The 113375-nt window shown below is 41.8% G+C and overlaps 3 protein-coding genes across 6 annotated transcripts; all 3 read right to left on the reverse strand.

The window, feature by feature from the left end:
* Window positions 1-8661: 8661 nt before the first annotated feature.
* shroom1 (shroom family member 1) lies at window positions 8662-45811 on the reverse strand. 2 transcript variants are annotated; one of them, XM_038978106.1, is made up of 8 exons: window positions 45652-45811; window positions 18463-21249; window positions 18241-18293; window positions 13866-14489; window positions 13146-13718; window positions 12774-12879; window positions 12212-12484; window positions 8662-11420 (listed from the first exon to the last, which is right to left on the reverse strand). In XM_038978106.1, the coding sequence occupies exons 2-8, from the start codon at window positions 21109-21111 to the stop codon at window positions 11088-11090; spliced, it is 4611 nt and encodes a 1536-aa protein (XP_038834034.1). In that variant the 5' UTR covers window positions 21112-21249; window positions 45652-45811; the 3' UTR covers window positions 8662-11087. The 2 variants fall into 2 exon arrangements, with proteins under 2 accessions (XP_038834034.1, XP_038834025.1); XM_038978097.1 differs by having other exon boundaries at window positions 13146-13721.
* A 1070-nt stretch (window positions 45812-46881) lies between these two features.
* aff4 (AF4/FMR2 family, member 4) lies at window positions 46882-86282 on the reverse strand. 2 transcript variants are annotated; one of them, XM_038978126.1, is made up of 20 exons: window positions 86035-86282; window positions 64353-64479; window positions 61312-62058; window positions 61096-61140; window positions 60890-60976; window positions 59187-59220; window positions 59001-59067; window positions 58698-58796; window positions 58341-58494; window positions 57293-58165; window positions 53982-54067; window positions 53633-53885; window positions 53182-53279; window positions 52856-52919; window positions 51653-51789; window positions 51176-51247; window positions 50955-51048; window positions 50769-50812; window positions 50369-50580; window positions 46882-50087 (listed from the first exon to the last, which is right to left on the reverse strand). In XM_038978126.1, exons 2-20 carry the CDS (start codon window positions 64473-64475, stop codon window positions 49960-49962), a joined length of 3417 nt encoding a protein of 1138 aa, XP_038834054.1. In that variant the 5' UTR covers window positions 64476-64479; window positions 86035-86282; the 3' UTR covers window positions 46882-49959. The 2 variants fall into 2 exon arrangements, with proteins under 2 accessions (XP_038834054.1, XP_038834045.1); XM_038978117.1 differs by lacking the exon at window positions 86035-86282 and adding an exon at window positions 79079-79256.
* A 2419-nt stretch (window positions 86283-88701) lies between these two features.
* LOC120044395 (zinc finger CCHC domain-containing protein 10-like) lies at window positions 88702-91908 on the reverse strand. 2 transcript variants are annotated; one of them, XM_038989027.1, is made up of 4 exons: window positions 91793-91908; window positions 90418-90579; window positions 89878-89922; window positions 88702-89660 (listed from the first exon to the last, which is right to left on the reverse strand). In XM_038989027.1, the coding sequence occupies exons 1-4, from the start codon at window positions 91906-91908 to the stop codon at window positions 89444-89446; spliced, it is 540 nt and encodes a 179-aa protein (XP_038844955.1). In that variant the 3' UTR covers window positions 88702-89443. The 2 variants fall into 2 exon arrangements, with proteins under 2 accessions (XP_038844955.1, XP_038844956.1); XM_038989028.1 differs by lacking the exon at window positions 89878-89922 and having other exon boundaries at window positions 91793-91894.
* Window positions 91909-113375: the final 21467 nt, after the last annotated feature.

Here is a 113375-nt window from a genome sequence, read left to right on the forward strand (position 1 = left end):
TTTCCCATAAATCTTACAGGTAGAATAAACCTCTACAGAATGGCATGGCTCCCAACGTTTTTATATCTATTCTTGGTAATACCCATGACCACACGGAAGACATTCTTTTGAAAAGTATACTAGGTCATAACAGACTTTATATGGGCAAATACAACTCATAGAATAAAAATGAAAGTTCTACATCTTTCTAAATCAGAGGGTGGTTTTAACCTTCCAGACTTGCAATTGTATCAATTTGCCACCCAGGGCTTTTACTTGCGACATATAGTTAAATGCACTAAAGAGGAATAATGGGTACATACTGAAGATGAGCATACTCATCCCCAGAAAAAAAATTCTGTGTCTATTTTCTAAGGAAAAAGCTAAGAACATCAGCAACTTCATAGTTATGAACACTAACAATATAGAAGAAAATCAAATGTGTTCTACAAGAACAAATATCACTACAGGACCTAAAAACACAACCCTATGGAACAATCCTTGAAGAGCTTTTCAGTATTCAAAGATAAGTTAGTCTACATGGAAAACTAAAGGCATAATAAACATAAATTACTTGGTGATAGGAAATACATTTATTTCTATGAACGAATTAAAAAGCAGTTTTGGACTGACCAATGTAGATATTTCCAAATACATGCAACTAAAAAGTTTCATATCAACAAATTTCAATTTGAAATCTTTTGGACAGAGCAATCTTGTAGGAACCCTATTTGAGTCAGCAAATTATATTTATATGATCGGTAAGATATACAAAACCTTGCAGAGAGCCTGTCCAACTGACAATCTCTTAGAAAAAAATTATAAACTACTGGAAGCAAGACTTAAAAAATAACTGATATTGGCACAATATAGAGGGAATGTTGGAACATAACTAATGAACTTATAGTTATCGAAAATGCTTAATCCAGTATAAACTAATGTATAAAATGTATTACACAAGAGACAAAATTCACAAATTCTACATCACAATGGCAGAGTCATGTCTTAAGTTTAAAATGTACAATGACTCAATAATCCATGCCTTCTAGGAATGCTATTACAGGCCTCTCTCATCTTTTTAAGTGGGAGATCTTGCACAATTGGTGGCTGACTAAATACTTTTTTGCCCCACTGTATAAGGGTGCAGTGAGATACTGTACCTGATGGGTTGGACAATACCTTTCTCGTCAATCATCTTGAAAAAAGTTATACTTAAAACAGAAAATCAACCAATCCTCCATCATTAACACAATGGAAAGGCTTTATCTAAATGTTGAAAGTGTGTGGGCTACGGAGAGGAACAAAATTGTGCCGTTTGAGGCCGTGTGGCAAGAGTAATATGCGCACGGGAGATGGGGGTGTGAGCAGGTGGGTCTGGGCAGAGTGTTGTGGATGTTTGTGTGTTCGTCTGTATGTTGTGGATGTTTGTGTTCGTCTGTATGTTGTCGATTGAATGTGAATGTTTTGTAAAAAAAAATTGCTATTAATTGCAAAGTCCCTCTTTGCCGTACAAATGAACTGAATCCCCCAAAAACATTTCCACTGCATTTCAGCCCTGCCACAAAAGGACCAGCTGACATCATGTCAGTGATTATCTTGTTAACACAGGTGTGACTGTTGACGAGGACAAGGCTGGAGAGCACTCTGTCATGCTGATTGAGTTTGAATAGCAGACTGGAAGCTTCAAAAGGAGGGTGGTGCTTGGAATCATTGTTCTTCCTCTGTCAACCATGGTTACCTGCAAGGAAACACGTGTCGTCATCATTGCTTTGCACAAAAAGGGCGCCCAAGAAAGTCCAGCAAGTGGCAGGACCGTCTCCTAAAGTTGATTCAGCTGCGGGATCGGGGCACCACCAGTACAGACCTTGCTCAGGAATGGCAGCAGGCAGGTGTGAGTGCATCTGCATGCACAGTGGGGCGAAGACTTTTGGAGGATGGCCTGGTGTCAAGAAGGGCAGCAAAGAAGCCACTTCTCTCCAGAAAAAACATCAGGGACAGACTGATATTCTGCAAAAGGTACAGGGATTGGACTGCTGAGGACTGGGGTAAAGTCATTTTCTCTGATGAATCCCCTTTCCGATTGTTTGGGGCATCCGGAAAAAAGCTTGTCCAGAGACATCAAGGTGAGCGCTACCATCAGTCCTGTGTCATGCCAACAGTAAAGCATCCTGAGACCATTCATGTGTGGGGTTGCTCTTCAGCCAAGGGAGTGGGCTCACTCACAATTTTGCCTAAGAACACAGCCATGAAAAAAGAATGGTACCAACACATCCTCCGAGAGCAACTTCTCCCAACCATCCAGGAACAGTTTGGTGATGAACAATGCCTTTTCCAGCATGATGGAGCACCTTGCCATAAGGCAAAAGTGATAACTAAGTGGCTCGGGGAACAAAACATAGATATTTTGGGTTCATGGCCAGGAAACTCCCCAGAAGAGGCGTGTGGACAAACAAAAACTCACATATTCTGACAAACTCCAAGCATTGATTATGCAAGAATGGGCTGCCATCAGTCAGGATGTGGCCCCGAAGTTAATTGACAGCATGCCAGGGCGGATTGCAGAGGTCTTGAAAAAGAAGGGTCAACACTGCAAATATTGACTCTTTGCATCAACTTCATGTAATTGTCAATAAAAGCCTTTGACACTTATGAAATGCTTGTAATTATACTTCAGTATTCCATAGTAACATCTGACAAAAATATCTAAAGACACTGAAGCAGCAAACTTTGTGAAAATTAATATTTGTGTCATTCTCAAAACATTTGGCCACGACTGTACAAGGAGTACCAGTACCGAGACGATGTGCAGGGTACAAGGTAATTGAGATAGCTATGTACTGTACATATACAGTACCAGTCAAAGGTTTGAACACACCTACTCATCCAAGGGTTTTTCTTTATTTTTACTATTTTTTACATTGTAGAATAATAGTGAAGACATCAAAACTATGAAATAGCACATATGGAATCATGTAGTAACCAAAAAATTTAAAAAAAAATCAAAATATATTTTATATTTGAGATTCTTCAAAGTAGCCACCATTTGCCTTGATGACAGCTTTGCACACTCAGGTGACATGCTGGTAGAAATGAGGTCAAACGGATTTCAGTTTTCATGCATTAAAATCCCCGACCACTAGGAATGCTGCCTCCGGATGAGCATTTTCTTGTTGGCTTATGGCCCTATATAGCTTGTTGAGTGTGGTCTTAGTGCCAGCATCGGTTTGTGGTGGTAAATATACAGCTACGGAAAATATAGATGAAAACTCTCTTGGTAAATAGTATGGTCTACAGCTTATCATGAAGTATTCTAACTCAGGCAAGCAGAACCTCGAGACTTCCTTAATATTAGAGATTGCGCACCAGCTATTAACAAAGAGACACACTCCCCCACCCATGAGTTTACGAGACGCTGCAATTCGGCGTAATGAATACACCCCTTGTCTTTGGTATTGAAACAGTGTTGCCTGGCATTTCTACTGTTTTTGAAACATTGCATCACCTTTGCCTAAAATATTGTAATACTTAAATGTATCAATGCTCATCATTCTATGCATGTGTGAAATAGATATGTGAATGGTCAGATACTCCCTAGTGTTTTTGGTATTTTTTTCAAACTTTTTGTTGGCTAACCGTTGAATAATGTTGGAGTAGGCTAACATTTATATAATGCGCTGACGACTACAAGCTAGCTGAGCCCACCTCCCAAGACAAGTCAGCATATTTTTCAAATTATTTCCATGTGTCCCCGGAATCTGCAGGTAGGTACAGTTGAAGTCAGAAGTTTACATACACTTAGGTTGGAGTCATTAAAACTCGTTTTTCAACCACTCCACAAATTTCTTGTTAACGAACTATAGTTTTGGCAAGTCGTTTAGGACATCTACTTTGTGCATGACACAATACGTTTTTCGAGCAATTGTTTACAGACAGATTATTTCACTTATAACTCACTGTATCACAATTCCAGTGGGTCAGAAGTTTACATTCAATAAGTTGACTGTGCCTTTAAACACCTTGGAAAATTCCAGAAAATGATGTCATGGCTTTAGAAGCTTCTGATAGGCTAATTGACATCATTTGAGTCAATTGGAGGTGTACCTGTGGATGTATTTCAAGGCCTACCTTCAAAATCAGTGCCTCAGTGCTTGACATCATGGGAAAATCAAAAGAAATCTGCCCATCTGTTCATCTGTACAAACAATAGTACACAAGTATAAACACCATGGGACCACACAGCCGTCATACTGCTCAGGAAAGAGACGCGTTCTGTCTCCTAGAGATGAACGTACTTTGGTGCGAAATGTGCAAATCAATCCCAGAACAACAGCAAAGAACCTTGTGAAAATGCTGGAGGAAACAGGTACAAAAGTATCTATATCCACAGTAAAACAAGTTCTATAACGACATAACCTGAAAGGCCGCTCAGCAAGGAAGAAGCCACTACTCCATAACCGCCATAAGAAAGCCAGACTACGGTTTGCAACTGCACATGGGGACAAATATCGTACTTTTTGGAGAAATGCCCTTTGGACTGATGAAACAAAAATAGAACTGTTTGGCCATAATGACCATCTTTATGTTTGGAGGAAAAAGGGGGAGGCTTGCAAGCCGAAGAACACCATCCCAACTGTGAAGAACGGGGGTGGCAGCATCATGTTGTGAGGGTGCTTTGCTGCAGGAGGGACTGGTGCACTTCACAAAATAGATGGCATCATGAGGGAGAAAAATAATGTTCATATATTGAAGCAACATCTCAAGACATCAGTCAGGAAGTTAAAGCTTGGGTCTTCCAAATGGACAATGACCCCAAGCATACTTCAATAGTTGTGGCAAAATGGCTTAAGGACAACAAAGTAAAGGTATTGGAGTGGCCATCACAAAGCCTTGACCTCAATCCTATAGAAAATTTGTGGGCAGAACTGAAAAAGCATGTGTGAGCAAAGAGGCCTACAAACCTGACTCAGTTACATCGGCTCTGTCAGGAGGAAGGGGCCAAAATTCACCCAACTTATTGTGGGAAGCTTGTGGAAAGCTACCCGTAACTTTTGACCCAAGTTAAACAATTTAAAGGCAATGCTACCAAATACTAATTGAGTGTATGTAAACTTGTGACCCACTGGGAATGTGATGAATGAAATAAAAGCTGAAATAAATCATTCTCTATACTATTATTCTGATATTTCACATTCTTAAAATAAAGTGGTGATTCTAACTGACCTAAGACAGGGAATTTTTACTGGGATTAAATGTCAGGAATTGTGAAAAACTGAGTTTGAATGTATTTGGCTAATGTGTATGTAAACTTCCAACTTCAACTGTAGGTGTTGCATATCTGACAGGTCTGAGAAGACTTTTCACTTTCGGTCGTTCGTCCTTAATTTACATTTTTGGTTATAGGGCTCGAAATGGATTTGACTCAAGAAGCTATTATCTCGCTGTTAATAGAAGGAGGGGGGGAAGTTGAAGAATTCCGAGTTACTGTGTAAGTTCAAAGGTTCCCTGAACTGCGCTGATCCCGCAGAGAAGAAACAGCACATGGATCTATTCTAGTTAAACACTGTTGCTGTCGTGAAAGAAATTGAATATGTCAGGTATATTGTGCTAAAGAAAAATATCAGCAATTGTTTACGAGAAACAAATTATGTACATGTTAAAAAGCCTGTAAGTGAAGAGGTCCCAGAGCCAGGTGAATCCTCACCTGTATGGGACATCGAGCACAGTGCACATTCTCAAGGTGGCGGTAGTGCGACTTCAAGTCCTGAAAACCTCCAAGAACCTGTTATTCCAAGTGTCAGTGAATGCGTCTCAAATAACAGTGATGTGCATTCACCTATAGAGCTGGAATTAAAAAAGGTGGATTTCAAACCTAAAAGGCCCCTGAATTTCAACATAGACCATACGGCTGATGCACAGAGAGAATATAGCCCCTCAGGAAGGACTGTGCATCCATGGAAGATAGAGAACCCTAGTGTGCAGAACCCATTTGCACTGACTTTACAAATGCCTCCAAACTTAACCAGAATAGAGATCCATAAACTAAAATCGGAAGATGATGATGACCCTCAAAGGAGAGGCTCACCTGACCAAGATGCCTTCAGCTCTTCTAGAACCAAGAGAAGACCATCCACTGACAGTGTGGGTTTGAGCTCGGCCATACCAAGGAGGGCTGTCAAGACTACCAAACCCTCGGAGGAGCTTAAGTACACATCCACAGTCCCCCTGGAAAAGGCAGAGGACGAGTGGCTAGTGAGATCTGCTGCTGGACATTGGAGTTAGGTGTACGGCCTGCTCCTCAGAGACACACAGCTGGCAGAGAAGAAGGACTTCATGTCTGGATTCGCAGCCCTCCACTGGGCAACAGTGAGATGGTGGGTAAGATCATCGACAAATCCAGGCAAGGTGGAATGGACCTCGACGTCACTGCCAGAACATATGGAGGGTACACGCCACTGCACATTGCTGCATTGCATGACCAGGGGTTTGTGTTGGCCATGCTGGTGTGTGAATATGGAGCGGATGTGAATATAAGAGACAATTGTGCGAAGAAGCCATATCACTACCTACACAAAGGGATTTCTGCTGAGGTGAGGGAGCTACTTGGTGAACCTAAGGTCCAGCCCCAGGAAGTTATCCAACTGGAAAGGGAGGAGCTAGATATCTTCCCAGAACTCTCCAAAGGCTTGCATACGATAAATCGCATCTTCAAAGGAAAAAGCACAAGCAAAGACCCACTTTTTATTCGCTGGGTGACGACCCGAGGGACGAGAGAGATGAAAGTTCATCCAAGCACAGAGCCACCTCCGATGTATTTACGTGACATGAGTCTGACATGAACTGCAATAATAGGCTATTATATTTTGCATGAAATCTATTTAATCATGTATGCTTTTGAGGGTTTTTACTCTGATTAAGAGATGACAATATAGGGGTATAAGAGGAAGGAACATATGGGGGTACAGTATGTACATAAGGGTTTTATTCAGTTGTGTTGAACTTAGGTTTCATAAATCAACAAGAGCAACCAGCATATCATTCCAGTCCTCTCCCTTTTTAGCAATCAAACCTCAAGAAAACATATTATCAGGGTCGGAGGTATAGTAAGTAACTTGTAAAATGTGGTACTCTCTGTTGTGTCGTGTACATTGAATTCTTAGTGTATCTAATGGTGTGTCACATGTTTCATTTCATATTGAATTAGTAATGCATGACATACTAATGGGATTCAACGTCCATTTCAGCAGATCCTTGTCAAACTAAATCTGTACATGACCATTTCAACAACAGATTAAGAATCCATTTAAACATTATTGTGTTCCTGTATTAAACATGTGATTAAGAGGAGAATAGGGTATGAATATGAATTCAAGCCTGGACATTTATAGTGCCTTCACTCTCAGTTTTGGCGATTTCCATTTGTATAATAATTTCCCTGTATAGTCGTTGAACTGTGAAATATGTTATAGGTCATTTTCGATTGATTTTCTTTCTAAGAAATACATTTGTGGTAAGAGGCTGTAGTACTGAATAATTGTGAAAATGAACAATAGTACGTGGCCTAACTGTTCAAGATTCCTGTAGTATGAATGTGTTATGATGAGTAAATAGTGATAAACTGTTTAAGGGTTGAGTTGGTAAAATGCAAAGACATACTTATGAAATCTCTAGCATGATTTTCAAATCACATGCCTTTTGTCTTTCATCTGTGTCATTGCTCTCGTACAATACATACTTTACTAATAATAATATGTCATTTCCCAGTGTTAGGAAAAAACTATATTTCATGAAGATAAAACCATCTACTGAACTCTGGCATCCCAAATATCAGCATGTGAAATATCTCCGTTTGTTGGTTTCGTGGCTTCATATAGGCAGCATGAGATTGTGATTCAGCTAACTGAGCATGTGCTAATGTCAGCCTGGGCCCCTGAGACGGAAGAGATGAGAAGTGAACAGGCTTACTCAAGCTGTGTCTCTGTCCCTCTCATGATGTCACCTCCTTCGCAGTGAAACGTCTGCGTCAAGCCAATTCTCACCCCAGGGCTGGAACAAATGTTCCCACTGCAGCAGGGCCAGGGGCGAGGACACAGTCACACGAATGACTCGTCACTGTCTTTTATTACACAACACTTTTTGGATCACTACCCACAGTCCCACACTACTGTAGCCTGAATATTCACTGGACCACTACCCACACTACAGTAGCTTGCATATGAGATCCTTGTATATTGTAAATGTCTCTCAATCAGTTTATTGTAAAATCCTATTTAGTTTTATGTCCTGTTTGCTAAAGTATGCATATGCTTAGCTTGACCTTCTCTAGTAACCTTGGGAGTCCGACGAAAGGTACTTTGCTATTGGAAGTTAGTTAATGCTGTATTCTGGCATCTCTCTCTTGGTTTCTGGAGGGATGTGGCAAAAAAATCCTGTTTTTTCTCAAACATTCAATGCCTCATAATAGGTGTTTGTTGTTGTTCACAAACAAACTGGGCAGCATTCCATCAGAGCTGCTAACGAGGCCAGAGGACATGGGGAGATGCCTCCCTTCAACAAGCCGATCCAATCCCACTGGATTAGAGCTCATCAGCCTCTCCGTATAACACATACCATATTAGTGAAGACATTAACAGCTGTCAACATTATGAATCTGTTGTTTCAGAAGAGGTTTCAAGAAGCATAAAATTAGTTAGATGTACCTCAGGCCATTTTTATTCAGAGATAGCGAACGGTTTGGTGGAAGGAGAATGTTTCATTTGTTCACAATATAACAAATGTCATGAACATTTCAAGCAACAAATTAAGAAAACGTTCCACAAGGCAAACAAAACACAACACAGGGAGGTGACTGTGAGTCAGACACAATGAAGACAGCCAGAGGAAATACAAAGGCCCATACTGTCATCCCAAGACTGGGATTGATTGAAAACCAATAAACGTGTCATTCATTGTGATTATTCTTTCTAATTGGATCTCTTTCCGGATTGCAACACCCTACCCCCACTAAACAAACAATACCTGTTTCAAAACATCAGTCCTGTTGTGGGATATTTATTAACAAAACACTTTTTGACAAATGGGTAAAAATAAGTGATAAGTTACTAACAATAATACATGTTTATATACATAACAGGAAATAGCATGGGTCTGTTGAAAGCAAGAATGTCCTTTCTGTTGGTGGGACGCTGCCTCGGTTTCCAGGGACAGATCTTTCGCATGTCTCAGGAATTCCTTCAGGCCATATAAACAATGAGGCTCTGAGGCAGAGTCCCACTTAACCTTTGTGGCTGTCCTCTATACAAAGGCCAAAACAAACACACATTTGTTTAGCAAACTGAAATGGACATCGCCGTAAATCTCCAGAGAAATGTGTAGAGTGAGAGAGCTGAGCAGTGTACATTAGAATATTTTGTGGAAATGTATATTGCTTGTGTTCTCTCTTAATTATTTCACAAAATAATCCATTCTGCCAATGAACAGTACATTGAATTTTGTTTCCTTTCAGTTCTGCAACCGTCAACGCCTGAGGAAGTCCTCAAACAGAAGATCCACACATGGGTGAACGTTATACAGTACATGAGCACATGTATGAGAGCAATAATAAAATATTCATCCTTGAATTAATAGGATTGGGAAAACAAACAAGGACCAAAGAACACAAAGCAAACACACGGTACTGTTAATTAAACAGGAAACGGTTTCTCTCACCCTAATCCCCTCACAATGAACACATACAGTATCAATCAGAGGGAAGCAGTGATGTAAGTAAGCTCTGCTGGATCATCATTTAGCACAGGATCATAACAACTTTGTGCTTTCACTTGGTCAAATATTCAAACAATATTGATCATAGCAAAACAGAAATCAGCATCACACAAGGACCAAAGAACACAAAGCAAACATTATTATGCATTCATTATTTTTTTACATTATTATGCAAAACAAAAGGTCGAAAATTAAGATTTGTGGTTGTGCATTTCCACATAAGTCAAAACAAATAAATAGGCATGCCTCATGAAGGCTTTTCCTGGGGAATGTTGACATTGAAGGCCACCACAAGGATTCCATTAAAACTATTACTAGAGCGAGAATAGATTCACTGCTTCCAGAGTACTGTGAGAGAGCATAATAAAAAGTCTAGTGGAAGGAGGTAAAGGAAAGAGTTAAGTTCTTGAACATTACTTTTTTTTTTTATCATTTCAAGTAAGCGTAGTTTGTCAGATACAAAGGATATTTCAATTTTTTTTCATCTGGAATGGAAATGCTTAATATCTTTTTAAGAGGTTCACCTCTTTGGTGGAACTTTGTCAGCATGAAACCATAAGACATCACATCTGTAGCCTAAATTGCAGTGGTTTATATTGTACATAATTGGCATCGTTGAATGTCATACATACCACCAGTGGAGGCTGCTGAGGGGAAGACGGCTCATAATAATGGCTGAAATGGAGCGAATGGAATGGCATCAAACACATGGAAACCACTCCAACCATTACCACGAGCCTGTTCTCCCAAATTAAGGTGCCACCAACTTCCTAAACTTCCTATATAAATCAGTTGAAAAAACAACATTGGATGGAGTAAGGCTTAGCTTTTGAACTTAGTGTTTTCAAAAGAAAACAGAAATGTGCAGTTACATATCAAAGTGCTTTTTTCATTCACCTTTTTGGTTTTCATCTATAGTGCCTTCATTTTAAATGCATAAAAAACAAAAAACATAAGGAGATTAAATCTACCACCTACTTTGACTGAGATATACAGTATTTTAGCAACCTTATCAGGCTATCCTCACTCACCAGGCTTCAGACAGACACATACAGTACAGTATGATTGATCAGCAAGACTACTTCCAGGCCAGAATACAATCTTAAAGCTTATATTGTTTTTCAAAGTCACAGGCGGAGGTGAAAAGGACATAGAATTATAGTGATAATAGATATACTGAACATTCCACACTGTAGTCCTAACTTCTACACCCCTCTAAAGGCACACAGATATTCCTTATACATACATATGGACAGACGGAGTCTGAGGGACTCCTTTTTTCTTTACAGACATCCATGTAATTTTGCTGGCTGGTGACAGCCCAGGATGGATGAAGCAGAGGCGATTCAGGGCTCTATAAGCCCAGAGAGTTGATGGACAGCTGGGGGAGATGAAAGACTAGGATGGGGGCCTGATGGTAGTCCCCAGGTAGGGAGGGTGTTGAGCAGGGACTCCAGCTGCTCTTCCCCCAGACGCTGCCTCTCGTCCAGGTCCTTCATCCTGATGAGGAGCGAGGCCTTGGTCTGGACGAAGTGCTGGTAGTCCTGTAGGTGCTCGGCCGTCAGGCAGCGAGACAGGAAGTTAGACACCATCCTCTCCCGTCTGTCCAGGTTGTCCTTCAGGTCTTTGGCGTCCTCCCACTGCTTGCACAGCAGACGGTGACGGTTGTCCAGAGAATCCTGCCAAGGGATTAAAAAAGGTTGGATTAAATTAATTACGACGTTTCATCAATTACGTTTCATCATTATCCAATGTGTACTAGTAGTGTTTATGGAAAGGCATTTTGTGGTCAGCTGTTATGGAGAAACTGCCAGTCAAGTAAGCTCATGTTGCAGTTTCACAGTAAAGTGATGCAGTATTTATTTTTGTCAACAGAGGGCAGGACAGATTGAAATTTGCATCGAAACTGGTTTGGAGTTTCGGTGACTCATTGTAAATACCAGCACTGCTGATAGAGGCTGAAAACACAAGCCACTAAAACACGCTCAATACAAAGAGCAGTCAATGTGAAATGTATAGAAATATTTAAACTATGAGCCCATTGAATACAAATATGAAGATCCAGGGAAACAATAAAACATCAGAATTTAGCATGGGCACTTAATTAAGCAAATTTGAAGCACACAAAACTAGAACATTTAGCAAGAAACTACTGTGGAGATAATCAGAGGGGAATCACATGACATCAGGTGATATACGCTGCAGTCTAATCATAACATCTTATTAGGAATTGACTGAAAAGTACATATCCAGCTGAGAAACACTGTCAACATGTTCATTACAAAACCTAACAAAGGCAATCAATCAAATAAATAACATCAACAATCCCTCTTCATTTCTCACAATTGCTCAGATAAGGTGTTTTTTTCAACCAGCATGTTCGCACGTTGCATGTTTGATCCCAAGTAAACATCAGGCCTATGAGTGGTTGAAAGCATGATCGCATCACTACAGTTTCAGTCTCTCTTACCTTCTCCTCTTCGTCTGTGTGCTGGTCCACGGTACTCAGGGCGTTCTGCACGCGGGCCAGCCGAGAGGACAGACACAGCAGCAGGCTGACCACACGCTCCAGGTCTCCGATGAACAGGCCGTAGCGCTCCAGCTCCACGGGCGTACATCGCTCCCGAACCAGGGCCTCCACGGCCTCGCCCCGCACCCCATTCTCACGCACCTCCACCTGCAGGGCACCACAGGGCTCCTCCAGGGCCCGCAGGCGCTCCTCAATACACGCCACCAGCAGCCTCTGTAGGAAGGGGAGGGAATTGGTGAGTTTGAGAGAGAACATTATACATGACCTTGTGCTTTTGGGCTCTTTATGGTCAGCTCAAAACAAACAGGAGATAAGATAAGAGTCTGACAGTTTATCTGGCATCTCAATAATCAGGGCAGACTTCATCAGGTGATGCCAAACCTACTTAGTTAAACTGCATCCAGATGATATTGAGATGACATCATCAACTGGCAGAGATAAAGTAAATCCACTTCTATTACAACCAAAAAAACATAATGCAGAGCTGAAAAGCAATAATGACCTTCTTCTCCGTGACATCCGCCTTGCTCAGTGGCTCTGGTTGGGGTTGGATTTGATCAGCATCAGGAGATGTGGGACGTGCTTCAGCGTCATCCACCGTTTCAGAGCTTCAGGAGGAGAGAGCGGAAAAAGACACACGCATGATACGGATGATAGTGATGCATATGGATGAGATTGACCTTGGAAAGATGATCATCGGTCTTTAGCCATGAGATGGTCTTTTACACGTGTCTCTCAATCTAACTGCAATTCGGAAGCAGATATCTAGGCGCGCTGACCTACCAGCAGGTAACATGGCGCCTGCTGATTGAGGGTCTGGCCATCAGACACCTGAACCGGTACAGTATAATGTGTCTAATAATGAGATAGTCACCTGTCTGCAGCGTCTCTCTGCTCCTGCTTCTTCTTGTAGTGCTCCTCCATCAGCAGAGTGTCCTCCGGCAGTAGATGCTCCATTAGCATCAGCGCCGTCTTACGATTGGTCAACGGGTGCAGCACCCGAGCCAGCGATTGGTCCGCTGTGACCACTTCCTCCACCAGCTCCTCCCACTTTGTGGTTGGTGTCTTTTCTGGGCTCTCTGTCTCGCCTGCTGGGGTCTCCCCCTCCACCGCATCGGTTTCCTTTTCTTCCTCTGGTTGCTCGCCCTCCCCACTCTGGGAAGTGTCAGTGTCAGGGACTGGTGTGGTGGAGGAAATTGTAAGGGGCTCGAAAGCTGCCGGAGCAGGGGCTAGATTTGGAGTTTCTCCCTCGGCCAGATTATCAGAAAGTGCTGGGTCCTCGCCCTTGTCTTTTCTCCCTGGTTCAGGTGGTATGGTCCACAGAGTGGGGTCTGTGGTGACTCCACAGCTCAGGGAGACTTCCTGAGGGGACTTGGTACTCACACTGGGCTCGTCCACTGACTGCTCTCTCACCACAGAGTGGTGTAAAGGACGGGCGGTCTTCACTCTGCTGGAATGAGAAAGACATTTGAAAATTGAATTATTCAAATAATATCAACAGTGATAAATAGCCATTTATACAGTAACATTGATTTAAATGATGAGAATGTCGAATGCGGAGTGAGGGTCACTTTATCATTATATGGTCACCTACCTGGAGCCAGCTCCAGTGCCCCTCTCGCTAGTGCCCCTGGGATTGATGGGTATGGAGGGAGAAGTTGAGGTAGACTTGACTGCTCTCTCACTAGACTCCTGACCGTTATGGGATGGTGGGAGTGGGACGTCGCAGGAGAGCACAGTGGTCTCGATCTCATCTTTAACGAGGGGGCCAAAGTCATATGATCTGGGGGAGCCATCTGAGCGAGTCCTGATCCGAGACGAGTTTCTCCATGCCGGGGAGACAGACTCACTAGACTCCCTGGTGCTTTTAGTCATCTCCTCTTTGTCTTCCTCACTGCCCAGCTGTGGTGCAGATTCCTGCTTGAAGAGGGGCTTCCTCTTGGTCTGCCTCTGGGGTTTCTCCTGGCCCTCACCGAAGAATGAGACGATCCTCTTCTCCTGGCCTGGTCCTGGGCCCATCTGCCTACTGCAGAGCTGGTCCAGCTGCTCAGAGCTCTTATTGAGGACCGGGGGACGGCTGACCTGGGACATACCCAGCTCCTCCATGGACTTCCCCCGCTGGGCCACCACCCGGACCCGCTGACCCTCAGGGACCGACATGGCCTGACCTCTCCTCATTACCACCGTCTCCTCATCTACTGGCCTCTGAGTCTGAGCACTGAAAAATAACACAGAGATTGTGATGATATTCAGATGCATTGGAGACTGACGTGCCAGATTCCTCTCAGATATTGTTATCTTACCCTAATCATAGCTTATTAAAAAACACTAGTTTCGAAAAAGACTCCCTGAATATAGTTGTAATGTAGGTTTCTATCTTGATGTTATGTCTTTTTACTTCTCAGAATGGAATGTTGGCATGGTATACAATGCCTTCAGAAAGTATTCATACCCCTTGACTTATTCCACAATATGTTGTGTTACGGCCTGAATTCAAAATATTTTTTCCTCACCTATCTACACACAATACCCCATAATAACAAAGTGAAAACATGTTTTTAGACATTTTTAATTTTTTTTATTGAAAATTAAATACTGAAATATCTAATTTACATACAGTGCCTTCGGAAAGTATTCAGACCACTTGACTTTTTCCACATTTTGATACGTTACAACCATATTCTAAAATGGATTAAATAAAAATCCTCAGCAATCTACACACAGTACCCCATAATGAAAAAGCAAAAACAGGTTATTAGAATCTTCTGCAAATGTATTAAATATAAAAAACAGAAATACCTTATTTACATAAATATTCAGACCCTTTGCTATAAGACACAAAATTAAGGTCAGATGCATCCTGTTTCCATTGATCATCCTTGAGATGTTTCTACAACTTGATTGGAGTCCACCTGTGGTAAATTAAATTGATTGGACATGATTTGGAAAGGCACACATCTGTCTATATAAGGTCCCACAGTTGACAGCGCATGTCAGAGCAAAAACCAAGCCATAAGGTCGAAGGAATTGTCCGTAGAGCTCCGAGACAGGATTGTGTCATGGCACAACAACAAAAAATTGTGCAAAGCTTTCATCAAGGCAAAGGGTGGCTACTTTGAAGAATATAAAATATATATTGATTTGTTGAACACTTTTTTGGTTACTACATAATTCCATATGTGTTATTTCATAGTTGTGATGTCTTCACTATTATTCTACAATATAGAAAATAGTAAAAATAAAGAAAAACCCTGAAATGAGTAGGTGTGTCCAAACTTTTGATTGGTACTGTATGTAAAATGTGATATTTATTTGTATTATTTTATTATTTTATTTTTAATACATTTGCAAAGATTTCAAAAAAACTGTTTTTGCTTTGTCATTATGGGGTATTGTGTGTATATTGATGAGAGGGAATTTAAAAAAAAATACATTTTAGAATAAGGCTGTAACTCAACAATATGTGGAAAAAGTCAAGGGGTCTGAATACTTTCCCGAAGGCACTGTAAGTATTCATACCCCTGAGTTAATACATGTTAGAATCACCTTTGGCAGCAGTTTACAGCTGTGTGCCTTTCAGGGTAAGTATCTATGACCTTTGCACACCTGGATTGTACAATATTTGCACATAATTTTTTTTAAAGTTGATAAGTTGATTGTTGATCATTGTTAGACAGCTATTTTCAAATCTTGCCATAGATTTTCAAAACTAACTAGGCCACTCAGGAACATTCAATGCCGTCTTTGTAAGCAAATCCAGTGTATATTTGGTATTGTGTTTTAGGTTATTGTTCTGCTGAAAGGTGAATTTGTCTCCCAGTGTCTGTTGGAAGGCAGACTGAACCAGGTTTTCCTCAAGGATTTTGCCTGTGGTTAGCTCTATTCAGTTTCTTTTTATGCTAAAAAACACCCTAGTCCTTGCCAATGACAAGCATACCCATAACATGATGCAGCCACCGCCACGCTTGAAAATATGAAGAGTGGTACTTAGTGACGTGTTGGATTTGCCCAAAACATAACACTTTCTATTTAGGACAAAGTTCATTTCTTTGCAGTTCTACTTTAGCCTTATTGCAAACAGGATGCATGTTTCGGAATATTTTTTAATCTGTACAGGCTTTCTTTTCACTCTATCACTTAGGTTAGTATTGTGGAGTAACTACAATGTTGTTGATGCATCCTCGGCAACTGAGTTAGGAAGAACGCCTGCATCTTTGTAGTGGCTGGGTGTATTGATACACCATCCAAAGTGTAATTAATAACTTCACCATGCTCAAATGGATATTCAATGTCTGTTTTTTTACCCATCTACCAATAAGTGCCCTTCTTTGCGAGGCATTGGAAAACCTCCCTGGTCTTTGTGGTTGAATTTGTGTATGAAATGCACTGCTCAACTGATGGACCTTACAGATAATTGTATGTGTGGGGTACAGATATGAGGTAGTCATCCATGCAACTTATTATATAACTTGAACTTACACTACATGGCCAAAAGTATGTGGACATCTCATTCCAAAATCATGGGCATTAATATGGAGTTGGTCCTCCCTTTGCGGCTATAACATCCTCCACTCTTCTGGGAAAGCTTTCCACTAGATGTTGGAACATTGCTGTGGGGACTTGCTTCCATTCAGCCACAAGAGCATTAGTTAGGTCGGGCACTGATGTTGGGTATTTAGGCCTGGCTCGCAGTCGGCGTTCCAATTCATCCCAAAGGTGTTCGATGGGGATGAGGTCAAGGCTCTGTGCAGGCCAGTAAAGTTATTCCACACTGATCTCGACAAACCATTTCTGTATGGACCTCACTTTGAGCACGGGGGCATTGTCATGCTGAAACAGGAAATGGCCTTCCCCCAAACTGTTGCCACAAAGTTGGAAGCACAGATCGTCTAGAATGTCATTGTATACCGCAGCGTTAAGATTTCCCTTCACTGGAACTAAGGGGCCTAGCCCGAACCACGAAAAACAGACCCAGACCAATATTCCTCATCACCAATCTTTACAGTTGGCACTATGCATCGGGCAGGTAGCGTTCTCTTGGAATCCGCCAAACCCAGATTGGTGAAGCATGATTCATCAATCTAGAGAGCGTGTTTCCACTGCTCCAAAGTCCAATGGCGGCGAGCTTTACTCCACTCCAACTGGCGCTTGGCATTGCACATGGTGATCTTAGGCTTGTGTGCGGCTGCTCGGCCATGGAAACCCATTTCATGGAGCTCCAGACTAACAGTTTTTCTGCTGACGTTGCTTCCAGATGCAGTTTGGAACTCTGTAGTGAGTGTTGCAACCGAGGACAGACGATTTTTATGCGCTACAGCACTTGGCGCTCCCGTTCTGTGAACTTCTGTGGCCTAACACTTCGCGGCTGAGCCGTTCTTGCTCCTAGACGTTTCCACTTCACAATAACAGCACTTACAGTTGACCGGGGCAGCTCTAGCAGGGCAGAAATTTGACAAACTGACTTGTTGGAAAGGTGGTATCCTATGACAGTGCCACGTTGAAAGTCACTGAGCTCTTCAGTATGGGCCATTCTACTGCCAATGTTTATCTATGGAGATTGCGGGTGTGGCTGAAAAAGCTGAATCCACTCATTTTAAAGGGGTGTCCACATTGTATTTAGGCTTGCCATAACAAAGGGGTTGAATACTTATTGACTCAAGACATTTCAGCTTTTCATTTTTAATTAATTTGTAAACATTTCTAAAAACAATTCCACTTCGACATTATGGGGTATTGTGCGTAGGCCAGTGAAACACAATATCTCAATTGAATCAATTTTCAATTCAGGCTGTAACAACAAAATGTGGAAAAAATCAAGGGGTGTGAATACTTTCTGAAGGTGTTTTCCCTTTCAATGTCGCAGTAAATCAAGTTTGAGCAAGCATCCGTGCACAACACACATGGTTTACAGTAAATATTACAGGCACAGATATTCCCACTTTCCCAATAAACGAGTGAGGGCAACATACCTGGAAGTGTCCATAATATTAACTGGTGAGGGATCATTCATGTAGTTGTGACCCTGTAGCCAAACACATACCAATAATCAACATTAATAACACCCTTTGAACATTTATTGTGGTACATTCAGAAAAGTGACATGGGCCTCCATAAAATTCTATGAAATTCTACAAATACCATTAAAGCCTGGTGAGTGAGGCTAGTGTTCTGGTGATGATGATGAGGCTTACCTGAAATGCGTGGGGCGTTGAGGTGGAACGATTTCTGAAGAACTCAGGTGGTTCAGGCTGGTCCAGAAGACTTTCCACAGAGGCAGACTTCCCCTGAGAGGGGCTGGGTGACTCTCTCCAGCTGGCCTGTTGGGAATAACCTCGGGCCTGGGTGGAGCTGGAGCTGAACTGTGAGTACCTTATCGAGCTGGAGGTTGAGTCCAGGATGCGGCCAGCCGAGTGGGGCCTGTACAGCTTCTTCTTGGGGCCTTCTTTATTCCCAGACTGAGGCCTGGGATCCCAGTCAGAAGGCTTCCCAGCCGTGGAGTGCCTCTGGCTGGGGACTTGAGAGGCTTGAGGGGTGGGCTGCTGGGACTCAGCCACCTTGTGTCCCGTTTTGCGCTCCATGTAGGCGACCAGGGCATTGTGCTGGAGGTGCTTCAGGGATGTCTTGGAGAGGCTGGAGGCAGACATGGCCCTGCCTCTGGTTTCAAACATCTTTCTCCTAGCTGCCACCAGGCCCTGTTCTCCCTGCTCCCCCTCCTCGCTTGAGAGCACTAGCAGGCCTCCTTCACTTTCGTTGCCCAGGGAACGGCAGGCTGCGTGGTGGGAGGGTGTGTCACCCAGCTGGTTCAGATTCTCCGGCTCGGAATAGCACAGCTTCTTCTGCTCTGGAGTCAGGCGCTTCCTTCCCCTGATTCGAGCCACCTGCGGCTGGGCAACATTCGCTGGTCTCCCGTTTTCCTTTTCACTGTCCTTCACCACCACGCTCTCTTTCACTTTCTCAACCTCCTTCACCGTTTCCTTTATGTTCTCCTCATCTGTCCCCTCAGAATGTGTTGGGGAGGGGGTGAGTGTGTCTGTTGAGGTCTCAGAGTCCTGTGAAGAGGAGACAGTGTGAAGTACTGTGGGCCTGAGCTCAGGCCTCTGCCTCACTCTGTGGGGCCAGGACAGCTGCAGGTCCCTCCTCTTAAAGGAGGTCTCCCTGAGCACCTTAGACTGGGCGTCCTTCAGTTTCTCCTTGTAGTACTTCTTGAAGGAGTCATCCAGGGTGTTGCAGGGGTGGGAGGTAGCCTCCACTCTCTCTTCCTTGGATGTTTCACCCTGTGGTGTCATATCACTACAGCTAATGGGGGTTGTGTTCAGGCCTGCATCTTTACCTTTCACACTGACCTCAATGTCCTTTTTGGGCTTGTGCAAACTCAGCGCCGCCCTGTTGGCTCCAGTGAGGTGGTACAGAAGCGGGGTGGTTTCCTTGTTGATCTTTTCGCTGGCAACGTCTCCTAATGGCTGCCTCCTCCCTCTCTTGACCTGTTTGTCTCTCTTGTGGTGGTTGGCCTGCTCCATGCTGATTGGAGGAGGGACTACCAGGTTGTGGAAGTTTGATAATGGAGGACAGTTCTCCTCTGGGCCACAGTAGAAGATGTGGTGGTTGGGGCTGTGATGCCTGCCGATCACTCTGCTCTGTACCTTGTGACTTTTCTCTAAGGCATCAAAGCTGCGCGAGCCCTGGTTTGAAATGTGAGAGGGGTCGTATGAAATTCTACTCTGAATCAGTTTCTCCTCATCTTGACTCTTGGTGTAAAACTCCCTGTTGTTGGTTGTTGCGGTGTCATGAGTGCTGTGGTGCATCTGTTGGGTGTTCCTGAACATGTTGTCCATGGTGTTGTGTGAACTCTCCATCTCCACCAGCCTGTGGGTCTCCACTGGCGCTGGCACAGGGCTCTCACTGCCCACCTCTGGCACACACAGAGAGCCATGCTTCAGACTGGACTTACAAACACCTGTAACGAAGTAGAACTGGCCCTTGTGCTGGATGCTGCTGTTGACCATGTTCTGTGCCACATGCCAGGGACTGGCGGACTGCTGCTGCTCCGGCATGAGGCAGCCGTGGGCCAAGTGCGCCCTCTTGCGCTGACCCTCCAAGTGCCCGCCATCGCCGCTACCGGACTGCTGTTTGGGGTGCTCAGGCTGACTCGTGCGAGGGGGTGATCCGCTTAAGATGTTTGCTGACTTTTGTTGCTCAGTGTTATTAACTGTGTGGTCAGGGTCGACTGGGTCCCTGTGATAGGGCTGTGAGGCCCGGCGGCCATAGACTAGGTCAGGCTTGAGACAGGCAGCATCAGAATTATTTGTCTGGGGCCGTGGAGGTGGCCTGTCTGCCAGCTGGCCTTCGGGGCCGTGCTGTGCCCTGCAGTTCTCCAAGTTCCTGGTGGCTATGAAGCTGTCCAGGCGGGCGGGGGGTGGAGGCGGCAGGGGAGGAGGGGGCGGTAGCGTTTCCTGATTCTGATTACAATACTGTGAAGCACTCGGGCAGCCATCGTTGTGGCGGTACTGGTTTGAGATGGCCTCCACCGAGCGGTAGAGCTGATCCATGCTCTTGGCGTCAGAGTCGAGGACGTTGGGGTGGTAGATGGCCTTCACATACTTCAGGTCTGTGTAGTGCAGGCTGTGGTGCTGGAGGTCGTCTGAAAGGAGGGGGGACGGATATTCTGGCGCACTGGAGCCCCCAGAGAAGGAGCTGTAGGCCGAGTCGCCCTTGCCGTGATGGTGGGTGATCTGGTCGATGCTGCTGGTGGACTTGGCTGGGGAGAGCCGACTCAATGGTAGGCTCAGTGGGTGCAGGTCCAGGTTGCTCATTCTCTCAAAGTGGAAATTATAGGAATCCATTTGGCATTGGAAACTGAAGCGTGGACCCAGGTGAAATGGGAGTGATACGGACACATTTAGCTTAATCTTTCACTTCTGAGAATTCAGGTCATTTTCTGCCTTCTTTTCTACACTTCTTCAGTAGTCTGCTTTTTTTTCCTAAAAAAAAACAAGAAAAAAAAACAAAACACATTGGTTATCTTAATAGAGATAAAATGTAATGTATCATGCTCCATTTCCTCCTCCTAGAGCTGGGAGTCAAAAATCCAACCTAAATAAGCTGTAGCTTTTTCCTGCCAATGAAAACTTATAGGAAATGGAGCATGCACCACGTGCTGCTTTCTCAGCGAGTATAGCTGACTACGTTGACTATTAATACTATGTTTGTGTTAGATTGTCATCATGGCATGTCTACTTGGACAACAACACTCAACAAAATCGATTTTTGGAATTTCTGACATCTGCAATGCTGCATGACCTCTCTTGTTAGTGAGAGGTGGAAATCTAAGTTCCACCCCTGACAAAAATGTGTCCATTCCAAGTGCTAATGTACACCGTAGCACTGGGGGTGGGGGGGTTATCTGTAATAATATAAATGTGATTTCACCGTTCACTCCATTGATCTGGAATTTCTCACGAGAAAGACGTGCCCACTGGTCACTGACCACACGTGCCCACTGGTCCACTGTCAGGAGGAGGGCATTTCCATGTAAAAGGACCCATGAGCACCAAAATGTGAAGTTCATAGGAGCATTGGTTATCAAATTGGGTGTCAAATTGGGTGTCAAATGAAAGTTATGAGTCCATGTGTTTGATAAATTAAGGCATATATACATTTTTGAATCGTTTTCCATCCTAAAAATGTAATAAGCAAAGGCTTTGATTTATTGTCAGACAGATATAAAATCTGTCTTATAAAACATTTACCAGAAAAAGTCTTAAAAAAAGGTATTACAGAAGATGTACATGAAAACACAATAATAATTTAGAAAGACCCCTGACAACTAATATCAACACTTATTTTTAGTTTAGGATATTTTTTTCTGCATTCTGTAAGTTTAAGAAACATTGACTTGAAATACTGTTACCAAAAACCCACATAAATTAGAAAATGTCTTTAAGATATCTCCCTCATGAGGAGGGAGGATAATGAAAGTTCACAGAAGTAACAAGTAAAGGTGGACCTACCAATTGGTTAGTGTTTTTACTAATATCAATTTTGTTTAGGAATTATTAAGTGATTCAAACTCTAAATGATGTTACCAAATCGGTGACAGAATTTCAGAAAAATCAGTCAGAGAATTTCTGCAACTTAATTGGCTACAATGGGAAATCATAGTAGTTACAAACCACAGTTGGGTCACATGCTACATTTCTCCCTTCCACTGGCATAGCGCACAAAACTTGAGAGAAATAAGCTTTTTGTGCGTATGGAACATTTCTGGGATCTTTAATTTCAGCTTATGAAACATGGGACCACTTTACATGTTGCGTTTATTTTTTGGTTCGGTATACATTCAAACGCAAGGTGTCATGTTATAGCTGACACCCCATTCTTTCTGCAGACTTCTTTGACTCTCAATTTGGCATACAATTTAAGTGAAAAATCGGAGTCTTAACGCAATTCTGTTACTGTAGAATTGTCCATGACTTCAACTATTAAGGTCTCTAATGGCACTAAGGCCTGAGTCAGGAGGGCTCAGCCTCAGAGGAGAATAGGCCTTTTCTTGGCTAATCACGGAAATGGAGGGCTGGGAATTTAAATATCAGCAATTAAGCACAAGAGGCTAACAAAAGAACAGTTCTACTGCTTTTTTGCAATGCAAAGATATTGACTGCATATTTTGTCCTAAAGCAAATGTTCTTCACAGGAAAACAAAATGTATTTCAAATATAATTGTGTAAAATGTGTAAAAAGTATCCAATACAACATTTGGAACAACATGTATGAAGTTTAATGGAAAGCCTACATACAGCATGGAACACCTGTTAGAGGTGCCTGTGGAACCAGACCCCTTAATTAGAACCTTGAGGTGCACGTTGCACCTCTCCAAAAATGCCCGGAATTCCATAGACATTTTGTAGACATATTTGAGGATTAGTCATGTGATAACTTTTTTTTAGGGATTATCCACCACTGGAACACTGCATGTAGCACTGTGTTGGCTTAACTTATCAGGAAACCAACCAAGCACACACTCTGAACGTGTTTGAATGACTTGGCAAATAGTATGTTTCATTTAGGTCTAATCTAAGGTTTTAAACACCAAACACCACAATTGGTTAGGCGCCCGTAAAACGGCTGCCATTTCTTCCGGCGCCATCTTAATCCAACGTTATATCATATGTTGGGTGTTTGTTAAAGAAAAGCTTAAAAAGGTAAATATTGTGGTTTATATGTCATGGTTCAATATCTCAGTGATACAACCAAGGGCTTTCCCCCCCCCATTTTGTAGTAGCCGGAAGTAATGAGTTCCAAAGAACTTTGAATCGTCATCTTCAATAACGACTTGAATTAATAATTTCATGCCGACCTTGTTTGTAACGGAAGAGGGAGTCTGATTTATCTAGGTTTAGTACAGTGAAACTTGTCTTCCTGACAAAATTGGTGTTTACAATACAGTTTTACCCAACATCAAAATACTGATACAAAGTCCACCAACAGGAAGCTGTAATGGTGGGTGATAGTAGATTTTAAGAAGAAAGCTGAACGCAGGCCTCTGGTGATTAATTTTCCTCCAGGAGGTGCATACCTGTCACGCATACACACAGATCAGTGTAGCCAACACAAAGACAAGCCAATGAGCTCCACAGTCCTCGATGCCGAACAGGTTTCACTCTCTCACGGGCCAACACAGACATACACAAACATATTGGTCAAACACCAACCATTTAAGATGGCTGAGGTAGCTCTGTTCCAAGCCACATTGTACCAGAAACTACAGTGACCATTTTGAGACCTTCAACAACCAAGTGTTATAGATCTCCCCCTTGTCCCCTGGTTTGCAGCTGATTAAAATATGAAAACCTCCAGCTACCATGCACACTGACGTCCCAGGTCTAGTTAGTGATGTTAAGTTAGTGTCTAGTTAGTGATGGTTTGTTTTCATGTGTTGTAGAGGTACACCTGATTCTCCATGTGCAGCGGCTGCCAGGCTTCTATCATTGAACTGCTAGCTAGAGCACACTAACAGGGGAACTACAGGGGAGCGCTCATTTGGAAGTGATGGGGAGGCCAGTTAGTGGCAACATGTACAGAGAGAACAGAGAGAGAAAATCCCAGACAAATACACTCACACCATTACTACAGCAAACTACACCAGAAAACTGAACTGGTTGGCTGGATAAACCATCACATAGGCTACTATTAAAGTCAAATCAACTCATACCAACAGGCCTAAGTAGAATACATTTTTAAGAGTACCACAAGGAAACTTGTAAGCAGCAACTTACCAAATCCTTTGACAAAGTTGTTGGTATGAGAGCTCACAGTTTTGATTCCACATGAAATAATGAAGAAAGAAAAAAACAACTAACTATTTCCAAGTTAGCACTTGACTTTTAGATACAATTCAGATAGCTTTAGTAGTAATCTACTGGTGAATCTATTGGTGAAAGAAGGACCAAAACAAGTTACCAGGAGGAAATCTAAAGTTCCAGTGAGTCCTTCTCCCCCAAGACCAAGACGAGAGGCGGCTATTGCATGCCTGTGACGTCCGTCCGCCTAGCTGATGAACAATGAGCACCGCAGATAGTTAGTGCCGTAAAAAAAAAAGAGAAGGAAAAAAAAGGGCCTCGCATTCCTGGCTGGCTTCAAAGAAAGACAGTGCCCGGGCACCATTCATTCCCAGGGTCCTCGGCACATGGAGAACAGCCAAGCAGCAGGGGTGGGTGCTGCTCTCAACCCTAAACACTCACAAAGACGGACAAGCCAGGGACCCCACCTTTTCCCTCCTCGCCCCTCTACTGCAGGCCCCAACTACCCAAACATTGGTCTTCATTTCCAAAACCTTGGGCCAAGAAGGTAGTTGTGTCTCACTTGTTTCAGTGCAGGACATTCCATTTTACTCCAATCTCATTATGTTGACTTCTTTAAAAAAACAGACTAAGGTCATGGAGATGTTATGACATTTCACAACAAAGGCATTATGTTTGATTGGCTTGAGGCATAGTGCCTGAGGGCATTTCCATGTAAAAGAACCCATGAGCACCAAAGTGAAGTTCATAGGAGCATGTCAAATTGGGTGTCAAATGAAAGCTAAGAGTCTAGATGTTTGGGAAATGAAAGCATTGATACATTTTTCAACCATTTTCCATCTAAAAAAATGTAAGGCTTTGATTTCTGAATAAATGGATGGTAAAGGGGTCTTGGAAAACCTCTACCAGAAAAAGTTTTGAAATATATCAGAAATACATCAAAACACAATAATGTTGGACGTAAAGACCCCTGCCAACTAATATCAACACATATTTTGGGAGGGAGAAAATGTTTACCTTCTGTAAGTTTAAGAAATATTGCCTTGTGCCATCAAATTCTGTTACCAAAAACACACATATCTTAAAGATATTTTCTAATTTCTCTCCCTCATGAGGGAGGATAATGAAAGTTCACAGAAGTTACAAGTAATGATTGACCTACCAATTAGTTAGTGATTTTACTGATATCACATTTTATGAATTATTAAGTGATTCAAATGTGTAAATCCATTACCAATTTGGTAACGGAATTACCAAAACATCCGTAACAGAATTACTGTTGGCTACAATGGGAAATCATAGTAGTCACAAACCACAGTTGGGTCACCTGTTACTGTCCTTCCTTCCACTGGCATACTGTTATGTTCAGCTGGCCTTGATGTTGATGTTAACGTCCACAGACGGACCGGACCAAATCTGAACATATCATAGACATATGTTCCACAAGTTTGTATAGTACAGAACAGCAAGTGGCACAGTAGAGTACAGTAAAATACAGTACAGTGAGTACAGTTCATACATTACAATACAGTACAATAAAGAAAGGTAAAGTATAACACAGTACAGTATATTGTACTGTATTGTACTGTATTGTACTTGACTGTACTTTACTCTACTGCATTGAACTCTACTGTGCTCTGATGTGGTGCGCTGTGATGTCCAAACTTGTGAAACATGAGAATGACATTCAGATCCACTTACTGTAGTTCAATAACCAAAATAGATTTTTCAAACTCAAGGAGTCATGTCATAGTTGACACCCCATTCTTTCATTAGAAATCTTTGAATCTTAATTCGGCGCAGATATTTAACAGAGTTTTTGGAAAACGTCATAAAAACCTGAGCGAGATTTTACCGGAATTCCGTTACCAAAGTTTGCATCTGCACGGTTCTTTCACTAAATTAGTTTGTGTAAAATGTTCAGTGCAAATTGTTAAAGGTAGTGCATAGATTTGTATGGTATGTTACACTTTGGAAACAATCTTTTTGTTTAGCATACATTTGAAAGTGATTTTTTTTGTTGTCAAAGAATAATTCTGTTACCATGGAATTGCCCCTGACTGGAATTGCCCCTGACTACTAGGCCTGTTTCACCTGTAGTGGTGTTTTCCTGTAAGATACAGTACAGACCTGTATTTCCCTGATGATCACTTGGCCATTGTGCTTTATGTTATGGTCTGGTTCATGCTGGAAGCGTCTGGTCTGAGGTGTTATGGGCTCTGTTGTTATTGTCAAATCTTTGACCTGCTGCCATTCCCACCTGCCAGCCCACTGAATGAGTCAAAAAGGCTTAGAGATGGGCAAGCAACACAGGAGAGAAGGGCTATTCTTAACACCACTCGGACACTCCCCACTGAGCCACAGTGCTGAATCCAACATCTACATGTTGTTTTTGTATATTTGTGCACATTACTAATTGTATTGACTATTGACACCCACACAAAATGGACAAGTGAAGGGCACGTTTAAGTGATGCAGTCGTTTAAGACCCTACATTGACTTGATGTGCCTGATATGTCAGCTATACCATATGTCGCATCATTCAGAACAGATTTAGCCTACTTAACATGGGAACAAACAATTTTCTACCTGGCAACTAATCCCTGTTTCCCCCAATCATATACAGGCATTCAATTATGGAAAAGCGAGACAGAGAAAGCAAGAGTTTAAAGTCATTGTTTTAAAATACTTAGTTGGGAGGTGTCAGGGTTCAAGATCTCAGTAAGAAGATTTGATTGCTAGGCCGAGCAGGGCGGAATTCCACCAGTGCATTTCAGGCTTTCATAGGTACTTATTTTTACAGCGTGACCTCAATTTTAATGCCACGAGACCAGACCACCAGGGGCTCGGCATGCACTCTCTACCAGGCAGATGTCATCGAAGACGGCTAAGTGCACTAGTATTGACTCCAGTGACGCGGAGCCTGAGGATGACTGGATGAACTGCTGCTGACCGATAAGACGTCCTAACGGGACCAGATCGTGTGAATTACAGGGTGATTTTCAAATGTAAGGCAGTCCTATAGGTCTATGCTAGGGAATTGGAGAAACCCTGAGGATCCAAGCATCTATATGGTTATGTAGGCTGCTTCAACTCAGCTCAGGTTACTGCTGCAAGCCAAAGAACAGAGGTTGGAAGGCTTCTGGGCTCTAAATTTGCACATACCCTCTCCAGCCGAGGGGCACTTGGAGCACCAGATTACACAAGTCATGTAAGCAAGTAAAGAGAGTTTTGAACCACTGACACAAACAAAACATCTGACTACAGCCTGAGGTGTCTGTCAGTTGAAGCTACTGTAACTTGTTTTGAAAGCTTATAGCCCTAGGTCGGGGATGGGCCCAACAACTGTGGCCTCAGAATTGGGTGGAAACAGAAAATTAATGACACGGCAAGAAACACAGAAAGATAGAAAAAGGGATAGTGGAACGCAGACTTTTCCATCCTGTTAAAACCCAGTTCTAGGACTTTTCTCAAGGTCCCAGGGTAAGAGAGAATTTCACTGTTGATACTGATCAAACAAACATTAAGAGGAAGACCTTTTTGAAAAGGTGGAGAGGTTGAGTTATTGCATAGAGGCAATTCCATGGTAACGGAATTACGCGGAGACTCAGATTTTATGTTTTAAAATGTATGCCAAACAAAATCATACAACACTATGCACAAGCACTATGTTGAACAATTTACACATAAAATTGAACAAAAACACATTTACTGGAAGAACTGTGCAGATGCAAATTTTGGTGACAGAATTACGGTAAAAGGGGACTTACGGGTGAGCAGCAACATGTGAAGACGCGTTTTCTCTGTGCTCCGATCCAGGGCGAGCAATTTACTATTAACACTTGACCAACACCTACCCCACCGTGTTCATTTTGTAACATTTAATTTGGAGTCGAACCCAATTTACTAATCTGGCTTTTATTTCGGAAAATGTTGGCCTTTTAATCGTAAAATGTCAAGACAACAACGGCCGCGGGCCACAAAGGAGCAGGCTTCTGCTGAAGCCTCGGGGTCATCTGACACGGACTCTGATCCCCCCCCCTGACCTAGACATGGTAATGGCAGCTATCATTAAATCTGAACATACTGTGCTGGCTAAGGCGGCGTGCTGGCGTGCTCGCACACACTTTTTCAGTTCTGCCCACACATTTTTGGAGTGGCTTTGTGATGGCCACTCCAATACCTTGACTTTGTTGTCCTTAAGCCATTTTGCCACAACTTTGGAAGTATGCTTGGGGTCATTGTCCATTTGGAAGACCCATTTGCGACCAAGCTTTAACTTCCTGACTGATGTCTTGAGATGTTGCTTCAATATATCCACATTATTTTTCTCCCTCATGATGCCATCTATTTTGTGAAGTGCACCAGTCCCCCCTGCAGCAAAGCACCCCCACAATATGATGCTGCCACCCCCGTGCTTCATGGTTGGGATGGTGTTCTTTGGCTTTCAAGCCCCCCCCCTTTTTCCTCCAAACATGACGATGGTCACTATGGCCAAACAGTTTTATTTTTGTTTCATCAGACCAGAGGACATTTCTCCAAAAAGTACAATCTTTGTCCCCATGTACAGTTGCAAACCGTAGTCTGGCTTTTTTATGGCGGTTTTGGAGCATTGGCTTCTTCCTTGCTGAGTGAACTTTCAGGTTATGTCGATATAGGATAAATGTTACTGTGGATATAGATACTTTTGTACCTGTTTCCTTCAGCATCTTCACAATGTCCTTTGCTGTTGTTCTGGGATTGATTTGGACTTATCGCACCAAAGTACGTTCATCTCTAGGAGACAGAACACGTCTCCTTCCTGAGTGGTATGACGGCTGCGTGGTCCCATGGTGTTTATACTTGTGTACTATTGTTTGTACAGATAAACGTGGTACCTTCATGTGTTTGGAAATTGCTCCCAAGGATGAACCAGACTTGTGGAGGTCTACAATCTTTTTTCTGAGGTCGGCATCCAAAAATACCGATTACCGATTGTTATGAAAACTTGAAATCAGCCCTAATTAAATCGGCCATGCCGATTAATCGGTCGACCTCTAGTTCAAAGTTCTTGAAATTTTCCGGATTGACTGACCTTCATGTCTTAAAGTCATGGACTGTCGTTTCGCTTTGCTTATTTGAGTTGTTCTTGCCATAATATGGACTTGGTCTTTTACCAAATAAGGCTATCTTCTGTATACCACCCCTACCTTGTCACAAAACAACTGATTGGTTGAAACACATTAAAAAGGAAAGAAATTCCACAAATTAACAAGTCACACCCGTTAATTGAAATGCATTCCAGGTGACTACCTCATGAAGCTGGTTAAGAGAATGCCAAGAGTGTGCAAAGCTGTCATCAAGGCAAAGGATAGCTACTTTGAAGAATCTTAAATATAAAATATATTTTGATTTGTTGAACACTTTTTTGGTTACTACATGATTCCATGTGTGTTATTTCATTGTTTGATGTCTTCGCCATTATTATACAATGTAGAAAATAGTAAAAAAACTCTTGAATGAGTAGGTGTGTCCAAACTTTTGACTGGTACTGTATATTGATGACATTGATTTTAGCGGTGGCTAATAGGAATATAATGCTCAAAGTGGCTCAGACTCATAGTGATGACCCTATAAAACGTAGCTAGCTAAACATATTAATTGGGGTTATTCTGAAATGTATTGGATAAATGACAAAACTACTAAACTAGTTAACCAGCTAATGGTAACCGTAGCTAGCTAACGTTACTTGACAGGAGGGCTAGCTACATTAGCTTTCTAGGAACATCACTAGCTTTAGGTTGGTTGTTTTTAGGCTCAACTTCCAAGATTTCCACCAAGGACGTCGCCTCACTCTCCCTCTCTTGGACAAGTGACATTTAAGATGTAAAACGTAATTTAAGAGTTGAGGGCTGACTACTTTGCGTTTGGACCGCAACCTGTGTTCTGCTGATTCATTGTGGGGGCCATTGCCGTGGCAACCCAATACTAATTTGCTTGTTTCAGCAAGGTTTTGACTATATGGCAAGCAGTTTTTGTCAGATCTGACTTTTCGAAGCATGTTAGGAGAATTTACGCAGAAGGTTAGGAGAATTAATGTAGCAGGTTAGGAGAATTAGATGAAGATTAAGACAAGGGTTAGGGTTAGGGTTAGCTAAAATGCAACAACAACTAAATCTGCTTATCCCTTCTAGCCATGACCTTTCAGCAAGGAGCACCCATAGAAATAGAACAAATTCTGTGGGAGTAACAAAGTTTCATCACGTCATTGAGAGTCCATGTTACTGCCAAAACGGACTCAAACTCACAAAATCCCTGTCAGTCCCGTCTTCAGTCAGCTGTTCGTTCCACACACCAAAAAAACATAGTTTTTTTACATTCCATTTTAATTTCATGATGGTCTTCATCCAAAACCCTTGGTTACATGGTAATTGTGCCAGCCCTATTTGTACCACTGTAGCAAATTAAATTGCAGTAATTCCTGTTACAGATTTTTTGGTAATTCTGTTATTGATTTGGTAACAGAACTAAGAGTTTTAAGCACTTAATGATTTATAAACTAACATTTATATCAGTAAAAACACTAACTAATTGGAAGGTCTACCTTTACTTGTTACTTCTGTGAACTTTCATTAAGCTCCCTCACGAAGGAGAAAATGTTTAAGATAAGTGGTTTTTGGTAATGGAATCACAAGGCACAAGGCAATGTTCCTTAAACTTACAGAAGATAAATATTTTCTCCAAAACTAAATATACAGTGTGAAATGCACGAGGCAGTCCACTTAACATCTCAGACCCTGGGTGACAGTGACAGGCTAACAGACTAATAAGCACCACATTTTCACAGATTAATATTTCAATGTGTCCACCGAGCATGAAGGGGACATCAGCTTGACATTGTTGGACGGTTTCTGCACACACTGGTATGAGTAACCAGTACCAGTTGATATTTAACCTTTTTAGCACACGGAGATCAAGTTCAAACATTCTGCTCCATAAAAATACCACAGTTAAGCATTCTGAATCTTCCCAAAGCTGAAGCTGGTCAAACATTAACCAGCAAAGCATCCTCTCCCAGAGCGTATGGATGAAAAAAAGAGCAGGGTTATTACTTATGACATCTTATAACCTTCAAGCGGGCACAGAAAAAGACAATTACTTTTGTATTAAGAGCCTCCTGAGGCAGACAAATAGCAATAAGACACTACCAAGGGGGTAAACCTAGGTATTGCTTGTACTCAGGGCAAACAATGTGAAGCTGCGGGGAAGGCCACATTTAGTGTGTGGAAATCTAGCCATTTTCAGCTAGCCCCATAGACCTCGTGTCAGACAGCAACACAGAATTAGGCCATCTTGGGGGAATGGTGTCTCGCGGAAAACGCGGAAAACCCTGGGCTACAAGGTCAGATCATTCACAGTTCCACTAAGGATAAAACAATGGCAGCATCAACATTGAGCATCGCCTTATTCAAGAACTATGGTGATACAGCAGTGAAAGAAGCGGGCAATGGAATGTGTGAAAGGAGAGAAAGTATGGCAGGATGTGGAAGACAAACAGCAATCAATTGACCCACTTCCTGAAAGGAGGCTGATATAGGTCTAGGAAAGTTGCTCTTCTGGCTTGTCTTTTTCGAAACACCTCACAGCAGTCCCGTCCTTCCCCAAACCCCTCCTATAAACATTTGTGTTGTGCCATATCCTATATGAATTGGCTAAAGCATCTACAGATCTGAGACCAGGCAGCAGAATCAGTCCAATTCAGAAACTAGGAGAGTCCTCTCTCTATAGTGGTCTCTGAGCAGTTACATAAGTCAGTGTAGTCTGTCTGGCCTGGCCATGGAGACACAAATGTCCCCTTAATGGCCTCAGACCCTGCCATTGTGCCTGCCGCAGTGTGCCTGACTTCCCAGATAATTTATTACAGGGTCTTTCTGGGTAGTCAGTGAATAGGCTACTCCTAGACAGAACATATGTTACGCCAACACACAAAAACAAGACAGAGGCCCCCGTCAGCGCTCATAATATTATCCCACATTAGGTGAGCTATCTGTAACTAGCTCACAATGTACAATATTTTCCCCATGAAACGGTATTCTTATTGCCCATTAGGAACAATGTTTTTTTCAGTTGTAATATGCAATGTCTTGAGTTGAAGCAAAAGTAGGAGGGCAAATGAATAATGCCAATGCAGGACTGGGAAAGCATGTATACTCAACAAAATTCTAAACGCAACATGCAACAATTCCAAATATTTTACGGAGTTACAGTTCATTAAGGACATCAGTCAATAGAAATAAATTCATTACGCCCTAATCTATGGATTTCACATGACTGGGCAGGGGCGCAGTCATGGGTCAGCATGCCAATTGCAGCACGCTCCCTCAAAACTTGAGACATCTGTGGCATTGTGTTGTGTGACAAAACAACACATTTTAGAGTAGCCTTTTATTATCCCCAGCACAAGGTGCACCTGTGTAATGATCATGCTGTTTAATCAGCTTCTTGATATGCCACACCTGTCAGGTGGATGGCTTACATTGGCAAAGGAGAAATGCTCACGAACAGGGATGTAAACAAATTTGTGCACAACATTTGAGAGAAATAAGGTTTTTGTGCATATGGAACATTTCTGGGATCTTTTAATCCAGCTCATGAAACATGGGAGCAACACTTTACATGTTGCGTTTATATTTTTTTCAGTATATATTAACACCACATACAGTCATGGGATTGACAAAAGCCCTTATCGGTAGGCCTAATTCTCATGATTACTTGTACTTAAGTTTGTGGTCATACGCACATCCTTAAAATGTACGTGCTGCATGGGCTAATTAAGTATACTGGAAAATAACAGTTTGATCTGACGAAGATTCGAAACGTGGATCGAAACGTTGTCAATGAAGGTGGTAATTGGGAGCATACAGTGTGAGGGCCTTTCTGTTCTTTACATGTATTACGTTTCACACCAGTTCTAGACAGACAGCAATCAATGATAAGTGAGCCAAGATTTAAGACCAATTTATTTTTTGTTATAACCGTCCTCCCTTTGTTAAATAGAAATAAAATACCAAAAGTGAAGTAGGAGCACTCTCTGTAGCCTTATCAAAACTGGCACTTTCGCCGTAATTAGTTTCACAATAGCAGGCCTACACCACGTTTGGGCTTTGACATTTTCCTTTGTCATCAGAGGTGGGAGACTAAGTGCCCTTAATACCAGGCTGTTCACACCTTGGTATAGCGCCTGGAGGATCACAGTCAGATGCCTAGCTCCCTCCAATAACCTGTATTCAGACAGCCATTTTACCACACACTTATCTCCGTTTGTCTATTCTTAGGCTCAGGATAACAATCTCTCCTTCTCTCTCATAGGAGGAGGTAACGGAAAGTTATGTAAAACATGAAAAAAACGAATGTACTTTTGAAGGATGGAATAACAACGATTACATTGTGTACAACATTGTGTATGGGGGTCCTCAAGGGAGATTAGAGGATTTCCACTCAACTGTGTCCTCCTTAGTCACTGAATCCCAGTGGACAATGGAAACCCAAACCTCCAGTATGGTGGTTGTCAGGCATGGCGTTTTTTGTTAGATTGGCAATGTAATGTGCATTACTGCATTTATGCCAACATGGCACTCTCACCCAAGCCTTATCACGGACACTTTACTCAGGAGCACTGGCACAGTGGCAATTACTGTACAGAAGGAAAGGAATGTGCTTGATAAGGTTGACTCAGGTAAAGCAAATAGGCTCTACTGGTACAGGTTGTATTACGTAACGTCTCTATCTAGCATCTTATCTCCACTGGTAGATGGGAATACAAATACTGGCTTGGGTTCCAAACATTCCCCTCTCTGCCTTTTAGACAGGTGAACAAGTTCGGACATGCCTGAGGGCTAAGGACCAGATTCACTCAAATAAAACTATGCACGGGAAAAGGATTGATGACATATATTTGTATCTAAAAGCATAATTGAGAAATAATTTATAATAATTACATTTGGCATATTTATGACATTTTGGCCTTACCCATGCCTCATATTGTGTTATCTGTAGGTGCTACAAAGCAAAAAGTGTTGTCATATGTAAAAGGAGAGCTGTGATTGGTTACATTGCCTAATATGCCAATTTCTCTGGGCAATATCTTTAAAAATAGCATTGACCCCACTCTGGAACTTTGATATAATTTTGATAAAGCTTCATATTATATTTTTTGTTGTTGCTTTGTAGCACCTACAGATGAAACATTATGGAGTCTTAAAGGAGGCCTGGGTAAGGCCAAAATGTCATAAATATGCCAGCTTTGATTAAGTATTTCTCAATTATGCTTTTAGATATAAATGTCAAATATGTAAACAATCCTAATTTATTCAACATAAAACATATTAATATCTTAAAAGCACCCTTTTTTATTTTGTACATTTTTAAGACATATTGTTTGGAACAATATACTATACAAGTACAGTACATCACATTTCGAGTGGGCTCTCCTAATTTTGAAGTCCTGATAAATGTTATGAGCACCACCAAATAAAACAAGTGAATTACTCTCAGTTCCATTCTGATTTTCAGGCTGAGTTAGTTGTCACAAAATGGGGCAAAATTGGCTCAAACGATCAAAACACACCTGACCAAAATGCATGGCTTTTCTTACAGAATTAGAGAGAAATCTCCAAATATGATACTGTACAACACAGTGCGTTTTCTTACAGTCCATAGTTCCCGACAGAGGGCTATGAATAATTTAGGAATTATCATCAACATTTGCTGACTGCGTTCCCTACTTATCTGAGCAACTAAACACGTTACCTCATGTACTGGTGTGTGGTGTGGGACAATGCTTAGGTAGCATGTTCAAAGTCAATGAAGAGAATACAGAGGGACATGCATGGATACATGCTGCTGAAGTAATGTCCAGTCAAAACAGAAAAAGGAGTCACGATAAAACGGGACATTACCGATATGTTGCTTAACTGGGCCAGAGGATACGGACTCTCTCCTTTAAATGTATGAATGAATAATGCCTTTGAACATGAATGCACAATAAGGAAACATGTCACACTGGCCTGTTCACAGCGGCAGGTCAGCATAATTTGCATAGCGTTGCATCAGATTTGAATTGCAAAACATGGCAGCAACCAGAAAAAAAGAGGGTCGTTCAAAAGTACTTCCCTCGACCCAATTATGGCTGAAACTCCTCTGATAACGGATCACTAACGGATGACAAAAATGGGGTCGACATCAATGAACCCTACTGCTAAACATATTGGTAGGCTGTTTTTACATTGTCAGTCTGCTTCCTGATGAGAAGCAGAATTCCTGCTAATGTCAACGACTCGTCACGGGGCTGTGACCAGGCCTATAAGCAGGGATTCTGATGCTCTCAGTTGGCTGCTGTTTCAACAGGACTTATTCCATAGCGATAAAGCAATCAGAGGCCTGAAAGAATGTAAACGTTGTTCCTTTAATTATACTTCCACCTCCAACCGTAGTCCTAAATTCTCAATTGATTCCCATTGTAAAACCATCACGATTAAATTAAACTCTTGCAAGCCACACAATGGCTGCTTTAAAAAATACATAAATGTAATAACCATTCTGAGGAGTCAAGTGATTTGTAATCTCCGTTGTGTGCAGTCTCCTTGCGTGGCTAATTTTGGCTGATCACAAAGGCCACCTATTAGAGCAATTTCCTTCATTCAGAGCGGAGCCAATTAGAGGGAGAAGGCTAGGAAACAAAACACACAGAGATTAAACTTCGCCCTGTAGCATTGCCACAGTGCAACACTGCCTGAACTTTGTAACCTGGAATGAAGGAAAGAAAGCGCAAGAGAGAGGCGAGAAAAACAGATGAGAAGAATGTGATGAGTTTAGAAAAAAATAGGGGAAGAGAGAATAGGCCTCTTTTATGAGCTAATATGACAACCATATTATTTCAGCCTCAGTTATCAAAAGTCCTGGTGACAGGCCTTCAGGGACGCCTTTTCATCACAGCCTATGAAAACTTACCTTCCCCCTGGCGGCCCCACTGCCAGCATGTAGGGAAGTACACTGGCTCACACCTCACGGCCCTCTCAATACATTACAATGGCTGAGACATGGGCTTTGAAGTAAAAAAAAATGTAATCAACAAAGTCCGGACCATTTCAGTTGGTTTAGTTGTGGGCAAAGAGTAGAACCTGTTAGTGAGGCAGTTGAAGGCTTTACAGGCTCCATTAGCAAGGTCCTAGGAGGGCTGCATTGCAGTGAAATTACATGCGGACCTTCACTGTGGACACACGTGACACAAGAAGCTTGACCATGCAGATCACATGAAGGGTCCTTTGGGTACACAATATGCTAAACAGACCCATGTCCATCACCCCAGGTCTCGTATTGACCACTGATGACTTTGTTTTCTCCATCTAGATCTATTCCACAAAGACCTAAGAACCCTTTTTATTTCTCTCACAAAAGGGATCAGACAATAACTCACAGCCACTGACTGATTGCCAGGTCTAGATACAATGGCTTTCCTCCGGATGAGGGCCTGGGCCCTACTGCAACTGCAAAGAGGAACTTAAAGGTGGGGAAAGGAGAGAAGAGAAATGGGAGGGGGGGGGGGGTTCTTCAATGAGACACTGACACTTTTGAGCAGCACGGTGCTGCCTGAGAACTGTAGGTGGTGGTAGACTTTCTCCCGTCTCCCAGGAGTAAGCCTTAGTGCACACAGCCAAGTGTGTATGGAATGTCAGACATTCTGGTCTCCCCCAGCGGGCCTCTGTCAGTCCCAATCTCTCTCAGGGAGATACACTCAACATGGCACGCAGGAGGGATCCCCCATACTGCACCTTGTCAAAGCCAATCAGCAAGAGCTACTGTTAGGGTCTGTCATATTCCTGCAGTGATGGGTCATGAAAGTGAGAGGATTCTGGATATCAAGCCTCCACACACAAGACCACTCTGGATATCAGTTGCAAATACATTTATTCACCTACCATTTTAGGAGTTCATCACAAATCGACTGACTGCGAATGAGACATGAGGTATTGATAACAGCGTCTGCTAAATGACTAAAATGTAAATGAGTAGAAATCCCACTTCCAATTCTATAGTGCTAGTGGAGCACTCTTAACAACTGTCATAAACAATTCTGCCAATGGACTATTGAAACTGTCTTATCTTTTGTTTTCCTCCTTATGTCAGTCAGGTGATACCATGAGTACATCAATATTGTGTCAACCGTGTCATCAAAGCCATGGACCCCGGTCCATTATACATGGGACAGGATTAACAGACAAGCAGACATCTACATTCCTCTCTATTGCCAAAAGGTGATCTTTGCTCTCTCGAACTGTAACTCACACCCACCACAGCCTGGATAACCAAATTACAGTGTCCATATATACCCACTGTTAATGTATCTGTTTGTTTTCTGTTTTCCTGTCATTCTGATTGCACACTGCACCCTGTCATGAGTTAGTAGGAGAGGATAGCGGTGACAGATGTGTGTCGGTGACTTCATTAACTCTTTCACAGAGGGACAATGGGAAGGGTTAGAGTAGGTTATACAATTTGAGTAGAGCCATGGGTGTTTTAGGTAAACTGATGCCGGATGATGAAATACGAACTCTTGCTGCACTGAAATGAATCGTGCCTCTGCTGTTATGGCCTCCAGAACAATAGCTGATCTATTTGACATGGAGGCTGGTCCCTGTTCAACAGTGGAAAAGTACTCCAGGCGACGCTCAGTGTTTGTGCATCTAATTATGTTGGTTTAGTGACTTTTGTTGTGGCATTTGCCATGACTTACTGGTTTGGCTGTAAATTGTGTAATGGATTTGGCAGCAGAAGAATGGTTTAGGGTGGTTTTCACACCAAATTGGTTTGGTGCGGTTTTTCCAAACTCTGGTGCGTTTACCCCCTTAGTTCGGTTCGCTTGGACTGGCGTGAACACTATCCGCACTAAACAACACACTGTGGTTTGCTTAAAAAGGGTGGTCTCGGCCCGATTCAATTTATACAGTGGTGCGGTTCGCTGCAGGTAAGAAGGCAGTCCGGACCAAACACAGGAGAGAACCAAGAATCACGCATTTGATGAAATGCACACAACATCATAACTTGATATGTCTGAAACATTCTGTGAGTAGCAGCGTATTTATGAGCGCATCCGATGCAGATTAGGGGATTGGGGGACATAGTCTATTCACGAAGCAGTTAGAGCAGCTATTTCCTCCAGCATGTTGTTGGAAGACCAAAGCGAAAGTAATATGAAGATTGGGACACACAAAATAATAAATCAAAACATTTGTGGGCTTGCCTGTTTTGCATGTTATTTATGCATTTATACATGTCACATATCAGTTTGCAAACAATTAAAAAAATATATACATGGATTAATAAAGCTGCATACAAACATCGTCTCTTTTTTGTTTTCTTGAGTAAGGCAGCACCAAAACGCAGGTGTTTCAGCCTAGCTCAGTGCTTTCTGTGGTGGTGGGGCAAGCCAGCAGACAATATGGAGCGTTGCGCCGTGATTGGCTCAATGTTCTGTCACTCATGGGGACACTACGTCACCGACAAGTCTAAGGGTAGAGCTAGAAAATTCAAGGCCCTTCGGTGCTGCCATAGAGTTACATTAGAAGTGCCCATCCATGAAGGCTTAAGGTCATTGGCCACAGGTAAAATTATGTCAAATCACATTATATGTGCAGTAGCTTTGATTGAACTGATCATGTCAACATATTTTGCAAAATCTTAGCTAGCAGTCATCATCAGGAAAAGTTGAAAATCTATTGGCCAATCCTTTTTAATCCTTGTCATATGAAGAGAAATAATTAAGATAAATTATAGATAAAAGATATCGGTGCTCATCGGCCATTGGACATAAACATTACACAATCATTTGGAAATTGCAAATTCCACAAGGAATGGTTTGGAAGGAATCAGTGACAGTGGCTAACTGGAAGCATTGCAAAGCAATCACTAGCTTGCTATTCAGTGGAGTGCCTGTGTGGTCCCAAATCTCAGATTAAGGGGCTATTTTCCAAGTTTAAAATGATAAAAATTCAACATTCAACTAAGCATGATTTGTGCAACGCTCAAAACAACTTAACTCGGAACTGAGAAGTCTTGAACTCATTGAAGTCAAGTTAACTGGGAATTCAGGAATAAACAATCTCTGACTGGGAAAATACGCTTGTTTTGAAAGTTGTTTTGAAAGCACCATCAATCCAGATGCCAGACTTTGAAGACAAAATTTGCCCACGAAGGACCGCCTGCACAACAAGGTGAGTCCAAAAATGTAATGTATGCTGCCGCATAAATTATGTAATATGCCAGGGAGATAGTATTACTTTCTTAGCTACAATATACATATGTGTATGTTGTGTAGTAAGATGTTAGTAGCCCATATGCCTCACGTTAATAATTTGGTCTATTTACCCCTCTTAATTTCACCTACTGTTCCATTTGGTGGTGCACATAACCTATAACCTATAACCTATAACCTATAACCTGTTTTAGATAAATGTAATCATTGAATAGTGCAAGATCTTTCATTGTCTGATATATGCCCCCTTTATTTATCCTACGGTTCTGAGTTGGTGTAGAGGTAGAACACTGTAATGTTCTGAATTCTGTCGCTGTACATTTCAAAAGTGCTAAACAAATAGTTATATTAACTACATCCGTCCTAGCTCGCTCATTAATGTCTTAATCGAAATCTTATCCGCTTGTCGTCCCCTTATGCCATAGTTTGTACATCTCAATTGTCATTAGAAACGCCATTTGTTTAAGCAAGTCAGCCATGTTTTTTTTAAAGGCAGTAAATGAGGTTGAATGAACTGTTTCACTGCCAGACAAGGCTCCGCTGATAGCCAGATGTAGCAGTGGTTAGATGTTTGGGCTGCTGTTGGGACAGCTTTATGTAGGCCCTAACAGTTTGTGGGCACCATTCGTCACCGTTATAGGGCAATTAATGTATTGTTAGTGTTGTGTAGTGTCTTTGCTGGCATGCTTCCCACTTAATTTTTTTAGCCTCTCCAAGATTTACATGCTAAAATTGCACAAGTGGTCCTTCATGAAAATCATAAATTGATTTAATGTGAGCATTTTTGGACAATAAACAAATGACTTGCATGGACACTTGGTTTTCGTTATGAATTTTAGTTCATTTGGCATTTGGCAATATGAAAAAAACTCTATGTAACAAATAGTCTAACTCTGAATTGAATTAGAGCTCAAAAAACGCTCTAAGATGTGAAAACGCTCTAAAATGGAACCCAAACCGGCTGCGCGCGTGCACCATCGTGCGCCAACATTTATTTTGTCCCTCCACAGCAAACGCGATCATGACACGCAGTTTAAAATATCAAAACAAACTCTGAACCAATTATATTAATTTGGGGACAGGTCGAAAAGCATTAAACATTTATGGCAATTTAGCTAGTTAGCTTGCACTTGCTAGCTAATTTGTCCTATTAGGTAGCTTGCTGTTGCTAGCTAATTTGTCCTGGGACATAAACATTGAGTTGTTATTTTACCTGAAATGCACAATGGTCCTCTACTCCGCCAATTAATCCACACATAAAACGGTCAACCGAATCGTTTCTAGTCATCACTCTTCCTTCCAGGCTTTTTCTTCTCTTGACTTTATATTGCGATTGGCAACTTTCATAAATTAGGTCCATTACCGCCACTGACCTCAGTCATCTTTCAGTCACCCACGTGGATATAACCATTGAGGAGATGGGAGAAGCAGGACTTGCAGCGCGATCTGCGTCAGAAATAGAACTGATATCTATTTTAGCCCTTGGCAACGCAGGCGCTCGTTGACGCGTGTGAGCAGTGTGGGTTCAACAATTGAATAACATAGATTTCTAAATTTATTTTGCGACGCGAGCGGTGTAGTCAGCCTGTAAGATGTGAGTGCATCGGTCCGTGGGACCCCAAACCGATCCAAAAGTAGCAGGCATCAGCCATAAAATGGATTAAAACGTTTTTATTTTTTATAATAGCCTACTTTCTTTCTACTTTCAGAAAATACGTCATCTTGTGTGACAACCGAGGCGTCTTCTCCTTCAGTGTTGAACTAAGCATGTTACTATGTTGAGTCTTTGATCAACAAGTCATTTTGCATGCCGAACAACCCAGGCAATATCAGTAGCCTACTCAAACTGCGCCCTGCTTTGCGTGCTGACCAATGAGAGTTAGGCCGCATGTTACCTTCAGCAGTCAAATGTTTGTAAAATGGCTTGCGTAATATTAGGCTTTATTAGTTGAGTGACAACCAATGTAATTCGCTAGGTTATAGTTATCAAATGTGCTGTTGAAAATTGTGTTTTACCGGAATAAAGTAGCTTAAGCTACCGCCTGAGAAACGAAACATCTGGCTATAGCCTATCTGCTGATCCGGGCTTAGGCTACATTTGATTTTATTTTGAATATTCAGGTTCACCATAAGCAATAGTATTGGTAGTTTTGCTTTAAACAATCAGTGTAGATGGTAATTTTTAGATATACAGGGTAAAGTTTACAATTTCATAACAAGGATAGAAAAGTTCTCTGTAAAAAAATGGACAAACGGTCTAAACCATTTGATTTTGAGATGGGGTGAAATCCAAAGTTGTGCGCCATGTCATAGCTAATTTAAAATGTATATATATTGATACATGAATAGCTCAAACATTATGATGGTGAATTCAGATCAAAGGTTGGGAGACAAAAAGCAAACATTGGCCCCTTAGCTGAGAGTGTGGTGGTAGATGCCCAGTTTCCCTTATGGCTCAGCTCAGGTGCCTACATACATCACTGACATGTACATCACTCACACACACAATCACACAGAGAGAGAAGTCAGCTCAGACAGACCCAGCTCAGAGAGGCCCAGCTCATGAGCTCCATCAGGAGCAGATATGAATTTAGAATGGAAAATGAATGTGTTTATGCAACAAACGTTAGAGGGAGCCCATGAATCTAGGTACGTATCGAATCGTCTTGAGAGCGGGTTGAGAGCTTCCAAGTTCCTTGGTGTCCACATCACTAAGGGCATATTATGGTCCAAACACACCAACACAATTGTGAAGAGGGCACGACAACACCTATTCCCCCTCAGGAGGCTGAAAAGATTTGGCATGGGACATCAGGTCCTCAAAAACTTCTACTGCTCCATCAAGAGCACCCTGACTGGTTGCATCATCGCTTGGTATGGCAATTGCTCGACATTCGACCACAAGGCGCTACAGAGGATAGTGCGTACAGCTGCAAGTGGTAGCTGACACACACACTGACACACACACACACACATTCCCTCACAGGCTGCTGCTGCTACTCTGTTAATTATCTATGCATAGCCACTTTACCCCTACCCACATGTACATATTACCTCAATTACCTCGACTAACCCGTACCCCTGCACATTGACTCAGTACCGGTACCCCTTGTATATAGTGTAGCGTCGTTATTTTATTGTGTTACTATTTTTCCGTTAGTTTATTTAGCACATTTTTCTTATTTACTAGAGTTTTAACTCTGCATTGTTGGTTAAGGGCTTGTAAGCACTTCACAAATCTGTTGTATTTGGCACATGTAACAAAGAAAATGTTATTTAATTTGAAAAGGAAAGATGCACATCCCTAATGAATCCTAATACAAAACACATCATACTGAGTCTGGGAAGTACAACAAGTTGGAAATTCTCAGGTTCTTCCAGGAGATGTAGTCTACTGTGACATAATGCTGACTGACTGACCCAGGGTGATCAGCCTTTTCAGATGATAGGCCTACTCAACAGTACAGAATACTGTACTTGAAAGATGAGCTGCTGCATAATGTAGGTATGTAGTGGTGAGACGGACAATGTCAGGGTGGGGAGAATGCGACAGAAAATAAGTGCCAGAGATAGCGTGGGGGACGAGAAGTATGCTGCATGTGTTTCGCCTATGAGTGTGTGTGTTGCATGCAAGTGTGTATGCAAACGCATTCCCTGGCAGACCTGTGGGTGCAGAGTTGTGTCCTGACCACTGCTGAGCGTGCCAGACCGGACAGGACACAGAGAGGCAGTGTTCACCACGCATGAGTGATTTAGTTTCAGCGACAGGACAAAACCCCAGTGTCTGGTTTCCCCAAAACAACACAGAACAATGGGTGTCATTTTTGTTCCCACTTTAAATTAAACATACAAAAGTCATTAGCCTAAAAGGCTCTCCTTGCATTATTCAACCAGATCTAAAGTGACAGCATTCCTTCAATTTGAGACATGATATGTTGATAGACTGGCCCATCATTACAGAACTAGTCTACAGAACTAGTCTACACTATAGTTAAATGATATTAGTTATAGCCTCCTGAAAATACAATACATGTACTATACACTAATAATACATAGAATTATTAAATGGTATAGTGAAGGAGATCAATATATTGCTTACGGATGGTTTACAAACACGCCTCTTGAGAACTTCCTTTGCGAAATCAATTATCGATCTCAACTTCCTTAGCATGATCAATTAGGCTATAATCTCAGTCCCATTAGCAGACACATTAGCAGATCTGGAAATACTTTAAGTCATCTGCCTAGGTGTAAAGCAAAACGTTGTACTTGGATGGTTACAATTACTATGTAGTTATGTAATTTTACTATTTAATAAACATCACAATAGCAAAAATGCTTCATTATACTTATGTAGATACAGTTTGGGAAATATTTTCAGTAAATAAAGCATTTTGAATACAATGATACAATAAAAGTGCAATTTTGATAATTATTATCAAACGATAGGGTCTCTTTACATTAAGCATCACTCCGTCAAGGGAAATATTGTATTGTTTCTAACAAAGATGCTGTATCTACATATATTTCAGGATGTTGTGTATCCCTGGAAATAGTCAGAATTAATGTAAATATTGTACTTTTGAAAACTTAGCTTGGCCCAAAAAAGTATTCTCTTGGCACAACTTATGGGTTAAGTTGAGCCAATGGGACAGGGTAAGTTGACCTACAAATTTCTGTACTGAATAAAATATTACCACTAGCTTTTTAAAACCATGTCTATTTACTTCCCAAACACAATTCAACACAATCACAATTTCTTTTTTGTCTTTTAAGCACAATTCGACACAGGCGTAACACCTAACAAACACTTTGTACTTAACAATAAATAATTGAAACATAGGCCAAGACCTGTTGTTACCTCATATTCCAATGATAATGCCTTGAATTATTCCTGGGAAGAAAACACTTAAATTTGCTAAACTTGCCATGGGCTTACCCCATGGCCATTGGCTCAACTTACCCAAGGCAAACATTTTGACGCTAAGGATACACTTATGCTAGGTTTAGGACCTCATAATGAAGCTTAGAGACCCCAACTGATTTATAGAACAATCTAATAGCTGCAATATGTAATTTTTTGGGCAACCATACCAAATTCACATAGAAATGTTAGTTACAGATCTGTCATTTTCAATGAAAGCAAGTCTAAGAAGTGGTAGATATGTTCTATGTGCACTATTTCTATGCTTTCCATAATTAAGTAAAATTTTTGGTCCTTTTACTTTCGGGTTCTCTACACCAGCTTCAAACAGCTGAAAATACAATATCATTAGTTATTGAAAATATATTTCACAGCGGTTTAGATGGTACAATGATTCTCTACACTATGCTTGTTTTCTCACAAACTGAAATTAGGCGAACTATTCAAATTTTTGCAACCAGGAAACGGCAGAGTGATTTCTGCATATTGCACATTTAAAATGATCTACTTTGGTTTAGATGTAAGCATCATGAAACCTCTAACACAATACATTAACTTGACTTGGTGAAAATTAGTTTTTTGAACCTAACTTGTTTACCACTTTCTCCATGTGGTTTCTTCCTTCAGACTCCTTGAAATGATGACCTCTTCTTAAATATTTGGTCAAATGATTAATGTTGCGTATGGTTTCCTAGAAACAATGGTGGCTGAATTTAACCCTTTGGCTCAATTTACCCCACTCCCTCCTACAGTTTTATAGTCCGTAGCCTAAATGGCAAAACTATTCCTGGCCAGGAGGACCGAAACTGTAACAGGTTGGTGGAGAGTACGATACCGATACACCTGCTAAACTTCATAATAATAAACATACCTGGGTGCTCGACGTTGACGGTATCTGCGAATCCTTGCGTTGCTCAGGTGAGATTAATGTTATTTTTTTACTCAAAATGAAAAACTTTCACCTGATTAAAAATATGAAACAAATGGTCTTTGAGAAAGAACACAGCTAATACGCTTCCCGTATGGCTACCTTGGCCACACAGGAAGAAAAGTCTGAAAGGTAATAGAATTGCATAGCATTCCAGCCCAACCAATGGGCAGATGAGTGGGCGGGGCTTTCCGAATTCTAGCCCTTGTATGAAATATTCCCCTTAGAAATTGATTGCAAGTCATTAAGGATGACTTGTATTTGAACTCCTATCTTATTTCAAATTATTTATTCAAACATAAAGGGGAGTTTAAATGTTATTCATCTCCAACCCATAGAACTAGGTTATACAAGCTGAAGGTCACCGGACAGGTTAAGAAATGCCTGTGGAATGTTTGTACAATAAGCAACTAAGTTTCTTACACACCATAACAAAAGGCTAACTACAGTCTTCTTGTCTTTAATTGTAAGATATTACCTTTATTTAATAGGGAAGCCCTTAAGAAATAAGTGTGCATATAATCTGAACATCAATGTCTATTCCCTTGGCACAAAAGGGTTAATGTTCCCCAAGCAGTGCAATGTGGGTTGAAAGTAGCTAATCATTTTTAAGAGCCTTTGCATACTAGAGCTATACAAACTACTTTGTTTCAGTAATGCACGGCCTAGCATCGTTAAGCACACGCTCTATTGCCGAGGACCCAACAATGTTGTTAAACCACTTACAGAGAAAGTAACCATGCAGATGCATGGTCACTCCAGAATACAGCTCTTTTTACTGTTGATCGGTTTTGGGATACTTCCCCTCAGATGACCAGGGGACTTTGTCAGGCAGATCAGAAAGCCCCACTTGGCATTTTAAAATGTTTCCAAGACTGGTTCCAAGGTAAACACAGTCAATGTAGTGACATTACAATTCATGTCCACAGGGTGGCAATTCAGGCCTTGGAACAACAGGTACAAGGGCCAGTATGACTAGCCTTAAAATGGGGGGAATTTCCAGATATGTGGGGTTTCTTAAGAGAAGCCAGCAGCCATTTAAGGGCTCGGTCTTAAAATGTGTTGTGTGTTGTGTTCAATGAATGAGGATTCTACAATCAACCAAAATCACATTCTTAAATACATCTACATCCAAGTGTATTGACAATGGTACAATGTATTGGAAACCACAGGTAAATTAAACATAACCATATATATTTTATTCTCAATACAGCAAAATACAAATTATATTCAGGACAGACTCATAAATCCCATTAGTAACAAGTAATACTTCACAAGAGATTTTAAATTACATGTTATTCCAAGTTTGAATAACAAACTCATAAGAGTACCTTTACTTAATATTGCATCCATAATACATCTGTTATCAATAGTTTAAAACTAACCCAATTAAAACTACTGTACTTTGTATGCTGATGAGGCAGTTAAAAATAAGTACAACATACTGTATAAACTTCTACAACTGCTTAACATACAGACATATCTCAAAAGACATCTCGGATCAATTTCAAAAGGGCTAGAGCTTTCTCACGTGAAGTAGAAACTGAGACGGTTTTCTTATGATCAACTGTACATCTCACACCAACATCCATCCATTCAATCTGATCAACAATATACATTGCATGGATTGAAATGTCTCCATATCAAATACAGAAAAGAAAATATTAGCACTTGATCTAAAGACATCAATGATGATAATGCTTATGACAATGACAGACATTGGTGAAGCAGGAGACAAGGCATACAATACAGTAACAAAAATGATTAATAAACATATTGATATACAGTGTTCAGAGACTCAAGTGTCATCTAACATTTTTTGAAGAAAAAAGCTCAGAAAATGTGCATATAATCTCAAATTGTATTTACAACTTAATTTCAATACAAATGTTAAACTGTAGTAGAAATTTACCCTAAAAGAAATATTTTATATACAATTTGTACATATTTGTATTTAAATAGAGACATGCAAGTGTTAAGTCTTTCTATTGAAGGTCAGAACATTTCATTTTACCCTGGATTTATTCAAGTTATAACTAACTATACTTACATTGAAATATGGTATCAAACAACCCACACAATATCTTCCAAACACTTAAAATAATATTCAGTAAAAGCCAAACAAAGGGAAAAAAAATGGTTGACAAGCTAAAGTGGCAGAAAAACAAATACATATGAGTGAAAGCCTTGTGAAAAATGTTAAAATTATCGTCATCTTTTGTACATCTGAATAGGATGGAACACAAGCCTTGCAGCTGTACTTAAAAGTTTACCAGTGTATGAAGACATGGCTACATGAACACACACACCCAGAAAACTATCTGCGAAAAGTGGCCTCCAGCTTAAGGTATAAAATGGCTTAAGCCATCCATGTTTGGTTACAAAAACAGATGTATACCAGTAAATCAGTGGACAAGCATGAAGCATAAGCTAAAAGCATTGGACATGTGTAAAAAAAACTAAGTTTTGGCCAACAATTAAAAAGTGGAAATTCCTGATTTCAAACTAAAAGCCAAAAAAAATGATTTACAAAGATTTTACTTAAAAAATCCTGCATAGATAAAACATCTTCCATTACTCTGAGTGCAAGAAGAAATAACAGTTTCCCAAAATTAAAGACCAGGGTGCCAATGAGAAAAAGGTACTAGTGTTTCCAGCATGTGTATATTATACATGGGCTAATAGGAAAAAAACTCTTCATCATACAATACCACTCATGCATCAAGTTCACTTTTCTGTTGCCTTGTTGCAAAACTAATGACAATACAAAATAACATAAATATTAGGGCAGTTTACCACTATAGTAGCTCAATCTAACCTGTACCATAAATATAGACCATAGATTACATTTCTATATTTTGTAATACACAAATTACTATTACGCTATGTAGAGAACCCAGGAACCACTTTTAAACATTAAATTAAGTATGACTGTTTCATATTCAATACAAATACTTTGCATTTCAAGCCTAACAATCTGAAAGTGAACAACTTTGAACAGAGCAACTTCTTGGTACATAAATAAAATATATATTGGCCATGTACTTTGTGACTGGAATATAACACTCGTGTACGTACAATTCGATCTATGTATGGCTAATAAGCACCACCAATGTGTATGCTATATAACCTATAAAAAGAATTGTAGTCTTAAAATGCAAGTGCATTCATGTCCTTCCTTGCAGTAAGTATCTGCTTTCGCCAGGCAATTTTTGAAGAAACTATACAAATAATTACATTGTGTTTCCAGGATAACATTTGCAATACCAACCACACCCTGCTGCGCCTTAGAAAAATACAGCAACCCTTTCCGGTACAAACCTATAAGGAATCAAATAGAATAATAACACCTTGTTTAGAAATGAATGATCTCTCTGGGCAATTCATCCAACAAAAAAACCTTGCAACTACAGTCAAATTAGATTTCATAGGAAGAACTCATTGACAAATAGGAAATGGTTCTTCAGAACGATGAAAGTAACTTAAACAAAATCAATTGAATGGTGTATCACAGGCGAACGCCAAATGTGATCATCTGTGCGCTACCTCCCCTTCAAATGGCAACTGTTAAGAGTAATGTGTGCATGCGTCAGTGATATCTGTCAGGCAAACCAAGCTCTCGGTCACTTCACACACCATCAAGACTGTCTTCAACCCACTGATCACAGCTAGAGTCCAGTACTATTCCAAAAAGTCACGTTTGGAAGCCTGAAATAACTCTTAAAATGTCTCCAAATTTGATTTGAAACATTTGATTTGATCAAACCATTTAAATCCCCAACAACTTTGCTGGATCTGCATTTCAACACATGGTATATTCTAGTTTCCTGTAGATCAGATACAAGGCACAAAAAAAGATAAGAGACAAACCTTAGTTTTAAAGCACCTTTGGTTTGAAGGAAGTACTTTGGTAAAAAAAAAAAAATCGATATATAAATAAAAGCCAAATGTGAATAATGTGCTTATAGCCTATAGAATTGTGTATTTCATCTAAAATAATTCTGCAAAAGCGTTGTGCCAAATAGAACAATGACTTTCTTTTGCACAACCCAAAGATATGACAAAGACCACTAATAGTGGATTTGCTAGTATGTACAGGTAGCTTAATCCTCCTCCCCCGTGGGATAGTCGTAGGTCTAAGATGCTCAATATCGCTCAGTGTTTTTGGCAAGCTGGTGTAGAAAATGGACACAGTGTTATAGTTCATGTGTGCATGGAGGGGCAGCGGGAATGGGGGGGTTATAGCATCCTTCAGGGAATGAGCTTAGCGTCCAGCCGCAACCAGTGTAGGCCCTGCCGTGTGAAGCGCACCAGTTCAGTCATGCTGCTGGTGTTGAAGATCAGAGGGCCCATCACCTTGTCCAGCTCCGTGAAGAACTCTGCAAAATAGACAGGTCACAGCCAGGGTAAGCAAGGTAAACACTTAAGTCAGAGACCTCTTGCCTAGGAATGGCTTGCCAGCTCAACACTTACAGAGTTAGTTTCAATCTAATAGTAGTATTCCATTTTTTTTAATCTAACGTCTTAAAACAAGCACTAGATAGGATATTGATACCTTGGAAGTTGGGCTAATACTGCCATATGCATTCTATATAGGAGACCCCCCTGTCTAGTTTCTTCTTGTGCTGATGAAGCTGATAAGAGGGAGTGAGTCAGGTACCTTTCTGCTCTTTGGCCAGCTGCTCTGCTTGGTCCCACACCTCGGTGGCATAGAGGAAGTTGGAGGTGACCTGGACGTAGCTGGCAGCCATCTGGTGGATGCGTTGGGGAATGGTGACCGAGGAGCTGCCGCTGGATGTGCCTGACGAGTAGCTACCGGTACTACCTGGGGACAGCTTGGGAGAGACTGGAGAGGGCATGCCAGCCGCTTTACTGAAAGACAAAGGTAGATGCAGATGGATGGTAAGAGGAGAATCACAACCGCTCAAAACAAGATTTTTCCACCATGATTCAGCATTACGTCTGGACCATTAATTGATGACTCTGACTTCCTCACAAGTGACATACATTTAAGAAGACTGTTGGTCTCAAGACAGCATACAACAACGAAAATGTCTTACTTTCCCATTCCAGGAGAGGGCGCTTGGGTGTTACTCAAGGAATTCTGAAAAACGCAAATTGAAATGCAGAATAAACACGAGCAATTTGCTATAAACAAATAAACATAAGCAATGCAACAAGAATGTCTGTCATTCTTCTGATTCTTCTGGTACAACTCTGAACTTGTACCAAGGAAAATAAATTACCTTCAGGTGCTCCGTGAGTGTTTTAGAGTATTTCAGTGCACTCTCCTTCCTCAGCTTGAACAGTCGCAGGTAGAGGAGGGACTGGCATCGCAGGCTGGAGTGGGAGGGAGGGAGGGATGAATGAACTTTAGCAGAGTGACTCAATGAGCAGTGGCACAATGACACTAAAGTCCATACACGCTCTAAATGGAATCTATTGAGTGATGAGTCAGAACACCTACCACAACACGGCTAACCGTTTGTCTGCTGACGTAGCGTCTGGGGCCATGTAGCTCTTTAACTTCATAGTGTACCTAAGACATACACACAGACGGAGACAGAGAGAGAAAGAGAGTGAGAGACTAATGACTGGTTCTCAGTAGGTCTGTCTGGCAATGCCACACAAGCACTCTTAAGAGGTTTCAAAGTATTATGGTATACTGTCAATTCAGTTAATTATTTGTCCATTTGTGCAATTTTGGGTCTATGGTGTCTTTATGAAAGGTAATTGCTACTATGAAGATAATTTCTATTTGATATCAAATTTTATTGGTCACATACACATATTTAGCAGATGTTATTGCAGATGTAGCGGAATGCTTGTAAAACAAAATAATGGAAAGTTGCTTTGGAGCTAGAAGCAGAGCTGATATCATGTTGAAAATATGTTAAAACATGTCGTAAAGAAGTTGTCAAGAAATACAGCCATTTGTTCTTACTTGATGAGCTCCACGGTCTCGGCATACATGGGGAAGGGGGACTTAGCCTCCTGAGCACTCTTCTCCAGTGCGTTTCCGCACTCAATAAAGGACACCACAGCATCCAGGTAGTACACAGCCTTCTCAAACCGGTCCATCTGCACACAGCAGCAACACACATTAGGAAAACTGTCTCTTATGCAAACTGTAGACAGTAGACAGTTAGTAGCAAGGGGAACGCTTCATGACCAATGCTTGTTGTGAAAGCAATGTTGTAATAAACATGGCAGACTTAAAATGTCATGAGTATTATGTAGATTTTTAATACAAATATTTGATGGTTTCCCTGGATACTTTAGAATAGGACTAGACAGGATCCAGTCTCCCAATAAGAACAGTGAGATACCTAAGTGTATCTGATGATAATCCCCAGGTGAATTATTGATACCAAGTGTGGACAATTATAGCTCATCTAGCTGCTCCACTTTCAGTAGCCAGAGGACCCAAAAAGATGATGCAGAAGCACTGAACAGTAAAACCATTAAACTGTTCAATTCCAGAGAGTGTGTCCAAAATAATGACTAAAGTCCCTAGCTTTTCGTGCAAAACAGTTGTCATACTCTAGGCCCTCATATTCAACTCTGGATCTCAAAGCCAGTTCCACTGCTTTTTTCCCCTCCATTATTTCCCTCTAAATCAGGGACTGACTTGGACCTGGGACACCAGGTGGGTGCAATTACTTATCAGGTAGAACAAAAACAAAAACCAGCAGGCTCCGGACCTTGTAGGGTAAGAGTTGAATGCCCCTGCTCTAGGGTGTCCAAACAAAAACGCATCTTTTGACCAATGGGTCAATTATGTTATGTTTACATTTTCAAAGCCTTTCACATTTAATTCAGCTCGTGTCATGTTAATTTTGCTTTTTGCGACCAACAGAAACAACGTTGAAGATGACGACCACAAATTGTAAAACCTTCAAAAGTTGTTACAAGAAACCCACACCGCTATGTCAGAGCTCAGTGCTTATTATCGGATGTATTAGGTTACAAAATCCGACTTTTTGGATATAATGCTAAGTTAGAGAAAGAACCCACTGAACAATTCAGAACGTGAATAGTCATATTTGTCTTGGTAAAATAAGGAAATTACATTTCATCAACCAAAGAGCATTTTCACCCCTACATGCTCTTGTTTCACATTAGAGCTAACACAACCGTTTCTTACCAGTGCATCTGCATTGTGTTTAAGTTTCTTGGCCTGTTGTAAGTAGTGATCCGCAGAGTGAACCCTGAAAAAGAACAGGTTCACCAGTCAGTTATTGCATTCATTTCTTGTATGCCCAATCTTAGAAAAATAACATACAAATGTTCCCAATACTCTCCAAACAACTATGCGCAAGGTTTCTTCCACTGAGCTTTTAACTGGTAATGTATGTCATCTCTGTTTTACACTGGCACATCCATTCCCCATATCCCAGGCAACCCTATCCCCGCAGCTCTACATGCTGACTGGCAGTGGGTTATCCACAGTGGAGAGAAGGCTCTTCTTACCTGTCCTCAAACAGCAGTTTTGATCTCAGGGACTTTGAGCCGTCCGAGGAGAGCCGTGGCACAGCAAGCTTGTTATCAGAGCCCTTTGAGGATTTCTCCTGCGGAGAGACAGCAAAGTTTATAATCCTATTCCTACGTGGGCTATTTTATGTGACGATGTGATGGGAATAACAAATCATGCAGTGGTGAAAGTGGTGAGCTACAAATGTTATATTTGTGTCCTTCCCAAATGTATTTGCAGTCGGTGGACATTGTGTGACACTTGAGCCAGAATAATGCTCAGTGCAGCTGGTAAAGGGCACCCTAGTAGTGTGTGTGTGTGTGTGTGTGTGTGTGTGTGTGTGTGTGTGTGTGTGTACACGAGTTTGGATAAAATGGTGTCATAAGTAGAGCATGACAGTGTGCAGCCCACATAGACGGACAGGCAGACTAGACTGACACACCCACATACCTTGCCCTCCCGGCTGCTCCTGCCCTGCTTGTCCTCGCCCTTCCTGTGTTTGGAGGTGGAGCTGCTCTTGGTGCTGTGGCCTCCCTCCTTGCCGCTGCTGGCTCCGCTGGACAGGGAGGTGGAAGACTGGCTGACCGTCCGCTTGCGGCTCTGGTGCTCTGCCTTGGGTGTTCTCTGCAGCCCTCCTGACCCTGATATGGAGGGAGAGGGCACCGGCTCTTCCTTCACCTTGGCCTCCATTGCCCTCTTAGACCTGGTGTGGGTGGTTTTCAATGTTAGCATTCAATGTTCATGTTGGGTTGCAGAAGTTAAGTATGTGATGGTATGGTTTGAATAAAAAGTCACTCACTCTTTGCTGCTGTTCTTGTGATGAGATGAGGATTTGTCTTCAAGTCTGGACTTCTTGCTATCAGGCTTGGCGCTCTCGTCATCATTCTAAAGTGAATAACAGGGGAAAGAAAAGGATGATTTATTGTGGGTGCATTTGAAAGGCAGGTAAGGAATGGGGTCCTTGGTATGTGACTGGGTATCAACTGAACATGAAATATCACATTCTATTCTATAGCTCATAAACATTAGGAAGATGGTCAAAATGTATTGACATTCAAGCTTAACCCAAAAGACTCTAAGCCCTGTCTAAGCCGGGGAGGGGGGGGTTGTTTTGAGAAGGTCATACCAAGGATAATTTAGCCATTTGATTTGGAATTGTAAGATCCCTTGTATAACGTATAAAAATATATAAGTATAAAAATTATATTTGGCATTACTGCTATTAGCCCATACAAACACATTGAATAACAGATTCACGACAAGTTTGTTCCAAAGTGTCTATCCAATATCAGAGATAATAAATCCTGATCTCATTTTTATTACATGTTTTAAATCACTTATTTGTGTCACTAAACAGTCTCCATATATTACTTCCATACATTTTTTGACTGGTTTTTGCCTTACATGGTGACATCACCATGCGGTAAGTTAGTTAGATGAATAAGATCGAGTTCCAAACCTCAGCCAATAAGGCTAATTTTCAGTTTTCCTCTTCCCACTCAGACCACTCCCAAACAGTCCTGGTAAAATTATTGCTTGAGAAATTGGTCTTTGCTAAGAAACTATTTTTGTTTTCAATTAAAATAGTCAAATTAAACAATCACAGTAAGGTACCTAAGGGTGTATTTATACTTGGTCCCTTTCAGCTAATTTGTGAACTCTGTGCAGTTCGCTTAATTTTTTTGTGCAGTGTGAACACTCCAAAGTAACTCAGACCCCCCAAAAGAGCCCCCGAAGCGAACTGAGACCATCTTGATAGGTGGTCTGTGTTTGGTTCGCTTGACTGCAGTCCGGTTCCCCTTTTAAGGGAAATGTGAACACAAAGCTCCCCAGGTTCCCTTGTCATTATTCCTGCACCACACACTTGACTACTGCAACACCTTTTCCCCTGCCATAAGCCCTGGCATTGTGCCACAAAAGAGAGAAGATGATGTGCAGGTTCATGGAGAAAAAGAACGTGGCCTTTTTGGATAAAGATTAGCGATTTTCAAGGATGCACAGAAATGCAAAAATATGTTTTGTACTGGTACAATGTTCAGATTATTGTTGCAATATGTGATCTATAGGCTAAGAGAGCTTCATAAACGGTTTATCTGATTTGAATACTTTGAGACGACAACATTTGGTGAGAATCACAACATAGGGTACAAAATCAAGGTCCTTGCAATCCGGAATCCTTGGGACATCCCAACTCTGACTTTATCCTATTGAAGTTTACCCATGTAAATGTTAAGGTAAGAGTTAAGGTTAGGTAAGGGTTCATGTTAGGATTTCAGGTATGGACGTCCGAAGGAGCCCGGATAGCACTAACCACAAACCTACATTCAATTAAAGCATTATTTAATCTGCATTATTCGTCTGCTATTTATTCTGTTACCAATGATTTTCAGCTGTTCGAAGTTGGTGTAGAAAACCAAAAGTAAAAGACTCAAAAACTAAACATAACGGGAAGCATAGAAATACCGCACATAGAAAAAGATCCGACTTGCTTTCAAACGAGAATGGCAGATCTATAACTCACATTTGTATGTGAATTTGGTAGGGTCGCCCAAAAGGTTACATATTACCACTTTAAAGGATAACAATTAAATAATTCAACCTCATATTCATCATCTCCAGCATCATTTGTATGTTTTGTAGTAAAAAATATACAGGAAGATAAGTGTTTCCAATGACATCATCAACCAATTAATAGACAATTAGTAGGCAATTTCTACTCATAATTGGTTAAAATCACATGATGCACACTGATTGGAATCTTCCTCTCTTTTTTTACTACAAAACATAGAAACGCTCCATTTTCACATATGTTGATGTTAGTTAGGGTGGTGCTGGAGATGACTATGAAGTAGAAAAATTGTGAAATGTCCCTTTTACTAAATGCAGTCTACACTATATATGCACACACAAAATGATGTGGACACCCCTTCAAGCTAGTTGATCCGGCTATACACCCATGGCTAACAGGTGTATAAAATCAAGCACACAGCCGTGCAATCTCCATAGACAAAAATTGGCAGTAGAATGGCCTGAAGAGCTCAGTGACTTTCAACGTGGCATCGTCATAGGATGCCCCCTTTCCAACAAGTTAGTTGGTCAAATTTCTGCCCTTCTAGGGCTGCCCAGGTCAACTGTAAGTGCGTTATTGCGAAGTGAAAACGTCTAGGAGCAACAACAGCTCAGCCGCAAAGTGGTAGGCCACACAAGCTCACAGAACGGGACCGCCGACTGCTGAAGAGCGTAAAAATTGTCTGTCCTTGGTTGCAACACTCAGTACAGAGTTCCTAACTGCCTCTGGTGGCAACGTCAGCACAAGAACTGTTAGTCTGGAGCTTCATGAAATGGGTTTCCATGGCCGAGCAGCCGAACACATGTGCAATGCCAAGCGTTGGCTGGAGTGGCCTAAAGCTCACCGCCATTGGACTTTGGAGCAGAAGAAACGCGTTCTCTGGAGTGATGAATCACGCTTCACCATCTGCCAGTTCGATGGACGAATCTGGGTTTGGCGGATGCCAGGAGAACGCTACCTGCCCCTATGCATATAATGACATTCTAGACAATTCTGTGCTTCCAACTTTGTTACAACAGTTTGGGGAAGGCCCTTTCCTGTTTCAGCATGACAATGCCACCACCGTGCCCAACATGCAAGTAGGTATATCTAGCTGTCTGATAACACATTCTGATGGAAGGGCTTGTCCTGCACTTTGTAAAAACCCAGAGTGCATTGCGTGAATGTTGGAAAAAGATCTTGGTTCCTTTCTAAACATAGCAATGTGAATGTAAACCATACTCGGACCACAAAATAGGTGAAATAGTGAACTGGCAAAAGCATTGAGTCCTCATTCAAATGCAAGGGCAGTGTGAATACAAAGAACTGAGTTCTTTTGCTATTTTTTTACCCCAGAGTTCACTTTAAAAGTACAGATATCGGTCCTCGTTAAAAAGGACTATGTGAAAACACCCCAATGGTTACCCAGAAATTATTTGAGATTGAGATAAAAACAGCTGGATTGAAAATGTAACAGACCCTGTCATAACAATCTTTTTCACCAATGTGAATTGTAAAGTCCTAACATGGCATGAATAGCAGTGTGCTGTGGCAGGCCATACCTTGTGTTTCCTCTTGCCCTTACCGGAGCTCTTCTCAGAGGGCTGCTTCTGGAAGTCCTTGTCTCTGTCCAGGGAGCAGTCCCTCTCTACTTTGGGCTCTAGCAGGTCTTTGTAGGGCCGTCCAGGAATGCGGGAGAGCAAGCTCAGGTCGATCTTCACCATGAGCACCTGCTGCTGCCTGATGGGAAAGCGGTCATCCGGATCGCTGAGAGGAGAGAGCAGTTCCTTCTCTTCCATAGGAGAGAACACACACACTGGAGTCCTGATGCTCTCTGTGTACTTGGGGGTCTGAGACGACGAGGGAATGCTGTCGTTCTCCTCCGATTCTGAGGAGGAAGAGTCCGTGTCCACAAACTCCCGGGACTTCTGGGAAGTCTTGGTGGGCGCCTTGCTCTTTCGCTTGTCCACAGCCGGTCTGGGTGAGGACTTGGGCTCCTTCTTGATGTTTGGTTTGCGGGAGCCCTTGGTGGCGGCCTTGGGCCGATGGGGAGGGATCTCAGGAGCGGGTTCACTCTCAACCCTCAGCCCCCCCTTTGGCTCCTCCACCACCGGTGGCTTCTCAGACTTTTTCGGCTGTTTTTTACCCACTGTTCTGCGCTGGCCCGGGCCACCCTCACTCTGAGCGGGAGATTTCTGCCGGCCACGGCCGCTCTCTGAGCCCTTCTGTGCTGCCCTCAGGTCCCTGCTAGGTGTGGGTGCCCCTGAGTCTTTAGACCCGCCCTGCCCACTGTAGCCACGACCTGAGCTCTGATCCCGCCCCTCCTTCTTGTACTTGGTGGATACATTACTGTCCACTGGGGAGGCCGGGGAAAACTGCTTGGCTTTCTTAAACCAGTTGTCCAACTGCCATTTATTGGCTGTGGCTGGTTCAGGCTGTGGGGAGAAGTGTAGAAATTGGGACTGGGATCTACTACATCATATTCTGCATGCCTTATCAGGTCAAGTGCCAGAAGGTAAACAGTACTGACAAGTGACAACACTTGGTTATAATACAATAATGTAATAACTGGTCCAGAAGATAGTAGGTGAAAAGGAAAACTAGGCCTACCTCTGGTGATGCCGGGCGAGGGGGCTCATTGGCCTCGCTATCCGTGGAGCTGCTCTCGCTCTCGCTGTCCGACCCCGAACTGCTCTCTGAGCCACTGTGACTGCTGGAGTCGTCCCGCGAGTGCACCGCTCCCTCGCTGTTATTACTGTTGTTACTGTGGGAAAGAGACAGGGATACGCAGTAAGTTAGTGGACAGTAGGCCAGGGCCGTTCATGTGAAGGCATCCTCAGTTAGTAGTTACACACGGAAATAGCTAGCTATTCTTATAGTATTTATTTTCAGTTCTGAGGGGGGTAAATCGTATCAAGAACTTGAGCTCCAATGAGTCGCAGTCTGAGAGACCAGTAAGGCCACTACCTTGCTGATGCGTTTCTGGAGGCGTTTTTGGCCGAGTCCTGTTCTCCATCACTGTCCTCATCACTGCTGAGCTTCAGGTCATCTTCCAGCAAAACATTACTGGAACATTACAAGGCCGTGGAAGTTACACATTAACAACACATATGGCTTCATTACCACACAAACAACTACAGTGAGAACTAAGCAATATGGCTCCTATCCTGTGTCCCTCAATGTTTGTGGATACTCTGTCAACTGTGTCACGATCATTAAGCAGCTAGCCATAATGTTCTTAAGAGATTTACAGGGTGAAGGGACACTCACTTGGCCTGATCTCCATCGCATGGCGCTGCCTTGGACTGGTGACTGCTCGACGTCTTGGTTGGTCTCTCTGGAGGTGAGGAAGGGTGAGAAGAGAACTCATTACCATTATGACAATGGTGAAATCAACCTGCATCCAGAGGTTCAAAATGTGTGAGACTTGAATGTAAAGTGCTGGGAAATACTTACTGTGTGCACCAGGAAAACTTGCGTGCTGAGTGTCCTAAAAACATGGTCAAGATATTTTTTGTTTATACAAAGACATTACATGCCCTTATAAGTTCAACCACACTGCTCATTATTACAAAACAGCAAATTTTTGATTATGGTAGTGTTTAACTATATGGCATTTTCTTTATATTTCACTGAAAATACATATTGCTTTGTTGTACTTTTCACACTCTCTCTTGCAAAGTCATCTATTCAGCCGGCAAAATGTTTTGACTAGTCATTGGTACAATAAGATACTTTTTTTTTGTAATGGATGTCTGAATAGCATTTGTTAGGCCTACAAAACAGTACCAGTCAAACGTTTGGACACACCTACTCATTCCAGGGATTTTCCTTATTCTTACTATTTTCTACATTGTAGAATAATAGTGAAGACATCAAAACTATGAAGTAACACATATGGAATCATGTAGTAACCAAGAAAGTAGTAATTCTTCAAAGTAGCCACCGTTTGCCTTGATGACAGCTTTGAACACGCTTCGCATTCTCTCAACCAGCTTCATGAGGAATGCTTTGTCAACAGTCTTGAAGGAGTTCCCACATATGCTGAGCACTTGTTGGCTGTTTTTCCTTCACTCTATGGTCTAACTCGTCCTAAACCATCTCAAATGGGTTGAATTCAGGTGATTGTGGAGGCCAGGTCATCTGATGCAGCACTCCATCACTCTCCTTGGTTAAATAGCCCTTAGCCAGCCTGGAGGTGTGTTTTGGGTCATTTTCCTGTTTGAAAAACAAATGATAGTCCCACTATGCACAAACCAGATGGGATGGCATATCACTGCAGAATGCTGTGGCAGCCAAGCTGGTTAAGTGTGCCTTCAATTCTAAATAAGTCATAGACAGGGTCACCAGCAAAGCACCCCCACACCACCTCCTCCATACTTCACAGTGGGAACCACACATGCAGAGATCATCCTTTTACCTACTCTGCGTCTCACAAAGACACAGTGGTTGGAACCAAAACATCTCAAATTCAAAGGACATATTTCCACCGGTCTAATGTCCATTGCTCATGTGTCTTGGCCCAAGCAAGTCTCTTCTTCTTATTGGTGTCCTTTATTAGTGGTTTCTTTGCAGCAATTCGACCATGAAGGCCTGATTCACACAGTCTCCTCTGAAAAGTTGATGTTGAGATGCCAGATTGACTGACCATCCTGTCTTAAATAATGATGGACTGTTGTTTCTCTTTGCTTATTGGAGGTGTTCTTGCCATAATATGGACTTGGTCTTTTACCAAATAGGGCTATCTTCTGTATACCACCCCTACCTTGTCACAACACAACTGATTGGCTCATCAAGGCAAAGGGTGACTAAAGAATAAATATGTTTTGATTTGTTTAACACTTTTTTGGTTACTACATGATTCCATATGTGTTATTTCATAGTTATGTCTTCACTATTATTCTACAACGTAGAAAATAATAAGAATAAAGAAAAACCCTGGAATGAGTAGGTGTGTCCAAACTTGACTGGTACTGTTTATGTAGGCCTAACAAATGCTATTCAGACATCCATTCAAGAAAAAAAATGGTATCTTATTGTACCAATGACTCGTCTAAAAATTGTGCCGGCTGAATAGATTACTTTGCAAGAGATAGTAAAATATGACCATTTCTATGCTCATCCTCTGTACGTCACTAAGGCATGCTCTGCTGTCTGACCTTGCAGGGGAATGGAAACTTTGAAGGCTCTGTTTTGCAGGGGGTGTGAATGGCTGTCAACGGAGGGGGCCAGGACTGAGTCATTTCCTGGAGGGAAAAATGGAAAAAGTGAAGTTGAGTAAGACCTCAATGACTGGAAGAAAAAATACATTTCTTACTCAGCTTACAGTACATGATATCATCTGAAAAAGAAAAAAAAATCTTACCTTTAAAATCTCATCAACACAATTCGCATCCCCAGTCATGGGACCCTACAAACATCAACGATTGTACCATTGTTAGAAGAATTAAAAAAAGGCTCATAAACAACAAACGTTAGTGTGTCATATTTCATCTTGTTAGTGACTAAGTCACTAAGTTTTATTCTATAGAATCTCTAGAATTGAGATTCCGTTGAACTCATTCTAGTTTTGTGGTTTTACCTCAACAGGCTGCGAGGGCATCTTGAGCTTGGAGAGCGACGCCTTGCCGTTGGACTTCATCTCCCCCATGGTGCTGCTGTGGGACTGGCCACTGTACATCGCTGACGAGGTCTTGGGCTCCACCATCTCCTGGCCATCCATGGGCCGCACGTAGGCTGTAGGCTTCTGTAGCATGGAGCTGGGCTTGGACATGAGCGAAGGGGGGAAGGCCTGGCTGGAATGCGGGCCGCTGGTGAAAGATGTGTGCACACGCGACGGGGAGTCCCAGTTGGCCTCTCGCTCACGTGGGGACTTGGAACGGTAGCGCTCCTTGCCGTGGTGCTCAGCACCCAGTGACCGGGAGTGACTGGAGCTCAGGGAACCCTTGGCTGGGCTAGACGTGTGGGACTTGGAGTGTTCTGAGCCATGCTTGCTGGACTTCTTGTGTTCCCGCTCGTGTCTTTGGCTACTGCCGCTGCTACCGCTACTCCTGCTACCGCTGTGGCTGCCCTGGAGGCTGGATCTCTTAGAGGACTGGGAGGACGAGGTGCTGGCCGCTGGGCCTACTGGAGTCCATTTACTGTTCTGGCCACTGCCACCGCCACGCTGGTCCCCAAACAGAGACGGGCCAGACTTCTCCTCGGAGGACGACGAGCCTGAGGGTTTGCCACCGAGTTTTGGAATTGTGTCTCCGATAGGTTCCTTCATCTCGTCGTAGTTTCCAAGCATACTCTGGATACGACTGGACAGTTTATCTTCTTTGCTGGACTGCACAGACAAAGAGAGAGTGAGAAAGAAAGAAACAGAGGGTCACCTTCAGGACAGCGGTTAAGCACTTGAATTAATTGCTTTTAGTCTAATATATTAATTAAATATGCTACCCAAACTTTGCATTTATTCTGGTGAAAACTTCTGAAATATAAAAAAAGAAGAGACTTGAATGTTTCTTATAACATTAAAGAAACATTGACAATGTATTTTTGTTAGGAAAATTATACTATTAGCCCTCTGATATGAAGCTTAAAGTTGAAACAATATTGAGGAGAGGGCGGCCCTCAACTAATCACACAAGAGAGACGATTGGCTTATTTAAAACTCCCCTCCTGACCAAGGAGGCCATCTGCATGGGGTGATAAGGGCCTTCCGTGGCTCCACTAAAGAAGTTAAATCAATCACTCGGAGGGGCTCCTGCTACAGATGACAAGAGGTAAACCACAGTGTGTGTAGCCTATCCAATTTCACATGGGGGCCCCCAAACCAATTCTTTCTGACAGATACCCGTGTGGGGTGGGGAACCATCTGTTATCTGTAGCAGGAAATGTAGAATATGTGCTACACAAAGCTTTGCTGGACTGGATGGAAAGCAGAGAAAATCCATCAGAGCCCATTCACTCTATTAATTGGGTTTGCCTTGCAATATGTTGTGTTGTGTGTGTATGTGGACAATGCATAAGTGTGCCGCCATGCAAGGCCTACACTTTGATAGAAGGGCTCTTGGTAGCAAACAGAGCAAATAAGGTAACACCTAACCCTATCTTTCACAATTCATGCACCAGTTTTAAAAACTACATTTACAATGTTATCAGGGGAAAACTTCAAAATGATATAATACACAGTAAAGTGGAGAGCAATACTAAAAAAATGGAAAAGCCATAGGCCCTGACAAAAATACATCTGAAGGGAATATTGGAGTCATTATACTACAAAAGCCATTTAAGATTAGCATTTTTCTGCCTGGGGAAACATGAACTGCATCTGTGCAACCCGTGTACAAATGTTACCACGCTGCTATAATTGTAAAAGTTCAGTGGCAGCTTTGTTTAGTGGCTCATTTAAATAAACAGCCGTGGAATTTACAGGAAGACATAGTAAACAAATGTTACTGGACTATGAATACTATTGGTCAGGACTGATGTTACATAACTCTCTGGAAACTAATCACAAAGAGGCATTCTACTGCCTACATGAGAAGATTGAGTTTTAGTTATCCAGTTGATGTTTCACATTTCTACATTACATGACCCATTTTGTAACTGCATGAGTAAACAAGCGGTGGCTTCTCTAAAAACACACAGTGGACTCAGGGCTCTCAGAGCTGCGGAACACAACATGGCTGCCATGGCTGGTGGTGGGAGGGCAACTTCCCTGGGTCCTATTCTTCATCAAAGCCCCCTGATTACCTTTCACTCTGTGGGGGCAAGAGACAACTTGGCTTTCCATATAGAACTCACCCCTCACCATTCGCTACATGTCTGGACACGTTCAAAATCATCTGTTGATTGGTCCTCTAGCTAAGAGAGGAGCCACTTACCTCTGCTTATATCTGGTTAGTGGCAAAGATTAGACTGAGCCAAGGGCTGAAATCCTTATAATCGAGTTGGTGGGATGGGAGATCTGGTTCTGGCCCACATCAGTGCTCATAGAAAATGTGCACCCCTAAACCAACTACTTTCTGTTGTTTAGTTGACTACAGAGGCCTGGTAAGCATCAACATCAATAAGGGTTAGGTCTACTACTCAACCGCTATCTATGATAGGGGACAGTGCCATACAAGCATCCTAAAGTTGTCAAGACTGCATATGAATGCAGGTCCCCTTTAGCTGTGGGCTGTTTACTGCCCACAATGATATAGCAATTCGATGGGACAAAAGTACTAGCGGTTATGCACTTACCTCAGGCTCATTGTGAGAAGGACTAAGGAAGGACCAGATAAGATAAAGGGACAGAGGAGACTGAATCTGCAGCAAGGACAGGGTGGACATGAAACCTCAGCTAGTGAGGCCCGGGACCTAAAATCCTCCTGAGCAGCCAGCAACAGACCTGAGCCCACATTAACTGCAGCTAATGCAATTCCTCTAAACAGTGCACTTACCTCCAACTCTCCCTGCCACTGTTCAGATATAAAAACACGTAAGCAGTTCTCTGGGTTTAAAAATAGTTATCAATGAATCCTGCAAATCAATCATAGCATAATGGGAATACTTATAGGAGAAGCAAGTATAAACTCTAAGAGGTAACTAAATGACAGAAGCAAAACAAAATGAATAACAAAATAAACTTACAACTTTATAAGGTTCAGGAAAGAGAGGGGAGTGAGCTGGAAAGGCCTCTCCTCCCTGCTGGATTTCTTGATTTCGCCTTTCTCTTTCTTTCATACGGAGCACATTCCGGTCTTCACGGTTCATGTTGCTAACAACAGAGACACAGTCACTAAGCGTGGAGAAGAGAAAATAGCAGCTTCCAAATACTTCGGTCTACATTAAAAAACACCAAGTGATACTGCAGAGTACACAAAAATATATATAAAAACAACTTAGGGGGAGGGCATTTTTCAATGGCTTAAAAGGGGAGGGACAAGAACATCTACACCCCCCCCCCCCCGCAAGTCTAAAGCATTATAATGAATGGGTGATCAAAAGCTACTGATTGTAGGCCTATGTGTTGGAAAAACTGTGGGACAGAGATAGCACAGTTAAATCAATGGAATAAATGAAATTAGCATATGAACAGCTAGGCTATCTAGTAATAGGTAGGCCTATTCACTGCCTTCTAACTACCCCCTTTTCTACAGTACATATCCCACCCTCAAAATTATCAAGCCAATAACAGGACCACAAATCGTAATTTCATGTTTTTTTCTCTCCATCTCATGAATACAGTGTGTCATTTATTGTAATATAGTCGCTAATATTTCTGATGGCATGTGACAAGCTTTTAGGCGCTATGTGGCCCGGAGGCAATCTGCCAACAGGACCATCAACATATTTTCTACTAACTGCTTCTAAATAATCACTGCAAGTAGGGCTGGGCGATATATAGAATGATTTATATTAATTCAAATGTACGTTTTTTCACGAGATACCAAATGCTTGTATACCAAGAATCACGTAACAAAATGTTTTTTGTTTTTTTCGTTTTTATGAGCGTTCATGTCTGCTTGTTCTCGTGTTGTCTTTTTGGTCTTGTCTCCTTTGATGCTCCTATGCTGTGTGCGCCTTCCCATTTACAACAGAGATCTGTATATAATGATGAGATGCTCATGTCTCAGCTCTAACAGATGGGAGTTATTGTCCCAAAGGAGGGAAGGCAGGCGACAAGCTTAGGTCAAAAATAAGCCCATTGAAACACATCAAAACCTCTCATCTTCCTCTCAGTTTACACACCCCCGCGCACCTCCCCGTGCCACTTCTTCCCTGACAAGCGGTTCCAACTCACTATTAGCATTTGAGTTTTGGTCCAACAGAATCGGTCATATGGACACCGAAACACAATGAGACATTTTATTGTAAAAGATAAGTTAATCTTTATAACAATAGCCTTTTAATGTCTCAACTGCTCAAATTGCCTGCAAAGCAGACACTCCTAAAACAGGATTATCAACTAACATTGATTCTGTTAAATGTATGCTCAGTTTGTCGCGCGCGGCATTGTGGTACCAGGTACCGCTAGCAGCATTTTAGCCAAAGACTTATACTAGCTGTCTAGTCTGTTTTAAAAATGTGCACTAAGCATAAGACACAATTATATAAGGATTTGGCTTCTTGTTCTCATTCTGAGAAATAAGGTAGGTCGCTTGATTTCAACATCTGAACAAAGTGGACAGGCTAGCACCTTGTTTAAACAGTTGGAGACGGACACAAGGGTTTGTTCAAAACAATTCAACTGTTCTGCCTTGTTAGCTAGCAAATAGATCCAAGTTGGCTAAACTTGAAATGTAAAGATTCCTATAAAGATTAAATGGCTACTCACTAGCATATGGGATTGTGCTTGAGAGATTGTTTGAGACCAGTGTTCATTTTCTATAATGCCTGCTAAGTGAAGGTGCATTAAGCATGGTTCTGGTTAAATTTATAACGAAAAATCTATTTTTATAGAAAAACTTGGAAAGCCAGAACAGTGATTACAAAAAAACAGGTTAAACTATTTTGATAAATCATTTTTAGTAGTAGCCACCCTTTGCCTTGACAGCTTTACACACTCTTGGCATCCTCTCAGCCAGCTTCATGAGGAATGCTTTTCCAACAGTCTTGAAGTAGTTCCCACATATGCTGAGCACTTGCTGGCTGCTTTTCCTTCATTCTAAAAGGTCCAACTCATCCTAAACCATCTCAATTGGGTTGAGGTCAGGTGATTGTGGAGGCCAGGTCATCTGATGCAGCACTCCATCAGTCTCCTTGGTTAAATAGTCATTAGCCAGCCTGGAGGTGTGTTTTGGATCATTTTCCTGTTTGAAAAACAAATGATAGGCCCACAAAGCACAAACCAGATGGGATGGCGTATCGCTGCAGAATGCTGTGGCAGCCATGCTGGTTAAGTGTGCCTTCAATTCTAAATAAATCAGTGTCACCAGCAAAGCACCACCACACCGTCACCTTCATGCTTCACGTTGGGAACCACACATGCTGAGATCATCCATTCACCTACTCTGCGTCTCACAAAGACACGGGGAGGTTGAAACCAAAAATCTCAAATTTGGACTCATCAGACCAAAGGACAGATTTCCACCGGTCTAATGTCTATTGTTCGTGTTTCTTGGCCTAAGCAAGTCTCTTCTTCTTTAGGGGTGTCCTTTAGTAGGTGTTTCTTTGCAGAAATTCGACCATGAAGGCCTGATTCACGCAGTCTCCTCTGAACAGTTGATGTTGAGATGTGTCTGTTACTTGAACTCTGTGAAGCATTTATTTGGGCTGCAATCTGAGGTGCATTTAACTAATTAACTTATCCTCTGCAGCAGAGATAACTCTGGGTCTTCCTTTCCTGTGGTGGTCCTCATGAAAGCCATTTTCATCATAGCGCTTGATGGTTTTAGTAACTGCACTTGAAGAAACTTTAAAGGTTATTGAAACTTTCCGTATTGACTGACCTTCAGGTCTTAAATAATGGACTGTCATTGTCTTTCCTTATTTGAGTTGTTCTTGCCATAATATGGACATGGTATTTTACCAAATAGGGCTGTCTTCTGTATACCACCCCTACCTTGTCACAACACAACTGATTGGCTCAAAAGCATTAAGAAGGAAAGAAATTCCACAAATTAACTTAACAAGGCACATCTGTTCATTGAAATGTATTCCAGGTGACTACCTCATGAAGCTGGTTGAGAGAATGCCAAGAGTGTGCAAAGCGGTCATCAAGGCAAAGGGTGGCTACTTTGAAGAATCTTAAATATAAAATATAGATGTTTAACTTATTTGGTTACTACATGATTCCATATGTGTTATTTCATAGTTGATGTCTTAACTATTATTCTACAATGTAGTAAAAAGAAAAGAAAAACCCTGGATTGATTAGGTGTGTCTACACTTTTGACTGGTACCGTGTGTCCTTCTAATCATGAGTTCTATTATTGTGGCTTCAAAAACAAAGCCATTGCCCTTGTATTCCATCTCTAGTGATTGGCATCCATGTTGTAGAGTGAACAGGGATTCAGAATAAGTCTAACTACTGTTCACAGTGAACTGTCAACAAGATGATTTTTTAAACAAAACTAGGCATATGTACTAAGAGGGAAATGTGCTCAATGTCATAAGAGGTCAGGCATCACCTGAAAAGTGGGTTCTATTAATGGAGATCTCCATGAAGCGAAAGGTTAGTTGGTAGTTCCTCAAAAATAAGCCAGCACTTTGACATACAGGCCTACCCCTCTCTGTCGCTTTTAAGGGTATAACAACAAGTTAAGGAGTGTTGAAAGAGTAAGATTAACCTGGCCTGTCCCCCCACCTTCCCTCAAAACACAGGGCACAGCACATGTGTGCTGTTTAACTGTTTCCTGATTAGACTAGGCTATATAGGGCATATGGCAATTCCCTGACTGCTCAATACACTATAAGCTACAGGGTTGAGTCATCAATGAAAGCAGATGGTTTTCTACCTTCTATTAACCAGGAACAGGAAATTCCAAAGTCACAACTGGTATGATACGGTCATTTAACTGTTTTTTATTTATTTTTAATATAGCCACCATTACAACTCCATTTACACCGCTCACTCTTATTAACACATTCTACTCCATCACGTGGCCTTTCAGCATACGGTCTGAATAGTGAGAAACAGGAGATTGGCAAATTGTAGGAAAACAAGAAACCCTACCAAAGACCTTCACATAAGGAGTAGGCAAACCTAACTAAAATAGTTCAGAAACTGATGGTGAGGGAGGGCTGTCATTTGAATTTGTAGATGCAAATGACTCCATTTGGGATGGGCCTTGAGTAAATGTGTGAATGGGCTGTTTAGTCAATACCTTTGATCACTCGGCTTTGTTTATGTCCTGGCTCTCTAAACGCTCCCCTCACCATTAATCATTAATCCATTCTAATCATCGCTGTGTATTATGAGGCAAGTGGGGGCTTAAGGCGTCAGCATACTTCAGTTCGACTGGCGGCTAGGCGAACCGAATGGGTGTGCTCGCATACTCCCTTAAAAGAGCTACGCTTGAAAAATGAGGGGGGGGGAAAGCATTTTGAGATGCCGTAACAAGTATATACTTCCTCAAAATAGTCAGAATTAATTTAAGATCACTCAAGAAATCTGTCATTAATTGACATTTTTGCTGAGGAGATCTTAGTCGCACAATTTTCCATCTAAGATGTTTGTTGCAGTATTTCTCAATGAAAAATATTGCTTGAAAACAAGTTGTCTCGTTTAATGACAACAAAGACTTTATTGAATAATCCCTACTATTGACCAATCACTGACAAAGGGCCGTATTATTCTGCTCCCAACTTTGGCTTGCCTCAAGAAAAAGATGTGCGCACGAACAGCCCACCAAAAACTTGAATACAAAAATGTAAAAAAACAGGTCACAATATATCGTTATAAGATGTGCAAACTATTCCGAACTGTTTCAGATAGGAAGCATGCGGACGCCTTTAGAGAAAATCGGAAGAGCATCAACAACAACAACTCTATTATGAGTGTCAATGGCACCTGTGCATACATACCGGTAGTCAAATGTGAACAGTAGACTACGCACCACTACCGAGCCAATTTAACAAAATATGTGAAACTAGAATGAGGCCTAGCAATTACTTTGACTCAACCATGCATAAATTGAAACTGAGACTATGCTGTGAACAAGGCACTGTAGCCATATGCCCTACCAGCTGGCTCTGATCTACATTACTAAAGCTGAAGACAATGCTACCAAACAACTGGGTGATTCTCATGAAACAAGTTTTAACCACGGCAGTAGAAATTTAGTTAGAAAGCCATGGTGCATCTGCAACAATCCAGTATCATTTTGTTGCTACATTATGCCAAAGTGTCTTATTTTAAATAATTTAACATTTCCATCCCCATATTCTCATTACCGAAATGCATCCAGATTATATTCTCGGGTTATTTTATACAATTATACTTCAAATAAAAACTCACTTATTTGAACAAGACAAAATACGTTGCTGTAGTTTGTCCATAAAGCATACAAATCTAGGGCAGATGATGGTTTAGCCCAGTGGGGGACAAACTTTTTCACTCGGCCCCCATTCCACCATTGGAGAACACCCCTCACACCTACCATAAAAGCTGTCAGTGCGGTCAACAACGTGATTTTCCCGTTTTACATATATTTCCACACTATTTAGTTTAGTTTATTAATTCGCCCATTTTAAAAAACAAGCACACATAAAACTTAAAAGCCATACATGCACATGAATAAAATCATCGAGGATAACACACAATAAAGTCTGGGACTTATTTCCATTGTGGTCTTCTTGAGACAAGATGACTATACAAGATCGAACACAGTATGGCAGTGAAATAATAAAACAAAAACATAAAAGAAAATTATCTCATCATTCCAGTTACATCATAGGGGTTATTCATATGGGCACAGAGGACATCAAACATATTTTTACTTTATTTTTTAAAGCTGTCCAGAGAGGATGCTGTTTTTATAGGCAGAGGCAACTCATTCCATTCTGAGGCTCCAGTATACAAGAAAGTACCTTTCCCAGCATTACTCCTGAACCTGTATAAGCACACATCAGCAACACCTGATCTGGTGCTATGATAGTGTGCATCCCTAACACGAGGAAAGTAATCACTTAAATATCTGGGCGCAGGACCATACATACTCCTGTAAACCAAACCTAGTCTAATCTGGGACACCCTAGCCTCAACAGGCAGCCAGTTTAGTTCCTGAAAGCAGCTCCTGCCTATGTGAGTACGTGGACTCACCTTCAATACTACCCTGATCAACTTATTCTGGGCTATCTGGAGCTTCCCCTTCATAAGTTTAGATAAGCCCCCAAACCAGGAAGTACTAGCATAGTCAAAATGGCATTGAATGAGGGCAGTAGCTAGCACTTTCATAGAGTCCTTATCAAACAGCTTGGACTTTCTAGGCAAAAACTTAGTCCTGGCATTAACCTTCCCTAGCACCTTATTGGCCATGCTCACACCTCCCAAGCTTCCATCAAGGATACATCCCAAGTAGCTAACAGAGGTTTTAGTAGTCAGCACCTCACCCCCTAACTCCACTCTGATTTCAGACAACCAACACAATTTACGTCTGGATCCCAAAATAATTGCTTCAGTTTTCCCTAAGTGCAGAGATAGCTTATTATCTCCAAGCCATTTGCTAATGTTAGTAAGCTCTGTGCTAAGTATGCTCTCCAACATAGTTTTACTTTTGTGAGACACCAGAAGTGTAGAGTCATCCGCATAAAGAAAAAGACGGCAAGTGACAAGCATCTTTCATATCATTAATATACAATAAACACAGCAGAGGCCTAAGCACGCTCCCCTGCGGAACGCCACAACTCATTGGTTTTGCCTGAGACAGTGAACCATTAACCTCTACTACTTGCTCCCTTCCTGATAAATAGGACTTTACCCAGCCTAGAGGGATACTGCTTAACCCCAGTGCCTCCAGTTTGGAGATTATGAGACAGTGGTTAACTGTATCAAAGTCCTTCTGTAGGTCAAGCAGTACCATTCCACAGAGATTTCCCTCATCAATCCCTTTCCCGATGAAGTCAGTCAAGTAAAGTAGACATGAATCAGTGGAGTATGTTTTTCTAAAACCCGACTGAAAATCATACATTAGACCCTGTTTGTTAACATATTCATACATTTGCTCATGTACAATTCTCTCCAGGATCTTTGATGTTACACAGAGGATAGATACAGGCCTATAATTCTCAGGGTCAGACTTTATCCCCTTCTTATACGGAGGTATAACTTTAGCTTGTTTCATGTCCCTGGGAAAGGTGCCTTGTTCAAGAGAGAGATTAACAATATGCGTAATACAAGGGCCAATTTGCTCAGCAGAATCTATTAGAAACTAGCAGGAATATTATCCAGGCCTGTGGCTTTGGAGCATTTAAGCTCTGCCAGCATACTAACTATTTTGGCTGTTGCTACCTTTGCAAAAGAAAAAGAGTTTGGCTGAACCCCCAACTCTACATAATACTTCTTGACTTGGTTGCTTCCATACAAACCAGAACTGGTGGGCAGCTTGCTAACCAGCTTGCTGGCAACAGAAGTAAAAAAAATAGTTTAATTCATTGGCAACCTCTGCTTTTTCATATACCACCTCCCCTTTGATGTTCGGTCCAATACTGTTTAGTTTGTTTTTGGTAGTACTACTACAGCCTAGTTCGTTAAATGATTTCCAAAGCTTTTTAGGGTCATTTTTGTTTTCAACAATTTTCTCTATGAAACTATGATGTTGGAATAGTATTGTGAAAATGATTTAAGTGTAAGAGCGGTTTGAAAATACCGCCTGAAATGTAGGCCCATTTTCATGGGATGGAGTATTGGCCTTCCATGGTGACATCACCGTGAGGTAAATTAGTTAATAAACCAATAAGAAAGAGCATTCCAAACCTCTCTGCCAATAACAGCTAGTTTTCCCCTCCCCACTTAGACCACTCCGACAGGCCTAGTAATATTCTTGCTTGAGATATTGCCCTTTGCGTCAATATCTTTTCGACCATTTTAATTGAAAACAAATCACTGTATGGTACTTAATTGTTACCGAGAAAGGATTTGATATTGAGAAACAGATGCATTGGACCTTTAAGATTAGTTAAAGTAATGAAAAGTAGCTTATTTCCCAAATATTCTAGCCTATGAAAGTGTTGTCCTAAAGTTGGGGCTTTCAAAAATATCAAGAATTAAAGTCTATAGCATAAGCCTAGGTATAGGCTATTTTCAATCACAGCTTAATGATAGACAAAACAAACAATATTATTTATTTTTATATTACATAAGGCAAAAAAAAGAGAAAAGGTATCCCGATGTGAAGACGATAGACTGCTTCTATCTAGCCCATCATGTCACTACGGTAAGACAGCCCGTTCCTCATAAAACTGTCACTGCTCCATCACAGCGAGCCACATAGACACCAACCTGCTCCATGCTGAAGCTCCTCAGCCAGAAAGGAATATTGGAAAAGATTTGCCTGCAACACTAACACTATCATTCGTTATGATTCGTCCAGTTACATTCGATTTCGCACTATAGCCTAAGTGCCGTTTTAGCAGAGTTTGTTACTTTTTCCACAAAAATGTTTTACAAAAAAATGGTTTGGTCAATAGCGTCGCCCAATAGCATCGTCAATCAATGTTTTATGGGTACATAATCACGATAAGACAAAGATTGACATCGCTTAATCCTAATACTAGTTGAAGTTCACATTAAACTATATTATTTATTACGTAAAAACCATGTGGACATGTTTCTCATCACGTAACACTTTCAAGTTCCTGTAACATCTCCAATAATTTTTTTTAACAAAGTTATTCAGCCATGCATGATGCATCATCTAGAGGAGTAATCCTTAGATGACCACAAGTTCATTTAATTTCATCACTTACATGCCGCCTGAATCAGGATATTTTTCTTCAAAATACCGCCTTTACCACACTTGACCTTCTCATTACTATAATGACTAAAAAGCTCAAATTAGGAAAAACCCAGAGAACCATTAATTTACCAACACGGAGGCATGAATGGGCTTTGTAGATGTGTTCAATTGTTTGCTAACTCATAATGGCAGTCTACAGATTGAGCTAAGGGCCTTATTACCTATTCACACGTCTCATTACCATATTGTTAGGTCCGTTTCAGTAATGATAAGATAATTAAGATAACGTATAGTCAATGGGTGTGCTGCTCTGGTGACTCAAATTATTCACTAGGACCACTGCTTACACCCACTGCATAGATGTTTAAAAAAAAGATCTGTTAATTTGATTAAGTAGGGTTTGTCAAGAAATACAGGGTGTACACACCCCATTTCATTTACTTAAATCCACAATCTGGAGTTTGTGTTTTCCACCACTTAAAAATAAGGATAATCCGCATTTTGACATGTTTTAGCACTTACCTATACTGTTTGATATCCCAAGACAGTTTTTGGTCCATATCCTACACATTTAGATACTTTATAGGCATATCATGTTATGCCATTTGCCCATTGGATCCCATTCAATTTATAAATATATCTTAAATACTTTAGAACCACACATATCCACATCCCAATACTACCTGTAAAGTGAAAAATATATTTTTATAAGAACGTCCCTTTTGGGTCGTTCCACCTCAAAAACACAAGAAAGAGGATTCAACACCCACCATCTCAGATTGTTATGAAATTGTTAAAAACACTTAAGATTAGCATTCCTGCAGCATTCATTTTGTTTAAATATAATTTGAGATAATTGAGTGCACCCAAATTGGCCATTTTTATTTAGAGGATTCATATAATATTGAATAAGTATAGTAACTAACATCTGATTTGGACCAGACTTTTTTTCTAACAATGAGTTAGACACAAGGAATCCAAAGAAATGGTTAAAAGCCACCCACTGAACCTCCCACGCCAATCCCACCCTAACAATGAGTAGGGTGTACCTATTAAGCCCACCAAAGTTTAAACATTTCGAACACTTACTGTCCTAATTTTTGTAAGAAAAGTGTATATAAAATTATAGATTAATCTCATGTGAAGTAATGACTTTACCTGTGTTTTAATAAGAAAAAAAGATTTGATCAAATAAAAGTCCAGACTGGACATAATGGGTTCAGGGTGTACCCTTTAAGCCCATGGTGTTCCAAATAAGTCCACCTCTTAAATAATCAATTATAATTTAATTTCCAATATGTTCAAAATTGACATTTCTTAAAATTATATTACAACAAAGGGGTGTCCAATTATATGCCCAGAGATCAATGTGGATTTAGGCTTTTGTTCTTGCCGACCATTACACACCTGATTCAACTAAATCATAGACTTCAATCAAGACATGATTAGTTGAATCAGGTGTGTTATTGCTTGGTTAGAACACAATGGCCCTCTGGGGATAAGAAGCCATGCAACAAAGACCATAACACACAGAGATTCATTGAATTATCTGAAATATTATTCACATTTGCTGCACTGCTATTTTTGTTAATTCAACTAGTCTTCCTTTAAGCCTATCTGAAGACAGTTTCAAATCTCCCCCTGCACTGTGTATTAAAAATGTACAGGTGGTGGACCAACAAACAGAATCCCCTGGATGATTGAAAGACAACATGACAATGCCCCCACACAAAAGTGCATGAGTAGTCACCCAATTGTCATCTTCTTGTCCCTCATTGGTTTCCATTTTTATCCACCACTTGTAGGTCTTCCATCCCGGACCTTATTTTTCTCTCTCTGCATCAACGACTACCTGTCCACTCCAAACGTCTTGGAATACAGAGGTTTCTAACTGTTCCTAATGTTGGTAAAGCCACCATGGCTAGATGCACAATATGCATAACTGTAGTTTGTGTGTTTTAATCAACTTAAAATCTGAAGAACAATAACATTCATGCTCATGTTCATTGAATATTAGGGATCTCAACATACTATCCCCACGTGTTTCAACACAAACCAGGCTTAATAGGAGCATACTGGGCTTAATTGGAACAGGGATTTAAAGTGAAAAAGAGAATAGAAAAGTCTACTTGTAAAATATTTGGAAACCAATGGTTTAGGGTATGAATATACACTATAGACTACAAGATAGTACAGATCATATTGAACAACATTGCTTTTTGTCATTTACATTCTGTAGAGGGAGTGCTTTTGTGACACTGTACCCTTTAAGCCCACCTGAGACATTCAAATTTACAAAAATGGCATGTATAGCAATGCAAGGTTAATTTAACAGTAAAATAAGAATCTATTCAAAAATGTAATCTGTGAACGTCTGAAATCTATTATCTGGTTATAGTTCACCAAGTTGTTGTTACTGTGAGACTGACATGCAGGCATAACTGCTAGCATGAAAACTCCATATTTTCAATTGGCAAGAAATAGTAATGAAAGCTCATGAAATATGCTATCATGTGCACATATCAGCACATTCATCTCTTCATTTTAGATTAAGTTTGATCACTTACCTGAGAAGGTACAAAAAAAAATATCTGGAAAATGTGTAGGGTAGCCTCAACACCAATTTTTTTTTGCAGCTTTGAAAATTGGCCATTAGTGGGCACTTACACAAAATTGTCAAGAACGTAATACAAAATCTGATTAACAGAAAAAGTTTAGTTTATATCTATACTGAACAAAAATAAAATGCAACGCCCCATGTTTCATGAGCTGAAATAAAAAGATCAACAATTTTCCTTGCGCACAAAAACCTTATTTCTCTTACATTTTGTGCACACATTTGTTCACATCCCTGTTAATGAGCATTCCTCCTTTGCCAAGGTAATCCATCCACCTGACAGGTGTGGCATATCTAGAAGCTGATTAAACAGCATGATTGTTACACAGTTGCACCTTGTGCTGGGAACAATAAATGGACACAAAAATGTGCAGTTTTGTCACAACACAATGCCACAGATGCCTCAAGTTGAGGGAGCATGCAATGGGCATGCTGACTGCAGGAATGTCCACCAGAGCTGTTGCCTGATAATTGAATGTTCATCTCTACCATAAGCCGCCTCCAATGTCGTTTTAGAGAATTTGGCAGTACGTCCAACCGGCCTCACAACCGCAGACCACGTTTAACCCAGGACCTCCACATCCGGCTTCTTCACCTGCGGGATCGTCACACCAGCGACCCGGACAACTGACGAAACTTTGGGTTTGCACAACCAACATTTCTGCACAAACTGTTAGAAACCATCTCAGGGAAGCTCATCTGCATGCTCGTCATCCTCACCGGGGTCTTGATACAGTTCGTCATCGTAACCGACTTCAGTCGGCAAAAACTCACCTTTGATGGACTGGCACGCTGGAGAAGTGTGCTCTTCACAGATGAAACCCGAGCAGATAGCAGACAGCGTCTGTGGTGTTGTGTGGGCGAGCGGTTTGCTGATGTGAACTTTGTGAACAGAGTGCCCCATGGTGGCGGTGGGGTTATGGTATGGGCAGGCATAAGCTATGGACAACGAACAATTGCATTTTCCGATGGCAATTTGAAGGCACAGAGATACCGTGACGAGTCCCATTGTGCCATTCAACTCCCGCCATTACCTCATGTTTCAGCATGATAACGCACGGCTCCATGTCGCAAGGATCTGTACAAAATTCTTGGAAGCTGAAAATGTCCCAGTTCTTCCATGGCCGGCATACTCACCAGACATGTCACCCATTGAGCATGTTTGGGAAGCTCTGGATCGACGTGTACGACATCGTATTCCAGTTCCCACCAATATCCAGCAACTTCGCACCGCTATTGAAGAGGAGTGGGACAATTCCACAGGCCACAATCAAAGGAGATGTGACGCACTGCATGAGGCAAATGGTGATCACACCAGATCACAATTTACTTATTTTCTTATATGAACTGTATCTTTGAAATTGTTGCATGTTTCATTTATATTTTTGTTCAGTGTAGTTTTTCATTTGAATCAAAAGATGGAGGTGGGCTTAAAGGGTTTGCTTACCCTATATAGTATTAGTGTTCTATGTTTGACAATTAGCATGGAGCTGCGACTCAGAGTATTGTTTCTTCATCCTATGTAATGTATTCTCATATAATTTTCCCCCCACCATTTCAGAGAAATTAGTCATTGAAGTTGTTGGATTAATGTCCCATCCTACATTCTGATATTACCAGGTTCTGACCATTAGATGGTGCTGTTCCTGCTATTAGGGGATTATTTTATAAAGAATCCTCCCCACATTGCTAAAGGGATAGTTCACCCAAATTAAATATTGGTTAACAATTGGGGGGTTCTTAAAGTATCATAATAGCAGGAATAGCGCCATCTAGTGGTCAGAACTTGTAAATATCAGGATGGGACAAAAACCCAACAACTACAATTACTCATTTCTCTGAGCTGGGGAGAGGAAAAAAAAGTCACAAAATTCACAGAGAATACCTTACATAAGATAAAGAAACAATACTCAAAGCCACAGCTCCACACTACTTGTCAAACGTAGAGAACTGATACTATATACTCGATATTGGTGTGGGATTGGCGTGGGGTTAGGGTGGCTTTTGACCACTTCTTTGGATTCCTCATGCCTTACTCGTTTTTAGAAAAAAGTTTGGTCCAAATCGGATGGAAGACTGCACCTAAAAACTATTTTGGTATTTGGTGAAACAAATACCAAAAGATAGTTTTTGGGAGGAATTTTCCAATAAATCCACTTTTGACTTAAATGCATTCACATAATTAGAGTACTTATACTAAAATAAGGGGTATTTTGGGATTAACAAACGACAGTTTGATGCATTTGGTTACTGAATCTCTAATAGAGCTTAGTACAGTTTTTTAACAGTTCCTAATCTTAGTGATCCATGAGGAATTATGGCAAGTGATCCAAGATACATTTTTTGGTCTAGCGCCAGTTTCGTGAGAATCACCCAACTATGAAATATAAAACACCATACCTGTCCAATTGTGTTATATCTTGAAAGGGTCACTTTTACTCACATTTTAGCACTGGTACAAAGATAAACTGTACTCCCAAACAAATTTGGAGAAAAGAATGGTTGTGGGCAAGGCTACCAGTCAAGCAATGCGTTTTCATACCAACCTTAGTACCTAACTGTGCAAATAGAGATCGCCAGCTTGTAGTCCTAAAAAAACGGAAATTAGTTACCTCAAGTTCATTCAGCCATTCCTATGGAGGAAATGGGGTTTTGGGATAAGCACCAAAAATAAAGTCTGAGGTTAACACAGGATTAGGAGATCTTATACGTTTTCTGCTATAAGATAAGTCAGTTAACATAACCTTTATGAACTATGAAGCCTTTATGTGCTTGTTTTGATTACATAAATCCTTCAAAGTTTTAAAAATTACTTGAGCTGATGAAGATCATCTCAGAACAAAACATATAAGATCTCCTAAGCCTGTCTTTACCACGGAGATTCTTTTCGGTGTTTATCCCAAAAAACATGAATTTCCCCAAAGGCTTTGGCCGACGAGCCATGGCGGAGTTAGTGCTTACAAAAATCCACCATTACTATTGCTCTCCATTACTAAAGAGTGCAAAGTCTGAGTCTAGGGAGTTGAAATGTTAACTGGGGGGGGGGGGGGGGGGGGGGGGGGCATACTGAACTGGTAATTAAGGCTTCCTGACCTCACTTCTATATGACAAACAGATAGACTAAGAAAAGACTAAGAAAAAAACTCAAGAGGTAGATATAAGTGTCTGAACACCATGAAAGTAGGACCTTGCTTCTTTGAGAAAAATACATTTCCACACTTCCATCATAACCCTATCACGATTTGTCAATGAAGTTTGGTGACTGTTTGGTCTGACTAGTACAACAGTTAGGCTAACGCTATTCACAGGAAACGTAGCCAGAACACCAACAAGAGAAACCAAGTAGTTGTGTTGCTTACCCTGACAGAGAGGCCATGGCCCAAAGCACTTAAACATTGGAAAGGGGATTCAGTGAAACTCCATGGGATTCAGAAGTGTTGTCATACTCAGCCGGCCTGCTCTCTGGTAGTACTCCTTTAATGATGACAGGCGTTGTCAAAACTGGGTTTCCTGATCTACAGCATCGACATTACAGTATTTCCTTGGAGTAGAGATACATTTGACTCAGGGAGGGGAGGTTACTGTTCGTTCACGGGAGATACCACCCTGCCGAACAGCGGGTGTGCTAAAGGCAGGGGACAATAGGTGAAGTTGAGAGGAGGCTCTTTGTGTGTGTGATGGGGGGTTGCACGCATGAGTGCACAATGTGTCATACACTCTTGGAGGTGTTTGAGATATTATAATTGGAACAAACCCGTTGTACTGCCGCAAGGCAAAATAGTACTGACAGGAGCTTAAGGATCTTTGGAACAGTGGTAATTAGGACATCATTTTCAAAGTGAACAAGATACATTATATTCTATCACTGTGCTAGGGCAAGTTCCCTTTACATCACAAAGCCTTCTCTAAACAAATGAATCTAAACAAGATCAGTACAGTGAAAAGATAATAAAAGGAATATGAATAGAAGGAATATGAATAGGCAAGAGAAAAACAGGCCTGGCCTAAAATAGTGGAACAATAAACTTGATGTCTCACACTTTAGAGAAGAAAAATAAGGAAAGTGTCTACAATAAAGAGAATAGCAACCTCTTCCGGAAAATGGAATAGTCCACCTAGTTCCATAAAAGGAGATGTTATTTTATGCCACTGAGCCTCTCCTCCTTGTGATGTCATGAGCCACTCTGAGGACGCCAGAGCCAACCAGAGCCTGTCTCCCCGTCAACAACCTCCCTCCCCCACTATGCCCTGGAGCACTGGGTAAACTAGCAGCAATTTCTTTAAAGGGACAGCGCCTGTTTTCTACTTGAGATGGAAACAGGGGAAGCCCTACTCAAGTCACTAAAGGCATTTCCCAGACAGATATTTTTCATCAGCAATATGATGACATAGCCTATTGCCCAGAAGTGGTATAGCCCAACTACTTGAATGGTAGCGTCAGAAACCAAAACCTAACTAAATAGCTGAATTGAACACCACTGAATGAGTAGTCTACCATACAAGATTCAAAGAATTGTCAATAGAGCAGTAAGCTAATTGAATGCAATGAGAGTTTAGGCCTATAGCCTACAACTAGTCCACTTTAGCCTGATCCCAGATCTGTTTGTGCTCTTGCCAACTCCATTGCTCATCGTCAAGTCAAGGCCCCATAAAAATAAAATTCCTGGAACTGCATTTTGTTAGTGACGTTAGTGATGACAACAGCTGTGAACAGCAGGATGTGTGCCACTCTCCATATGGAAACACTAGCCCTAAATGGACATTTATGACATGAGCAAATCCATTAAGACAGCTTGGGAAATATTATTTCAGATGCTTTAAATATATGAAAATGAAGGTGGACCATCAGGAGTTTGGGGAGTCAATTGGCCTTTACATTCAATGATTAAAATTAGGCCTAGTCTATATCAAATAACAGTTAGGGGAACAAAAGCTAGCTAACTTTTTAACCCTTCAAATAACCCCTTGCCTATGTGTCACATGGTCAAACTCCTTCTCACTAACATAATGATAAAGGCTAGCCTAGTTCAGTCAAATATGTATAATGCAGTCTCAATTTAGCTGTAACTTCCTAGCATTAAATCATAATAGTAATTTGTTTTAGTATTAGGCCTAAGGCAAGGATAAGTTGGGCTAATGTACCCATTTTCTCTTTTAAAATAGGTTTTGAAAAGATTACAGGCTTAACACCAAACATGTTATTGGATGAACAAACTAGGCAGGAGTCTTTACATAACCTGTGTTTTATTGTTTAGTGAAATGACAAGAACCAACATCTCAAACAAGCCTTATCGAGCCAGAGACAACATGGAAATTCCTGCATTATTCAGTAGGCGGTTTCCCTGTCCCATCAGACAGACTACTTACTCACCAACCAGTTGAAGAGGCTATATTTGGAACACTTGCATATCTATTGGACTTGAACTACAAATAGAAACCTAAATAAGGCTCACCAAGCCTAGTACTGTACGTCTATGGTATTTAGACAACATTAAAACAGACACTTTCACTCCTCTGTCAGCCTATAAACATCAAATTTATTGTTTTGCCAAATAAAAACAATTGGACAGTGTCACATTAGAACAAAGTTGTAGGCCTACTAACCTTGTTCCTGGCGAGCTACCGTCCTGTAGGTTCACTCCAACCCTAATCTGGCACACCTGATTCTAATAACTAACTGGTTGATAAAACTGAACCAGGTTAGTTACAACTGGGTTTGAAGCGAAAACCTAGAGGATAGCTCTCCAGGAAGAGGGTTGGAGACCCATGTTGTAGAAGGCTATGCGTTCAATAAAATAGCCTGCATGATATGCTGTCATACAAGATAATTGTATCCAGAGTCAAAAAAGGAACAAATACTGCAACATGGGCTGGTGCGCAGCATATTTTTTTGCTTTGACCCAAGAGCCGAGGAAGCAGCTGATGGCTTATTAGTTTCACCAAGGGCTTACCATAGGCGATGTAAGGGCCTTAAACTACCCTCCTATGACTACAGTAAGTTGGTGGTTGAAGATATCCCTCTAGTGGTGTGGGGGCTGTGCGTTGGCAAAGTGGGTGGGGTTATATCCTTCCTGTTTGGCCCTGTCCGGGGGTATCATCGGATGGGGCCACAGTGTCTCCTGACCCCTCCTGTCTCAGCCTCCAGTATTTATGCTGCAGTAGTTTGTGTCGGGGGGCTAGGGTCAGTTTGTTATATCTGGAGTACTTCTCCTGTTCTATCCGGTGTCCTGTGTGAATTTAAGTATTCTCTCTCTAATTCTCTCTTTCTTTCTCTCGGAGGACCTGAGCCCTAGGACCATCCCTCAGGACTACCTGGCATGATGACTCCTTGCTGTCCCCAGTCCACCTGGCCGTGCTGCTGCTCCAGTTTCAACTGTTCTGCCTGCGGCTATGGAACCCTGACATGTCCACCGGACGTGCTACCTGTCCCAGACCTGCTGTTTTCAACTCTCTAGAGACAGCAGGAGCGGTAGAGATACTCTTAATGATCGGCTATGAAAAGCCAACTGACATTTACTCCTGAGGTGCTGACTTGCTGCACCCTCGACAACTACTGTGATTATTATTATTTGACCCTGCTGGTCATCTATGAACATTTGAACATCTTGGCCATGTTCTGTTATAATCTCCACCCGGCACGGCCAGAAGAGGACTGGCCACCCCTCATAGCCTGGTTCCTCTCTAGGTTTCTTCCTAGGTTCTGGCCTTTCTAGGGAGTTTTTCCTAGCCACCGTGCTTCTACACCTGCATTGCTTGCTGTTTGGGGTTTTAGGCTGGGTTTCTGTACAGCACTTTGAGATATCAGCTGATGTAAGAAGGGCTATATAAATACATTTGATACAGTATAAAACCTATTGACCAGGCTAGATTGTGTTAGCGAAATCTTACAGAGATCTAGTCTGACTAAAAATAAACCGTGTGCACAGCAGTGCGTCCAGGTGCTGGTTTTGGCAGGAACAACTCGTTTTCAAAAACAAGTGTTTAACTACTAGTCTAGTCGGACTGCTTTAGAGACGGGGGTTTCATTAATCCTTGTTTGCAATAGCTTATTTCCAATCTGAAACCCACCATTTACAGCATTTTTTTTTTTTTTTTTAAAGGCTAAATTTATGGTAGACTAGTTTTTGCCATCTTGGATGAATAAATTGTCCACCGCATTGTCTTGCAAGACGCAAATAACCACATTTAAGCTACATTCATTGCTTGAACATTTGTAAAAACAAAAACTGTACTAAGATTGCATAATCCTTGCATCACCACCAGATGAAACAATAGCCTAAATATTTCTGTCATAACTCGGCTGTAAAACCACATTCTTGAGCAGTTGGCCTTGAGCTGTTGGCCTTGGAGGAAACAGTTAGGCTAGCTGAAGCCATAGAGCAACCTAAACAGGAAGTTGGGAAGACTTCACACAGAAGCATATGTCTGTACTGTAGCACTTATTATGCTTGCCAGCAGAGGCCATGCCTCAGAGAAATTGGTAATTATGTAGCAACTACCAAGACTTGAGCTGCCCCTTCCTCACTGTAGAACCTAAAATGGAGTCCTAGACCCAGCAAGTCAACTGTGGATGGAGAAAAATACAGCTATTTAGCTCGGATTTGTATATATATATATATATATATATATATATATATTTTAAGTGGGACATAAGGGAAGACAATGGTGTTCACGCTGAAGAAATTCTAACATGCTTATTGTTACAGTAGTGCTCATGTAAAGGGCACCAACTTAACGCTATCAAAAAATACTACTAGGGCTACCTATACCGAATAAAAATAAAAACATGTAAAGTGTTGTTCCAACGTTCCATGAGCTGAAATAAAAGATGCCAGAATTGTTCCATATGCACAAAAATATTATTTTGCTCATAAATGTGTTTACATCCCTGTTAGTGAGCATTTCTTCTTTGCCAAGATAATCTACCCACCTGACAGGTGTGGTATATCAAGAAGCTGAATAAACAGGATGGTCATTACACAGGTGCACCTTGTGCGGGGGACAATAAAATACCACTCTAAAATGTGCAGTTGTGTCACACAACACAGTGCCATAGATGCCTCAAGTTGACAGAGAATGCAACTGGCATGCTGACTTCGGGACTGTCCAACAGAGCTGAAGCCAGAGAATTAAATGTTCTGCTGAGTATTTATATCTGTAATAAAGCCCTTTTGTGGGTAAAAACCTCATTCTGATTGTCTGGGCCTGGTTCCCAAGTGGATGGGCCCCTGCCCAGTCATGTGAAACCCATAGATTAGGGCCTCATTTATTTATTTCAAATTGACTGATTTCCTTCTATGAAATGTAACTCAGTAAAATCTGACATTTTGCAGTAAATTTTTGTTCAGTATAAATAAATAAACACTTGACTACTATGGGATGCATGCCGTCATACATTGGTCTGGTTTGATATAAAATTTGAAAAATACCCTCAAAGACAATTAGTGTGTATCAACACCCAGAGGTTAATTAAGGCAGAGGGTTCTGAACCTGGGCAATTTCAGATTTTAGTTTTCCTTCTGGCTGCGGTTCTTCTTTTACAGGCCAAAATAAGTAGGCTAATGATGAGTGCTAGGTTTTCTGTGCCTAGGTTACAACGACCGAGTCAAAGCATTGGCGTCACTAGATGTTGCAAACCAGGGGTTTCAAACTTTTCTTGCCCAGAGAACCCTGCCCAGGCAAACCGGTGACTCCGGGACCCACATCATATTTTAGCAACAAAGGTGAATGGTAATGGCAAATAAGTAATCAACATTTTAAAACGAATAGATTTGGTAGACAGTTTCATTAGTTTGACCACCCCACAGTTCATTGGAAGAGGAAGTGTAAATTCTAACAGTCTAGTAGCTAGAAAGGCATCTTGGTGGTATAATTTAAGCTAATTTCCAGAAATGTCACAGTTTAGCATGGAGCTGAGAGAATTGAGGGTTTCAAAATGTCCTGCAATTCTATGTACCTTTCCATGGCTAATACTGTATTCCTCTGCTCAAACATAAAAATGGGCATGTGTCCTGAACGCCCGGTTTTCGGAATTTTCTATTCTCCCGGAATGACTAGCTTTTATTTGATTGTTAGTTCTCAAAAATGGTATTATTAAAAAATATACATAGTTCAATATCTTTTCTGCTTGCTTTTCATCTGGTTTTGGTCGTTTAAGTTGACAAATTGTTCTTCCATGCTGTGTTATGTGTTGCTGCCATGCTATTGTTGTCTTAGGTCTCTCGTTGTGATGTGTGTTTTGTCCTATATTTTTAATCCCAGCCCCGCAGGAGGCCTTTTGGTAGGCCGTCATTGTAAATAAGAATTTGTTCTTAACTGACTTGCCTAGTTAAATAAGGGTTAATTAAAATAAAATAAGACAGATGGCCCGCCTAAGAATTTATTACAGATTTTTTTTTTTTTTTTATCTCCAATGACTAATTTCCTCCATATTAAAAGGGATAGTTAGTGTGACAATGAAACCCTTTATCTAATTCCCCAGTCGGATGAACAGGAACAGCTAGCATGCTAACTGTTCCCGAAGACTTCCAGTCATTGTGCTAACGCTAGTTAGCATTCGCTGGTGAAACTACCAACAACTTCCGTCAAACTGGACACTGCAACACAAAAATGGTATCCACGAAGGTATAGAATAATTATTAAAATACAGTTTTCACCCCCCCCCCCCCCCCCAAAAAAAAATATAATTCAGGGACCTCCATGGACCCATAGGGGGCCGCGGACCCAGTTTGAAACCCCCTGTTGTAAACAGTCCCCCCAAGAAATGTAAGACGCTAGCTAGCTTGCTACAGTACCCATGTATTTCGGATACATCGCTGTCAAACTTGTTTTTTTGTAAAAATCACATGTTCTACGACTTCCAAATAAGCACCTATGATAGTGCTCAGTATGACCAGAGATTTTGGCTGATGTCTGAGACTACTCATGATACAGGTAGCCAGCTAGTTAGCCACCCAAGCTTCCATGCTAACTGACCTATCAGCTAACTTTTCCACTAAGCCAAGGTCGGCAAACGACTTAATTTTGTCAACTAACGTTAATTTAATAACAAATTGTCGACGGTACGGAAACTTTCAATGTGGTGTCACCATGGATAGCTAGCTAGTTAGTTAGCATTGCCTAACGTACAATGTTAACTAGTTATTCCGTTGCCAACTAGTCTAACTACCACTTGCTCGATATTACTGACCATCTATCTTTAATATACACACGATAAATAGCTAAATTACAATGCACAGGAATTGTTACCATAACCGCTAACTAGTAGCTACATAACAATAAAGATGTTAGTTAACATTTTGTTTAATCCACTTACCTCTTCTCTTCTTTTTAGGCCCAAACCATTCTAGCTATTGGAAAGCCCTTTCTCTTTGTCTTTTCCACTTTCCAGTTTAAAAAAAAAAATGGACCCGACAAAAATGTTACAATAATAGTTAAAATACTTCAAACATGAAAAGACTACATCCTCTCTATCAAGTATAGCTGTGACAGCAGAAAATTATTCGTCATTATTTTCTCTATCCATTTTTACAACAAAGCTAGCAAGGTGGCTAGCTAGGCAGAGATGAGTGGATGCATGCAAGAAAGCAGCTGTGATGACTTCGGTTCCCTAAACTTGATCACGTGATCACGGCGTATTCTTAAGGTTCCGATCATGAATCCAACAGTATCTTGGAAAGTAATATTTTGTTGTGTATTTAAATACAGTAATTAGACATTTTGCAATACAAATGTTAAAAGGAAGTTATTCTGAATGCATTCAAGGAATTTCATAATTTCACCCAGGTCATAAACGTCATTATGTTGAAGCCTGTTTTTCTGACCTTTTGGCCCCCACTGCTGATAAATTGATTTGGGACTCTGGTTCTATTCCTATTCCTATAATCCTCTCCAATAGGCAAAATCCAGATAGATTACCTTTGGAAAACTGGGCCCGGGATGGCACGATCAGGACTCAAACACAGGACACAGATTAAGTAGTTTTGCCCAGGTCCCTGCGACCGACACCTTATAGCACTGTAGCCATTTTATTGAGGTCCGACCCCCTTGAAAAAGGTTGCAAGGTATTGTGCTAAGGCTGCAATATACAGTGCAGTCGGAAAGTATTCAGACCCCTTGACTTTCTCCACATTGTTATGTTACAGCCTTATTATCAATCTACACACAATACCCCATAATGACAAATAAAAGGAAAAAAAAGAAAAGAAACAGGTTTTTAGAAATATATATAAAACATTTACCTAAGTATTCAGACCCTTTACTCAGTACTTTGTTGAATTCCCTTTGACAGCGATTACAGCCTCGAGTCTTCTTGAGTACGATGCTACAAGCTTGGCACACCTGTATTTGGGGAGTTTCTCCCTGTTTTCTACAGATCCTCTCAAGCTCTGTCAGGTTGGATGGGGAGCATCTCTCCAGAGATGTTCTATCTGGTTCAAGTCCAGGCTCTGGCTGGGCCACTCAAGGACATTCAGGGACTTTCCCCAAAGCCACTCCTAAGTTGTCTTGGCTGTGTGCTTAGGGTCGTTGTCCTGTTGTAAGGTCAACCTTCACCCCAGTCTGAGGTCCTGAGCAGGTTTTCATCAAGGATTTCTCTGTACATTGCTCCATTCATCTTTCCCTTGATCCTGACTAGTCTCCCAGTCCCTGCCGCTGAAAAATATTCTCACAGCATGATGCTGCCACCACCGTGCTTCACCATAAGGATGGTGCCAGGTTTCCTCCAGACGTGATGCTTTGCATTCAGGCCAAAGAGTTCAATCTTGTTTCGCATGGTCTGAGTCCTTTAGGTGCCTTTTGGAAAACTCCAAGCGGGCAGTCATGTGCTTTTTACTGTGGAGTGGCTTCCGTCTGGCCATTCTACCAAAAAGGCCTGATTGGTGATGTTGCAGAGATGGTTGTCCTTCTGGAAGGTTCTCCCATCGCCACAGTGGATCTCTGTCAGAGTGACCATCGGGTTCTTGGTCACCTCCCTGACCAAGGACCTTGTCCCCCAATTGCTCAGTTTGGCCAGGCGGCCAACTCTAAGCAGTCTTGGTGGTTCCAAAACGTTTCCATTAAAGAATAATTGAGGTACTGTTTTCATTGGGAACATTAATTCTGCAGAATTGCTTTGGCACCCTTCCCCAGATCTGTGCCTCGACACAATCCTGTCTCGGAGCTCTACGGACAAGTCTAGGACCGAAAAGCTCCATAACAGCTTCTAGTTTATTTGGTAAATATTTCCTTAACTCTTCTTGAACTGCACTGTTGGTTAAGGGCTTGTAAGTAAGCATTTCACGTTAAGGTCTACACTTGTTGTATTCGGCGTATGTGTCAAATAAAGTTTGATTTGAATTGCTTCAACCCCATGGCTTGGAATTTGCTCTGACATGCACTGTCAACTGTGGGACCTTATATAGACAGGTGTGTGCCTTTCCAAATCATGTCCAATCAATTGAGTTTACCACAGGTGGACTCCAATCAAGTTGTAGAAACAGCTCAAGGATGATCAATGGAAACAGGATGCACCTGAGCTCAATTTTGTAATTCTGGGTTATTGTGTGTAGATTGATGAGGAAAAACAATTATTTCATCAATTTTAGAATAAGGCTGTAACGTAACAAAATGTGGAGAAAGTAAAAGGGTCTGAATACTTTCCAAATGCACTGTATTGTAGCGAATTTGGGGCGGGGGGGGTAGCTTCAACTGGGACTTGAACTCAGGCCCATCGACTATCAACCCAACACCTTAGCCGTTACGCCAAGAGATCCATTTTCTACCCTATACACTACATGGCCCTTCCATCGGGAAGCACACCCCTAAAACACTTCTCTATCTCAAGCACCACACCCAGGCACACCTTCGAAGGCCTCACAGTAGTTCCACCCCACTTAACACCAATGCATACAATTTGCTACACTTTCAAGGTACTGTAGCGCTATAATGGTTGACTTTGTTCCATCTGGACAGAAAGAAAATAAGAAAAACACCAACAGGTAAATACACTTGCAACTGACTTTTTATTCTTAAATTATTCAATGCTGTGACACTAGGTTAAAAAAAAAAAGTTTAAAGCATGACCAACTTACGGGTGGGCAGGCGGATACATTGGCATGATCACACTTGGGCTGTGCCTAACAAAACAGAGACCATTCAAATGTCCTTAAAATGGCAGTTTATCAACAGTCAATAACAACTTATATCAAAAGAATGACCAAATCAATAACACGCGTCACAATACAACCAAAGCCAAGCTATAATGGGCTGGTAATGTTTCTGGAATCGTACTGGAAAGAATATGGAAAAAAATAAAATGGGTAAATGTGACCGCAGCAGCCCCCCCCCCCCCCCCAAAAAAAAATATTTGTTACATATCTTTCAGTAGCAAAAGTTATAACAGTAGACACATAGTTGTACATGTATGGAGTCACTCAAAAACATTAGTAGAAAGTGAGGAACTACAGCATGTAAAAAGCACATACATTTCTCAATTTTAATCTAGATTAATTTCCTAACTTGTTATGAGACCAAGTTGAGATATGACCACACCTTTCCACTGACTTTACAGGGGGGTTAATGTAGGGGAGAGAACACATTCTGACAAATGCTAAATACAAAATGCCCCACTGCTTGTTGATTACAATTTACACCATATCGTTTTTAAGACAGCTCCTTAACAGCTACAGGGTCAGAGTTTAGCTCAGGTTAATGTCATGGTGGAACACAATACAGCTCAGTCTTCTTCATTTCTTCTTCTTTTTCTTCTTGGGAGGACCTTGATCCGAGTCACTGCCTTTAGATGAATCGGAACCCGAGCTGCTTGAGCTGCTAGAGGAAGAGGAGCTAGAACTGTCATCACTGTCGTCCGACGAAGAGCTTGAGGAGTCACTACTGTCAGACGATGAGTCACTGGAAGAGCTGTCAGAATCACTGCTGCTACTACCACTTGAATCCTTTGACCTGAAAGCAAGTAGCACAACATACAAAACCATTGCATAAGCAGAATAGTGAGTACATTGCAGAAGGCATAGTGCAGGCAATGTCAGGCACAGCCTAGATCTCTATTGCATATAATAATAAAAAGTACTTTGCGCTACCCATTTAAGTTATATCAGCAAACATCAATGTTAGAGCCATTTTATGGGGTTAGAGCTGAAAAGTAACCTGTGACAGTTACCGTTTCTTCTTAATTTTTCTCTCACTGGAGTCCTCCTTTCCTGGTCTGAATACAGATGAAAATAGTAACATGTCATGGCTGAGAAAATTCCAAAGATTATTCAAAACCAACCAGGGGAAATAAAAGTGAAAAGGAACTGGGCAACACATTAATATCACTTTAAAGAGGATATGGCCTCCCATTGACGAGTTCTACTGTAACACCTCTTGATGGCAGTGCTAGACAATTATGAGGTTGGATTACAGTGCTAGCCTCAAATTCCAAACCGATTACCACTGTAACCATGCAGCGAACCATTCCTGTATGCTTGCGAGAACAGGGTGGCTCGCGAGGCTATTACAGTACATGGTACCCCCCCCCCAGCAGCAGCAGCAACAACAACATCATCATCATCCTCCGCACCTCCCTCTATTGGACACAACCCAGGTGACTTTCCAGTGTTTAAAACATCTTCAGAACAAAAAAAAGTGATCCACTGTCAAGCTGACTTCGCTATACAGCACTCATCCAAAACAAATAAATACTTTATGGTTGACTTACCCTGTGGTATTGACCTGTTTATTTTCATTTTCTTTCAGTTTCTTTTTCATTTCTGTTGTCCTTGATGGCCTGTGAAGGTATTTTCGTTTACCAATGCACTCATATGTCCAGTGTCCAAACTCCAAACATTTCTGACACCGAACATGTTGTTTATTTGCCTCCCTGTATGAAAATCAAATTTCGTACAGTTTAGCAGATGTTGTACCAGGTGCAGCGAATTGCTTTTTTACTCACTCCTAACAATGCAGTAAAATGTCAAACAGTACACAATAATCAAACAATTTAAATAAGAAAACAAGACATGTCAGAACGAATCCAATTTTTTTTTAATTTAAAAAATAGCACTGTAACAGTAATCTAAATTCAATCTATACGTTTTACACCGGTTGAATGTACACACGATATACTAAGATTATGTACAACAGTAGATATGTTAGTAGGCTATGTCAAGAATCCAGTATATAAATATGTGGTGCGCATAAACAGTGTCACTAAAATGCAATGCACAGTAGTAGAAATATTAGAAAGAGCTATGTTGAGAATACATGATTTAAATACACAGTACAGAACCCCATGGCAAAATGGATAGAATTGCAGGAAATGTTAGTGCCACTGAATTCATTTAAAATATTGATGGGAGACTCTTACGGAGTGTAAATGTTTTTTTTTTAGGCTGGATCATGTTGTTCGATTTAATTCTGTAAATGTATTGATTGTTGCTGCCTTCTTGGCCAGGTCTCCCTAGAAAAAGAGACTCTGGGTCTCAATGGGCTTTTCCTGGATAAAAGGTTAAATAAATAAATAAATTGAACGGGGGAAAAGACATTGACATAAGTAGAAGTTATCAATGCTGGATAATGCCAGCTGTTTCTTGGGCAAATGGTTACCGTGGTCATATTGGGGTAAGTGCACATGATACTTTTTCGGAATAGAGTAACCTCCCTGACTGGATCTGAGTGTCTACGGCCTGTTAAGAAATATTGAGACCAATGTGGTACTAGTCGTTACTGACTCAAGCACTATGCCTGTTCCCCAGACACGGTGTTGCACTTCAGTCGTAACGTTAAGTTAGTTAGCTACCTTATGTAGGGGCTATAAAACATGCAGACAGGAGGAAATACATGCTTGTTAGACAAATAAATGTATACTATATGAAATGTAACTATTTTGTTAACTTGGTACATCATTATTGCCTACATAATCTCAAACAAATGAAACATTTTGTAGCCAAGTAACGTTAGCTAGATAGCGTTAAGTAAGGCCAGTATTGTTAGCTAGCTATTCGGAACTCAGTCTTAACATGGTGATCACTAAATACGCTGAATCAAGTAAGTATACCAAAAGACCTAAGCATGTTAGCAATAACCAAACTTACGCTTGCCGACGAGCAATAACTCTGTGCATGGGCGTCGCCATATTGCAATCTATCCAAAGATAACGAACCCAAGATAGACCACAGCCTGTCGTTTCCAATGGGAGCAAATGAATCATAGTGGGCAGAACAAGCAAGTTTGAAGGGCAGAGGCAAGCACGAGCTAGCGAGATCCTATTGGCCCGCTCTAGCATGTATTTGCATATTTCCAGTAGCGAACGCCTATTCTGTGAAGTGCGCGTGTGCAATAACTAAATTCGACCTTGCGCTCCTAAACAACGCAACTTTGGCAAAGGGTAATGTCTACAAAACTTAGTCCACTCTGTTCGTAACACGATTATAGTTTTGGGGAAAGAAAACTGTATTGAGATCAAATGTTTCATCAATGAGAAAATGTGAAGAATGTCGACCAAAATCCATCTCGCTCCATCTTCTCCCACTTGGCTTCCTTTTATCACCATATTTGTCGGTGAGTGGAAATGCCAACCGGATGCTTCAGATTTATACATCCGGTAAAAAAAATCTGGCTCATTGTTATATCAGTGGCTGAGCTACTTCATCTTCTTCAGTGGGGTTTAACAGTGGTTGGCATCCAATATTAACGTTGCATTACCGCCACCAACTGGACTGGAGTATAAATCATGATACTTTTTGATACAAAAAGGGGAAAAGCAAAACAAAACAAAAATATACCTTGTCATCTAATCCTACTGTCATCACAAACCCACCACCCCATTATACTATTTGACCCTATCTAATCTTACACCAGGCCAACGGCCTAGGAGGATGTAGCCCAATATTGGACTAAAGGAGCCTAAACCTTACTCGTTAGTCCAAGGACCTTAAATGTTCTGTTCAAAGGGTGAATTGGCACTGGAAGCCAAAACAGCCAAATACTACATCTAAACGTGAATTTATTCTCAATTGCGGTACGGTTTTAAATCCCTCTACTTTCATATCACATAAAAAAGTATCATATTCCTCTACTTTCATAGGGTTAGGATCCCCACAGGGCATATTTCCTGTTACAGCTCTTGTTTTCTTGAAGACAGAGTGGACTACCTGTGCTAATTAGCTATCTATGTCTCCAAACACCTGTGTGGAAATGGAAGATAGACGCCACAAACGTCTTGTCACTGAAAAATACTGTGGCTGCAACTGTGTTAAAACACCGTACAGTAAGTGTGAATTTTACATTTGTGAAATTATTTTGTTGTTTAAATTTTTTTTATTTGACCTTTTATTTAACTAGGCAAGTCAGTTAAGAACAAGTTCTTATTTTCAATGACAGCTTAGGAACAGTGGGTGCCTTGTGCCTTGTGATATGAAGGTGTCTATCAATTTAACCTTTTGTTTTTTGAAAGGCTGTGGTGCGTTCTGTGTACCTACCGCGCTCAATATTTTCAATTTATGCGTTGCTGTATTGTGTGGTGGTACAAACGGAAGACTGTAACTACCAATTGGATACTACAAAATTGGGGAGAAAAAGGGGTAAAAAATTTAATTAAATAAAAAATAAGATGAATAAATATACATTTTAAAAAGCTTTTAGCTAGTTGAAAAGCAAAGCACATGTTAATAATATTAATAAAACATATATTATGAAGTACAAATTACAAGTGCATAACTATATTGTAATTTTCCATTAAGAAAACTTATTGGAAAAAGTATTTGTATCATTCTTTGATTGCAATGTTTTCATAAACCATGTTCAATATTTGATTGACAATTTAAAAAAAGCCTCATGTTGATCACATTACTGCTAATTAATGTGAGCTAGTCATGCTGCGTGCCCTGTGCAGTTCCAAAACAATCCAGAGGGTGGCAGCCTAGACCACAAATTAATGTTTCGCATGAAACAATGTTCTAGTTACCTGCAATATAGCAGGATTGGGATTTTAGGTTGCCGTTTTTTGGATTATGTTGGAACTGCATAAACTCACATTAGCAGTAGACTTGTATTATAACTGTAGGGGGAAGGGGGAAGATCATTTTCGCAGATATGTACAAACGCAGGCACCAAACGCACTTGGAAATAATGATTTTATTATATTTGTGGTAATAAATAACAGATTCCAAGGTCAATTAGATACAGGACAATAATTCTACCTATTTAATTACACAAAAACACCATCTCCAACCCCCCTGTAGTAACAACACTTCACAATTTTACACATGTACATACCAGCACACAATCCTTTCTCCAACTAAATAGTAACAATGTTTGCGAGTTATATTACACAGTACTAGGATTGAAGGCTCCCGAGTGGCGCAGCGGTCTAAGGCACTGCATCGCAGTGCTAGAGGCGTCACTACAGACCCTGGTTCGATCACGGGCTGTATCACAACCAGCCACGATAGGGAGTCTCATTGGGCGGGAGTCCCATTAGGTGGCGCACAATTGGGCCAGCGTCGTTCGGGTTAGGGGAGGGACAGTGACAGAAACATATCAGGGTCTAACCGTTTATACACACAGGACATGTCAGAAGTGGCATCTTTCTTTTTTTGAGAGGTAATGTTTAGCAAGAACTACTTCTTCTGGCTGGAGAGGAATATGACATGTTTGTCTTGTGTGGGCCTCCCCTCGCCTGTGTTCTCTCTGTCCTGTCTGCTCCTCTCTCTTCCTTGCTGTCTGAAGTTCTGCTTTCCTGGATCTCCTAGAGATGGCATAGTATCAGTGCCGTAGCAATATGGAGTATTCTGAACAGACAAAAACACACAGAAGCAATATGCGCGTACACACACACGCAACATGTACATATTACCTCAACTAACGGGTACCCCCCTGTATATAGTCTCGCTATTGTTATTTTACAGCTGCTTTTAATTACTTGTTCCTTTTATTTCTTATTATTATCTGTATTTTTTTAACTGCATTCACTTTATTCGGCACATGTGACTAATAAAATTTGATTTGAGCAACAGGCAAATAATGTTTACCTGAATTGAGCTAAAGGTCAAATCTGGGATAATTTCTGTTCCTTAATCAAATCAAATCAAATGTATTTATTAAGCCCTTCTTACATCAGCTGATGTCACAAAGTGCTGTACAGAAACCCAGCCTAAAACCCCAAACAGCAAGCAATGCAGGTGTAGAAGCACGGTGGCTAGGAAAAACTCCCTAGAAAGGCCAGAACCTAGGAAGAAACCTAGACAGGAACCAGGCTATGAGGGGTGGCCAGTCCTCTTCTGGCTGTGCCGGGTGGAGATTATAACAGAACATGGCCAAGATGTTCAAATGTTCATAGATGACCAGCAGGGTCAAATAATAATAATCACAGGAGTAAATGTCAGTTGGCTTTTCATAGCCGATCATTCAGAGTATCTCTACCGCTCCTGCTGTCTCTAGAGAGTTGAAAACAGCAGGTCTGGGACAGGTAGCACTTCCGGTGAACAGGTCAGGGTTCCATAGCCGCAGGCAGAACAGTTGAAACTGGAGCAGCAGCATGGCCAGGTGGACTGGGGACAGCAAGGAGTCATCAGGCCAGGTACTACTCCAGATATAACAGACTGACCCTAGCCCCCCAACACATAAACTACTGCAGCATAAATACTGGAGGCTGAAACAGGAGGGGTCGGAAGACACTGTGGCCCCGTCCGACGATACCCCCAAACAGGCCCTGTCCTTAATGATATTAGCAGTTCACTCAATATTAAGCCTGATTAACACTAAACTGTTTTACCCTTCACTAACAACAATACCCATGTTCTCTCTGTCGCTTTAGCAACAAAATCTACATGCGTTCAACCATGGGGCAAAACAGATGAGGTTGGTTTAGATAGTTGACAACATGTAACTATATTTCATCTCCTATGTTTATTGCAAACAAATACATTTGCACAATGACCACTTGTCTCAAATACATAATTACAGTTGTTGGTTAGCTAGCACATTTTAGCCATATTTACATTGACATGAAATCAGTCAAAACAAGACATGGTATCAATAACGATGAAACATGCTGAAAAAAGCTATTTAAGATTCCTCACATGGCAGTTAATCATTCTTGCTAGCAACCTGGCAATCCAGAATCACAACAGGCTGACTTCTGCCCCATGGAAGCGCGCACATCATTTTCGTGATGTTGTCAGCCAACCCATATATGTAGCTAGATGCTAAATAATTGTATTGTAAACACACACACAAAATCTATTAACTTACTCTAACATATTTGGACAGTGACGTTACTTGATTAGACAGTAATTGGTTAGTTAGTGATACTTGTGGATGGAGAACAGAGTTCAGTGTCTAGATAGCTTATATATTATTGTCATAACCCTGCTCATAATATGTACTAGGTAGTTAATGTTAACAGCACTCCTAGCTAAACTGGGTAACGTTCGTCCCTAACGTTAGTTAGTTTAACGTTATCTGTCAAGTGCAGTTCTTGAGTCAACATGTTGAAATGTAAGTTACTCGAATCTGACAATTTAAGTGTCACAAGTTTGAGGGATTTATAAAATTGAAACAGTTAAATGAAAAAAAAAATGACTTTTTCCACCCCATTTACATTTGTTAATATAATATTTGGCCAAGAGAATAATAATGTTCATAAAATAGTTCGGATTGGAATTACAACGATAAGCATGATGCCATTTAACATCATCAGAGGTAAACATAGGTAATTCTGGAGATTTTATAAACAACCATCCATGAATTTCAATCCATAGTTTACTAGAATGGCAGCATTAAAAAAATATATGCTCTATAGATTCTGAATCAGAGGAAGAAAAAACACAAGGTATTTTGTCAAAATTGGATTTATTGCACAAAAGAAAAAACACAAGGTATTTTGTCAAAATTGAATCTTTTGTGCAATAAATCATTAACAGGGTAGATGGAAGAAAATATTTTAAAATGTGTTTCTTTAACTTTAGGGATAACTGGACAATTAAGGTAAAAGGTAGTCGTGTTTGACCATAGCATGGGTTGGTCACTTCCATAGCAATATATAGAATTATAATCACCAATCGTATCCACTTATTGTTGAATTTTTTATTCAAGATTCAAGTCATTAATTTGTACATTTGGAAAAGAGGGAATAACCTCATAATATAACACAGTGTTCTTAATAAATCCAAGTAAAGGAAGTGGAATTGCTTTGCAAACCTTCATATATTCTCTCTGAGTAATATTAACCTGAAATGTACACATGAACTCATCAAACGGTAAAGCGCTCTCTCCCTCAGAGATTGAATAGTCGCCAGTGTGCGCCGAAATATAATTTCTTTGGACGAATCAAAAATGACTTTGGAAAACCACTTTGACTCCGTCTCCTAAAGGCCACTGTGCACATACATGCTGGTTTTAGGCAGCACTAAAAAGGCCAGGAAGAACAGGGCTCATGATTGGAGTAGTCAGTGCAATGCAGTTTAGCCTAGTTTGTTTTGCATCATCTCAGCAGGGCAAAAGACTCGGGGCTGAGAGACAAAATCATTCGTGGCTGAGACAAAATCATTCGCGAAAGCCACGGTCTGGTGACGTCAATGGCTCCTACCACAACACCTATTTTCTAGTGACGTTACGTTTGATAACTGACCTCCGATGCTTTCGTCGAAATCGCTCAGCAGTTTACTTCAAAGCAGTGTGCAGATGCCTGTATCGCTTTATCAGAAGCACGTGATCATTGACGTCCGAAGATTCGTTTCATCGAACAACCACCTGATTGGTTTGGTATTGGGATCGTTTGCGTGGTAAGGCGAAAACAACAGACAAGACAAAAGTCGAGGAGTGAAATTAGGGGAGGTGCTTCTACGACAGCCGGACACTGGTGGGGTTTTCCAACAACAAGGCTCAGTGCAAAATAACAGTGTTGCCATTGTTTATAAGTTTGTCTTTATTATGTAGAAATAAACATGTCTCCAACCCCCATATCACACACTGAAATATGTACAATATTGTACAATCAATTGGTGAGAGAGAGACTCATATCACATTACGTTGTACATATCCATTGTAGAACTGCGTCAAAGTTGGTTCCTGTTTCAGGCACTTCTTTGGTCACGTTCTTGTGGGTCAAACAAAAACACCATGATTGGTTGACAATAGAGCCTCCCACAATGCAGGTGATGGCTGCAGGATGAAGTTGGTGAAGAGCAACTGCAGAAACTTGCAGTCAAAACTCCATGACCTTTGATCAAACTTTATGTAGTCGACATGTAGACGCAAGTCAGACAATGTTTATATAATAATGCAACACACTTTGAAAAGTGACAAGATGGCGTGTGGGACGTCATCTATAACAAAGATTATGGATATACTGACAAGATGTACATGTCTCTCCACCCTAACAATGGGAGTCATCCACAAAGCGGCACGTTAGGCTGTCTAGCTCCCTCCTATCCTTTCTTTAGATTGGTGGATACATCTTATTGTTGTAATTCTTTTTGAATATTCAATGGTAGTTGTTGACGTCAACTGCCAGTATTCACTGGAGAGTGATGCTATGCAACTTGCCTCAAATCATGAATATGCATAGCCATCTCAAGACAAATCCAATATAAAGTGTTTTTTAGTGCTTGTGTGTTTGAGTTTGAGTTTGAGTTTATTTTTACAGGGACAGTGCACATTAATCAACGTTTCAGTAAAAGTGCCGGTTTTAGCCAGCCGGCTAATTTTCAACCGCAGTCCCTGGGCAGGTTATTAAAAACAATTATAATATAGACAATAGCAACATAGAACAAGACATAGCATACAGACATAGCAACATAGGACAAGCAAGACGTAGCATACAGACAGAGCAACATAGAACAAAAAGCAGCAAGACAAAATTCATAAAAGCAACAAAGTGTTTCCACACCTCACAAGTTACAGACAACAGACATGGAAAGCGGCAACACACAGCTAGGGACCATGTTCACAAATCTGATTGACCTTTAGCCATGTCTTCAAGCATTTTGTGAAAGTGTGATATGTGGTGCAGTTATGTGTGTCTGATGGCAGTGTATTCCAGACATGGGAAGCTCTCACAGAAAAAGCGGATTTACTAAAGGTGCTTTTCCTTAGGGGAACTACACAGTCACCTCTCATGGCAGACCTTGTGGATCTGCTGCCATATGTTTGGGTTTTCTGTTTAACAAAAATACTGAGTGGAGGGGGAGCCAAGCCATTTAGGATCTTGAATACAAGACATGCATCGGTGTATTGCACAAGATTTTCCCAACTCAGGAGCTCATGCTTTCTGAGGATGTGACAGTGATGATGGCTATTGGGCTTCCTATCAAGCACTTTGAGAGCCTGTTTGTAGACAGACTGAATAGGTTTTCATGTTGTACAGCAAGCTTGGGCCCAACTAGTCAAGCAGTATGTTAAGTGGGGGAGTATCATAGATTTGAAGTACAGTTTTGCTACCTCTGTAGTCAAACAATTTCGTATAAATCGGAAATTAGCTAGGTTGAATTTGGTTATTTGAATTACCTTTTTCACATGCTTTTTAAAAGAGAGGTTGGAATCAAGTATGATGCCAAGGTACTTAAAATCAGATACCACCTGTAGCTTCTCCCCTGACACATAGACATCTGGCTCAGTAGCATCTGTTGCCCTCTTTGTGAAGAACATGCAAACAGTTTTTTTCACATTGAGATGCAAACACGAGTCACTGAGCCACTTTGTAACCTGGACCATTACAGTAGTGAGTTCTTGTGCAGCTTGTTGTTTGCTCTTTGCATGCACATATATCACTGTATCATCTGCATACATTTGAACTTCAGACCCAGTACAGACAGAAGGCAGATCATTAATGTACAGGCTGAACAGGAGGGGCCCCAGTATTGACCCTTGGGGCACACCCACATCATAGCTAAGAGTGGGCGACAGCTCATTGCTCACTCTGACACACTGAGTTCTGCCTTCAAGGTATGATTTCATCCATCAAGGCATCGGGGGAAAAGTTGAACTTGGACAATTTTGTGATGAGAATCTCATGGTTAACAGTATCAAAAGCCTTCCTTAGGTCCAGAAACACAGCCCCAACAACACCCCCTTTGTCCATCTTGGACTTCACATTTTCCAGAAGAAAGCAGTTGGCCGTTTCTGTGGAGTGTTTCACTCTGAAGCCAAACTGCATGGAATGTAATGTGAAGGGGCTGTTGTTGAGGTGGGCAATCAGTTGTTCTGCTACACACTTTTCAACAACCTTTGACACCACAGGTAGTATACTAATGGGCCTGTAGTTACTCACGTCAGCAGGGTCGCCTGATTTAAAGATGGCCGTTATTATGGCCGACTTCCATACCCTTGGAAACACCCCGAGACCAATAGATGTGTTGGTGACCTTAGTAATGGGGCCAATGAGTGACTCTTTGTGTGTCTGAGTGGAGCTGATGTATAAATAAATATATACACAAAAATAAACCACAATCTGCGAAAAAGGACAGAAGTGAGGGAGAGGCTGAAAGCTGTGACTAGCGATCAGTCGTTGATAAACAAACAATCAAACTTCACTCGGTGTGTCGGCGGTTCGGCACTGCTGTGCTGGGACTGGGTGAGAGATAGTTATGGAGAAGAAAGTAAAGCAGGTATGGAGCATAGTGGTAGAAATAAAGGGGCGAGTAAGAAAGAGAAAAGAAAAGGAGTAGGGGTTTGAAGGCGAGCGAGATGTCTATGGAGGCCGAAAAAGAAGTTTGAGGAGAGCAAATAGTTTCCAACGCTAGAGGCTGTTTGGAGGTAGAGAGGGCAAGATAAGTCACAAGGGGAGCATGGAGGTGAGGAGGAGGATAAAGTGATTCTGACATTTAGGGAGGAAGGGGGAGGGGGAGTTGGGGCTATGAGTCCGATAAGGTTAACGGCTGTGATAAAAGAGTTGGTTGGGGAAGTTGTCAATGCTAAAGTGTTAAGAGTTTGGAGATTGTTGGTGTTCTGAAAGGACATGGAGCAGAGGGAAAAAGCTTTCAGAGTGAAGCAAATAGGGAAGTGTAAGGTGGTGTTGAGCGGCTGGACTGATCAAACAGGGAAGCAGTGGATTAAAGGGGTGATAACAGGAGTGCCTGTGAGTGTTAGCACTAAAGAGGTAAGGGACAACTTGAGAGGAGTCATTCTAGTGAATGTTCAAAGATGTTCAAAGATTGTTCAAAGATTGCAAGCAACAAGGGGTGGAGTTAGAGTAGATAGCCCATCTATTCTGTTACACTGCAAAAAAGTAAAGTAAAGTAACCATAGGATATATGAGTTATTATGTGAGGGCTTATGTACCGAAGCATTTAAGATGTTATAACTGCCAGAAGTTTGGGCATGTAGCAACAGCCTGTAAAGAGAATGAGTATGGGAAGTGTGGGGATGGTGTACAACCAAAGTGCTGCAGCTGTGAGGGTGCTCATAGTGTGGCATATAGTGGGTGTGAGGCAATGAAGCAGGCAGTGGAGGTGCAACAAGTGAGAGTGGAGAAGGGTGTCATATGCTGAGGCAGTGACGGTGGTCCAGGTCCAGAGAGATACAGGTTCAAGGGAGAGATGGGTAGGAGCATCTAGACCGGAGATTACGGGGCAGGTGGGCAGCGATATGGTATACATGCAGTTGAAGTCAGAAGTTTACATGCACCTTAGCCAAATACATTTAAACTCAGTTTTTCACAATTCCTGACATATAATCCTAGTAAAAATTCCCTGTTTTAGGTCAGTTAGGATCACCACTTTATTTTAAAGAGTGTGAAATGTCAGAATAATAGTAGAGAATGATTTATTTTACCTTTTATTTCTTTCATCACATTCCCAGTGGGTCAGAAGTTTACATACACTCAATTAGTATTTGGTAGCATTGACTTTAAATTGTTTAACTTGGGTCAAACGTTTCGGGTAGCCTTCCACAAGCTTCCCACAATAAGTTGGTGAATTTTGGCCCATTCCTCCTGACAGAGCTGGTGTAATTGAGTCAGGTTTGTAGGCCTCCTTGCTAGCACACACTTTTTCAGTTCTGCCAACAAGTTTTCTATAGGATTGAGGTCAGGGCTTTGTGATAACCACTCCAATACCTTGACTTTGTTGTCCTTAAGCCATTTTGCCACAACTTTGGAAGTATGCTTGGAGTCATTGTCCATTTGGAAGACCCATTTGGAACCAAGCTCTAACTTCCTGACTGATGTCTTGAGATGTTGCTTCAATATATCCACATCATTTTCCTTCCTCATGAGGCCATCTATTTTGTGAAGTGCACCAGTCCCTCCTGCAGCAAAGCACCCCCACAACATGATGCTGCCACCCCTGTGCTTCACGGTTGGGATGTTGTTCTTCGGCTTGCAAGCCTCCCCCTTTTTCCTCCAAACATAACAATGGTCATTATGGCCAAACAGTTATATTTTTGTTTCATCAGACCAGAGGACATTTCTCCAAAAAGTACGATCTTTGTCCCCATGTGCAGTTGCAAACCGTAGTCTGGCTTTTTTTAATGGCGGTTTTGGAGCAGTGGCTTCTTCCTTGCTGAGCAGCCTTTCAGGTTATGTCGATATAGGACTCGTTTTACTGTGGATATAGATACTTGTGTACCTGTTTCCTCCAGCATTTTCACAAGATCCTTTGCTGTTGTTCTGGGATTGATTTGCACTTTTCTTACCAAAGTATGTTAATCTCTAGGAGACAGAACGCATCTCCTTCCTGAGCGGTATGACAGCTGCGTGGTCCCATGGTGTTTATACTTTCGTACTATTGTTTGTACAGATGAAAGCGGTACCTTCAGGCGTTTGGAAATTTCTCCCAAGGATGAACTAGACTTGTGGAGGTCTACACATTTCTTTTCTGTGGTCTTGGCTGATTTCTTTAGATTTTCCCATGATGTCAAGCAAAGAGGCACTGAGTTTGAAGGTAGGCCTTGAAATACATCCACAGGTACACCTCCAATTGACTCAAATGATGTCAATTAGCCTATCAGAAGCTTCTAAAGCCATGACATAATTTTCTGGAATTTTCCAAGCTGTTTAAAGGCACAGTCAACTTAGTGTATGTAAACTTCTGGCCCACTGGAATTGTGATACAGTGAATTATAAATGAAATAATCTGTCTGTAAACAATTATTGGGAAAATTACTTATGTCATGCACAAAGTAGATGTCCTAACCGACTTGCCAAAACTATAGTTTGTTAACAAGACATTTGTGGAGTGGTTGAAAAACGAGTTTTAATGACTCCAACCTAAGTGTATGTAAACTTCCGACTTCAACTGTACCTTATCTCCTGTCCATGCAATAAACAATATGTGGGCAAAACCAGTAGACAGATGAGAACACATATTATAGAACATAAGAGTGCTATAAGGAAAAATGACCCTTAAAATCCATATTGCACATCATTTCTGAGAGGCCGGTCACCCAGTCTTCTCCATGTTCTTCTGGGCTATACAGCAGATAAAACGTTCACATAGGGGTGGTAATCTTGAACTTAGTCTTCTCCAGACAGAATCCAGGTGGATGTTCTATTTCAAAACTCTTCACCCATCAGGCATTCCATCTAGTGGTATCTCTAGCTCGCTATTCTTACAATCCTGTGTTATTTATTCTGAGGAAATGTTCACATGGTGTATGTAAAAGTAATAATTGATATTTCTCTATCCACTTTTGTATATTTTGTATATTATCTAGACCATGCATTCTATTCTACTAGGCACTGATTCCTAGATTTTCTGATGTGTTTTATTGCTTGATCATGGGACATGCAATTATCCTTGAAATAGAAGCAAGGAGTGTGTGTGCCGACATTCATACTGATAATGGCCTGAGGCCAAAACGTTTGTGTTTTGTTTTCACATTTAATTTATGTTTGGAGCACCATGATGTTTTAATAAACATTTATATTTTGCATTCAAGCCTTATTCTGGGATTTATTCATTTTTTTCGACAGTGTGTGGGTCTCCATCTCTTCCAGTGTTCTTATGTAGACTCCTACGCACCTGGAAAAGACACTATTCAGTAGTAACAACCTTAAAAGAGCACTGAAGGCCTCTTCATTTTTGGACTCACTAAACACAAATGGGTTGTGCTCCTGGCTATCGATAAATTAAAAAACAAGAAAATCGTACCGTCTGGTTTGCTTAATATAAGGAATTTGAAATGATTTACTTTTAGTTTGTTTTAATAGTTAAGTATATTTTAGCAATTACATTTACTTTTGATACTTAAAAGGAAAAATCCACCCAAATCCCTAATTTCTTTAATTGACCTTGTTAAATAACACTAATATGTGAGAACAATATTTTTTGTAAACAAAGGTTTTATTTTGGTGTTATAATAAAGTTGGTAGCAATATGGAAAATCATTGTAGATTTCTGTTGCAGATCGAGTCGACTACAAAATCCACAATGCAATGCTCTCTCTATGGGGTGGCTAGCTGGCTAGCAAACAAGCTACACACAATAATATCAAATACACTATCAACATGTAAAGTTGATAGTTAGCTGTAAAATCACCTAAACAAACTGCACTATCAATTTAGGAGTCTACAATCTCACCATGTTCAACCTGCAGATCGATGTGCCACAGAGTGGAGTCTTCTTCTTTGGTATAATGGCATTCGCAACTATTATAAGTACATTCCGCCACCTACTGTACAGGTGGATAATAAGGATCTAAAAAGGAACATTTTCGAGGTAAAAAAAAATAATAAAAAAATAAATAAAAATAAAAAATAAAAATAAAATACAAATTCCATACAAACTAAATGTTAATTAAACTAAATCCGCCTACTTTTCTGTTTTAATCAGCTCAGAAGGATCCTGTGATGGTGGGACATTTCCTGGCGACAGTAGTCCTTGCAGTCCTCTGCCGTTAAGGCTTGGAGGCCAAAAAACTTCTCGGCTGCAGATATAATGACGCCCGACTTCTTGGACACTTGTGCAGTACAATTAATAACTGTGGCTATAAATAGTACAATATCCACCTTCACAATAAGTGTATCCAGATCACTTGATTGACGTATAACATTGGGAAAGTTGTACAACCTAGTCAGTTGTACAACTGAATGCATCTTCTGCATTTAACCCAACCCCTCTGAATCAGAGAGGTGCAGGGGGGCTGCCATAATCAACATCCACATATTCACTGCCCAGAGAACAGTGGGTTAAACTGCCTTGCTCAGAACAACAGATTTTTACCTTGTCAGCTCAGGGATTTGATCCAGCAACCTTTCGGTTACTGGCCCAATGCTCTAACCACTAGGCTACCTGCCACTGCACTGGCAACTGGTTGTGGTGCATCCACCACCATATCTTCTTCAGAACTGTGGCCCCTTGCCCCTTCAATGCTCTTCACCTCCTCCGCATAGGAGATTTGCTGTACAGCCCTGATCCTTGACACTTCAACCTCTTTCACCCTAACAGGTGGAAATATGATCTCCACCACAGTTGCAACATTTTACATTCACAGACTCTTCAATAACATATTCCTTCTATCTGCAAACACTTGACACATGGCCAAACTTTTTACACTTCTTGCATTGCATCGGGGTTTGCCCTCCAGGACACCTCCAGCACCTGATGTCACAGGAAGGCCAAAAAGATCATCAAGGACAACAACCACCCGAGCCATTGCCTGTTCACCCCGCTACCATCCAGAAGGTGAGGTCAGAACAGGTGCATCAAAGCTGGGACCTAGAGACTGAAAAAACACTTTTATGTCAAGGCCATCAGACTGTTAAACAACCATCACTAGCACAGAGAGGCTTCTGCCTATATACAGACTTGAAATCATTGGCCACTTTAATAAATGGAACACTAGTCACTTTAATAATACCATTTTAATAATGTTTACATATCTTGCATTACTCATCTCATATGTATATACTGTATTCTATACTATATTCTATACTATCTATTGCATCTTGCCTATGCCGCTCAGCCATCACTCATCCATATATTTATATGTACATATTCTTATTCCAACCCTTTATGAAATGTGTGTATCAGGTAGTTGGGGAATTGTTAGTGTAACAGTATAACTTTAAACCGTCCCCTCGCCCCGACACGGGCGCGAACCAGGGACCCTCTGCACACATCAACAACTGACACCCACGAAGCGTCGTTACTCATCGCTCCACAAAAGCCGCGGCCCTTGCAGAGCAAGGTGCAACCCTACTTCTAGGTTTCAGAGCAAGTGACGTAACTGATTGAAACGCTACTAGCGCGTACCCGCTAACTAGCTAGCCATTTCACATCCGTTACACTCACCCCCCTTTCAACCTCCTCCTTTTCCGCAGCAACCAGTGATCCGGGTCAACAGCATCAATGTAACAGTATAACTTTAAACCGTCCCCTCGCCCCGACACGGGCGCGAACCAGGGACCCTCTGCACACATCAACAACTGACACCCACGAAGCGTCGTTACTCATCGCTCCACAAAAGCCACGGCCCTTGCAGAGCAAGGTGCAACCCTACTTCTAGGTTTCAGAGCAAGTGACGTAACTGATTGAAACGCTACTAGCGCGTACCCGCAAACTAGCTAGCCATTTCACATCCGTTACATTAGATTACTTGTTAGATTTTACTGCACTGTCGGAACTAGAAGCACAAGCATTTTGCTACACTCGAATTAACATCTGCTAACCATGTGTATGTGACCAATAAAATTTGATTTGGTGTCACAGACTCATCTTTATCCTGACCCTCGGTGCAAGCCTCGGGCTCCGAGAACTTCACCACACCTACCACCTCAAATACTTTGACCTCGTTCACATCCATTTCTCTTCAGCTCACTCTGCTTATACTTTCTACCATTATTTTTTTAACAAACCATCTCCCTTTTTCCCGCCATTTTAAACTGACTCAAGCTCACCCTCTTCCCCCCTCTCTCTGTTAGACCTCCTCTGCCTCTCTTTTCCCCTCCATTCCTCCTCCATATACGACTCCTTATGATACTACTGCACTTCTCCTGACATACATCTTGTTATTGTTCTTGCCTTCTCAAAGGACGCCATTTAACCGGCTGTCACAATATCGTACAATCAGCACGAACCCTTCGGGATGTAGCGCTCAACAGTGCATCACACTTATAAAGCAGCTGCTTCGTCTTCATCAAAAGCTACTGCGACGCTTTTCCATTTCAAACAAGCGCGCTCTTCCAACCACAATCCACCGTCTCGCTTCACGCGGCTGTCGCCCTAGGGCACGTTTCTCGACATATACACTGGCTTTGAGAAGGGATTGAGTGACGATTTGTTTAGCAACCGCATCATAACTACGTGATCGCAATTGGTCGACAGTCTGCTGGGTGGGGTGTGTTATGTTCTTTCATTAATTTAATTCCTATCTCCTTTCTATACCTTTCTATAATATCTCTGGCAACGAAACCGTGCAATGCACCCTGGACCAGTGATACCAGTGATGCCAATTTATCAATTTTGTTGCTAGATTTAGAAACTTTTCAGACTGCCCTGCATTTTTTTTTCAGACATTTACATTTACATTTAAGTCATTTAGCAGACGCTCTTATCCAGAGCGACTTACAAATTGGTGCATTCACCTCATGATATCCAGTGGAACAGCCACTTTACAATAGTGCATCTAAATCTTTTAAGGGGGGGGGGGGGGGGGGGGGGGGGGGTTAGAAGGATTACTTTATCCTATCCTAGGTATTCCTTAAAGAGGTGGGGTTTCAGGTGTCTCCGGAAGGTGGTGATTGACTCCGCTGTCCTGGCGTCGTGAGGGAGTTTGTTCCACCATTGGGGTGCCAGAGCAGCGAACAGTTTTGACTGGGCTGAGCGGGAACTGTACTTCCTCAGAGGTAGGGAGGCGAGCAGGCCAGAGGTGGATGAACGCAGTGCCCTTGTTTGGGTGTAGGGCCTGATCAGAGCCTGAAGGTACGGAGGTGCCGTTCCCCTCACAGCTCCGTAAGCAAGCACCATGGTCTTGTAGCGGATGCGAGCTTCAACTGGAAGCCAGTGGAGAGAGCGGAGGAGCGGGGTGACGTGAGAGAACTTGGGAAGGTTGAACACCAGACGGGCTGCGGCGTTCTGGATGAGTTGTAGGGGTTTAATGGCACAGGCAGGGAGCCCAGCCAACAGCGAGTTGCAGTAATCCAGACGGGAGATGACAAGTGCCTGGATTAGGACCTGCGCCGCTTCCTGTGTGAGGCAGGGTCGTACTCTGCGGATGTTGTAGAGCATGAACCTACAGGAACGGGCCACCGCCTTGATGTTAGTTGAGAACGACAGGGTGTTGTCCAGGATCACGCCAAGGTTCTTAGCGCTCTGGGAGGAGGACACAATGGAGTTGTCAACCGTGATGGCGAGATCATGGAACGGGCAGTCCTTCCCCGGGAGGAAGAGCAGCTCCGTCTTGCCGAGGTTCAGCTTGAGGTGGTGATCCGTCATCCACACTGATATGTCTGCCAGACATGCAGAGATGCGATTCGCCACCTGGTTATCAGAAGGGGGAAAGGAGAAGATTAATTGTGTGTCGTCTGCATAGCAATGATAGGAGAGACCATGTGAGGTTATGACAGAGCCAAGTGACTTGGTGTATAGCAAGAATAGGAGAGGGCCTAGAACAGAGCCCTGGGGGACACCAGTGGTGAGAGCACGTGGTGAGGAGACAGATTCTCGCCACGCCACCTGGTATGAGCGACCTGTCAGGTAGGACGCAATCCAAGCGTGGGCCGCGCCGGAGATGCCCAACTCGGAGAGGGTGGAGAGGAGGATCTGATGGTTCACAGTATCAAAGGCAGCCGATAGGTCTAGAAGGATGAGAGCAGAGGAGAGAGAGTTAGCTTTAGCAGTGCGGAGCGCCTCCGTGACACAGAGAAGAGCAGTCTCAGTTGAATGACTAGTCTTGAAACCTGACTGATTTGGATCAAGAAGGTCATTCTGAGAGAGATAGCAGGAGAGCTGGCCAAGGACGGCACGTTCAAGAGTTTTGGAGAGAAAAGAAAGAAGGGATACTGGTCTGTAGTTGTTGACATCGGAGGGATCGAGTGTAGGTTTTTTCAGAAGGGGTGCAACTCTCGCTCTCTTGAAGACGGAAGGGACGTAGCCAGTGGTCAAGGATGAGTTGATGAGCGAGGTGAGGTAAGGGAGAAGGTTTCCGGAAATGGTCTGGAGAAGAGAGGAGGGGATAGGGTCAAGCGGGCAGGTTGTTGGGCGGCCGGCCGTCACAAGACGCGAGATTTCATCTGGGGAGAGAGGGCAGAAAGAGGTCAAAGCACAGGGTAGGGCAGTGTGAGCAGAACCAGCGGTGTCGTTTGACTTAGCAAACGAGGATCGGATGTCGTCAACCTTCTTTTCAAAATGGTTGACGAAGTCATCCGCAGAGAGGGAGGAGGGGGGGGAGGGGGAGGAGGATTCAGGAGGGAGGAGAAGGTGGCAAAGAGCTTCCTAGGGTTAGAGGCAGATGCTTGGAATTTAGAGTGGTAGAAAGTGGCTTTAGCAGCAGAGACAGAAGAGGAAAATGTAGAGAGGAGGGAGTGAAAGGATGCCAGGTCCGCAGGGAGGCGAGTTCTCCTCCATTTCCGCTCGGCTGCCCGGAGCCCTGTTCTGTGAGCTCGCAATGAGTCGTCGAGCCACGGGGCAGGAGGGGAGGACCGAGCCGGCCTGGAGGATAGGGGACATAGAGAGTCAAAGGATGCAGAAAGGGAGGAGAGGAGGGTTGAGGAGGCAGAATCAGGAGATAGGTTGGAGAAGGTTTGAGCAGAGGGAAGAGATGATAGGATGGAAGAGGAGAGAGTAGCGGGGGAGAGAGAGCGAAGGTTTGGACGGCGCGATACCATCCGAGTAGGGGCAGAGTGGGAAGTGTTGGATGAGAGCGAGAGGGAAAAGGATACAAGGTAGTGGTCGGAGACTTGGAGGGGAGTTGCAATGAGATTAGTGGAAGAACAGCATCTAGTAAAGATGAGGTCAAGCGTATTGCCTGCCTTGTGAGTAGGGGGGGAAGGTGAGAGGGTGAGGTCAAAAGAGGAGAGGAGTGGAAAGAGGGAGGCAGAGAGGAATGAGTCAAAGGTAGACGTGGGGAGGTTAAAGTCACCCAGAACTGTGAGAGGTGAGCCATCCTCAGGGAAGGAACTTATCAAGGCGTCAAGCTCATTGATGAACTCTCCAAGGGAACCTGGAGGGCGATAAATGATAAGGATGTTAAGCTTGAAAGGGCTGGTAACTGTGACAGCATGGAATTCAAAGGAGGCGATAGACAGATGGGTCAGGGGAGAAAGAGAGAATGTCCACTTGGGAGAGATGAGGATCCCAGTGCCACCACCCCGCTGACCAGAAGCTCTCGGGGTGTGCGAGAACACGTGGGCAGACGAGGAGAGAGCAGTAGGAGTAGCAGTGTTATCTGTGGTAATCCATGTTTCCGTCAGTGCCAAGAAGTCGAGGGACTGGAGGGAAGCATAGGCTGAGATGAACTCTGCCTTGTTGGCCGCAGATCGGCAGTTCCAGAGGCTGCCGGAGACCTGGAACTCCACGTGGGTCGTGCGCGCTGGGACCACCAGGTTAGGGTGGCAGCGGCCAGACAGCACCTAGCAACAAATGTATCTACTTTTAGAGATGTATTTGGAACTTTTAGCAACTTTTGAAAAGTGACTTAAAAATGCACGCATTTTCCCTCTAAATGACACAAAAACGATTTCTCTGTCACACACTCAGTTACAACACACGTGCCTGGCTGCAAAAGTGCATTGTGCGTGACGTCAGCAGCAGGCGCTCAGCTCGTGCACAGGCAGCAGCAGGGCAGCAGCAATTTCAGTAAATTGCAAATCATTGTTGGCTGACTGCAGAAGCAGTAGTGCGGGTTCGAAGAGCCAAACCCAATGAATATAGTTGGTCACGAATGTTTGATCTTGAACAGAACTTACAACACCAATCAACACGTCTCATTCAAAATTGTACCGCCAGAAGTACAGAAAAGAGTGCGAGTCTGTACCTGAACAAATGTCAAATCACATTTGTTGCGGAGATGGCCAGTCAATTTGAGCAACGTTATTGTGTATTCTACGTAATGACGCAGTTTTACGTTGTCACGCAATAACATCACAACGTCATTTAGCAACAAATCAACCTGCCACTAGCAGTTTACCCTGACAATTTGTTGGCAACACTGCCCTGTACCAAACAGGCAGACATATAGGAAAAATGTGCTAGACCCTACATAAAAAATATATACTCTCGATGTAGGAATACAGCAAAAATATGATCAATGTCTCATTCAAGTGAAGAAATCCTAGTAAGTTATGACATCGGCCAGTATTGAAATATGACATGTATGATAGACGTTTTCGCTTTTTAAAAGTCGTATACCAATTAACTTCCAGTGTAGTGACAGCGACTTTATCGCAGGACCACCTCATACCAGCCGGATTTCTGCCCGCTTGAACGTCAATAACTCAGATACACTTGAAAACATGAATGACCAAGGGAAACGATAGAACATCACTCAGAGATGCACAAAAACAATATAATATTCCAAATTGGTGAATCTTCTCTAACTATATTTAAAAACAAATAATTTTTGACTTTTACTCAAGTACTATTTTACTGGGTGACGTTCACTTTTACTTAAGTCATTTTCTATTAAGGTATCTTTACTTTTACTCAAATATGAGAATATGGTACATTTTCCCACCACTGTTGGTTGCCCCGATCAACCTGTCATCAAACTACAGTACTTGCTCTGAAGTTTGACAGTCAGTGCTTTATTTTCTGAGTTCCCAGTTGTTTTGAATGCACTGAAGTTGGATGTCGGAGATTTCAGAGTTCCCAGTTGATTTGAAAGCGGCATGAGTAGTCTTGTGTAACAGTATAAATTTAAACCGTCCCCTCGCCCCGACACGGTCGCGAACCAGGGACTTTCTGCACACATCAACAATGGTCGCCCACGAAGCATCGTTACCCATCGCTCCACAAAGGCCGCGGCCCTTGCAGAGCAAGGGGCAACACTACTAATAGGTTTCAGAGCAAGTGACGTAACTGATTGAAACGCTACTAGCGCGTACCCGCTAACTAGCTAGCCATTTCACATCCGTTACACTTGCTGAAACCAGTCATTGTTTCTGTATGTTAGGTTGGATAAGGGAATAAAGACAGACACCAATGTCAAGTTCAACAGCCTTGTTAAGCATTGTACAAATCCCTACACGTGGAGTCTAGGGAACAGTCCAGCTAGTCGATTACCTATCAACTAGACTCCATAACATCATCCTTTTCAATAGAAAGTGCAAACATAACGGCATAACATTGAGTTCTTAACAGTCAAGTCATAACAATTGAAAAGCATGACATTTTCTTTTTACTTTAGTTGTCATCTTCCTTTTTTTCCCTTTTTTTTTAAATTAACAGACAACAAGTTAAGTCTCTTGCTTACAGAGTAAGCCTGTCCGGTGGCTTGCACAGCCGACCCACCCGTGAGTAAGTATTGGCTCTGACAGGTGTAGGATTAGGGCCACGAGCTGGAGAGTTTGGTGGGGTAGAAGCCTCACCTTCAGTTGGCTCATGTCTCAATTCTGCACCCCTTACCCTTAGGCCTGGACTGTGATCCAGCTCATCTAGGTGAGTGTATGGCATGTTCTGGTTTGTCTGCTCTGCTACGCGCAGATCCACCCGATTGCGACGATAGAGGGAGCCACCAACATCCACCAGGTAAGAACGTGGTGCAACTCTCTGTAGGCATGTGCCCAGCCTCCAAAGTCCTGTGTGGTCTCCCGGCAGCGGTTTCATCCTTATAGTTTCACCCACCTCCAGCTCTGGTAGGTCTCGAGCAGTCCGGTCGTAGAAGCACTTAGCGAGCTGCTTTCTGTGACGCAGTTTGTCCGTGACGCCAACCATGACGCAGGGCTCAAGTAGCTTGTTAGCTACGGGGATAGTAGTCTTCAGACGTCTGGACAGAAGGCGTTGTGCTGGGCTGCTGTCCATGTTTTCGGTGGGTGTGTTCCTCCACTGTAAGATCGCTTTCCATGGGTCGTTGCTGTCGCGCAAGGCCCTGCGTAACAGGTTTTTTGCAATCTTGACAGCTGATTCTGCCTTGCCATTTGCTTTTGGGTGTCTTGGAGATGAGGTCACGTGGTCAAACTCCCATTCTGAGGCGAAACGCTTGAACTGTGCAGTGAATTGTGGGCCATTGTCCGTGATTACCTTGTCAGGCTGACCTTGCCTTGCAAACTGCGCCTTGCAGCGCTTTATGACCGTCTCTGCAGACAAGTCAGGGAGCAGTTCAATTTCCCAAAAGTCAGAGTAATGATCAACGATGAGAAGATAGTCCTTTTGTCTGTGGCTGAATAAGTCCATGCTGATGATTTGCCAGGCCCTTGTGGGCAGTTCGTGTGACATCATGGTTTCCTTTTGCTGTTCATGAGCGTACTCGTTGCATGTGGTACAGTTGCTGACAAAGTCTTTAATTTCTGCTTGCATGTTTGGCCAGTATAATGTTTCACGAGCCTGGCGGTGGAATGTATGCGGGTAAGCATCTCTGGACGTAGTGATTTGGGAATAATGACCTTCTGACCTCTGAACAAGACGCCATTTTGCACACTGATCTCATCTCGAAAGGTCCAGTATTCTCTCACTGTGAAAGGTGTCTCCTCTTTCAGATATGGCCAACCTGCGAGAGCCATGGACTTCAGTGACTGTAGGTGTTCGTCCTTGTCAGTATGTTGCCTGATCTGGGCTAGGCGGTGATCTGTGACGTTTAAGT

This window comes from Salvelinus namaycush, chromosome 3 (genome assembly GCF_016432855.1).
Source record: "Salvelinus namaycush isolate Seneca chromosome 3, SaNama_1.0, whole genome shotgun sequence".
In the NCBI taxonomy this organism is placed as follows: Eukaryota; Metazoa; Chordata; class Actinopteri; order Salmoniformes; family Salmonidae; genus Salvelinus; species Salvelinus namaycush.

Bases quoted from the DNA above. Each gene is read 5' to 3' on its own strand.
- shroom1 (XM_038978097.1), bottom strand. From the start codon at position 21,111: ATGGATTCCTATAATTTCCACTTTGAGAGAATGAGCAACCTGGACCTG. The intron at 18,294-18,462 runs GTAAGCCTCATC...GTTTGGCTACAG, and splicing joins CAACGCCCCACGCATTTCAG to GGTCACAACTACATGAATGA. The intron at 11,421-12,211 runs GTAAGAGAGACT...ATCCCTTGGCAG, and splicing joins ACACAGACGAAGAGGAGAAG to GATTCTCTGGACAACCGTCA.
- aff4 (XM_038978117.1), bottom strand. The intron at 53,280-53,632 runs GTATGTGGGTGT...GTCTCTCCGCAG, and splicing joins GGAGCAGCCGGGAGGGCAAG to GAGAAATCCTCAAAGGGCTC. The intron at 50,581-50,768 runs GTAAGACATTTT...TTTGTCTTTCAG, and splicing joins CCCTCTCCTGGAATGGGAAA to TAAAGCGGCTGGCATGCCCT.
- LOC120044395 (XM_038989027.1), bottom strand. From the start codon at position 91,908: ATGATTCATTTGCTCCCATTGGAAACGACAGGCTGTGGTCTATCTTGG. The intron at 89,923-90,417 runs GTAAGTCAACCA...ATCTGTATTCAG, and splicing joins AAACAGGTCAATACCACAGG to ACCAGGAAAGGAGGACTCCA. The intron at 89,661-89,877 runs GTAACTGTCACA...ACTTGCTTTCAG, and splicing joins AGAAAAATTAAGAAGAAACG to GTCAAAGGATTCAAGTGGTA.